Source organism: Balaenoptera acutorostrata, chromosome 4 (assembly GCF_949987535.1).
Source record: "Balaenoptera acutorostrata chromosome 4, mBalAcu1.1, whole genome shotgun sequence".
NCBI lineage: Eukaryota > Metazoa > Chordata > Mammalia > Artiodactyla > Balaenopteridae > Balaenoptera > Balaenoptera acutorostrata.
Genome location: NC_080067.1, coordinates 96,243,000 through 96,374,851, shown reverse-complemented (window position 1 = coordinate 96,374,851; position 131,852 = coordinate 96,243,000). Strand labels below are relative to the sequence as shown.

Below are 131,852 nucleotides of genomic sequence, written 5' to 3'. Positions count from 1 at the left end.
ATGACAGAAAGTGCCTCTCTTTTAATAATAAGCAGCAGAAATGGAGATGATTTGATCCAGGAAGACTTACTGTACTTCTGCAAAGCCACTTGTATATTACTAAGCGATTTGCATATTTGCTGGGGCTACCAGGTCCCTGCACTGCGTTCTCCTAGCCCTTTCTTCTCCTGCCTCTTTCCCACTAGGAGGATGGTAATAATTAAGCTAGCAGGGAAACACCGAGAGAGAACAAAAGATGCAGAGGCAGGAGCTCAAGGTCATCTCTTACTTTCAACTCCGTAAAGATCTGGGGACAGATCTGCCCTGTCAGCTTCTCGGGAGAAGCGGCAGACATTATTTTCTCACTTCTAGAAAGGAAACCCATTCAAGGGATTATGAATGTTGCTCTGTGTCTCAGTCTGAAGTTTAAATCTTTTCAAGCATGCAGTTATTAAGATGCCAAGATGCCTCACTTAATTACAACCTTTATTATGGTATTGAATACTTTAAAGGCACTATTTATCACACCTGAAGAGAAGAGCAGTTCTGCCTTAATGGGCCACTCTCAGTGGACCGCTATTGACTCCCTTCTCTACTGGATTAATTCCTAGTAATCACCTAGTGGGCGCTCATTAAAGGGAACCCTTCCCATGAGTGCAGGGCTGGGGTTGCTGGGATGGGACTGGGGTGGGATGGGCCTTTCAAAGAGTAGTAGCTTTTCTCTCCCTTGCTGCAACTGGAGCCCATGAAGTCAAGAAATGGAGGCCTTGTGTCCAAGCTGTTGTCTTCACGGTAGAAAGGCTGTATTTGTAGGGAACTGCCACACAGAGCAGAACAAATCAGTTCTTTCCTTAATCGTATCTTCTAATAAAGCCAACTGCACTTCGTCGCTCTCCTCTGAAGACCCCTTCTGGCATCGAAACAACGAGGCTGGTCTGTTGAAGAAAATCCAGCCTCAGAGGAGCTCAGTGCTTTGGGAGTTCTTACCATATGCTGGGTGCTGCCTTGCCTCATTTCACTGAATTTAATTCAGTCATTGACGGAGTCCGTCATTCATAAAGCCAACTTCAAAGTATGTATTTAGGGCCTACTCTTTATATGAAGTACCTGAGATTCAGAGAGGGTGTGTCTCTGTGCCAAGCAAACAACAGCTGGGAGGAGGTAGCTCTGTCCCATTTCAAGGAGACTTTTAGAAAAATGGCGTACTGATGAGAGGGACAGAAAGGTGAAATCCAGAACGATGCTTCGGTCCTTCCCGGGTGCTGGAAGGAGGTCCCGAGTGACCTCCGACCTCTTGTCCTTTTATGCATCTCATTCAGGGGACACTTTCAGCACTAGACAGAGCCTGCTGTCACAGGCTGCTGTCACCTTAGTCTTTTACAAATGAGCTGTCTCCTCTAATTCAGTCCCACGCAGCACCCAGAGGCGAGTGGGATGTATCTTTGCAAAGCTGGAGTGATCAGTCTGGCTGGCGCCTCTTTTCGAACTTCCCTTTCCTGTTCTGGGCCAGACCCAGGGTACCGTTCCCTCCCCTGATCTCCTCTTCTGGAAGCAGGCCACACAGGGTGCAGAATGGGGGTGGAGGCTGTGGTCAGAGATCAGGAGTTCGCCCTGGAGATTGAGATGGTTCTGGACAAACTGCCAAGTCAGAGTTCTGGGTCCCACTGGGCCTCAGTAAGCCCAACACGAAGGTCGGTGGAGATAGATTTGGCCTCCCTAGAATGGCTCTAGGTTTGTGTCTGTGACCTCTGGTCTCTCTCCTTGCATCCTTTTGTCCCCTTGTGGTACTTATTAATAATAGCAACAATAATAATAATTTTTATAAACCCTACCATTTATTAAATGCTTATTAAGAACCAAGCACTGTGTTTAGTGTGTTACATATATTATCTTGCTTAATCCCAGTGACAGCCTAATGAGTTAAGCGTGATCACCTCCTTACTAACCAGAGGGTCTGTGGTTGTCAGCCCTAACAGTGTATGATAAGCACTCAGGAGTTTTTTTAAAAACATGGAAAAAAAAAAAAAAAAACATGGCCCCATGGAGATTGTTTTTGTTGCCTAGAAGTGGAGCTTGACAACTAGTGGCTCTTAATGGGGGCGGAACATTGAAATCACCTGGAGAGATTTAAATATATACTGATTCTTCGTCCCACCCCTACAGATTCTGATTTGGTTAGTTTGGCATGATGCCTAGGGCACTGGGATTTTTGAGTTTCCCCCGGTGAGTTTATTGTATAGTCAAGGTTGAGATCCATGGCACTGGATTGAATACTTTGCCCAAGATCCACGGAAGTTGGGGAGTGAGGCTGGGATTTGAAATGGCTGCACCCAGTTTACTCCTGAGTGTTACAACTCCTCTTTCCACTCACCATTCTCTGACCATTCCAACACCCAGTTGGAGCCATTCCTTATTGACACCTCCAGATGGATGAGTTCTGGGAGCAGTTGAAGCCTCCTTTTACCTATTTGTGGAAGGAAAATCAGCATATTCCACAAGAAGCATCTTCGGACCCTGGAGGCAGGTAGAAGCATTTCGGAGGTTAGAGGGAATGGGAGCCCTGCCTCACTCTCCTGCCTGCATTTATGCATAACGCCAAGGTCATGCATCCTAAGGGTTGGCTGTCCTGGCAGCTGGGACCAGAGCAGAGACTAAGTGTGCCCCGGGGCCATGGCAGTATGTGCTCCTGAGCCATTACCCCCTCGACCCATTCCCACATCATAGCTGCTCTCACTGCGCAACTTAATCCTCACTCGAGGGGTAAAAGACCTTTTTATTCCAACTAATAAAAAAAAAGGTAGAAACCTTTTGATCTCCGGGTTTTAGCCTTTTGAAGGTCCCTGCTTTTGGCATGGATCTCCACTATCCTTGTGGTCCTAAAGTTTCGCCCCTAGTAATGGCCACCCTGGCCAGACCTGGGGCTATCCCAGCTGAGGGTAGGCTGCCAAGCGTCTTCCAAGGTCTGAGTGGGAGGGGCAGGCTCTCCAGCAACCTCTGTAGGGCGTGCTGACCTTTCGTTGCCTAAGAAGTCACCGCTTCATTGAAGACTCACACAGTCTGTGCTTCACTGGTATAATTCTTAAGCCCGAATGAGTGCCCAGGGGTGCCCTGCATTCACTTACAATGGTCCCAGTCTGACTTATTTTTCTTCTACTGGGTGGCCTTGGGCCAGCCCTGTGGGGTGGTGAGGAAGAGGAGGCACAGGCCAGGGAGACCCTCTGACCTAGGGCCCCAACTGGGTGCAGCTCAGCCCAGGGGCTCTACAGAGATTTCAGTGGAAGCTGCTCTCTCAGATGTTATTCTCATCTCTCACTCTCGCTCTCGCTCTCTCTGGGACCCAGACAGAAGTCAGTGGAGCCCTGATCTGGGGAAGAATCTTGGCACCAGCGGTACCTGTTGATTCTGGAACTTCCCGTCCCCTTCTGTTACTGAAGACTGTTTGTCATTGGTCTGATGACTCTTACTTTCTTTTCCCTGGGGAAAGTTCTCTTCTGGGGAATGCCTCAGTCCCTCAAATAAAAAGACTCCTGGCCCCCTCCCCCAGCTCGGTGCCTCCCTGCAATGCAGGCCTGGGCTCAGATTGACTGCAGCTTGGGCATGCCCAGCTCAGTCCCCAGACACACCCCAGGAATTGCCTGCGGCTGAGAAAGGCTGTCAGCCCATCTGTCCACTGAGGCTGTATCTTCATCACCCCAGGAAAATGAAGAAATTAGATGGAGAAGACCTAGTAATGCCAGCTTCATTCTTCCAGCTGCTCATGACCGAAACCTTGACATTGCTTCTGCCTCCTCATCCCTTATTCCACCAGCCTGCAAATCCTGAAGGTTCTACCTTCAAAACACATCCAGAGCTGACCATTTCTTGCCATCCCTACTGCTTCCACCCTGCTCCAAGACACCATCGTCTCTTTCAAAGCTCCTGACATCTCCCTTCTTCCACCTTTGCTGCTCTGTGGTCTAATCAGCACAGCAAAGTGATGCTGCCAAAGTTAAATCAGGTTCTGTCACTCCTTTGCTTAGAACTTTCCCTCCAACAGCTTTCCACTGTTACCAAGCAAAGGGCTCACTCTCTGCTGAATGTGACGTGCTTAGAAGCCAATGCTATGGTGGCAGCTTTTGAGAGAAGAAAAAGCTTCATTGCGAGGTCGATGAGCAAGAAGACGGGAGGCAGGACTCAAATCTCTCCCTGATCAGGGGTTCAGTCACAACTTTATGAGTTAGGGGAGGAGGGCTGGGATGCTGAGCGCCGGTGGGGCAGGTGTAGGTTGGAGGGCTTTGGAACCTGGCCATTGGAGGTGAGGATGGTAAAGGGGCATCAGCACCGGATCTTCTTGGACAACAGACCCTTCACTTTTGAAAGGGTTCCCGTGTTCAGGTTCCAGTCATGTCCCAGTCCTTTGGTTCTGTGGAGGGGAGAGACTTTGGTTCTGGGTGTGGAGGTCAAAATTTTCTCCTCTGCGCATGTTTCTCATGCATGACTTGTGGTTTTGATCAGTTGTCTCCAAAAAACAACTCAGTGTCTTGCTAGAAACAGGATAAGGCCAGTTTGGGGCTGGTTCTGTGGTTACACAACCTTCCCTGGAGGAAAGCCAGTCTTTACAGTGGCTGCAAGGCCCTATGAGATGCGGTGGGTGCCCTGGGATTTCTCTGAACAACTCGTCCGCTCCTCTCCTGTGACTCATTCCACTCCAGCCACAGGGCCTTTGCACTTGTTACTTCCTTTGCCTGGAACACTCTTCTTCCAAATACAGGCCTGGCTCACTGCCTTTGGGCTTTACTCAAATAATTAATTGTTCAATTGCTTTGCATTGCATTGCATTCTAAATCCAGGTAATTGACTTTAGGTCCTTGTTTCTCATTGATCAGTTAAACCTATATGTAAAAGGGGGAAATTGGACCAAATCTGCACAGGCAACCCCCCCCCCCATCTTTTTTTTAAGAAAAAGAAGCTATCTGTTCATTGAGATATGACACGGTAATACACACACACACACACACACACACATACACACACACACACACAATTTTGTATTTGGCCACATGTGGGCTATATATTATGGCCTATGGAAGAAATCTGTCCACTCACTAATAAGTCTATCCCAAGGGAATATCTAGAGGAACACTGGGCAAGTTCTGACAACCATTTATGACCACTGAGACCCAACCGAAGTGTGAATTTACTTTGAAAAATGACTGTTAGTAATGAAAATGTCAAGCGAACTCTGACTTTCTGTAACCAGAATAGATGGATTCACCTTTTCACAAAGCTTCAGCATGTAAAACAAGGTTCTGATCTTTCACCAGGATAAAAACTTATTCAAGACTATGTCTGGAAGCCCCTGGTAGCAGTAGCTCAGAGAAGAATTTAATGGTTTTTAAATTATGGTTTTGGATGCTTCTAAATTAGTCTCAGAACCTGGGTAGGGCTAGCCTGACTGCTCGAATATATTCATTTTCAAGTGGGACTATTTTGCAGGTTGGCTGCTATACGGAGATAAAAAAATTCATACACATATGTAAAGTATGCATTTCTGTGCCATCTCAATTTGTGGCTGTCTGTATAATACGCGGTACATCTATGATTAAACAAGAAGAAATTTAGAAAACACTGACTCAGTGCCAGCTTGAATTATAGACTCCAAGTGAAGTCAGAGTTTAAAACTCAAAACAAAGTGTCTTGGACCAAACCCACTTTTTACTTAGTAGTTGAGTGTTTGTATATGTTTCTTTAACTACTTATATCCCCTCAAAATCTGTACTCTGACAAGTCTTCAGAATTTGGTGCCAAAATTTGAATTTATGATGGTTTACTTTTATGTATCAGGTGAAATGAAAAAACTCAACCGTTCTGTATTAGTATAGCCTAAAGCAGTGAATAAACACTTGATTTAGCTTTTCTTCACATGGTGGTACCCTGTAGTTATTCAGGTATTTAATCAGTCTTACAAAGCTGCACATAAAAAAGAAAGAAAATTTAAAAGGCTTCTGCATTTGTTTTATATCCTTCCTACTATATATCCGATGTCCTTTGATATAGCTGCCAACAGAGATTTCTTTGAGAAAGAACACATACTGTCCTCTTGAGGATAAACTATGTTAAATGAAAGGACCACCTGCTTGCCTCTGGCTGAGCTGAAGAGAGAGGATGTTTACATTGTAGTTATTTTTCTAACCTCATCTAACTCTATCTCACCTCTTTTTGTGGTGGTTGTTCTATATTTTTGGCTTTTCCCTATCTCTTCCAAAGAGGGGTGAAAATGGGGGAGGCTTGAAGTAAGCCGGGAAGTCAAAGGTACTGAAAATCTATGAAAGAAAAGGATATCCGACATGTAAATATTACCTTTCAGGTTATTTCTAAATCATCTCTAGGTCCTTCTGATTAGTTTTCTTTCAAATTCAATTAGCATCGTCATTTCTGTCACCTACCATGTCCCAGGTCTACATTAATCACCGTAGATGTTTGAAAAAATGAGACAGGACCCCTCCCTCAGGGGGCTCATCGTTATGTGAGGGAGTACAGGTAAGCAGTCATTACAACATAGTAAGTCACTGAAGACGCGCAACATTAAAACTCAGCTGTATTCCCATAGCTTTGAAAATATTCTATAGTCAGAGGTAAAATGACTATTTCAACCCACTACTAAGAATTAAAAATTCTCAGTGATTCCACACTTTTTCCTGTGTATATGTAAATAAAGCTATGTATTCATGAGTTGGGGGAACACCAAGACCACCCCCAACTTCTATGATTTGTTAGGAGAACTCACAGGACTCAGCAGATAGTCGTACTCATGGCTAAGATTTATTACGGTGAAAAGGTGTAGAGCAAGATCAACAAAGGCAGAGGGTTCATGGTACAAAGTCGGAGGGAAACCAGGCACAAGCTTCCTGGGGTCCTCTCCTGGTGCAGTCACAAAGGCCCTGTTTAATTCCCCAGAAATGAGTTGTGAAATGTTGTCCACCAGGGGAGCTCTTTGGAGATGCGTCGTCCAGGGTTTTTAATGGGGGCTGGTCACATAGGCAGCCTTTAACTAGTACATCCTAAAATTTCAGACTCCCAGAAGGAAAGCAAGTGCTTAGAGCACAAACCACTTTGTTTGAGCAAAGAGTTTAGGCATAGTGACCCCTCTTATCTGTTGGGAATAGTGTGAACTCTCCTGAAGTCCAAGTTCCTAGATGCCCACTGACAGCCAACCTTGCAAGCAGGATTTTCAAAGGATTACAGTCGGGCCTGCTAAGATAACTTTCCTACACAATTCACATATACATTTTGTACAAAATACTCTGTTTCTATATATTCTGCTGTTGTCTGTATGCAACTTTTCTTTTGAAGATAATACTATCGTGAACATCTTTCCATGCCGATTCATGCAGGTCTACTTACTTCTTTGTCATAGTTACATGGTCTTCCATTTATAGACAAACAATTTCTTTAACCATTCCTGTATAGATTGATATTTGGTTTGTTTTCAATTTTTGGTATTACAAATTATGATGCAATGAACATCATTGTACATATATTCTTCATGTATTCATGCCTATTGTTTTTGTTACATAGGCTTCCAGTTTCTGCGATGTAAGCATCTAGAAATGGTATTCCTGATGTCATTCAAATTGGAAAGGAAGATCATTGTGTTGGAATTCTATTGGAAGTATTAGAATGTAGAGAGTTTTCTTGGAAAAGAGGACAGTTAGAAGACTATTAAAACACCCAGGTGATAGTTGATTAGGGTCCCAACTAAACTGTGTCAGGGAGCTTGGAGAGGAGCAGAAATGGTGCAGATTTAGTTAGAAGGCAATACAACAACCCCTGATTGTGGATGGCTAGTGGAGAGTGAGAAAGGGAGAGTTAAAAGTGACTCCCAGTTACATCATCTGGTGGATGGCAACGAGGTGGAATGCAAGAAGAGAGAGCGATTAGGAAGCAGTTATAACAATTCAGGGAAGAAGTGATGGGGGTTCAGGTTTTCAAATGTTCATTCATTCACACGTACTGAGCATCTTGCTATGTATCAGCCACTCATTAGCTGTTAGCGTTGGTGCATTTTTTTTTTTTTTGCCAAAAATGTTAAGATAGAAATCTGATGCAATATGGATTTCAATTAATTTGGCCACTAATTAACTTCATTGCTATTCTTTTGTGCATGGTACAATGCTTAAAGCTGTAGAGAGTGATGGTGAATCAGGTCCTAGATGCTTGAAAAATCTGCACACACTTTAGAGTAAAAATAGGAGGGAGGGGAAAAGGAATTATGAAAGCAAATAAGATCTCTCTTGTGTCTAGGTTTGAAGACAGACTCCCTCCCACACACTCGTTTCAAATACCCTTAGCAAATGTGAGCAGGAAATCTTCCTCCCTCTGTCTGCAGAGAACCTTATCTCCTGCACAGTTCTGAGTATCACTTGTGTGGGCCTCAAGTGTGGTGTGAAAGGGAGAAGCCAGGAAGCAGTTCTTTTTATTCTTTTCACTGAGTTGCTGTTCCCTTCAAATTTGCCCCTCCTCCCTACCCCATGAACCTAAAATGCAGCTTCCCATCTCCTGAAGCCCAGACACATATAAATCGTCATTTGAATGACAAGGGGAGTTTTATTTTTTTATGCATCCTTCAATAGAAATTGACGTGCTTTAATGCATTTTATTTCACAACTTGTTTGAATTTATACTGGAATCTGCTTTCTGATTAATTTTATTTGACTAGGCAGAAAAGTCTCATTCTGCAGTCATTTGCACCCAATAAACGTAAGGAATGTGATCTGACACATTTTCTTCTTTGAATTTTATTTATTTTTTTATACAGCAGGTTCTTATTAGTTATCCATTTTATACATATTAGTGTATAAATGTCAATCCCAATCTCCCAATTCATCACACCACCACCACTTTCCCCCCTTGGTGTCCATATGTTTGTTCTCTACATCTGTGTCTCTATTTCTGCCCTGCAAAGCAGTTCATCTGTACCATTTTTCTAGATGCCACATATATGCATTAATATATGATATTTGTTTTTCTCTTTCTGACTTACTTCACTCTGTATGACAGTCTCTAGATCCATCCATGTCTCTACAAATGACCCAATTTCGTTCCTTTTTATGGCTGAGTAATATTCCATTACATATATGTACCACATCTTCTTTATCTATTCATCTGTCTATGGGCATTTAAGCTGTTTCCATGACCTGGCTATTGTAAATAGTGCTGCAATGAACATTGGGGTGCATGTGTCTTTTTGAATTATGGTTTTCTCAGGGTATATGCCCAGTAGTGGGATTGCTGGGTCATATGGTAATTCTATTTTTAGTTTTTTAAGGAACCTCCAAACTGTTCTCCATAGTGGCTGTATCAATTTACTTTCCCACCAAAAAAATTAAAAAAATTTTTTTCATAGTCTCTGAAGCTCATATGAGGAGGGGTAGGGGTCACATCTTTTTTCTTCCTACAGACTTAAGTCTCTTTATCCTTTTTTAAATTCCTGTAAAAAGTCAAGTTCCATTCTCCAAAGAAGATACACAAATGTCTAATAAGCACATTAACAGATGTTCATCCCTAATCATTAGGGAAATGCAAATCAAAATGAGATGCCACTTCACACCCAATAGGATGGCTATTATTGAAAAAAAAAGTAAATAACAGATATTAGAGAGGATGTAGAGAAACTGGAAACTTTGTTCATTGCTGATGGGAATGTAAAATGATATAGGCACTGTGGAAAACAATATGGTGGTTCTTCAAAAAATTAAATCTAGAATCACTATGTCATCTGACAATTCTACTTCTAGGTAGAATTTTTGTACCCAAAAGAGCTGAAAGCAGGGGTTGAACAAATATGTGTACACCAATGTTCATAGCAGCATTATTTGCAATAGCCACAAGGTAGCAGCAACCCAAGTGTCCATCGACAGATAAATAAACAAAACGTGGTACGTATTTACATACAATGGAATATTAGTCAGCCTTAAAAAGGAACAGCATTCTGACACACGTGCTACAACATGGATGAAGCTTGAAGACACTATGATAAGTGGCATAAGCCAGACACAAAAGAACAAATATTGTGTGATTCCACTTTACCTAAGGTACCTAGAGGAGTCAAATTCATAGACACAGAAGGTAAAATGCTGGTAGCTAGGGGCTGGGGTAGGGGGAATGGAGAGTTACTGTGAAATGATATGGCGTTGCAGTTTGGAAAGATGTAAAAGTTCTGGAGGTGGATGGTGGTGGTAGCTGTATAACAATGTGAATGTACTTGGTGCCACTCAACTGTACGCTTGAAAATAATTAAAATGGTAAATTCTCTGCTATGTATATTTTACCACAACTTTAAAAATGAAAAAAAAAAAATCAAGCTATAAGTTGCTGCCTGGGCAAACCTGTATTTTTCTCCGCTGATACTTTTTCCTCACTTTGAGGGATTCTCTCTCTTTTCCGCCTCTTTCATCCCTGCTTCCTCTCTCTGCCCTACTGCATTTTGCACTCTTCCCCATTTACAAAACTTTCTCTAAAGACAGACTCTGATATAATCAATGATCCCCTGTAGGTGTTTGAGCCAATATTATAGCTTTCCCGGGTACATTTTCATTTTAAGGATTATCTCTAATGGAAAATATAAGGTTGTATTTCCTGGTGCGGATGGCCTTCTGGGCCCCCGAAAATCTCTATACCTCGGCCCATGTGCCTCTGCAGAGGACTGATGTACCGGTTAAGGATTCAGTCCGGAAAAAGAAAGTGACTGTAGGTATTTCAAACAGAGAGAGATTTAATATAGGGTGTGACGTTTCCAAGTTGTCGGAAGGGAAGGAACAAAACTGGGGGCGGGAAAGTGGTGCTACCCAGAGATCCCGCACTGCAGTCGGTCCCTGTAGCCCTGTAGGAACCTGCTTGCCTCTGAGCCCGCGGGACTCGCAGTCTTGCTGCACTTCTCAAGCCAGCAGGAACCAGCCGCTCTGCCCTGCAGGAGGTATTAGACTGACAGCTGCCTCCCAGGCTGGAGACAGAAAAAGCATCTCTCTCTCTACCTCCTGCTCTCATGCAAAAGCCTCCCAAGGGCAGCATCTAAATTGGAACTCTGCTGGCAGGGGGGTCTGAGAAATATAGTTTACAGGCTTCTCGCCCTTGTGGTTTGGGGAGCACAGAGAGGCAGGTGCTGAGCATAGCAGGAAGCGTGTCACGCAGACCGGTATTGTGGGGGGAGTTGAAATGAGCACCTCCGCATCGACAGGCTGATCCCTGCAGGATGAGACATCCTCGGGCTCGCATGTCAGACAGGCCTGTCTTGCAGCTCTGGGATCGTGAGCGATAATAGCAAGAACCATTTACCAGGCCGTTCAGGAAGCAGAGGGCTCTGCGCAGGGCTTTAGACCTCGCACCAACAAGCCCGTAGGTAGGTGTCATAAGTTCTGTTTTACAGATAAAAAAATTAGAGTCAGGGGGACTGGTCACATGGTCACTGAATGGGGGGGCTGGGTTTCAAACCCAGGTCTGAGTGACTTCTCTCGGGCTGAGCTCCGAGCTTCCATTTCCAACTCACAGGCCTGCTGGGGATTTGATGAGATCCTGGACATACACCTCTGGTTTTATGTTTCATCCCTCATCCCCAGAAGGGTGGCATTCACCTCTGGCCACTGGCCCCTGTTCTCAGCCAACACGCCTGTGGTGAGCGTGGCTGTGGGGTCGCCCTCCCTCTGAAACTCTGCACGGTGGTCTGCACAGAGTGGGTGCTGGTCAATTCCATGGCTGTTTTTTTTTTTAATTTTTTTTAACATCTTTATTGGAGTATAATTGCTTTACAATGGTGTGTTAGTTTCTGCTTTATAGCAAAGTGAATCAGCTATACGTATACATATATCCCCATATCTCCTCCCTCTTGAGCCTCCCTCCCATCCTCCCTATCCCACCCCTCTAGGTGGTCACAAAGCACAGAGCTGATCTCCCTGTGCTATGCAGCTGCTTCCCACTAGCTATCGGTTTTACGTTTGGTAGTGTATATATGTCCATGCCACTCTCTCACTTCGTCCCAGCTTACCCTTCCCGCTCCCCGTGTCCTCAAGTCCATTCTCTAGTAGGTCTGCATCTTTATTCCCGTCCTGCCCCTAGCTTCTTCATGACCATTTTTTTTTCTTTTTTTTTAGATTCCATATATATGTGTTAGCATATGGTTCCACTGCTGTTTTGTTCTGGCAAATGGACCCAGTCTTGGACTTTCCCTAAAGAGGGAAGTCAGAAGACTAGGAGGTATTTCTGTTGCTGGGTAATTTTTCCCATTACAGCCTGCATTAGTTTCCAATGGTTGCTGCAATAAATTGCCACAAACTTGGTGACTTAAAACAATGGAAGTGTATTCTCTCACAGGTCTGGAGGCCAGAAGTCTGAAATCAAGGCATCAGCAGGGCTGAGCTCCCTCCAGAGGCCCTAGGGGTGAATCCATCCTCACCTCTTGCAGGTTTTGGTGGTTCCAGACCTTCCTTCTCATAAGGCCACGCGACTCTAACCTTTACCTCTGTCTTCACACTGACCTCTCTTCTGTGCATCCATTTACTCTCCCTCCGCCTCATCCTCTTAAGGCGACTTGTGATGGCATTTAGGGCCCACCCAGATGATCCAGGATGATCTCCTCATCTCAGGGCCCTTAACTTAACCCTCTCCACAAGGACCATTTCCTGCATAAGGTGATACTGACAGGTTCCATGGATTAGGATGCGGTCATATCTTTGGGGGCACCGTTCAGCCCACTTCGCCTCCCTCCCAGGGGAGCAGGGACAAGGCAAAGAGGAAGCTTTCTGCTTCCACCTCTCAGGAGCACATCCTGGGATCCGGGCCTTGTCTCCTTCATTCTGCAGTAACTTCCTCTAGTGCCTTTCTGGCAGTGCTACAGAAAAAAGTCAGAAACCTTGAGGCACATGTCAAACAGGTGGATACTCACAAATACAGCCTTGTGGTCAGCTTTAGTTGAGCACCGTTAATAGGCAGGCCAGGTAGCACTCCCCAGAGCTCCCTGGCCTCCTCCTTTACGGTCCTCACCTCAAAGGAACTGCTCAAATTAGCCTTTCTCCCTTCTGGCCTTCTACTCTCAACAAAAAAAGCAAGAGAAGGTTTGACAACTAACTTATTGCCCTCTGGTTTCTTCTTTCTGGATCTTATTTCACAAAAAAGCCTCTTCAGTGCCCCCTCCTCGATTTCTGAATCGAGTCATGTGAATCCTTTGCACGGGGAATGGCATTCAAACTTCCTGTTTCCTTCCCCCCAAATCTCCACCCATCCTCCCCCCACCCCCCCTCCCCCAATTCACCGCATTTTCACTTCTCACTGTCTTCCCAGGCTGCCATTAACGATGACAACTCAATGACGTGCTCCTGGCCCAGGAAGAAAGGGGGTAATTACCCTCGATTCCCACACAGATTTGGGAGAAGGGGTTTCCACTGTCTGAAACCTCAGTGGGAAGGTGAGCGGCTGTCTCCCCCTGGGGCAGATGCCCGGGTCAGCAGACTCACCTCCACCGCTGGTGTTGACTCGGGGCAGAGCAAGACTTGCAGGTTGTCGTCCAAGTTGACTCCACATCTGAGGCCAGTGTTCCCCACAGCTCTGTTCACCATTGGTGGAGGTTCTCATTCCCTTTATCCTGGGGGCCTGCCCTTCCAAGCCTCATCCATCCTCTAAATGCCATCTGAAGAGCTTCCGTTCGTACAAAACGTCCAGTTAGGCAGAACTTCCCGCAGAGTCTTATTCGATCCTGAAAACAAACCAGTGACACAGCTGGCTGCCTGGCCCTGACCTCATTGCACAGATGAAGAGTCTGTGGTGATAGGACTTGTCCTAAGTCACCAGCCTGCATGTGGCAAAGCTGGGAGCCCAGCGCAGGAACTTGGCTGTGAAGGCAGTTTGCTTTCTGCTCCTGGCCTTTTTTCCTCTTATTCTTTTTTCCCTATCTTTTTTCTTCTTTCTCTTTTCCTCTTCTCTATGTCCCTGACTCAGTTCCTTACGGTTTATCTTCCTCTCTATTCTAATTATTTCTGCCACTATCCTAGACCTGAATTTCTATACTAGCTTCACTACTACAAACGGTGTGACTTTGGGCACATTTCTTACTCAGAGCTTCAGTCTCCTCGGCTGAGCACAGCGATAATACTGACTTCCTTCCACACAGGGCTATGGTGGAGGTTTAGTAAGATTATTTATACAGAGAGAGAGAGAGGGAGAGAAAGAGATGAGAGAGAGAGAAAGAGAGAGAGGAAGGAAGGAAAGAAGGAAGGAAGGAAGAAAGGAGGGAAGAAGGAAAGAAAGAAAGAAAGTCTCTGGCACTTGGTTGGCAGTAAGCAGACATTTCCTTCCTCCACTTTTTTAATTTTGTGGACACACGGCTAAGACTGTACACTTTTGTCCTCCATTCACCTGTGTCATCCTCATCATAGAACTGCTGCATTTGATTTATCAGGAGACCCTGACTGTGCCTCTGTGACTATGAGCCGTGGCCAAATGGGAAGAGCCTGATGGATGTGGCTGGCTTGATTAATAACAGCCTGTCTCCAGAGCTCTGTGAATGGCAAGTGACACATTGCCCCGACTCCACTTCTAATTCTCTGTTGTCACACATGATAGTTTGGCCAAGCGGAGGCCCTGTGTCCACAGCACAGTGTCTGGCTGCAAGCCCTGGATCTCCTGGGTCACGAAAACTGATTCTCTGAGTGGAAAAGAAAAGCATCCAGGGCAGTGGTACATATCTAGAGCAGGGTGTGATCACAGGGCGCGTGCATGACTGCACTTCTCTCTCTGACGGGACAGTGTGAGCCAGACAGGCGAGCAAAGACCCACCTGTGCTAGTATCATCCCCCTTCCTACAATGCTGTTATCTGGTGCTTTCCCAGGGAGAAATTCATCATCAGGACAACACGCCTAGGAATGGAAGCGCCGAGAAGAAAGACGTGTCTCACTTTCAGACGTTCTGCTGACCTTCATCCATCCTCTGCAAATATGAAATCATTGTTTTGGAAGCCACGCACTTGCCTCCTATTCTGCAGCTCTCCAAGTGCCTTAGCATGAGGAGCTTTAAACAGAAAGAAGCTTGCGTTGTATCACTGTTACCTACTAAAGTGAGGATTTTCTCTCCCCACCTTCATGTCTTGAACATTGCTGTCAGGGGTTGGAAATTAATCTTGAGGCAGAGCATTCACTGACTCCATTCAAGGGGAAAGCAACAGTGAATATGTCTTATTCTTGCCAAGCCAGTTATCTGTTTCTTAAGCAATTCTTCTGGGACTGAAATCTGTCAGGAATGGGAAAACTGGGGTCCCGAGCTGCTCCTGATCTCAGCCTAGCCCTGGAGTTGGAGAAAACCCCGCAGTTCCTATTCGAAATTATACACTTGGATGATGTTTCTCTTGGCTTCAACTATAAAGGCTGGTGCCCAGAGCCAATCTTTGGCAAAACAGAGAAGTATGAAGCTTTCTCTTCCCCCTCGAACATTCCCAGTATTCCTCTTAAACACTTTTCTCTTTAGTCCTCTTTGAGTTCCCCAAGACTTCTTTCTTCCTGTACTGCAGCCACATGTGAGGTCTGGAAGGATCTGAGACATACTTTCCGTGTGTATAAGTGGTTGTTAGTATCTAGAACAGTGCTTCACAGCTTTCAAGTGTTATGCATCTCCGGCAGCGCTAAGATGCAGATTCTGGTTCAGCAGCCTCGGAGTGAGGGCTGAGACTCTGCATTTCTAATAAGCTCCCAGGTGATGCTGGTGTGGCTGGTCTGTGGACCACATTTTGAACCGTGGGTTGAAAATACCTCCAGTCCTCCTCCTGTGTTTCTCCTTTACCCTCACACTACTACCACACTCACAACACTTCTGACACCAGATGTGTGGGTTTGCCCCACACCAAGCAATTCTGCGACGCCAGCTGGGTGTCCTCCAATTTAACTCAATTCTGACACTGTCTACCTGGAGATAGCATCAGATCCCCCTGGTTAAGAGCCCGGTTCCATAAGACTACTCTCCAGCCCCAACTTCAGAGTCAGATCACAAGTAGTAGGTCTCCAGGTTACCCACAACTTCTGTCCAACTTGGCTACAATTTGAAGGTTCCCATGACCTCCTCCCCCTTGGATTCAATATTTTCACAAATAGCTCACAGAACTCAGGGAAACACTTACTATGCTTATCAGTTTACTAAAGGATACGGATGAACAGCCAGATGAAGAGATGCATGGGACAAGATACGTGGGAGGGTGCAGAGCATAGGACCCTTTGTCCCCATGGAGTTGGGTACATCACCCTCCTGGTATGTGGATGTATTCACCAGCCTAGAAGCTGCCTGAACCCAATATTTTGGGGCTTTTTATGGAGGCTTCATCACGTCGGCATAATCAGTTATTAGCTCCATTTCCAGCTCCTCTCCCCTCTCTGGAGATTGGGGGGTGGGGCTGAAGATTCCAAGCTTCTAATCATGGCTGCGTCTTTCTGGTGACCAGTGTCCATCTGGGAGCCCACCCAGTCTCCTCACTAGAACAAAAGATACTCCTAATTCTCTTATACTTAAGCATTTATAAGAGTTTCAGGAGCTCTGTGTCAGGAACTGGGGTGGGGGACAGGGGAGACCAATATATATATTTCTTATTATTTCACAAGTTGCAAAGCCTTAAAGCAATCCTAAAGTGAGCAAATGGGAATAAGAAAGGTCCCTCCTTTTCTCTCTTGTTTAGGGAAGCGTGTGTGTGTGTGTGTGTGTGTGTGTGTGTGTGTCTGTGTGTGTGTGTGTGTGTGTGTGTGTGTGGTTTCTCCCCACATTTCCTAGTGACTAGCTTTATCCTTGTGCTGTCTTCAGATCCTGCATGATTATTCATTTGCTTGATCAAAATTTTAAATGTTCTCATTGATGCATAACCATGAATACAATTTTCAAATTTTTACCTATAGAAACTCGTCTTCTCTCAAAATACCCTGATCTCTCATTTCGGTAAAAGTCAATCAGTTTAAATTGAGTTACTTACAACTTTTTTTCTACTGTGTGTTTAAAGGCAAGGGTGACTGGAGAGGAGTCCAGACACGGGGCCAGAGGAGATGGCCCTGCTTATGTCTAAGCCTTAGCCACAGCTGGGAGTCTACACACCCAGTGGATTGCCGGAAGAAACGATTTGACTGAGAAATTGAAGAGCCTGCAGATGGGAACTCATCATAGAGGGCAGAACCCAGCCAATTCACCAGATCCGAGACCAAAGCTTTAGTTCTCAGTAACACAGATGGGTCTTCATCCCAGCCTTCTACTGACTCAATATTCAGGTCCTGGAGAAAGAAGTCAGTGAGCAAACATGAGAAGGCTATTTTCATGAATGATTCTCTAAGAAATGAGCTTGCATTGGTACCCTTTTAGCAGAAAGGATGCATAAAGGAGGCCGGTCAGCCTCAGGGTCTCCCCATGTCCTCTGCACTAGCTGAGCGGTGCCTGCGGAGGGTGGCCGCAGCGCCCAGCAAAGGCGGCAGCAGTGGCTGTGGGATTCAGGAGCATCCTGCCTGGAGCCCAGGAGGGCAGCAAGGGCAGGGAGAGAGGGGAACAGAGTGGAGACAGCACAGCAGACCCATGTGGGGAGCTGAATGATTTCATTCATGAGCAACTCAGAGAAACTCTCTGGAACCTTCCAAGAATATTCGGGGAAGAGGTGCCTGTGAAGGAGGAGTTTGCTGCGGGCTGAGGCTCTGTGTCACAGATAAGAATAAAAGCCTGGGGCTACAAACCTAATTTAGACGTCCATTCTGTGATCTATAAAACCATGGCACAAGACGTGACGAGTGGTTGGGGTCTATACACCTGTTTCGGTCTGAGCAGCTCTGGTCCTTCTGTTCTTTCTCATGGGGCATCCATGTATGATTTCATTTCAGGAAAGGATTCCTGGGCTGAAATCCCTGAGCACAGAGCTCTCCAAGGGCCCAGCCAGCACTAGGACCCATAGCTCTTCCTCTGTGAGTTAGGAAGCATCGGGGGACACTGTGATGAGGTTTAAGAACACGGCTTCTTGGAGCTTCAAGGTAGTGGTCCAGGAGGGGTTTCCTAGAGACTGAGCGCTTCATACTTAAATAGCTCTGAGTGCTGAAGAAGTCCAATTCCGTGTAGATACCAAAGCCATCAGGACAGCTGTGGCAGTGTTTAGGGCAGGGAGAGGATCCTTGGGACAAGGGTTGAAATCCCTGGAGAAAATGGAGGTGGGCACAGACCTTGCAGGCTATTTTGAGCCAGGAAATAAGAAGCTCTTGCCTACATTCCCAGCATGCAGTGTTCACATTCAGGTCCCATCACCAGCTGGCCTTAGCAGCTCTCAGTGTCCCCAGGGAAGGAGGCCATTGCTAAACTAACCAGGACCCAAATAAGAGACCTCATTCTACAGTGATTGAAATGTTCCAAGTAATGGGATTTTGAATAAATTAGTTATTCATCATGGAAGCGGTATTAGAGATAAATACCATACCTCATTGCTATTCTGAGCTGTCCACCAGTCATCTACTTTAAGGAGAAAAATAGAAGAATTAATGTGACTCTGAACAGGGATCTGCTTAATGATTTCAAGGTTTCTATCTGGAGAGGATTTCAATAAACTACTTTAAGAGAAGTGGACTGCAAAAAAAAAAAAAAAAAATATGCCAAGGGCCTGTATAACTGCTGAAAGGTGAGTTCTTTAAGGCTAGAAATCAACGAAAAGGGTGAATGTTACGGAAAGATTTTTAAGTACTTATTCAGGGGAAACTAAATAGAAAATCAATCAGGAAAATAAAAAATTCATAAATCCAGTTGCTTCTAATTGGCTCAGAACATAGTACAGAATTCAAAGTGTTTGCCCATGAGCAGCTCTGTCTCTTGAAATTATGACTCTTATCACAGGAAAGAGCATTTGGGTTACTTTTTTTTTTTTTTTCTATCAAAGAAAATTCATCGGGCCAAAGCAATCCTGCAAATGGCTTAAGCTGAAAAACTCTTCATTATGGACAATTATGGAGAAATTCCTGCTAAAGATTTACTCAAGCTAGAAAGAACATATTTTCCTTTCAAGTCTTTAAACATGTATTAAGCCCCTACTATGTACACAGCATTTAACTGGACCCTGTGGGAGATGTACAGATTAATGAACTGTGATTCCTGAGTATTCCCAACTTAGAAGGGGAAACAGGTGAATGCCTAATTAACTTTAGGATAAATAATGCAATAAGGGCTAATAGTAGAGATATCACTACACGGTATGGGAAAAACAAGGGGCATAGATGATTTCTGACTAAGGAGGTCTGCAAAGGTTTCCTGGAGAAGGTGAAATCTATATCAAGGGGTTAGAAGATATTCCACCCAGAAAGAAGACTTGGAGCTAATGTCCAGTGGAAATGTGAGCTAGGCTTGGGGAGTGCAGAATATTTTATAATAACTTAGAAGAGTTGGCACAAGGTAAAATCCTGAAGAACATGACAGTTATATTTAGCACCATAACATCTGCCTCTGTGTCTCAAACTTTGGTGGGAGCCCATAATTTATGTGCTGCCCTCATTTCTCTTGTTAGGATGAAAGTTTCCCAATAAACATATACACTCTTAAGTGTAACTGACTTAATAGGTTACCTCTCCCAAGGAGTATTTGCTTTTTAAAAAAATTTAAAAAATTTTTATTATATATTTGTTTAAGGTATAAAAGAACTCAAGATATGGAATTATTCATGATTTAAATAGTAAGGACAAAACTTTAAGAGGTGTCTGGTCCCCTTTTCTTTTTCATGAGCATTTTTCAACATTCCAAAGTTTGCTCAGTGTTTGTGAAAGAGGGCCACGAGGAAAGAGCCACACCTTGTTCTAAGGTATTAACCTCTCCCTGGTGGAGGAATTTCAGGTATCAGTGTGAAGATTGTATTTTTTGGGGGGTGGGAGGTGGGGAAGATTGGCCAAAACGGCCTCTGGGAGTTACCTTACTGTTGTGGGATGGGCACATATTTTAGAGACACCAAGTCCTGGTCTTCAACTCCAGCTCGGCCTCTTGGAGCATTGAGTCTGGGACAAGCTTCTCCACTTCTTGGAGACAAGACCTCCACGTCTGCAAGCTGGAGGTGATCACTGATCCTTTCCAAGCCAGAGAGGAGCGTATCATCCCCTCGCATCATACCAAGAGGTGGTCTCTGATTTCACCTGAAAGCAAAATCTTTCCCAGTACAGACACATAAGAGTGAGGGTCTGTGAACGTTCCCGGAGCAGCTACAGTTTAGACCGTGGGGACCTCGTGCTCCCTAGCTCAGCAGGGCCTCATGGCCCTCTCCCACTGCCCTACTGAACCCCACACCCCTCTCTTCCTAGGTGTTTCTCCTGGCTGGTCATCTTTCAGATCTCAGAGGACAATTATTTCTTCCAGGAGGCTTTCTCTTGGCTTCCAGACCAGGTTGGATCCAATGTATTCTCACTGTCATGGCCACTTCTAGTTTACTAACATTCAGTGTCTACATTCCTTGCTAGACTGTAAGATCCATGAGGGTAAGTATCAGATCAATATGGTTTACAGCCTGGCCCTTGGTCAATGGGCTTACATATTCTAGAATGAATTAATAAAGGAAAGGGGAAAGGAAGGAAGGGAGGGGAAAAGGGAGGAGGGAAGGAAGGAAGGGAGGGAGGGAGGACCCTGTTAAAATTCACTCCATTATCACCATATAGACCATCTAGAGCACTGAAGGATGGTATGTTCAGACTGATGGGGCAACAGCTGAGGAAGAATTAGGAGTAGCTCTGATTAATATGTTATGATATTTCTGGAAGAACAAAAAGGCAGCACCGGGGCCCACTCATTCTCACAGATGTCAACTTTGCTCTCAGCGCTATTCTTGTGAACGTTTGAATGCCATCATCACGACTCTGGGGCCTCGTGAACTGCACACAATAAATTCCCATGAACTGACACTCTTCTGCTCAACAGAGAACTTCATAACATCTTTCACCTGCTTTGCAAACTGGACTTCTTTTACTAAGTATAGTGGATGAATATTTTTAGAGCCTTTCAGGAAAATAGAATATTCCATCAGAAAACATTCTGCTTCTGTTGGCAATTCAAAATATTTTATGGGATCTAAGAACGGAGAAGCTGGATTATTCCTTTCATTCTTATCTTGACTTCAGATAGTTCTGACAAGGGAGGGAATGAGGTTACAGAGAGGTGAGGATACAGTGATAGGAGCTATTGGGACAGCATTCAATTCAATGCAAGGAACAGCTATAAAGTACTTATTGAGTTGAGTGGTTCGAAAGAATACCAGGTGTTAGACACTATGTTAATAACTGAAATGTTTTATGCAAATATGGTGCCGGGTGATGAATTATCTGATTTAATACTATTGAATCTAAAGTTAATATGGTACCACTATTATCCTAACTTTACAGATGAGGAACCAGGCACAGAGATGAATTTTTAAAAAAGAAAAGAGAGACTCCCCTGCCAGTCCAGTGGTTAAGATTCCATGCTCCCAATGCAGGGGGTACGGGTTCAATCCCTGGTTGGGAAACTATTCCACATGTCACATGGAGCAGGCTAAAAAAATAAAGGAAATACAGAAAAAAAAAAGAAACAAAAACAAAACAAAACCATGCCCAGGGACACATAAACATCGAGTGGTGAGGCCAGGAGTCCAACACTGGGATCTACTTCTTCAGTCTTTGCGCTTAGCCACCGCTGGGAACGGAAGGGCAGAGATAGAACCTGGAGATACAGTCTCCATCACTGAGAAGCTCAGGGTCCATATAGATGCCTCAGAGCAAGAACCCAGATTCCATCATATTTCTTATACTTCTTTGTGGTTTTGGAGGCTTCCTTTTGGAATTGGAGAGAAGTTAATTTTGTCTTGTACCTGCCATCTCTATAACCCTTTCTGTCCATCTGAACCTGCCATCGTGCCCACAGCTGATTGGACCACAAATGCCGAAGGAAAGCACTTTCTAGGCAGAAAAAACAGCCTCTGAGAAGTCCCTGAGGTAACTTTTTCCAGGAACTGAGAAAAGGGTGGTATGGAGAGAAAGAGAGAGAGTTCCAGCTGACAGAGAAAGCGGAGCAAGGGGTGTGCACAGCTGGGCTGAATCATGTCCAGTCTTGCAGTCCAATAACTTGGCACCCTTTAAAGCTTTTTTCTTTAAATATTTACTCGACATTTGCTTACATGAGGGGCTGAGCGTTGCCTGGGAAAAGGGCAGAAGAGGAATCTGTGCTCATTTATTTCACCATCCTAATTTAGCTCTGACCTCAGCCATCACAGACAACTTAGCCAAGCAGAGGTTCTATGGTAGCTAGGATCTTCCTACTTCGTATTGTGCCTCTCAACCGACCTCAGATCTCGCTCTAGCCATCAGCCCTTTTTCCTCCAGCGTACCCTTTGGGGGTCTCATCCTCTCCCCATCAACCATTCTTGAGGGTCATGATTCCCCTGCCCCCACTCCCAAAGGTCTTAAGCTTCCCCCAAACATGCAGTAATCCCCTAAGCAGAGATACTTCTCTGGTAACACTTTGGTGCCTGGTTATATTTTGGTGTCTCTCACAGAGATTGCTCCAATGGGACTGCTCCAAGCTTGTCCTTAACTTGTCTCTGAGACAAGGACAGGTGAATTGGAGAGTGTCAAGTTCATGATCGCAGGCGGCATTGACCTAAGGACGTTGGGAGCCACTGGAGGGTTTTAAATGGAGTGGTGTGGCTTGTGTTCTAAGCAGACTACCCTGGAGGCAGTGGACGGAATCCTAAGTGAGCCATGATTGGTGGGTCTGGAGAACTGAGAGGGGGTGGAGGCCACAATACTACTACCCCTCAATTTCAAGTCTGCCCAAGTCCCCAGCTCTGTTTCTTTTTCTTTTTTTTTTAATAGTAATCATTGTTGTCATTGTAATCACCTTCATTATCATGATTTGCAGGGCCCAGTACAAAATAAAAGTGTGGAGCCTCTCTTTTTTTTTTTTTTTAAGTTATCAAGAAGTTTAAGATGATGATAGTCCGTGGGGGGTTTTCTGAGCATGGGACTGAGAGACTGCACAGGTCACAACCCCCCCGAAGCCTGCCCTGCCAGAAGCCACACCCTCTCTATCCTAGTATGTTCTACCAGGCAACTCAGCTACTCCTTGTTTCAATGTCTCTTTCTTTGACTTTTTATTGACTCTACTCTGCTTTTTCTGATTTATAGTTTCTGCTTACTGTATGGCATTTGGCCTCTGCCTTGCTGCTGACTGGTGATTTTCTCTGAATATCTCATTTTCAGACCCTACCCAAGACAGAGTCTGATAGGTCGAAATGGATACTACACAGATCTCTAGCAGAGATCATTTTTTGTTGGGAAGAGCCCCATCAATAATTAATCTCAAGGTCATAGGCTGACCTTGACTCAGGTGTCCACTCCTGGCCAGGCTGGCAGGTGCACATGGACAGAAGGGGGTCCTTCTGATGTGGCCTCTGTGCACCCATGCCTAATCGCATCTCAGACACAGAGTTGTGGGTGAAGTAGAAAAGAACAGTCATTGCTTTGCCAGGCAAAGGGGGACATAGCAGGCTCATGCCCTCAAAACTGTGTATCCCCAACCCAGGGGGATTTGGTGAGGAGTTTTGTAGCAATGGTTCAAACGCAGGGTTGCCGATAAGGATCAGGGTCCTTATAAGGATCAGGGTGTGTGCAAGACCTGCATTCCTTTAATCTGGCCTCAGGCGGGTCTCCTGATGAGCTTCTGTGGTTTTCAAGGTTATCAAACTGTGACCTTCTCTCTGGAATGAAGAATGCTTCATCAAGCAATTAACATCATCCATTTGTTGGGGGTTTTCGTTCTGCAGAAGGGCTCAAAGATGTTGTTATGTGTATGTATCCCTTGAGGCGGAACCAGGATCCTGTCCCAAGGCTGCATTATTGTTTCTTGACTGCTCCTCCCTTGTCTCTGCATCCCCTCCTTCCCTGAGTAACAATTGTTTGAACCTGCCCTTTAGAACTCAGGGGAGGTCATGGAGGCTGAAGGCTATTCCCTATGAACTTTAAAGCAGGGTGGGGGGGGGCACAGAAAGGCCTCTGTGTCCAGGAGCCCCACAGGGTCCTGCCCCGTTTCACTTAGTAGGGAAGGCACAAGTGTATTATAGATTTCTCTCCAGTCAAAAATGTAGGGTTGAGTCCTTGTTCAGGCTCTAGAACTATAACAAACTATAAAAAACTTGATAGAGTCTTTCTTCTTGTGCTCACAGGGCTTATACACTTACTGGGGAGAAACGAGACAAAAACCTAAGTCATGCTAGGAGGCACCTTTGAGAACTGTGATAAGAAATGCACTGCACAGGTTATCTGTGCCCCTGCCCCTGTCCTCCCAGGGGTCACTGGGGAGTGGGATTGCCCATGTGGCATTCCTGGTCTCACCATTCAATTGTCATATGTCTTTGGACATGTTCTTTTATTTCTCTGTGCCTCAATGTTCTCAGTTGTAAAATTAGGACAATAAGAGTACAGTCCTGATCTCAGAGAGTTCTCTGAGATTATACGAGATCATTTATTCCTGCCTCAGTAAATGATTTGGCCTAATAGTTTCTACCATATATCTTTCTCTTCCTTTTTTCATAAATTTCTCCTCCTCCCTTTCTTGGACAGGCAAATCATATCCCTCTCTATCCAGAAGGTCCATGCCCCTTCCTGCTCCTGTGCTTTTGCTTAGAGTGTTTCCACCACGTAAGTGTGTCTTCCCTTCTCTCCCCATTCGCCCCCCTTTTTAAGCCTGACCTATCTTCACAACCCAGATTCAGTCCAAAGGCCTTCATGCAACTTTTCTTGATTATTTAAACCCACATAGGGAAAGGGCTTAGACCTCAGAGTGCAGCTCCTCTTTACAGCTCAGGAAATTGAGGCTGACAGAGCCTGGCCTCTTTCTCTTTCTTAATCTCCTATTTACATCACTCATCTGTACCAACCATCATAGCTCTTAACCATCCACTGCCTCTGTCCCTCCTGCTTCTTGTCTTAACAGGTACTCACTTTGGCCTTTAGATCTTAGTTCAAAGGATTCTTCCTCAGCCTTCCTCTCTCCAGAATAGATAAATCCTACAGGCTGTCCCTTCTGATAGCAACCTGTTCTTTCCCTTGGAAGACTTCATCAAAAAGCAAGTCAGGATTTATTGCTGTAGTTAGCTGTTTAACACCCATCTCCCTCACTTACTGGAATGAAAGTGTTTTTTAGAAATCAATTACATACTGGGTGCCTGTTGTCAAACTCAAGTTCCAGTGCCCAACACAGAGGCCAAACAAACCAAAACATAGGAGTTTGGAGAGAGAAAGATTTATTGTGAAGGCCAAGCAAGGAGAATGGGTGGCTTGTGCCCCAAGGACCCATATTCCCTCATAATCTTCAGGGAAGAGTTTTTAAAGGCAAAATTTGGGGGGAGGGCTGCAGAGTGTGTGACTTTCTTCTGATTGGTTAGTGATGAGTTAACAGGGTGGAATTCCAGGAATCTCAACCATCAGCCTTCTGGTTCCAACCGGTCTGGGGTCTATGTGATTGTCCTCAGCCCGAAGTTACCATCCCCCACCTGAGTAGGGACCTCAGTTCCTGTAGAACTCAGAGATATGTATCAGATTGTTATGTATATCCCTTGAGGAGGAACTAGGAGTTTTTCTTGCTGTCCTATTGTTTCTTGACTGCTTTTCCTTTGTTTCAGCATTCCCTCACTTCACTAATTAGTAACTGTTTAATTCAGGGGAGGTCTGGGAGACTGAAGCCTTTTTCCTACAAACAAGAAATGGGGGACACAGAAAGACTTTTGCACCCGGGAGGGTCCCACAGGGTCCTGCTCAGTTTCATGCCTACTATGTGCATGGTAGTGTGCTGGTTATTGGGGATTCAGTGGTGAACCAGGCAGATTTGATCACTGCCTTCATGGGTTTTACATAAAGTTACCAAATTGAGATGTCAGAACGAGTTCTTAGAACTCTTGGGAGCTCTCATGGATGGGAAATAGTTAAAGAAAATCAACAATACTGGAAATGTTAGCCCCACTAAACTGAAGCAAAATTCTGAAGTTATTTTTACAATCAAACACGAGATGAGATAAATATCTCAAGTACTCCAGGTAGCACAATGAAGAAAAGTATTTTGAAAATGAGATACCACCTTCTTTGGGCTAGATTCTTCTCTTAAAGGCAAAGAGTCAACTGACTCTGGTCTTAGATGTCCAAACACTCTAATGCTTTGTGTTTTTCTGACTGTTTGTTTCACAAGAACAATCTAGTTCCTTGTTATCCAAGAGGCAGAACCCTGAGCACCTGAGCAGTTATCTTCCTTTGTAAATTTATCTGAGTGCAAACAAAGCACTTCATTTGAAGGTCAAGAGTTTCTTTTGCCCTTTATTTAAAGAAACCACATTCTTGTGAAATGGCACTAAATTATAAGCACCCAATCCATTTAGGGTGAGACTAGTAATTTTCCAGGCTTCAAATTGTCCATTTATGGAAAACACCTTCTGTTAGTCTGTTTGAAAATACTCTCCTTAGAGATTACAACGTTCACACCACCCTTTGACTGCTAGTAGATTTCAATTGCCTAATGTGCATTTCTGCTTAGCTATCTCGTAGGCAACTCAATATCAACAAGTCCCAAATTGAATTATGATCTGGTAACTCCTTTTCCATTCTTAACATCTGTGAGTGACACCTCTGTACTAGAAATCTGAGATGCAGTCTCTTATTCAAATACAAACTCCTGCATTTCTTACCTAAATGTCTCCTGAATTTGCCTCCCAATCCCCTCCCCAACTCTTTTTCCTCCTGCCATCCCTCCCTCCCCTGCTGGCTCAGGTCTTCATCTTTTTTACACCTTCACGGTACTTGAACTGTGGCCTCCTAATTTTTCTCAGGACTTTACTTCTGTCTTTCTGAATCTTACACTCCCATTGCACCACAACCATCTGTCTGCAATTCCCAATTTTATCACTTCCTTGTTTAAACCCCTTCAGTGGTATCCTACTATCACCAGCAGTTTTTCTCAAGATGGTGGGGCACTTTTGCAAGTTTGGGAGGGGCAAGAAGGTCTTCATTGTGCTGGACTATCCATTCACACTGCAAGACATTAACCATCCCTGTATGCAGGCTACTAAATGCTAGTAGAAAATCTCCTTGTGATGAGGAGTATTACCGAACTCAGGTTCAGCTGCTTGAGTCTTGAAAGCCAGTACTCGAGAGACAAGTGCTGGTAGGAATGGAAAGGCACTATATTCAGAAGGCCAGCAGCCTGGGGGGATGGTGGACTTGATTCCAAAAGGCAACTCTGAAGATTCTGTTCGTCCACGAGTTTTTAAAGGGAGGATCATTTGGGGAGGTGGTCAGAGTCTTCATTATCTTCCACTGTGTGCAGACTTCCTTCTGATTGGTTGGTGGTGAGGTAACAGGGTGGTGTTCCAGGAATCTTGTGCCCAGCCTGGAGTTACCATCCTCCATCTGGGTGGGGAGGTCTTAGTTCCTTCAGAAGAACTCAAAGATATTCTGTTATATATATATTCCTTGAGGAGGAACCAGGACCCTATCCCAGGGCTGCACTATTGTTTCTTGACTGTTCCTCCTTAGTGTCTGTATTCTCTCCCTTCTCTGATAAGCAACTGTTTGCATCTGCCCTTTGGAGCTCAGGGGAGGTCAAGGAGGCTGAATGAAGCCTATTTCTTACAACCAAGAGATGGGGGACACAGAGAGGATCTGTACCTGGGAGGGCCCCACAGGGTCCTGCTCCATTTCAGGGGGAGCAGAACGCACCACCACAAAATACGCCATTTTGGCGTATTGATTAACTGAATTAAATTTACTTAGGAAACAACCAGTATAGGAAAGACACTCTGACCCTCTTTTATCTGCCTGAAAGCAGGAAATGAATCACCCATGTGAAAGGTACTCTCCCTGGACCAGGAGGAAGAAAGTCATCTTTATCACCAGAGATAGGAAATATAGGGCAGAGATGGCTATATAAACAAAACTTGTTAATTCTTTACTAATTAACTACCCCAAACCCAAACCCCTTTGTCTGATCAATTCTTCACAAATTTATTGTTTCTTTATCTAAAAGATATAAAAGCTGCCTGCTTTGGTCACTTCGTTGAGTCTCATATTTTTATGAGCTCCTGTACATACACATGCAATTAAATTTGTTTTTCCTCCTGTTAATCTGTCTTACATCAATTTAATTATCAGGCCAGCCAGAGAACCTAGAAAGGAAGAGTTTTCCTCCCCTACAGTGACAACCAAGAAATGTACACACACATTCTCAGACATGCACTGGTGCAGTCCCAGCTGCCAATCACCTCTAAGAGAAAAGTCCATACTTCTTACCATGGTCTGCAAAGCCCTCGGAGACCTGACCCCTACCTAGACTTCCGGCCTCCTTACTGCACACGTGGTTCTCTGTTACCAGTGACAGCTGTGCTCTGCCACCTGCGTGACAGCTCTTCCGACTCCTCACTCGGCTAACTCCTCATTCTTCAAGGCTCACTTCAGGGTCTCCTCCGTCCAGAAGGCTTCCTTGAATACCTTCCTTTACCTTGTTTCTGTTTGCCTCTTGCCTCCACCCCCATTCCAGCACCGACTGTACAAGAGCTTCTCCTCTGGGTGCACCCTGCACCGCGGGAATACTCTCCCAACATCCATCCTATCAAGTTACCCGGACCTGTTAATGCTTGACTGTTCCACAAACGTTTCTGTAGACAGTGCGGAAGAGACAGATGTGCTTCCCAGGTCTTTCTTCAAGGAAGAACTTGCTGTCTGTGTTAGCGTCCTAAGGCTGCTGAAACAAATTCCCAGGAACTGGTTGGCTTAATACAATAGAAATGTACTCTCTCACAGTTCTGCGGGCCAGAAGTCCGGAATCAAGGTTCTCCCTCTGAAGGCTCTAGGGGGAGTCCGTCCACGCCTCTTCCAGCTGCTGGTGGCTCCAGGCTTTTGTCTGCATAACTCATAAATCTGTGCTTCTGTCTTCACATGGCCTTCTCATCTCTGGCTTGTCTGCTCTTCTGTGCCTTATGTGGACACTTGCCATTGGATTTAGGGCCTACCTGCAGAATCTAGAATGATTTCATATCATGATACTCAACGTAATTACATTTGCAAAGGCCCTTTTTTCCGAAAAAGGTCATAGCCATGGGTTTAGGAGGTGGACGTCCTTTCTTTGCAGGGCCATTATTCAGCCCATTGTGCTGTCCAGCTGTGAGGGGTGCGCTCAGCAAACAGCCCCCAGTCGTCAGCTCCTCCAGGGGCTGGAGGGTCAGCTTGTAGGAGAGCCATGTTAGGCCAGGCTACCTGACAGATGAAAGTTAGGATGGCTCGCTGGAGTTAGGCCACCTTGTCACATGGCAACGATTGGAAAATACCCACAGCGAAGTTCTTTCCCCTGTCCTTTCATTTCCTTATACCCGCTACGACCCACTTTCCCTGGGTTTCTGTCAACACGAGTATTTATTGAGAACCGTTTAAACCCGTCAGGGAGTGAGATGCTGAGGCTGCGACAGAAGAAGCCTAATAGCTTCCCTTGTCCTCCTGGAGCCAGCCTGCCTGGTCGGGAAGACGGGAAGCAGTGAGAACACAGGCGCGCCGATGACTAAGCGCCACGGTGAACTGTAAGGAAAAGTGACGGCTTCAGAAAGGGAGGCGGGTCAGGCTCTGTCCGCCTCAATTTCCTGAGCTGCAAAGTGGGGCTGCACTCTGAAGTCCAAGTCCTTTCAACACTCGGTCTGCTTCGGTGAGTCTCCTTATGTGGGGTGAAATAATTAAGGGAATTTTTATGAAAGCCTTGGGACTTAAGCTGGGCTGCGAAGGATAGACAGGGTCAAATGGGAGAAAGAGAAGGGGAGACAGTCCAGCCTGAACAGGAGGCAGGAGGGCCCTGGGCATGTAGAAGGACAGGGGTAGCATTTGCCTGTTCTGTAGGAGGAGGAGAAATGGCTTGGGAATCATGAAGAGGGTCACGGATCAGGCATGAAGCAGCAGGAGGTAAGGGTGGATAAAACAGGGCAGAGGTGTGAGGCCTCCAAGACCTGTCCGCTGACAGTGTGGAGTCATAGAGCCTTTGGAAGACTTTCAGAAAAGGGAAGAGTTGAGATTATCAAAGTGGTATTGGGACTTCCCTGGCGGTCCAGTGGTTAAGACTCCGAGCTTCCACTGCAGGGGTCACAGGTTCGATCCCTCGTCGGGGAACTAGGATGTCGTGTGCCGTGTTGGCGCGTCCAAAAAAAAAAAGTGGCATTTGTTTTGAAGAAAAGTGTTTGAAACACAGTATGGGTATGAAAAGGTGAGAGACCAGAAACTGGAAGGCAGCTCAAGATGCTTTTGCAGTTGCCCAGGTGGGGGACACGATGGGACTTGGAATTCAGGCAGCAGTATTATGAGAAACCCATGTAAGTTGTTGCTTTATCAATGGGTGTGAACTTTAAAGAGAGAGAAATCTTAACTCCAAAGTTAAGATTCTGGGAAACACCCAGAAATAAGAATACTTAGAAGTCGTTGAGATTAAAAAGACTGCGAGCTTGCTCTGGGACCCGTTGAGCTGTGGAAATGTCAGGACATTCAAATAGAAACGTCTGGCTGTTTGTTAGAGACGCCTCATTGCTGCCCTGTCACTGCGGCAGCATTGTCCTGTCACATTCTGTCCTAATGGGCTGTCTCTCCGTTGCTCCTGGGAAGACAGCCTCCTGTTAGCTCGACAAAGGCATTCTCTGCCTTATCTTGAATGTGACTTTCCCCTTAATTTATAATATCTTCTCTTGAATCTTTTGGTGTGTTAGCACCCATTTTCCACTCTCTAGTGGTTCAAAAAGAGGCATGAGGGGTCATCAGGACATCATCTATTTATTTATTTTTCAATAAATATTTATTGAGGGGGCTTCCCTGGTGGCGCAGTGGTGGAGAATCTGCCTGCCAATGCAGGGGACACAGGTTTGAGCCCTGGTCTGGGAAGATCCCACATGCCGCGGAGCAACTAGGCCCATGGGCCACAACTACTGAGACTGCGCGTCTGGAGCCTGTGCTCCGCAACAAGAGAGGCCACGAGAGTGAGAGGCCCGTGCACCACGATGAAGAGTGGTCCCTGCTTGCCGCAACTGGAGAAAGCCCTCGCACAGAAACGAAGACCCAACACAGCCAAAAATAAATAAATAAATAAATAAATAAATAAATAAATAAATATTTATTTATTTATTTATTGAGTACCTACTTTGTGCCAGGGCCTGTGCTAGGCGCTGGGCGTCTAAGAGTGAGTAAAACACCCCTGGTTCCCTTCGTGGTGGAAAAGATGCCGAACAAGGGTGAAGAGTGCAAGAAAGGATAGTGCAGGATTCTAAGAACATAGAACAGGGAGGCCTGAAGAACCCTGAGGGGTTCCAGAAGGCTTTAAAAGAAGCAGCATCTAAGTGAAGCCCTGAAGGACGCTGGGGAGCGACTCAGGGCAGCGCTGCAGGGTTGCCCAGCTCCAAGGGCACCTTGCACGGTGTGCTCCGTGTGCATGGAGATGCGCAAGGACGTGGCCCAGAGTGAGGGTCAGGGCATATGGTCGGGGAAGTGGAGCAGGGGGCGGGGAGGGACCCCTGATCTGGTCAGCGTTTAGATACTGACTCATCCTAAACAAACTCATGAGGCATTAATAAATATAAACCAGCAGAGCTGTTTGCTAATTTTCATGAGAAATTAGAGTATACATCTGTCACGCTGACCAGAGATTGACAGCTTTGAGGTGCTGACTCACGCTAACTAAATTCCCAAGGCATTAATATATGCAAGCCCGCACGCCGGTGTGTTCATTTTCTATGAGAAGCAGAGTGAATCTGTCGAGATTGACAGTTCATCCTCTCCCTGCATGGAGGCCCCCTGGGAAGCCCGATTACCCCAGGGTTTCATGGCAAGCCTGAAATCAGAGGAAAGAGCAGTTAGTTACATGACCTGAGGACTTCAGGACCTTGGGCTCCGTGTCTGATGTGTCCATCTCTTGTCATGGACAGGCTCAGTGGGTTTGTCAGGGGAAAGAGGAGAGGTGAGTGCTTGGTCCATCCTGACCTCTTTGTGCCTCTCTGCTCCAAAGCTTGTTAACCTTCTCGAGTCTCAGTCTTCCTTTAAATGTGTGAATGCTAACTGTAGCTTGGGATTAACCCGCTTACTGCAGCCCTTTATACAATCAACCGTGCTGTTGATGTTAGTCATTCACTCCAGGAGCACATGCAGCGTTCATGTCCTCAGTGTCACTTTTCTGCTGTTCTTATTCCATGTGTACAAGCTAATTTGGTACCTTGGGTCCTTGTAGTCATAGCTACATGAACGGTTTTAAGGCAAGCTGAATCAAATCAACCTTTAACCAGGTAAAAAGCAAGATTGGCCTTGGAAGATAATTTAAGCCAAGATTAGAACTCACACCTCCTGACTTCTGCTCTACCCTCTCCCTGGTGCCTGGTGCAGGCCTAGCTAAACACTGCCCTGCCACTGGGGCAGCCTGGGCCTGGCCTACACTGGCTTTTTCTCAGTCTGGATCCTTCGTGTGAAAGGCAGAATAATGGCCCCCCCAAAGATGCCCACATCCTAATCTCTGGAACCTGTGAATATGTACCAAGGGACTGACATGGTTAAGAATCTTGAGACGGTGAGATTGTTGTGGATCATCTGAACCCAATATAGTCACAAGGGTTCTTACAAGAAAAACAGGGAAGTAGGAAAGTGAGAGAAAGAGCTGCAATGACAGAAGCAAGAGGTCAGAGAAGGAGAGAGATTGGAAGATGCTACTCTGTTGGCTTAGAAGGGATGAAGTAGACACAAGCCAAGGCATGTGGCAGCCTCTAGAAGCCGGAGGAGGCCAGGCAACGGCTTGCGCCCTACAGCACGTAGAAGAAACACAGCCCTGCTGACATCTTGATTTTAGGATTTCTGAAATATAGAACTCTTCGATAATAAGTCTGTGTGCTATTACACCACTAGGTTTGTAGTAATTTGTCATAGCCGCAATAAGAAACTGAAACACCCAGCTTCTCCAGGACCTTCCTGATCACATCCACCCTCCTGTCTAGAGCCCCATCACTCCGGAGAGCCTGCTGGTGGGAGACAAGTCACCCAGTGCCGGTGCAGGGCAAGGGTTACGCTTCTCAAAAATAGTGCTGTGTTCAAAGCTCCAGCTCTTTGCTGCCCACACATAAGTGTTGATTCCATGCCCTGGGCCCAAAATACAGTTGCACTGTCACTGTCTGTGCTGTGACACAGCCCTCCTAGGGCGCTGATGAAGATGACACCTTCCTCTGAAGCTAGTTGTTTAGATCAGCTCTACGGGAGCCCCAAGCAAGATGAGAAATAGGTCCAAGATTCTCATCATGATGCTAGTTTCGTATCAAAAATGCACAGTCAACAGGCTGGAACAGGAAATAATTAATCAGGACATTACAGAGCAGTTAAGTATAATTAGTTCATACCAAAGAATGTGAGTGTGCAGTTTTAGCTGCCAGAGTGATTTTATTTCCCTGCAAATTTAGTTCAAGATAAACAAACCTCAGAGTAATCTTTTCTGGTTTTTCATGACTCATGGGTTATTTCCTCCTTTCAGTTACCAAAAATATTATTAAACTCATACACCAACACCTCTAAGTTGATCATATTCTGAAAAAACAGCTCCATGCACCTGGTAAATGGGAAATTAACGCTGACATATAAATCACTTTCCACACGCGTGTGTGTGCGTGTGTGCACTCACGTTTGTGTGTTAGGAGGTGGTGCTAAATAAAATCTGGAGGGAAATTTGATTTCTGCCCAAATATCTTAAAATCTAAGCAGAAATGCATAAAACATTTATGTTGTGAAAACACTAACTGAGAAAGTGACTTAATCTCAAGGGTAAATTTATTGATACTTGTGGGTTTTCCTTTCCTCTTATCCTTTTTTTCCCCTTAGCACTGGGAGCTCTTATAAGGAAAGAGGAAAAATGTAAGGCAATATGTGTTGGCTGCAGCAATAGCATTACTGTCCTTCACCCCAGTTCTTTTGTCATAGCTGGGACATTCAAAAAGCCAAAAAGACAAGGCCTGTAAGCAGGGCTTTATGTAGAGGTGGAAGAATTCATCATGCAGAAAGATTGGAGGGAATGTTTTCTCCCTTTTTGGCTTCAGAGAGCACAGTGAGCCCTGTTGAGCTAGAAAAATAGAGGTAGGTTCATGTGATGGATGACTACTGTTTGGAAGTGCAGATCCATCACAGCAACAATTAGAGAGGCAGGGCTTCCAGGCGGCTCTCAGGGCTGCTGGACTTTGCTCTTCCTGATAGATTTACTCCCCAGATTAACCTGATCACAAATTACAGCCAAAGGGCTGTCTGGTCACCTAAGGTGGAACTAGTAATGTCCTATTATGTGAAAATATAAACAGGCTCCAATTTCGGAACTAATTCACAGGGTGATGATACTCCTATCTCTGAAGAGTCTTAATTCATGCATTTGGAATCTGTCCACCTTCCAAGAACTTTACTCTGATGTCTTTGATCTCTACCTTTACTGTAGGGGATTTTTTTTTTTTTAATTTTATTATTTATTTATTTATTTATTTATTTTTGGCTGTGTTGAGTCTTCGCTGCTGTGCGTGGGCCTTCTCTAGTTGTGGTGCGCGGGCTTCTCATTGCAGTGGCTTCTCTTGTTGCGGAGCACAAGCTCTAGGTGTGTGGGCTTCAGTAGCTGTGGCATGCGGGCTCAGTAGTTGTGGTTCACGGGCTTAGTTGCTCCGTGGCATGTGGGATCTTCCCGGACCAGGGCTTGAACCTGTGTCCCCTGCATTGGCAGGCGGATTCTTAACCACTGCACCACCAGGGAAGTCCCAGGGATGGTTTTTAAGATGAAAGTTATGACCCATCAACGGGTTTTGAAATACATTTAGTGGGTTATAACCAGCATTTTTAAAAATAAAAGAATAGAATAGAAAAGAAAATATCAGAATATATCACACAAAGTAAGGATGCCAGTGGGTGAAAGTTTAGTTTGAATGATTATGTGTGTGTGTATCTATATATCTATATTACAGCATATACATTCACGTCCCCATCTGCATGTTTGTGTGTACTTGGTTATGATGAAAATTTATTAGACCGTGACCAAAAATGTTTGAAAGTGTTTGCTGGATGTGTTGGGCATTCGAATGCCTGTTTTACCCACAGACATCTGCAGGGTAAAGCATAATGAAGCTAGTCTATACTGGAGAAGAGAAGTGGACAGAGCCAAAAAGGACTGATGACACAGAGGCACGTTGATAGTGGCTACTCTGGTCCCTGCAGCTGCTTTGGACCCTGTCAAGGTCTCCAGAAGTTCTGCTCGTCCACCAGGCTGTTTCCCAGAGTGCCTGTGAGATCTCCATTTCCCGTATTGCTCTGTGTGTACACAGAGTGAGTTTTTCACACGGCAAATGGGACATAATATGATTGATTAACTAGGGGCCATGTGTGGACTCTTATGACCAATATAGAAGTAGCTTGCTCGGGCAGAGGGAAAGACTTGCTGCTTGAGGTCACAACCATTTGTGCTGCTCAAGGTAATGGAAACGCATAAGAAATTCTGCACCTGTGAGGGCCTAACACGTGATCTTTGAGCAAGCGCTAGAGGGAATCTCATGCTGCATTTTTATGTGTACATTTAAGTGTTCCAGAAGTACACGTAAATCTATAGTAATGATTATTTTACAGCAATTCCTACAGTCCCCATTTCCTCTCTCTTTTTAAAATGAAGACACAAGTTTGCATGATGCTGTTTTTGTCAAGGTGAGGTTGCAACTCTCATATCCCTGTAGATGGCTGTCCTGGAGCCTCCTGTTATTTGGGCCAAGCCAAGGGAATCGGAATCTCTCTGCCTAGTAAACCAACAGGACCCATGACTGATCAGTAGCATATCCAATGTCTCAGATTCTTGATGTTTTAATGTATATTTTGGGGGGTAGTTTTAGTATATGGGACAGTCATTTCAAAAGTGCTGGTTATGGCCTAAGCAATCATCATGATATAGCTCATGGCATCCAAAGACAGAGACACCCAGACATGGTGAAATTCATGATGGAAGTGCCACAAACCCCAGACTAAGTCTGCACAAACCTCCGACTCTGAGTACCACTTTATAGGAAATAGTGGAGAAAAGGAAGCATATTAAACGTCACGGGGATGCCATCCACAGAGCCAAAGCACAGGGAACTCCACCAGACAAAAGACCTGGGTGCTTCAACACCACAACCAACAGAAAAAGAAGTACGTACCTTGTTTGGATCCTAAGGCAAATAAACTGCCACAAAAGAGAAAGGGAGAGAGACACTATTTATAGGATAATCAGGGAAAAGTAGACACTAAATGGATATTAGATGATATTCAGGAATTTTTAGTACTGATTTTAAGGAAGTGTGATGATGCTGTCATCATTGTTTTTTAAAAGGATAGTCTTGGTCGTTTACAAATATATACAGACACATTTACTGATGAAATGCCCTGGCATCTGAGATTCGCTTCATAATGATCTGGGGCGGGGAGGGAGTGGAGGAGGAAACAAGATCGACCTGAGTTGAAAATATACTGGGTGATGAGAGTTCACTACAATACACTCTATACTTTGGTATATGTCTGAAATTTTTTCTAAAAAAAAAAAAAAAAAAAATCAGTGCCTATTTTATTGAGGTATTTGTCCTTTTAACAAACATATTGAAATCATACTGCTCATTACGTATTGGGGATATAGAAACAAATTAATGTTCTCCGGGCCAGACGTCTTATCATCACTTCACATTTCCTGTTTCTAAGATGACATTGGTTTTAAAACACACAGTTCTTTTCATTGCACCTTTTGATGTCTCCTGACTTAAGGTCAAAGCCTACTTGGGGTGGGGGAGGAGAAATGACAGCCACATTAAATTACACATTGATTTTGAGATGCCCTGATTTCAGACTATCCAAATCACATATCTTAGAATCAAGGAAGGATGGGGATTCTTATTTTCTTCTGGTTCTATAGTCAATATTTGGCTGTACAACCTGAAGGTTTCCTAGGAGAAAATATTATTGTGTTCGGTGTAACTGTGGTTTTGGTCCTTTATATACTTTTTTTTCCCCAGTGTGTCAGAATCCAGCCAGCAAGTTGAAATAGATTAATCTGGTCTTATCAGACATGTCTCAGTCATCTGGAAGAAGATATTGACACAAGAAGTAACTATGGGTATACTCTTTAAAAACGTGTGTTTGCAGCTGGTTTAAAACACTTCCAAGGATTCAAGGTGAATTCAGCAGTCTGAGACCAAAAATGTTTCTGCAGCACCGCCTTCCCGGGCACAGCTGCAGAGAACAGAACCGGGGCTTTGAGCCAGAAGGAACTGGGTTGAATCCTGGCTGTATCAGTTACCAACTGAGTGACCTTGGATGTGTTTCTTACCCTCTCTGAGCCTCACATGCCTCAGGAACAAAATATGTCTGAAGAAACTACTGTTGAGTGTTCTGAGATTTCCATAGAATAACAACACACAGAAAAGCACCTATTGCAGTATTAGAACATAGAAACTCAAGTTCTTACCATTGTCCTGGAGCTCAGGACAGGCTCCTACATACTCTGGATGGAAGATTTTAGCCCAACCTTCTGACTGGTATCCACAGTTAACTGGTCATTCTGCAAAGCGATCATTTGGTGGATTCACTGCCAAAGAATTGAATTTGAGGGATATTTTAGTCAGCTCGGGCTGCCATAACAAAATACCACAGACTGGGTGGCTTAAATAACAAACATCTGTTTCTCACAGTTCTGGATACCCTGGGAAGTCCAAGATCAGGGCGCCGCCAGATTCCCCAGATTTGATGCCTAGTCAGAGCCTGTTTCCTGGTTTGCCGAGGCCCTCACCTTCCTCTTTTTATGAGGGCATTAATCCCATCATGAGGACCCCACCCTCATTACCTAATCTAACCCTAGTCACCTCCCAAAGGTCCCACCTCCAAATGCCGTTACAGTGGGATCAAGGCTTCAACATACAAATTTTAGGGAGACACGTTCAGGCCAGAGGCGGTGAATCGGCTGCTTCCACGCTGACTCGGAACTTCAGACACAGACGCTTCAGCACTTTCTCCAGATCTGATCCACGGTCAGCAAACAAGCTCCTCTGGGGCTCGTGTGGCCTTATCCAGGGCTGCTGGGGAAACTGTCTATTGTCTGGGTACCTAGCACAGAGTAGGCGCTCACCAGACGGGGATTGAGTGGGTAATTGTAACTGAAGTGAGGCCACCCGGGAATCCACAGCCGGGGCTGTAATTTTGCCCCATCAACACCAATGCTGCCGGGTTGCTCTTTTGCTAGGATGTTTATATACCCTCCATGCGTCAGGACAGTACGGATCTTGCTTCTGGTCTCAGTTCCATCTCAGAGCTGGGAAGAGCGTTTACCCCCTTTCCAGTGCTCTCCTGGCTGGGATCCAGGAAGCACTGAGCAGCCCTATGTAGAAACTGAGAGAGCCCGTGGCCCGTCCTTGTCCATGCCTGCAGAAGGTTCAAGCACCTGGCTCTTCGCCGTCAGCCTCAGGCGGCGCTGGCTGGCGGGGACCATCCCACGGGCAGCAGGTCCACAGCGTGCAGACACCAGCTGGCTCCTCTCCCGGCACCGCCCCATCTGCTAGACGAGGGTGATGCCAGGAGAGGCCGGGAGGAGCTGGCCGGCTCACAACCTTACAATATGTGTGCGCCCATGTTGAATTTGAGCTGGGAGAACAAGGAAGGGTTGTGTTGGAAGGGCACCTCGTTGTCCCCAGGGAAAGAGCAAGGAAAGGTTCCCTTCCCAACCCCTTTCTAGACCAGCTGACAATGGGATTCTGTCCTTGGGGTATGTAACTTACCTGCCTGAGCCTGAATTTCCTCATCTGGGTCAAAGACAGAGAAAATCGTAATAGAAAGCCATGTTGCCAATACCAAGCAAACGAAATAAAAGTTAATTTCCCAAATTCCTACCTGCCCAAAGCCTGATGGATGAGATCTGTTGTTTGCTGCAGATGACGAAGCAAGGGCTAAAGATAACAGGACTCCTGCCAAGGTTAGGTGCCAAGCCCACCCCACCTTGACCTTGCATACCTCTGGATGAGGAAGGGCTGGACCAAAGTTGGGCACTGGCGCTGCATAAATGGCGAACTTCAGAGCTGAGGCTGGGAAAAGTGGGGAAGGCCAGAGGGAAACTGAGGAGGGGGAAAATTTAGAATACTCTCTCCTGAAAGTGAGCAGAATTCACCTGAGATCCATCCAAAAATGGATTCTTTTTTGACTGACTGCAGACTATCTGCAGATTTCTATCCTGCAAGTTTTCCAGGGAGAAGACAGGAAATCGAATGGCTTTGAGAGTCAGGCAGGTATCGTAAATGGCTGGAGCATGCTGGGGGTTTGCATAGTAAACATTAACCACATCCCTCACTTCCACAGTGATGCTTTCTCTACTGGCTTGTGAAACAAGTGGTCCTCCGGGTATGTGTTTTGTTTTCTCACTTTCGTGGATTCACGATCACAGAAAAATCATTTCACAACTCCAAGCAAAATACTAAACTACAGGCTCAAGTGGCACCTGCGGAAGGAGCTGTGGAGACTCGGGAAACTGTGCAACACCTGCCCCTCACTGCGGGGCGGGCATGGGGACCAGTATGGCCAGATCTTCTACCGTGTTTATTAACAAATGCTGGAAACCCAGATTTTTTAAAAAATGTAGAACCTCCTGTTTTTGCTGTTTAGTGCAAATGTTGTTTAAAACTTTGTGTACACCAAATAAAACCTATCTGCCTGTGGCCCACTTGTATCCCACCTTCTGCCTAGTTCTTGAATCTTGACGTGTTCTTGCTAAATTATTCCAAATTTAACATTCCACGTGTCCTGCCTCATGAAGCTGGGAAGTTGGGAGCCTTTGGAATCCTCAGTGACCAGGGGAACTCTGTCTTTGACCTTGACTTGGGCCTTGTGTCCTTAGGGGATGCCAGGAGGCTGGTGCAAGCTGGACAGAGGTGCAATCTCCTTTACTCAGCAGAATTTCTTTCCTGGGGTCTTTCTATCACCCCGAGGTGCTGGCCCCTTCTGTGGGCCACATCCTGACCTCTCCTGGGGTGATATTAAAGAAGAAACACTGTCCAGCTGTCCTCACTGACTTTCTTGGAGAGATGACAGACCAGTAGCGCTAGGGTGAGCCCTTCGGGCATCGAGGTCAAGCCCCTCACTTTACACATAAAGAAGCAGAGATGCAGAAATCTCCCGCCACCTCCCTGGGGCCCACATCTCATGGATGACAGCCAAGGGATGAGATCCTAGGCCTCCTGCCTCACCGCCCAGCACTGTTTACTGTCATGCACTGCCCCCGCCCGCACTGGGTACACTCACCCCTCCAGACCTTCTCTGGAGGTTATTGGGCATTGGTGCTGCATAAATGGTGAACTTCAGAGCTGAGGCCGGGAAAAGTGGGGAAAGCCAGAGGGAAACTGAGGAGGGGGAAAACTTGGAATACTCTCTCCTGAAAGTGAGCAGAATTCACCTGAGATCCATCCAAAAGAAGATCCTTGTTTATTTTGTCGCCAGGGTCTGTGGGCACCCATGCCTGTGGAGCCTGTTAGGTCTTGCCAGGCAAATTCGACCCGCAGGCAGCCCTGGCAGAGGTGTTTCACCCACTGGTCTCACTAGTTCACAGAGCTGCTCCCCCAGGCCCACAAGGGAGGCGAGCTTGGGCTCTGTGGAGACTCGGGCTCTGCCTCCCAAGGCCTCTCGCTCCGTCCCCCGGCTCAGAGGACTCCACTTGCTTGAGATTCAAATCCACACACTTCTCACTCGGCCGAAGGATTTGCTTCCCCTGCTGGAATGCATCCTGGGAGGGAAAGAGTGACTTGAAGATTGCTGGTCCTGTGATTTCTAACCTGTGATCTGCTATTTCATCCTAAATGATGCATTCTTTTAAATCAAGAGCTTCAACTTTCTTTCCAACAACAACCTATTAAAAAAATTGTTAAGAAATGGGGAAGGACTTCCCTGGTGGCGCAGTGGTTAAGAATCCGCTTGCCAATGCAGGAGACACGGGTTCGAGCCCTGGTCCGGGAAGATCCCACATGCCGCAGAGCAACTAAGCCTGTGTGCCAAACTACTGAGCCTGTGCTCTGGAGCCCGCGAGCCACAACTACTGAGCCTGTATGCCACAACTACTGAAGCCCGCGTGCCTAGAGCCCGTGCTCCGCAACAAGAGAAGCCACCGCAATGAGAAGCCAGTGCACCACAACGAAGAGTCGCCCCCACTCACCGCAACTAGAGAAAGCCCCCGCGCAGCAACAAAGACCCAACGCAGCCAAAAATAAATATAAAAAAATAATAAATAAATTAAAAAAAAAAAAAAGAAATGGGGAAATGTGTGAATTTAGTTTTTTTTTTTTATTTTCCTGCTTATGATGGGGGTGGGGGAAGTAACATTATTAAACTCCTAGTTATATGACACTAGACACTTACATACCTCATCTCATGTAGTTCTCAAAATATTTCTGGAAGGTGTGATATCTATTTTTTAAAAGTTTTTTCCTATGTTACAAATGAGGGGATCAAGGGTCAGAGAAAGTCAGAAACTTACTAAACATATACCCCACCTTGGAGGGACTGTCTGTCTAATCCCGGCTGCTTTCTTAGGCTTTTGCACAGTGCCTGGCACGGAACAAGTGCTCGATAAATAGTTGTCGATAATGTTATTTCCCAGGGTGGAAGCCAGTGAGTGATGGCATTCATGAAAGATGAAAAAAGACTTTGTGAGATGAAGAAAAGGAAGAGATTTGCATAATTAATAGTGAAATAAGAAATGACTTTGATTTATACCACAGCATCTTTCTTACAAGGATTTTGCGGTATTTGACAGTTATCTCACTTGCCTTTTCACCAGTCCTGGCAATATTCCTGCCAAGTGAGGGGACACGAAGCACGGAATGATTTAGAAAGGGTCACACACGCAGCCCAAGGGCCAGACTCGGTTACGCCGATCGGCCCCACTGGAATCTTCAGGGCACTCCCTCTTCAGGCACCTCTGGGGAAAGGACCTTCTGCCCCTACCCCATCCCCATCACCTAGGAGCAGACAGTCACTAAACTCAGCAAAGAGGAATAACTCAAATTCACCTTGGGTTCTTAGCAGGTGGAGAGAAAACAACTTAGAAGAATATGGAGAAATGTTTAGACAACGCAGATGGGGACAACCCCCCAAATCTGTCTTCCTCCCCAAATCTGATCTTTAATGCTTGCTGAGATACCTAGAACATTCCAGGAAATTGAGTTGAATTGAAGCAAAACCTCAAGTAAATATTTTGCTGACCATTTCTGTGTTGTTTTTGCTACTAGAAAAAAATAACATACCAATAATTTTAGCTATAGTACAAGCTTTGCTTATATTAGTCTGATATGGTGTCTTTTCATCAGAATCACAAAACGAAGGTTATAGAGGAAGTAGCTTTACAGTCACAATACTTAGGAGATTTCTGTACCCAAACTGGAAATCTAGAGACCTGTAAACTGGAAGCTGAGAGGAGTTCACATGAGACTCCTAAGTACACGCTTATTACTACCTGTCTCAAAAGCTTGTCTGAGGCACAGAAGTCTTAATTAAATGCAGATGAAAAGGTATCCTGAGTTGATTTTCTCATTTAACATTAGACTTTCTTGATTTAAGCAGCTCAGTAAGAAATGAGACATAATTGAGTCTTGCTTTTAATTAAACATATAGATATATTTATTTATTTACTAGTTCCACTAAGATACTGCTTAATTTTCATTAATGCTGTTGACTTTTTTTTTTTTCTTTCCATAGAACAATACTCTTGTTAATCTTGCTTGGATGCAGTTAATTATTCTGTGTTTATCTTCCTGGTTTCACCATTAATTCCAGTGTAGAACCAATTATTTTTATATTTTTCACTGCTCAGAACATCCTTCCTACTGAACACTCATCAATAATGCCATGACTCACAGTATACTGTTATTTTGGGTGGAAGGAATTGAGGAATTGGTTTGGAAGCAGAAATGAGAGGGAGGTGTCTATAAAAGACTCTTCATTGGGAAGCATGGAATGGAAATGTTCCTAATGAAGGACACAAGTGCCCCCTTTTTGATATAATTATGGTTCTGTGATTGGCTTTCTGCATTACTTTTTGTTCCCTCAGAGACAGATGACAGACTAAGAAAAGACTCCTGCATAGTTACTGCATCTCTAAACCCCCAACAAACATAAACAGCAAAATACCTTAACGGACTGTGACACATTGATTCACTCCACACCTCTGGCCAAGTTAAGAGTCAGGAGTCGAAACATGACATATGAGGATAGTTCAGATTCCCTCTCTGTGGAAATTATATAATAGTCTAAGCATCCAAGGCTTAATAGAAAACTAATCCTTCAAATGAATCGGGGGCCTTTAATCAAGCACTCTCTGAAGCAAGTTCTGCACTCCACACAAAGGACTTCAGCCAAGCAGCCCCACTTGGCTTTTGATTCCCCCTTGAACTGGGCATCGTCTGTGGCCATATGAGTAGGTGGAGAAGGAATAAATAGAAGCCGCTTCCAATTCACAGCATGTTTCCAGCTGCCTGTTTTGCTTTCTATAGACACCCAGGAGCACTGGTGGAGCAAAGACTCGAATCATTTTAGAGAAGAGAGTGAGCTGATTACATATAACCTAAGCCTTATGAAAACTCCCGACTGAAATACTTGCATTGGTGAAAGAATATTTACCAGGACTCAGTATTTTCAACATCCACTTTCACTCCTGTGTACTTGGATTTAGTCTCTGCTAGTTATTAGCCTAAAGGCAGCGCTACATTCTCCATCAAATTCTATCTATAGTGATTAGAGGCCCTGCTCTTAACACATTTTTAGATACTTGAGCATCAGCCCCTGACATGCATGAATAAATGGGTGAGTTGAGTATTGCTGGCAGGAGAAGCGGTTTCCAAAGACCCTCCATGTGCTATGAGGACAAGCTCCTGTCTTCCATTCCAGGAACGGGCAAATCCACTCATCCGATGCCTTTCTCTAATGTCACCTCCTGCCCTCTTGTTTCACTGAGGGAACCAGAGGGTGTCCTAACAGAACACTGTGCTTGGAGGAATCAGGTCTGCAGTGTAGCAGCAACTGTCGTATCAGTTTATACGCCAATTCAGTTTATGTTTGATTTGCTTGTATGGTAATAACCCAACATAGGTAAATCCAAATTCCAGTATATGTTATGCTCATCTCTAGACTATCAATCGTGCTAAGTTTTTTCCTTCTGGGCAAAAGTTTAATAAGAAGAGGAAAAAGAGAAATAGTTGACAGTTTCTGAATGCTTACCTTGGGCCAGGTACTGTGCTAAATACTTCACATGTGTTATCTTTCTTCATCTTCATTTGTAAAACAAAGACACAGAGGCCCAGAGACGTTAGGTGACTTGCACAGGGTCACACAGCTGGTGAAGCGCAGGGCGTGGGCACTCTGACTCTGTGCCTGTTGCCGCTCCTCTAAGTTCCTGCAATGGGAACCGGCTCCAAGGTTTACCAGGAGCTCAGAAGAGATGAAATCTAGATGCATAGGCAGCATCTCTACTCCACAGAAAAAGGAACTATTGTCAGAAAACACTGAAACCTCTGTGGCCTTCTTTCCAGGGTAAGAATAAATTTGCTGAACTATCCTTTAAGGCACTAACGACTAGGCCGCTGAACACCACCAGCTATTATTATTTTCCAGGCTGACACTTGGCCGGTTCTTTCTCTTCTTTACTTTCAGGCTAATAATTAGATCGAAATCCCTGACAGGGCTCTAACCGTCACCCCAGGGGGTTCTAGATTTCTTTACTATTGCTTGCAAAGATTTCATTTAAAAAAAGCCCTTTGAAACTATAAGTTACACTCAGCCACAGCTTTAAAAAAAATCTATTATCTATTTGAGTCTTTTGAAGAATACATGCTGCCGTCTCTCTCCTCATCTCCAATTTGAAGACTAAAGATCCCCAGGAGGACCAGAGAAGGTAGGCTCCTAAAATGTTGTTTCCATCAGCACCTGTGTCATTGCCAGGTTCACTTGGACAGCATCCAGGCTCTTAGAATGTTATTGACTTGGGTATTTTTGTTTTTGTTTTTAATATAAATTTGTTTTCTACATACAGTGAAAATTATGGTGGTGGCTTTGCTTCTCAGGGGAAAAATATAAAACTGGGCTTTATATGAATAAGTTCATCTCTTGGCCTCCGCGTGAGGTCGCTTTGAGCAAGACGTTTAGAGGCAAGGTGTTGCTGTCTACCCACCGGTGCCCTGCTCTCCTCCACTCCCATGCCTACTTGTGACAGGCGCTCAAGTGGCTGTGATCATGGAAAGCAGCTTTTCTCTGTGTAAGCATACCTGACCCAAATGGGGCACTTTACATCCTTTGAGGAGCCAGAGGAGTCACATAAATAAGTAACTGGCTCAGGTGGGGATCGCTGGCCTCATTAGCATGTGTTAAAGAAATTGAGTGGCCTCTCAGGGGACCCAGTCGCTCAGGAAAAATCTGTTCTGAGACCTTCCTTTCACTTTACATTATGACTCTTTGGAGAGTCCCAGTTCCTTTGAGGAGGGAGGAAAAGAGCTGACTGATCTCTACTAAGCCTAGTCTATTCACACAGTAAAGAAAATGATTCTAGCCAGAAGGCCCCAAAATGATATTGGGTAACTATTCCAGCCAAACATTTTAGCCAAATATTTTCAGGGAGACTGTATCGAATCCTTTTTCAGAGATATAAAATTAATACAAGAGCATTTAATTTTAGTTTTGATTTGCATTTCTCTAATGATTAATGATGTTGAGCATTCTTTCATGTGTTTGTTGGCCATCTGTATATCTTCTTTGGAGAAATGTCTATTTAAATTTTCTGCCCATTTTTGGATTGGGTTGTTTGTTTTTTTGATATTGAGCTGCATGAGCTACTTGTAAATTTTGGAGGTTAATCCTTTGTCAGTTGCTTCATTTGCAAATATTTTCTCTCACTCTGAGGGTTGTCTTTTGGTCTTGTTTATGGTTTCCTTTGCTGTGCGAAAGCTTTTAAGTTTCATTAGGTCCCATTTGTTTATTTTTGTTTTTATTTCCATTTCTCTAGGAGGTGGGTCAAAAAGGATCTTGCTGTGATTTATGTCATAGAGTGTCCTGCCTATGTTTTCCTCTAAGAGTTTGATAGTGTCTGGCCTTACATTTAGGTCTTCAATCCATTTTGAGTTTATTTTTGTGTATGGTGTTAAGGAGTGTTCTAATTTCATACTTTTATATGTAGCTGTCCAGTTTTCCCAGCACCACTTATTGAAGAGGCTGTCTTTTCTCCACTGTATATGCTTGCCTCCTTTATCAAAGATAAGGTGACCATATGTGTGTGGGTTTATCTCTGGGCTTTCTATCCTGTTCCATCATCTCACACCGGTCAGAATGGCCATCATCAAAAAATCTAGAAACAATAAATGCTGGAGAGGGTCTGGAGAAAAGGGAACACTCTTGCACTGTTGGTGTAAATTGATACAGCCACTATGGAAAACAGTATGGAGGTTCCTTAAAAAACTAAAAATAGAACTACCATACGACCCAGCAATCCCACTACTGGGCATGTACCCTGAGAAAACCATAATTCAAAAAGAGTCATGTACCACAATGTTCATTGTAGCTCTATTTACAATAGCCAGGACGTGGAAGCAACCTAAGTGTCCATCAACAGATGAATGGATAAAGAAGATGTGACACATATATACAATGGAATATTACTCAGCCATAAAAAGAAACGAAATTGAGTTATTTGTAGTGAGGTGGATGGACCTAGAATCTGTCATACAGAGTGAAGTAAGTCAGAAAGAGAAAAACAAATACCATATGCTAACACATATATATGGAATCTAAGAAAAAAAAGAAAAAGGTCTTGAAGAACCTAGTGGCAAGATGGGAATAAAGACACAGACCTACTGGAGAATGGACTTGAGGATATGGGGAGGGGGAAGGGTAAGCTGTGACAAAGTGAGAGAGTGGCATGGACATATATACACTACCAAACGTAAAATAGATAGCTAGTGGGAAGCAGCCGCATAGCACAGGGAGATCAGCTCGGTGCTTTGTGATCACCTAGAGGGGTGGGATAGGGAGGGTGGGAGGGAGGGAGACGCAAGAGGGAAGAGATATGTGAACATATGTATATGTATAACTGATTCACTTTATTATAAAGCAGAAACTAACACACCATTGTAAAGCAATTATACTCCAATAAAGATGTTAAAAATAAATAAATAAATAAATAAATAAATAAATATTTCTATTCAACAGTGGGGAAAAAAAGAGCATTTAATTTTACTAAACGTGAGCTTTTGAAAAAATTGAAAAAATGTTTTGTATAATTTCGAGCACAATTATTTTAAGGCAATTACTAAATGCCCCACAATCCGTCCATCAGCTTAAAGCATAAAAAAAGATTCTATAATTTTATAACAACTTTCTTTGAATGGGAGTGAGAACTGATAGTTGTTGATGCTTTCAAATATATTCCTGCATAGGACCCAGGGAAATATTTTCTGTTCCACTTAGTAATAGTTGTTACCTGAATCACTCCCTGTTTATAGCTAGGCATATAGCTAAAGACATGGGTTCTATTGAATTCAGGCTAAAGTTTTAAAAATCCAACATATATGCCTACCAATTCAACTCTGAGAAATGAACAACTGGTAACATTGCAATAAAGAAAGGTTTCTTGAGCTAACCAAATATATGCATCCTCTGACTTACAAGGAAACTTACAAACATTACATTAAAAAAATGTCTGGTTGAGCTGGGGGTGGAAACTCCCCGGAAGGCGAGCAGCATTCCTAGAATAAGCTACCTGGGAGGTGGAGTTGGAGGTGTTCCAGCCCAGGGCTCACGCCTGAGGCGGTGTGGCAGCTATTCTTACAACTGCTGGGAAAGAGGCGTAGCAGTGGGGAAAGCAAAGGTTCCAATACTTTCCACCTGCCCTCAACATGAGAGCATGAGAGAAAAATTTCCCCACAGAATTTACACAATGATTGGTATGTACACAAAAGTTCACTTCACCCATAATGCAGCCTAACCACAGTACCCCCCAAACAAACAATGCTTTTAATAAAAATGACTCAGAAAGTCTTTATGGACTGACCTGAAGAGTTAATTACCATTTATTTTAAAAATTAATACATAGAGCGCTTCCTTGGAAGATATAATCCATGTTTTAAACAAATATGCTTAAACTTTGCAAACAATCCGTTTGTTTAGAATGGAAGTCCACCAGATTTTATGTTGTCAGTTTAACCTTGAGGAATTTTGCAGGCAATGCAAAGAAAATCAGGAAGCATATGATAGTTGTCTTTTTTGGAAGGCAGGTCTATGATTAAATAAGAGCATTTTTAAAAAGTAAATTTATTTATTTTTGGCTGTGTTGGGTCTTTGTTGCTGCACGCAGGCTTTCTCTAGTTGTGGTGAGGGGAGCTACGCTTTGTTGCAGTGCGTGGGCTTCTCATTCCGGTGGCATCTTTTGTTGCGGAGCACAGGCTCTAGGGGGTGTGGGCTTCAGTAGTGGTGGCGCACGGGCTCAGTAGTTGTGGCTCGCGGGATCTAGAGTGCAGGCTCAGGAGTTGTGGCGCACGGGCTTAGTTGCTCTACGGCATGTGGGATCTTCCCAGACCAGGGCTCGAACCCTTGTCCCCTGCCCTGGCAGGCAGATTCTTAACCACTGCACCACCAGGGAAGTCCCAATAAGAGTATTTTAAGAGGAGGATCCCAGCACCTGGTACCATGCCATGGTGTTGCAATATCTGTAAGAGAACAGCAGCTGCAGGTTTGTAAATCTGCCAAGCTCACCTGCTATCTGACCTCCAGATTGACATCAGATGGCAGTTTTCAGAACCATAAATCATTTTCTCTCCAAATTGGACTTTTTTTTTTTAATTTTTATTTTTTTAAATTTATTTATATTTTTGGCTGTGTTGGGTCTTCGTTTCTGTGCGAGGGCTTTCTCTAGTTGCGGCAAGCGGGGGCCACTCTTCATTGCGGTGCGCGGGCCTCTCACTATCGCGGCCTCTCTTGTTGCAGAGCACAGGCTCCAGACGCGCAGGCTCAGTAGTTGTGGCTCACGGGCCTAGTTGCTCCGCAGCATGTGGGATCCTCCCAGACCAGGGCTCGAACCCGTGTCCCCTGCATTGGCAGGCAGATTCTCAACCACTGCGCCACCAGGGAGGCCCCAAATTGGACTCTTTACCAAGCATTCCTCATCATCCAAATTGGGAAAAGATACCTGGTCTTCCACAAGTGACTATTAAAAGAGCTGAAAAGCTGCTGTCTTACGGCCAAATGACTAAAATCAATAAATGACTGCTGAATAAGTGGAGTTCTAGTGATTAAATCCATGATCACTTCTATGCAGTCTGCAGTGCTGTCTTCGGCATTAAGTAATCAATCCAATTATCCATAACTTAGGGTTAAATACTCTTCATTTCCCTCTGATCTGATGGATGGGTACTTGAGCATGAAGCTTAAATACTCAAACTAAACACTGGGGGTAGAGTTCCGGCACAGTCTTGCTTCTAACACCAAACACTATAAATTGTGCTGAAATCTCTGAGCTACTGGTGAAATCATGTCCTACGTGGATGGTGTTACCATAATCCATTATTTTCTAAAGCTGTCAAACTTGAGCCCTTGAGCGGGAAAGGTTGCTGCACAAAAATGAAATCCAGTTGCCTCTGGAAGCCTACATCTCCGTGGGAGTTCGAATCAGGTTGAGTGCAGTTCTGTGCTACACAGAACAGCTTTCCGTGCAGGAGGTAGGATATTAAATGCTTTCTGAACTCCATTAGTTACTCCTGCTGAGAGTGAAAAAAAGTCCGCATAAATGCATAAAAATTGAATTGCCTATGAGGTAAGGAATGAGGCGGTACTTTGCTGCCAAATATTATTTTCCGTTCAAATGGTTTACAATCACACATACAATGCAGAATCCGAGTACATACCTGCAAGGAAGGTGCCTAAAATCTAATGGCATCTCGATCTGGTTACAATTCCCCGATTTTGCTTCAGTTAACTCCCACTCTGTCCCCCCAACCCCGCCCCAGGTGGAGCCCACAACTCCATTCCAGGCCAGACAGACATGCGGCTCAGGCTGGCCCAGTCGGGGCGTCAGAGATGCTGAGCCTCAGTGGCTGAGCGAGAGGCTCGTGGCCCAGGCAGAGAACCGAGCTGCAATCTGGGGTGGACGGGACTATTCAGAAAGGGGGAGGCACTCTTTTTTTCTCCCCTCTACCCTCCCTGAACTCAGGAGAAGGTGGGTCTGGGATTGCGGTCAGTCGTTCTGCCATCACACGCAATCTCTGAAGGCAGGCAACAGGAAGGAGAGAGACTAAAGCTGAAAGCTGGAGAGACGCTGATCCTGAGGACACTGCTTGGAGACCCACTAGCCGGCTGTACATCTAAATTTTCAGTTATATTAGCCAATAAATCTCACTTTTCTTCGATTTAGGTTTACTTTCGTTTGCAATCAAAATAGTCCTAACTGGTAACCAGTTAAAGTGGAGAACCATTTCAATTTACATTTCAGTCTTGAAGAGGCTTATCTCATTCTACAGGTAAGGAGGCACGCTGAGAGGCAGGTAAGTGCCTTGCTGAGGTCCTCTGCTAGTCAGCAGTACAGCCAGGACTAGAAAAGTGATGTTTTCACTCTACCAGGGGGAAAGTTAACGCATTGGACTTGCTTAGAACTTTTAATTAAAACTTTGCTCTGATCAAAAGTTTACTTATTGGATATTGTTATACTTTAAAAAAGAATTTATAAACTAATATTTTAAGTCATCCTTTGCATTGTTACCTAGGATATGGACTCGAAAATACATTGATAAACTAAATTTCTCAGTAATGCGCCTGTGGTCTGCTGAAGCAGCAATAGAAATAAGCCCAACGAAAATAGCTTAAAATGTTTTATTAAGTATATATAATATTACAGGGTAATATTTACAAAGTTATGTTTTTTAAATAAAAAAGTATCTTGGCAAAGATTGCAGATATTCAAAGCTTCAAACAGTGATAAATTGATTTAATACATATAAAAAAAACCTTTAACGGTAACACAGCTGTAAAACAACTTTGGTCTTTAAATCACTGCAAAAAATGGCTGACAAATAGCACACCTTTAATTGCTATGGAAGAAAGCCCCCAAGAGAGGATCTTGCACATAGCAACACTGGAGTTTTCTTTAGAATGGTTAATGGATATTTATACGGTGTGGGATCTAATTCTCAGCAATGGCTTTTTGTAAATAATGCTCCGTTTAATAAAAAACAAAAATGCTTCCCTCTCTCACCAACCCTGACAACAACACTTTTAACATTCCACTGATGTTGCCCTACAGAGAAGTTTATTACAAATGCTCTTTTTTCAAAAGGCTAAATTTATGGGAAAGCTGGTCTTAAATGTTAAGTAAGAGCTGTCAAAAGCCAAAGGCAGGAAAACTTCCTGTTCACTGCTCATCTCTTAAAAGTTACCTGGATTATCCTTATTAGCCACAGAAAATGACTTAACAAAGGACCCCAGTGGGTGATGGCAGTTAGTGATTTTGAAAATATGACACATGTAAAACTAATGTTTTTAAACAAACTCTCCATCAAATGACACACAATAAAAAGATAAAGGGTTGCCCAACAATCATTTCTCTTGTTTCCACCAACGGGTAAATAAAGGGGTATGCCATTCCATGCATACACCACAGATGTCTGTTTTTGAATACCCATGTTAGGACAAGAGAAATCTAGGTGATATAGAGCTTAATTCGTATTAATGAGAAGGAGGAACAAACTCACCACTTTTTAAGCTTTATTATAACTCAAACCACAATTTGGTTGGTCACTTACTAAACTGACTACAGCATCCTGAAAAGAGCAATACTCCCAACTATGGGATAGCCCCATTATTTTCATTCTGACATTCTCAGAAATTTTAACAGATTGGACCTGGGGTTTCCAGGTGAAAAAAAAATCATCACCTTTTAAGGTTTTCAGAGCATGTGAAATTTGTCTAAAAAGAAAACTCTCTAGCTCACCCTCTTACAAACACGGGGAAGTCTAAATACAGCCTGCTCTCAGTCATCAAACTTACGGAATGAGCGTCTAATGTATGTAAAACACTGCAGGAAGAGAAAGGAAGGAAAAAAAAAAAAAGCCTCTTGCTACATATGGAGGAATTTTTAAATTGAACAAGAGGCAAGACAAAAACCCAACAAAGCTAGGCAGAGACACGTGAAGTACTAGGAAAGGTAAGTAAGAGATGAAAGAGGCAGCTGGACAGATAGGCACAGATCGCAAAGGAGAGCCAGTCAGGGAGGAAGGGTGGGAGGGTGTTTTGAAGGAGAAAGACATTTGATTTGGCCGAAAAGGTTGGAAAGGTTTGTTGCCAAAATGACAAATGGTGTCACTCTGAGAACATACAGTAAATAAAACTGGATGGAAGAGTCGATGGCAAAAATTGGGATCACTAAGTGAAAAAGCAGATTATGGGGGGGAACAGATACATGATGTTCAAAACATTGTTAGCAACTTTAATTTGGTGTGACAGAAAACTTACTGCCATTATAAGTCTAATTTAAAGAGAATGAACTGGCCCAATGATGCCCAAGTAAGAGGGCTCCTGCTGCTGTGGTCCCTTTTCCAGAGAAGCTGACGAGAAACAGCAAGGGTTGACTTCATCTGGCGTTTCTCCTGCTACCTCTGTGTGTTGTCTAGGGCAGTGAATGCCTCAAAAGACAGGCAGTGTTAAAGAGAACACAAAGGATGGATAAGTCCCAAGACTGAACCCCAAATAAATGAGAGCTGACTACATATTAAAGGTACAACTCTGGTTCATAAAAAAGTTTACTATAAAGATTTCATACCTGACTTTTTCTTAATAGAGAATAGGAATTTGCATCTTTTTCAAGTCCAACTGCTTTTCCCCTCCTTTCATCAAAATTGATTTCTAAAGTAACAAACAATACTAGTGAAATATAAATATTTTCAGAAGGAAAAAGAGTAGAAGGAGCCATCAAATTTGTATAAAGGAATACAGTTCCCTCTACATATGATAATATTTTGGACAGGAACACAATTAGGGAAGAACTTTTTTTTTCCTTTTTTTTTTTTTTCAAGAAGAGCTGTCTTCATAGTGTGTTCACTTTTCTGAGGCATCAGCAGGTTATAAATTTTGGTTTGCCATGGGCAAACCAGTTGGTCCCAACGTAAAATATGACAAGCAATTTGGCATAAAAGAGGCACGCGGGAACATTCAGTGGACTAAGAGATAACTATTGATAATGCAACTACAAATATGAATGTCTTATTACACAAACAGGAAGAATAACTAGTATTTTTAGAGGGCATTGGTGAGCAGTCAAAAAGCTTGGCAAATTACCTAGAATTTTTAAAAGTTTTAAGTGATCAAATATTCACATCAAATATAAGTCCACCCAATAAAGATCTTTGTTTTTAACTCTTTTCACTAAAAGCATGAAATTAACATTTGCTCTCCTGTAGGTACCCCACTGTTGTCCATACAGAAGATACATGTGCCTATCTTATACATGAGCGCATACACACACACACACCCACAAGGGAAGAAAATCTAATAATCTAAAAGTACTCCAGGCGATCACAACTGTCAGAATGTTAATTTTCTTCTAATGGGGGTAGGAAACGTGGGTTTTGTTTTACTTTTCAATCTTAGAGTAAGGTGAATATGAGGCAGGACGACAGGAGGAAGATGACGGGTGTTTATCATGCAACACAGATACAACAGTAATAAAATCACCCGTTCAGGGTTGGCCTATTGGCCTGACGGTGACACACATTATGTTGCCATGCAGAAGACTCATAGTTCAAATCTCAATCTTGGTTTTTCATGCCCCAGATCAGAAAAGAAGCGAAGAAACACTGTAGATTGTGCCTTCAAATCCGAGGAAGGGAATTACGTATGTTACAACCATCGCTATTTCTGCTGAAAAGTGTGAACAAGGTTCTCTGAGAATAAGTCTGGCTCCTTTCTGCAGTGATGTTACCGTGTCACTGGACCATGTTCAAAGAGGAGAAAAAGTGCTACATCTCATACAGCGGCAGAAGCAAATAACAGAAGGACAAGACAGGATGTAAAGGGTTGCGTGAAGAAAAGAAGGAAACATCCATCAGTAAAATCACCCTCAATCCGGAAAGGGTCTGGTACACTGTACGTTGAAGGAACAATGTGTGAGTGGCAACCCCCAAGAATGAAGACCATGATCTCCGTCAGTATCACATCCCACGGAGGCAGCCTACAAGACAGATGTTCCTGAATGAATTCCTGTCTGTGCTTAATGTTATTCCCTTGACCTGGAAGTGGCAGACCCATTATTCAGCTAACACCATAATTGCCACAGTGGCTGTGAACCTGAGTTTTCTAAGGCTTGATGGAAGCCACTGTTTTCATAGATAGCTCTGGGTAACCAGGTTAGTGTCAGGAAATTTTCACCTTGGACCAATTTAAACTGGTGACCTAGAGTCAAGAGGCCCTAGGATCTGAAAGGCATCATTCTTGGAAGTTGCCCACTCTCCTTTGCCCCTAATTGAATAAAAATAACAACAGAAAACTGGATATCAATTGGGCACACAACACAGATCATAATTCTTTTATTAACTAAATTAAAAATGCTTTGAATAAAAACTTAACTGTAACAATCATTGAAAGGTCAATTTTTTACTTTCTCCCATAGATGGAAACCAGTTACTTTTCTTGTTTTCTTCTCCAAAACAGTGAATCAAGGCCACGGTGCTTAAACACAAGTGTATTTCTTTCATGTCGTACTACTCTCCAAATCAGAGTCCATCATTTTACTTCAGTTACTCTGGAAAATTGAAAAATGAACATATAATTGCTATGATGTCTATTTTCTATGCCTTTAACAAGTTGATGTATTTTAAAATTTGAAAATCGTTTCAGATATATGGTATCTAAAAATAAAGAAAAATTATTTAATCTTAGATTTGCAAAGGTCACGGACATAAACCGGGCAAATCATTAGCCTTTTTAGTTGCAGTAAGTAAAAGGCCAATGCCAAATGGAAATAAAAATCAACAAAATCTGATAACCTCCGTTTGCTGGGTTGGCGGAGAAGCCAAGAGACACTCACTCTTCCAAAGCAAAACATATTTATCCTAGAACAATATTCTATCACTTTCACTTTAGATCGACACCATTCATTTAAGGTAAGAGAATTAAACATGTGATTAGGTGTAAGTGAAAGAGGAAATGGGACTGTGGTCCCAAGAGGGTACCTGGAACCTCACTCACCAACAAGGCAGTTACACTATGGGCATCGTGTGCTGTTAGTAGGAAGAACCCACCACAGACATTTGGAAAAAACCCACAAATTCTGAACAGCTAAAAATTAGCAAAATTAAGGGAATTTCAAAGGTCATCATAGATTTCATGTGCTATGAACACACAAAAACTGCTGTCTAACTCCTGATACAATGGTGCAAAAAAAGTCACATCTTAAAGGAAATTAACAAAGGAAGAGGCACTCAAGGTTCTTCTACTGGTTTTCTGAAAATGAAGAAGTGTTTAGTTTTTTCATTACAACTACAGAGGAATGACGCCACATAGGAAAAGGAAAAAAAAAAAACAACGAAATCAAAAAATAGAACACCAGAATGCAAACACGGACAAACCATGCCACACTTTCAGGTACCAGTTCTTTTTTAAATGCCATTTACTGTATTCCTGCTAATCATGGTTTTTTTTAGGAGGGCAGTGGTTAGTAGAGCATGCATTTTTTGTAATAAAGGCTGTGACGCAAAATTACTAAAGTGGGATCATTCTGTGACTGCTTACTGAACACAGTCTAAGCATTGTTTTAAACTTAGTCCACTAGACACAGTCAGCGTGTTTTTAATCTTACGCAAAAATTAATTACACTCAGGGGAATATAGCCTCTTGAGATAAATGCCGCACTTTGCTGTAGAGGTGAGCAGGCAGGTCACAGACTTTAAACAGTAAAATACGAAGCAGACTACTCACATGATCAAGGAATGATTGTAAATAGCAAAGGTATGAAGAAAGTTTTGATAAAATGAAAACACAGTTTTTAAAATGTTAACAGAACTAAAGTATCAGAACATGTTAAGGTAAAATCAAAATGAATGCTTGCAAACACTCAATATCTCAGACTTACTTATCTTTAAGAACTAATAAATATAGGTCTTTGAAAGTCAATAAAAATTAGAAGTTATTAGCCCAGAGTCCCCCCTCCCAAGAGCTGAAGTGACTAAACATTTCTCTCCCTCTTTTTTAAATCCTTTCCCAAAAGGTTAGAACCCAGTTCCTGCTTGGAAAAGCAGAGATATTAAGTCTCCATGGGTTAAATGCAACAAAATCACTAACACAAGCACAAAAGAAACTCTGTCAAGATGATAAAGATTTGTGCCAAATTATCTAAGTGTTGTATAAAAAGCATTTTAAAGTTACAGTCACCAGACATTGCATCTGAAAAATACCTTTTTTAAAAAAGAAGTAATTCCTCTTTGTTGTGAGCAATGAGACTGAAGAGTCTGATTAGTGACACCCTACAGCTTTTATATTACTAGTTTTGCAACTTTTAACAGAGTAGATTGAAGTTTTAGAAACCAAGAAATGTAGGCCTTTATGATTTGACAGTGTCCCTTTTATTTTAAAAAAGCCATACTTTCAAGAAGCAATTTTATTTCTTTTCAATGTCCATATTTTAACCCACCTATAATTGTGGGTGCATTTTATACTTACCATCATTCATCATTCCTTTTGATTCTTTAAATGCTAAGAATTAGTAACAAGCCAAGCAGTTAGTAAGATTCCACAATTAGAAATCATTTCTAGACAAACAAATATGCAGTAATATCATGCCAACTATTCCACAGCTATAAAGCCAAATTAATTTTAAGGTTATTATTTGATTACAAAAGCCTTTCTGTGGATCATACCCACAGGCTCCACAAAGGGACACAAAGTTGGGAATACAGATCTAGATTTAGAGAGAAAGAAAGTGAGATGTTTTGGTCTCACTCCAAGATGACAACCTGTGTCTTCCTGAAATTTATAATTAGAAATTAAAATTAACTGAGATTCTTCTCTACTGGGGGTGCTACATTTCATCTTGGCCAATTAAAAAGGCAATAGTCCCCTCACCCAAGTATCACCTGGCTAGCACAAGCAACTACTGGAGAGACACAGAACAGTGCATTTTTCTCAGAGGTGAAAATGTTACAAAAGCAATACTCTTAATTCTTGATGAATAATCAAGAAAAGAGAGGTTAAGGCAATAAAAAAACCTAGATTCTTCCCAAGGCATAGACAGCATTCTAACTGCTTTGGGGGCCAGTTCAAATTATTATGAACTGGTAATGGATCAAGAAGAATTTATAAATTTGTAATAACCACATACCATTAAGGGGTTCCTCTACAGCTTTCTGGAAAATATTTAAAATATATTTACATAAAATAGAATTTATTTCATGTCCTTTTCTACTAAAATTTATATATGCTAACATTTAAACTATAGACAAACAGTGAATATATATAGTCAAAAACCAAAGTAAAGCAATAAAAGTTACTTAGAAAAGCAAAGCTTGCCAAGTCTAGCTATTAGTTTTATAATAACTAAATTATTCTCTTAATATTCTTTTTTTATGCAGAATTTCCCACCCCACCCTGCCTCTCTCCGTTCAAGAAATCCTAACTGAGAAGCACAAACACAGAGAGCAACATAATAAATAATACAGTTAAGCCAGAGATGAGAACACAACAATCATTTTCAAGTTGCGCAAATTGAACTCAGTAACAGGGAAAGAAAAAGTGTTATGATTTAATGGTCTAATGGCTGGATTATGTCTAACAGAGGCACTTTTAAAACTTCTGGCTGTTTGTGACCAGTGTAGCTACGGCACCAATGTTTTTAGAGTGAACACCTGGGGTAAGATGCAACCCCACTTCCCTCGCCTCTCAAGCACATCTGTTGAGGCTTATCAGCTTTAGGGGCATATGTAATCTCCGCTTCGTGCCACAGACAGGAGTCTTGCTTTTGGCATTCCAGACAGAGCTATTATTAATCCTTTATAGGAAGGTGAGTACAATACAGCCCTTTCAAGATCTTATTTCCATAAAGTAGCTCTTGTGCTTGTCACCAGGATAAGTCTCTATCTACAAATGTTTTTTTCATCCCCCCTCATTTATCCCTCTCAGTTTATCTCCTAAATTTGCTCCTTTTCTTGGAATTTTCTCAGCTAGCTTATTAAGGTAGCCAAGATATAGTAAAAACTACAGTACAGTTTGCAGGAAGAAAAATGCTTATAAAATGGGGGAAGGAGGGAAATGAATCAATTCAGAACAGCTATTTTTCGGCCATATTTCCATTTACTTTATAGATTATCATTTTTAATGAAATCAATTTAATATAAACTTCTCTCCCTCATTTTTAAGCCTGAAATATCAATCTGTATATGCACATCAAATGGATCCAACAGGTGAGGCAATATATTGGAATCGGCTTCCTTCAGCAGATAACGACCATTATTCTTACACATAAACTTTTCAGTTCTGGGTGTGAGAAGACAGCACAATCTTAAGGTATCATTTATTCTATCCCATTGCTAGTAAATGACCAAACAGAAGTTTTAAAATAGATTGGATCTATCCATGCAAAGGTCATGAAATGACTTCAGTGTTCTCTTAATTTGATGTCACACCAAACAGAGAGCAATGGGGTTCAACATCTCAATTACCACTCCTCAGACTAAACCATCAAGTGATCATACCCAATTCATTTAAGAAATTTTAACTTACCCTAGGAGGTTGTATAGTCTTGTGATTGGAAGCTGATGAAATTAAAATATAAGAAAATGAATTTAATAAATGAAAGAAATTAAGGCAATATTATGTTTAATTTTAAGATAAAATGTTCACGGCTAAAACTAAAGGTTCCAGTAACTCCACTGAAAGATTTCTGGCTTTGATAGACTATTAAAAATACAGAACACTCTTAATTATATACACTGACAGAATAAAATGATGCAAATAATCCACCCCAATCAAATAATAAACACACACACTCTCTCATTTGTGCATGCCATATCTCCCCCCAAATCAGCCACTTGTTACACTTTGTGGTGGAAAAACTTTGGCATCAACTCAGCCCTTCTGTAGGCTCTACACCCCTCCCTACTTGACCCAGCTGGAATGTGGAAAGAATAGGGCAATGACCACTCCATCGCCCACCCTTAGCTCACTGCTCTTGTTCCCTGTAGCCCAGTCTTCTTTTTTTCTTCTTCCATCTTTCCAGTTTTCAAAGCTCCACATAGCTAACAAACTAAAGAAAATATCAGATCCCTCTGAGTGTAGAGAATTATTCTAGGCAGTTAATTTTAGCTACAATCAAGCCCTTCTCTGTATCCCTTCTTAGCTTTTCAAGTTACCCTTCACTGCTGCTCAATGGATTGGTTAATGAAGATGAAGGAATACAGGGCACGAAGAAAGTGACAAAAGGGAAAAGAACCGCTCTAGTTGCATAGGGAAGAAAAGAGAACTTCCTTACAAAGACCAAGTGAGAAGGTCCCGGAGCAGCTAAAACCAGTCCTAAATACAGAACCAGAGTCCCACAGAGATAAGCATCAAGGGGCAACATCCTGTGAGTGACTCTGTAGGAAGGATGCTACTGGATTGTCAGTTCCACTGGTCTATGGATTGGATGACGGCACTGGATTTACTTATGAGCAGATTGAGGCAGGCCCCCAGAACTGCTCTGGTCTTCTGTGCTAATTATGTCCTACCACTCCTCCATGTCCACTCTACCAAGCGTCTAAAACTGATGGAAAATGGGGGTGACACCTGACCCAAGCCAATCTATAGAGGAGTCAGAAGTAGGTAAGGCTCACTCCAACGGGGGAAATGGCAACTGACTGGCCTGAAAAGTTTCTCTCTCCCATTGGAACCTGGAGAGGAGACACAGAAAGAAGACTAGAAAGCTGGTGAAGGGAAAGAAAGGTGAAAAGGAGACAGAAAGTAAGCAAAGAGAAGCTCAAAGCTTTGAGCCAAAGGTAAGAAAATATACCAGTGAGAAGACATGAATAGGATCAAAAAATAAAAACATTAAGGAGAGGATGAGCTAGTTGGCTAGCAGGTAAAGAACCAAAGAGAGAGGAACTAAGTAACTACACTGGCAGGAGGGCATCAGCTAACTCTTGTTACTGAGAGGGCAAATGATGACTCAGTCTTTAGAGATGTACTGGATTCTTCCAATTCCTAAACTACTTACTATACTTACTCTGTGAGGCCCAGTTATAGATCTGCTCTCATGAGATTCCCATCTCTGTTAGTGTCATGTGTGGCTTGAAAGAAAATCTCCTTTACTGGAGTGGCACCTGGGGAGTGGTTTGGTCCTTGCAACCAAACAAGAAGGAAACCCCTTTTCAAAGTACGATGGAGTGAAATGTGTTGGGAATATGGGTAAATCACATTTAGCAACCTCCCAAATAAACCAAGCAGAATTACAGAACTTTATTAGGGACAATCATGATAGTTACATGTATATACAACTTACGTTAACTAAACCATGTCCTGTGTCTATGTTCTATCAAGGAAAAGAGATCTGAACAGCTATGTAACTTTCTGATTGGCAATGTGAAGGGTCAGAGGTAAGATTTTAGAGCTATATTTTCGAGCTCATAAATTATTTATCAGAATTAGTATTAAGGACTGCCAAGCAACTGCTTTAATAACCCTAATAACGTGTAAAGAAGAGTTTCTGAGTTCTGGTTCTCAGGCCCAAGGAACATCACGTTTGGCTAGCCCATTCTGAAACAAAGATATCTATAAAGAACAGGGATTCAAAGGGCACCAGTCAGCCGTGATCCCTCAAATATTATAAAACCAAACAGTGCAGAAGTGAATTTTGCTTGAGTTAATCCTCTTCAATAGGCATATGACCTATGTGACTAAAGAATGACTGCGATTTATCTGCTGTTACCATGGGCCTAAGGCATTGACAGCCATGTATATATATATATATTTTTAATCACAAGCCTTAAGCATTCCATATGAGCTCACTTGCAATGCTTCATCTGGATTTGTTCTCCTCTCCCAGGAACACTTGACCCATGCTATAAATATATTTCCAGGTTTTGAATTTTCAGGGGCAACTTTTTCTATTGATTCCAGATTCACCTATCCTCAACAATGGGGAAGAAAATATCACTGAGTTTTACATATCTATTTCATGTCATTCTAAAATATCTGAGATGTGGTAAATATGGTTTCTGACTGCTAGTATGTTGATTCATATCAAAACATGACTATATTCCCTTATACTGAACTAAATAGCAACGGCTTAGGAAAATTAAAAAGTGACCCTTATGAAGAATGGACATAAGCATCCTACATAGGTAACACACCCAACTTCAGTGAGTTTAGTTAGTTCTTTGTAATCTTCTATATTGTCTCACATTCTTATTGTTCTCAGCCCTTGATTTCATTTTATGAAATTTAAATGTTTTAGTAAATAAACAAACAAAAAACCCTAACACAGTTAAAAAAGAACAACAGAGAAAATTAAACTTAAAATCCTACTATTTAAAGTAATAATTAAGGCTACAAATTTAAACTGGGAAATAATGAAAATGATAAAAGTTAAATCTCTCATAGGGACATAAACTTACTCCAAGATAGCTTGGATTTAAAAAAAAAAAAAACTATCTGAGGATTTTATTACTTTTAAATCAAGACACATTCTTTAGACTTTTCCAAAATAGAGCCTCTGCAACAAGTAAAAGTTACACTGGAAGCATTTACAATTTTTACTTCCTGATACAAATGCTCAAATTTGCAACCTTAATGTTATATATACTCAGATTTACACATTCAGATTATATATGAAAAACACATCAACTTTTCTAGTCTACCACGTTATCTAAAGAGCTACTTTCCTGTACCTTTTCTCTTCTTGCCCTTCAACTGACCGAAGGTATTTCTCTGAACTTTGGTATCAGACAAGTTGATTTGAAAAGTTAATTTAGAATAGTCTCAAAATGTAAATAAAACTGGACTAAATTCTCAACTTACACATGGTATATTTATATGTCAAACTATCATAAAGAAAAAATAATCTGGGGAACTTTCCAGGATTTCAGTTTCACTTTGAATCTGATGTGAGAGTAATATGTTTGTAATTATACTGGTTTCACAGGCTTCTTAGGGATGTAGCAGTGGAGAAGGGGGGAGAGCGAGGTCAAGGGGGTATAACAGCTAGACAATGCTTATTTCCACTGAGTCAGCATCTCCAGACCTGCTGGTCTTTGTGAGACACGGAAGGCATGTGGGAGCATGGAAATAAAAGGGAGCGTGATCCAGATAATGAGGGGAAAAAAAAGAACAAAGAGCTGACCATCAGTCAAAGACACCTAATACAGCATCACGCTGTAGGGATACTGCAGGTCACGTACTGTTCTCAAGTGTTCATAGGGAGCTACAGCAGCAGTGTCATCTTCAAGACCCAGACAAATGGTGACTAGAAGACTCAACAAAAATAGAATCTGCATCAGCATTCATAATGCGATGCTCACAATGGCTACAAATGAATGCCATTCTGCTTTAGAAGTCTTAATAGCGCTTTACGGCTTGAACTAAGAAAATTTCATTGAGGAGACAACTCTGGCTTCTGAACACATAAACTAAAGATAAGTAAATTTTAGTTAAGTATTTTACTTGTTTATCTAATAAGCATTAATTAAAGGGGGGCAAAAATATATAAAAGAATTGAACTCAATGATTAGTCAGCGAAAGCTGAAGTTCATAAATAAAGGTAAGATTTCTTTGAAAGTACTAGACAAGTCAAGTAGGGAATTATTTGACTGTAACAATTCAAAGTTTATGTTAATTTTTAGAAACATATGAAGTTTACCTAAAGCAAAGCAGAAAGACTGACATTTTTGCTCCATTAATTTGTAACTTTTGATTATTTTGACAAATGGTTAAGAGTTTGCTTTACTTCATAAATAAAAGACAGATATCTTTTATTTAAGGGAGACTAATATAACCAGATTGTAGGGAATATCTTTAGCTTAAGTAAGACATCACACTAGTTTTAGGTACTTAATATTAAAGGCATCTACCTCCATAAACATATTAAAAATAAGAATTTACACAGAGATCTGTTATTTGAAAATTGGAAGACTAAATACAAAGTTTAGAAATAATAAGCTAAGTCCACACTTACTCACAACTGATTTTAAGAGTAGTAAAAGCTTAAAATTTAAAACTCAATGTTCTAATTATACTGGTTTTAACTAAAAATATTTTAAAGTCAAGTGTCAGAGGACACTGCTCTTTAATTAACAAAAGTGACAGATTTTGAATTTCAATTCTGTCTACTAGGGGAGTCAAGGTCTGTAAATAGTCTGCAAGAAGAGCAACTGACAAATAGGTCTCTGTGAAAGGACTCTATCATAGAAACAATGGGTGAATTAAAAATCCTTTTTTATTAATTAAAATGAACCCTCAGGGCTTCCCTGGTGGCGCAGTGGCTAAGAATCCGTCTGCCAACGCAGGGGACATGGGCTCGAGCCCTGGCCGGGGAAGATCCCACATGCCGTGTAGCAACTAAGCCCATGCGCTACAACTACAGAGCCTGCGCTCTAGAGCCTGCAAGCCACAACTACTGAAGCCCGCGCACCTAAAGCCCGTGTTCGGCAACAAGAGAAGCCACGACAATGAGAAGCCCGAGCACCGCAATGAAGAGTAGCCCCTGCTCACCGCAGCTAGAGAAAGCCCGCGCACGGCAACGAAGACCCAACACAGCCAAAAAAATACCAAAACAAAACAAACAATTAATAAATTAATTTAAAAAAAAGAATCCTCAAAAATCTCTCCTTTTGTTTAGTAGAAAAAAGTTTATACATGCTAAAACATACAGCTGTTTTCTTTCTTTTTTTTTTCAGCTTTCCAGTATATTATATATATATATATATATTTTTAATTTTTATTGAAATATAGTTGATTTAGAATGCTGTGTTAGTCTCAGGTATACAGCAAAGTGATTCAGTTGTATATATACAGGGGACCGTTGGTCTCGCTGGTCTTTTTTTTTTTTTTTAACATCTTTATTGAAGTATAATTGCTTTACAATGGTGCGTTAGTTTCTGCTTTAAAACAAAGTGAATCAGTTATACATATACATATGTTCCCATATCTCTTCCCTCTTGCATCTCCCTCCCTCCCACCCTCCCTATCCCACCCCTCTAGGTGGTCACAAAGCACCGAGCCGATCTCCCTGTGTACAGCTGTTTTCCTTTAAACTAGTTAATAATCTAAACTTTTCATTAGTTCATATGGTTTCTACCCCCTTTTATTGCCCCCCAAATAATTCCAAATTTATTTAAAAAATACAGCAGCATTCACTGTATTTTCTCATTTTTGGAGTTACCAATGCATTTCTTTGGTCCTAAACAGTAAGAATTAACCAAAAGCATTTTCCTGGCGTAGGCTAACAAAAATAAGGTTGACTTACCAACACATTTCATATAAACTAATCCAAGTAATTCTGCTAGAGCTATAATACCCAAACCTGAAATCAGAAGAGGACCATGTACTGGGGTACACTCTGTAAAAAACAAATGAAATTCTATATTAGAAATTCACATGAAATAATTGAACTTTTAAAAAAGAACTAGCAATAACAGTAATAATATTGAGTTTTAAGGAGATTCTTTTTCTAATTATCAAGAAACAAAAATTAGCTACATATGTTCATCACTATTAAGTCAGTCAGTGAAATGACTCCCAATTACTAAAAGAAAAAAGGCTTTGTCTGTATCATATGTACCTTATCACATCAAGACTAATGGAAAATAGTGTGTAAAGCTAAGGCTCCAACCAACTGGATGGAGCCTGGTTATTTTAAAAGCTCTCCCACAAATATAGGCATAGCAGTTTGACTGCTGGAACAATCAGCCCACAAGCCATATACAGCCAATATTCTTATGGCAATGTGGAAAGCACTATTCTCAGTGGGGTGAAAATGAGAGTACTAAAAGAAAAGCTCACAGCACCAAATGGCTGGCAAGGATGTGGAGCGACAGGAATTTTCATCCACTGCTGGTGGTAATGCAAAATGGTACAGCCACCTTGGAAAACACTTTGGCAATTTGTTAAAAAACTAAATATATTCTTAACGTACAACCCAGCAAATGCACTCCTTGGTATTGACCCAAATGGAGCTGAAACTTACGTCCACACCAAAAATGCACATGGATGTCTAGAGCAACTTATTCTTAATTGCCCCAAACCGGAAGCAACCAAGCTGTCCCTCAGTAGGTGAATGGATAAACAAACTGTGGTACATACATACATACAATGGAATGTTATTCAGTGCTAAAAGGAAAAGAGCTATCAAGCCACAAAAAGACACGGTTACTAAGTAAAAGAAGCCAATCTGAAAAGGCAAAATACTGCATGATTCCAACTATAAGACATTCTGGAAAACGCAAAACTATGAAGACAGTAAAAAGATCAGTGGTTGCTAGGGGTTTAGGGGGAGGGAGGAGGAATAGGCAGAGCACAGAGGATTTTTAGGGCAGTGAAACTTTATTGTATGATATTATATCTATGACTATGATCCATGTCATTATACATTTATCAAAATCATAGCATGTGCAACACTAAGAATGAACCATTACGTAAACTATGGATTCTGGGTGGTAATACGTCAATGCTGGTTCGACAACTATAACACATTTACCACTCTGCTGGGGGATAGCGGAGGATGCTGTTATGTGGGGTATACGGGAATTCTCTGTACTTTCCACTCAATTTTGCTGTGAGCCTAAAACTGCTCTAAAAAATAAAGTTGGGCTTCCCTGGTGGCGCAGTGGTTGAGAATCTGCCTGCCAATGCAGGGGACATGGGTTCGAGCCCTGGTCTGGGAAGATCCCACATGCCACGGAGCGACTAGGCCCGTGAGCCACAATTACTGAGCCTGCGCATCTGGAGTCTGTGCTCCGCAACAAGAGAGGCCGCGATGATGGGAGGTCCGCGCACCGCGATGAGGAGTGGCCCCCGCTCGCCACAACTAGAGAAAGCCCTCGCACAGAAACGAAGACCCAACACAGCCATAAATAAATAAATAAATAAATAAATAAAATTAAAAAATAAAGTCTATACATTAAAAAAAAAAAGAAAGAAAGAAAAAGAGAAAGAAGAACTCTAAGAGAAATCCCTGGTAAGACAAGGTGAGACTAGAGAAGGATGAGACTTTTACCTGAGACACAGAGGCTGAATCCAACCACAGAGAGCACGTGGCCCAGTACTTGAAGGATCAATATGGCAATGGTGAAGAAGGACATCCCCATAGCTGCAGACAGGAGAAGTGGGTTGAGAGTGTTTAAAAAGCAATCACTCCTACTTGTATTTTGTGCAATCAAGAATAATATCCTATGACCAAAGACTGCCTCTGGAGCTCCTTGTCAGATGGTAGATTCTTTTCCAGTGATCTAAACCTTGCCCTTCCATACAAGTGGTCAGCTCCAGACACACACATTCAGCAATCTTTAATTTTCACAGTGAGCTGAGGTGGACTGGCAAATTATTTACAGAATGAAAGATTTCAGAACTTCAGTGGCAGCTTCACGTGATGCCATTGGGGCAACGGGCAGCTTCACGTGATGCCATTTCAATAGTGACTCATTTTAGTCGACATATTTTCCAAGAATGTCACCATCTCTAAATAAGAAAGAATCCTTGTCATCTAGAACTACTTTGGTGCCTCCATATTCTGGGAGAAGAACTTTATCTCCAACTTTCACACTAACTGGTTGAATCTCTCCACCCTTTCCTTTAGAGCCTGATCCAACAGCTACTACCATTGCTTGCAATACTTTTCCTTGTGATTTTTCTGGAAGCATAATGCCTCCTTTGGTTACAGTTTCGGTTGCACTTCTTTCAACTAATACTCGGTCAGAGAGGGGAAGAAACTTTCTAAATGCCTGTCTTGCCATGACTCGGGTTGGGACTGGCAGTTTTTACCCTGAATCTTAAAACAGTGCTGCTTTTACCACCCTTGTGCATTTTACCACGTGAATGGCTATTATGCCTGGCTTTGCCACACGCACACAGAATTGCTCTGGTGGAGAGAACCATTACACAAACACGCCACTGTAAACATCCGAACCTCCATCCATGTGCCTAGATCTGTGATTTTATAACAAATCAATACCCCTCCAGGGTACAGCAAGCCAGAGATAGGCTCTAAGGCTGAGAGTTAAACATGTAAACGGAAAAAAATAGACTCTAATGATATCAAAAATACGTTAATGATTTACTCCCAAAATGCAGTGAAAATGACATCAATTATAGTTGGATATTTACATCATTTTTTAAAACTACAATGTAAAGATTTGCCAGTAACAACAACAACAAAAAAATAAAGCTATTATTTGTTATTTATAATCCTGTTTTGTAGAATTTTAAACAGAGAGGCTTAGCAAAAGAAGAGAAAGGGCATGTTTAATACCTACTTATAGCTTCAAAAAACTGAAATAAAAATATGAAGATAATCATTAAGAAATTACGTAGCATAATTTTAAAAGCCACTGATGTCAAGTGTATATGAAAATCATTTTTTACAAGATAACTGAATGCCTTGAAAACCGAAGTTAACCTTAAAATTAATCCATATGGGAAAATATCACTAAGAATAGCCTGGGAAATCTTTTAATAAACCAACTTCTATTGAGTTGTTAAAAAAAATCATACAAGAATATTTTAACCAAAAATGCTGCTTTTTAAATGAAAAAGGTGGGTAAAATCATGCTATAACAAATACTCACTTATCATAAACACATAGTACTGAAGTAATATTAATATTGCTGTAGGAATTACAATTAAACCAAGTCCACAAGCATTCTTTGTTGAATATTCACCTGTTAAAAATTAAAAATACAAATTAATATTTTCCTACATCCTATTCTTATGGGATGTTAAAGTATTTAATTTATTAAATGTATTAATTTCAATACTACTCTTATAAACTACAAAAGGTTTAAAAGTATATATTTCCCCAAAAACTTCACATAAAATAAATGACTTTTTTTTGATTATTCAAGACCAAACTTAAGACATTTAAATGTCAACATCTAAGTCTCAACACGTCAAACCTTGAATTGGCTCTACCCCCTTCTTACCTACCTTACATAATTCCAGTGAGAAACTCTGGAATCTCTTACCATTCCCTTCATTTGCTATATTCAACCTGTCCCAAAGTCAAAGCAGTTGTTCTTTCAAGTTGTCTTCTGATTCATCTCCTTCCTCCCCATGTCTTTACTAACTCCAGTTGCAAACAGAGCTGCCAAATTTATGTTCCTAAACATTACACCTATACTGTATTCTGCTCAAAAAACAACAAAGGCTTTCTACAGTTTACACTTGTGAGTCCCAGCCTGTCTCTGCTGTTCTTTCCATGTGCTGCAGACCCTTATTTCCCACTCACACTGCCATCCTTCACAGGCAACTGCAATTTCAGATAGATTTGCCTCTCACATTTGTTCCCACTTCCAGGTCTTGGCCAATGAAGTGTGCCTCTGGAGTGCGTTGAATGGTGGCCCTAAAGATATGTTCACCTCCAAATCCCCCGAATCTGTGAATATTAACTTATATAGTAAAAGATATGATTAAGCTAAGGATCTGAAAGAAGGAGCTTACCCCGGATTATCCAGGTGGGTCCTGAATCCAATGACAGGTATTTTTGTAACAGAGAGACAGAGGGAAATTAAGTGGAGACATGGAGGGGAGGAGGAGACAATGTGACCACGGAGCAAATCGGAGTTATGCTGCCACAAGCCAAGGAGCTGCACAGACTGCCAGATACACCAGAAGGTAGAAGAGGCAAGGAATGGATTCTCCCCTAGAGTGTCCGAGGGTGTATGGCCCCGATAACATCTTTATTTCAGATTTATGGCCTCCAGAACTGTGAGAGAGTTTCTATTGTTTTAAAATACCCAGTTTGTGATAATTTGTTACAGCAGTCCTAGGAAACTAATATGCACCTCCCCAGAAATGCCCTCAACCTTATCAATCCTGCTTTCCCTCATAATAACTTTATATCTTACCTGGGATGAAAAGAATGGCTCCAACAATGACAACGATAGTGAGCACTAGTCCAGTAACTAATAGAAAAATGGTTTTCTCCTTCGTATAACTGGATTTATATTTGAGCGCTTAAAAAAAAACACACAAAGAATTACATGAACTCAATCACAAGAAGTAAAGCCATTTCTGTAGCTTACAAGGTGCAAAGATTAAACTGATAACTTACTACAATTGAATAACCTTTGAGGAACAAGTCCTTCACATCATGTCAAGCCATGTCAAATCTTTTTCACAATATGTCAGTGGCTAAACGGTGTCATGGCAGTATAAACATGGATGATGAATTTATAGGTGACACTTTATTCCCCTAGAATGAAGTTATATATATCAGGCTTTCTTAATCATGACGTTATTAATATTTTGGGTCAGATAAGTTGTTGTTGTTAGGGACTGTTCTGTGCATTACAGAATGTTTAGTACCATCCCTGGCCTCTGCACACTACATGCCAGTAACAGCCTCCAAGCTGCGTCAATCAAAAATATCTCCCGACATTGTCAAATGTCCCCTGAGAAGCAGAACTGCCTCAGGCTTACAACTAATATATACACTGCTGATGAGAAATAACTGGCTAATTAGTAATAGCGACAAAAACAGAACTTTCTTCTGTTAAGATACTTTAATGTGTTCTTAACTGCAGGTTCTTATCAAACTTCCTGGTATGATTTTCTGGCAAAAATCCTCATGCTTTCAACGACAGACCTTAGCTAAAAGTACTGAAATCAATGCACAAAATAAAATAGGGGAAATACAGTATTCACATTTTTTAAAGACTTTTTTTTTTAAGCGCAGTTTCAGGTTTACAACAAAATTGAGAGGGAGGTACAGAGAATTACCATATACTCCCTTCCCCCACATACGCATAGCCTTCCTAATTATCAACATCACTCACAAGAATGATACTTTTTTTTTTTTTTTTACTAAGGATGAACCTGCATTGACCCATCATAATCACCCAAAGTACATAGTTTACATTAGCGTTCACTCTTGGTGCTGTACATTCTATGGGTCTGGACAAATTTATAATGCCATATATGCAATACTATATATTATACAGAGTATCTTCACTGCCTAAAAACCCTTTGTGCTCTGCCTGTGCATCTCTCCTCCCCACCACCCTCTCCTAGCAACCACTGACCTTTTAATTGTCTGCATAGTTTTGCCTTTTCCATAATGTTTTATAGATGGAATCATATAGTATGTAGCCTTTTCAGATTGGCTTCTTTTACTTAGGAATATGTATTTAAGGTTCCTCCATGTCTTTTCATGATTGACAGCTCATTTGTTTTCAGTGATGAATAATATTCCATTGTCGGGATGTACCACACAGTGTATCCATTATCCTACTGAAGAATATCTTGGTTGCTTCCAAGTTTTGGCAATGATGAAGAAAGCAGCTATAAACATCCATGTGTAGGTTTCTGTGTGGGCTTAAGTTTTCAACTCCATTTGGGTAAATACCAAGGAGCACGATTACTGGATCATACGGAAAGAGTACATTTAGTTTTACATGAAACCACCAAACTGTATTCCAAAGTGGCTGTACCATTCTGCATTCCCACCAGCAGTGTATGAGAGTTCCTGTTGCTCCACATTCTGACCAACATTGGGTGCGGTTGGTACTTACAGTTTTAACAGATACTTATAAACTTAGTGCTGCCTGACACGGGAATACCAAATATATGAGGAGACGATGTCAAGTTTTTTCAACAAATTAGGAATTCTAAAAGTTTCCCTTTTATACCGTCTATAAAGTAATGAAATCTAGCCAGCTAATTCGCAGAGATGAGATAGGTTGTTCATTCATTTGCTCTATAAATATTTACTGTGTGCCTACCATGTACTGGGCCCTTTTATTAGCCCAAGTCATATCAACCAAATTGAGGTAGGAGTAGAGGTTACTTTATTCAATAACAGTTGATCGAGCACCTACCATGTGACAATCACTATTCTAAGTGCTGACAGTGAACAAAGACAAGTACTTCTGCCTCAGTGCTCCTGACATTCTAATATGTGAATGAGTGTGTGTGTTGGTGGGGAATGTGTCATGGGAAGTGTTACTCCGAGATCTTCTCCTCCAGTTAAATAAAAGGTGTGGGTCTACCCTAGCCTAAGAAAGCCCTATTATGTATTTAATCTTTCAAATTCATGCGAACAGAGAAATGACATGTCCCTCTAGCCACCCGAAGAAATGTGGCTAATACTATGAATAGATACTCCATTAAGGCTTTCTTGTCTCCTTGTCACTGACATAAAGCACACAGGAGACAGAATGCAGGCTGTGGTAGAAGAAGTCTAGTGAAATTACCAGGCTCAACTTGGAGATCAAATAAAACTATCATCTTAGTTTTCATGACACCCCAAAGATGGTATTCAATAAGCCCACATAGATCCACACAGGCTGAAGTCCACCTAACAAAACCCTAAAATCCATGAACTCAATGTCTGTTATAATGCATGACATTTAAATGATCCCTTAGTAAGTGATTAGTGAGTTAGTGGCAAACAGGAAGGTTAAACAGTGAGGTAAAATGCACATCAAATAAGGAAAAAAATCATAAAGGGAGACACGTTTGATTTTATTATTACAGGCTATTTTCTGATAACTCTCGGAAAGTAATTTTAGAATGTTTTTGCTTTCTGTTGAGCTGCACATCAATATTGCCTCCAATGCAGGATAAAGCACATCTCATAAGTTTTAAAATAAAATTACAATTTCAAATTTTTTATTAAATTAAATTAAAATCACTATTTTAAAAATATTTAACACACATTAGAAAAACAGTGAAGGCTTTGTGAAACTGGTGCTGGATAGAAATGAATATTAATGCCAATAATAAACTGATCACTTGCCAGAAGGCGAGTAAAACAATTTTATAATGAACTCCATACACTATCCAACTTGTTTCGATGAAACAATTTTGCCAAAACGAAGACTGACTAGAAATCACATTCCCAGTCTACAGGACCCAGAAATAAAAGAGCCCAAAGCTTTATGAAGCCTGGGCTTTGAAGTCCTTTGAAGATAAAAGATAAAAGAAGAGGATGTCTAACACACCAACTTCCTTTCCTTGGTTGCAAACATCCCCGGTCTTGTGGGTGGTACCACACCTTCGGAATACATGCAGGAAGTTGGGACGTTTGACTTTGGAAAGGGTCAAAGGAATAGCAACTGTACTTCTACAAAAGAGTATATTGTTAAGCTATAGTTTGGTTCAGTTCCTTCCACAATAAAATCAGTGTATAAAAACACGATTTAATAACAGAATTTGATAATTATGTGGACAGGACCAAGGGAAAGCAATGGGAGTCCAAGATTATTTAATAGAATTCTTTGTAATAATATCTATCGTGATGATATCTTACCTTTGTGGATAGGAATTTCCTAGTCTTTACTTCGGTCAGAATGATTTTTCTAATCTACAAAGAAATCCGGTTCCATTACTTCTTTTAAATGTGCTTTCGTGGCCTAATCACTTTCGATATTAAGCTAGTCCTCAAGATTGCACTCAAGGACTTAGTAGGATCTCAGGCTGTTGTGATGGAGAATTTTTTTCCTTGAATTTTCCAACAATGATTTCTATAGAGACCCCTAACCAATTGCTATAGAGACCCCTGAGCAGTAACCAAAATCCTTGTGGAAGGAATAATCTTGAGTGGGGACTAGAAAGTTAGCAAACGAAATGAAAGATGCCTAGAATGCACAAATTTGAAATAAATTACAGCTGTCCTCTCCTTGCCCGGTTCCGACATGCATGAATTTCAGTTACCATCATTTAGTTAAATAACACAAGTCCCCCCAAACCAGAGTTCAAATTTCAACTACCACAATATATTAACTGAGTAACTGCGTAAAGTGTAAACTTCTCTGATATCTCTTCAATTCACAAATCACTACATAAGTAACAGATGTGCATCGTGATCAGTGACCAATCATGTTACCCTTTTCGAAGACTGCTGGTGACTGGTCACTGCACGTCTGTCATTCAATTCACGCACAGACAGCAAAGCATATGTTGTGTTACCTCCTGTCTCCCAGTTATAAGCCACTGCAACATTTTACAATGGATAATCAAAAGAGGACACTGGGCAATAAAGGTGAGGGAGCAAAGAAACGAGATGTGATAATGCTGGAAGCGAAATTCGAATAGAAGGTAACTGGAGTTACAGAATAGCTGACTGTGGAATGTCAACACTACTGCCATTCAAAGAGAGTTTAGATATGCAGCCAGAAGAACTTAGTAAAAGTGAACTTATTGGCATACATGAGGACAATGAGGTGGCTGTGACAAAGAATGAAGATGTCCCAGAGGACGTGACTCTGGCAGAAAAACTTCACATGAAAGGAATTCTTTGAGATGGATAGTTCATGACATTAAAAGTGATGGAAGCTGATTCGATCTTAGAAAGGAGTATGACAATTCACCAGGGCATAGACAAGATGCTTGCTCTGTATTCAGTTATAAGAGAAGAAGAGGCAAGCATTTTTCAAACTACTCTTGATAAAATTCTTCAATTCTCAATGTTTTTTATGTTTTAATTTATCAGGTACTAAATAATAGTTTTACTATTTTTTTCATTTCCTAATACATTTATTACTGACAGTAAGAGAGGTTTTAATGTTTTGACAAAAAATTTAAAGGTCACGGAACTATAGTAAATTCTGGCATTTATTATTAGATTGCTTTGCAGAGTTTCAGCTTATATGGTCATGTTTATAGTCCCGCAGTTCTGTGTAAAGCGGGGATTCACTGAATAATACAACAGTTCTAAAGAAGAAAAAATAAGAATAGATACTCCTATCTCAAAGAATTTCAACATGTTATCCAGTTTTTTTTTTTAACATCTTTATTGGAGTATAATTGCTTTACAATGTTGTGTTAGTTTCTGCTGTATAACAAAGTGAATCAGTTATATGTATACATATATCCCCATATCCCCTCCCTCTTGCGTCTCCCTCCCATCCTCCCTATTCCGCCCCTCTAGGTGGTCACAAAGCACCGAGCTGATCTCCCTGTGCTATGTGGCTGCTTCCCACTAGCTATCTATTTTACATTTGGGAATGAATATATGTCCATGCCACTCTCTCACTTCGTCCCAGCTTACCCTTCCCCTTCCCCGATGTTATCCAGTTCTTGATATGAAGTTGAAACTTAATCCTATAAAAACTACAGGTCTTGATGGGCAGCAATTGAAATCATTCATCAAACATCTAAATGATAGAAAATACCTGTTATATTGTCAAAGAATAAGGAAAGATAACCCTGAAAATCAGCCAGGAACATAATTGTCAGTGCAGTGGAAAACTGAGTTGGTACAGTTTACAGAACAAAAACAAAATACCTGAAATGCAATACTATTAAGAAAATTGTTACTTTGGTTAAGGCTCAGTGTTTGATTCTAGGATTCTCTGAGCTGTTTGCTAAGCATAAGATTCTGCTTAAAAGCTTGTAAGTTAAAGCTAAAGGCAAAGGTATTTAGGAACATTTTCCTGTGAGAGACCTTTGTCTTCAAAATGTGGTCTAAGGCTCACCACATTTGGGAGCCCTTGGCTTGGCTTCCAGAGTTTAGAAGTCTTCTCAAGGCTTCTTTCTCAGTAGGATCGATGGCATCCTGAGATACAGTTCAAGATACAGTTCTGGTATAAAGAAACTCTTTCTCCTAAAAGTGAAAGCATAATCTGCTGTCTTTACTGGATGTTTAGCTGACAGAAGGTTTAGGTTTTATCTTGGATCACCAAAAAGAATGACGCTCAGAGCTAGAAAAACCAGAGAGAAACCCCCTGTGGTCAAGTACAGAAAAAGTTAAAAGGAACTAGAAATTTAGAAAGTCATGGGTCTGAGTTACTATTAATACTTTAGAGCGTGTAATATTCTGCACTCTAAAAAATGCAAAACCAAGCAGCAAGCGGGGAAAAAGGGGGCTTTCCTGTTGGTGGAATCCCCAGGCCATAAACAGGAGGCCTCCTACAAAGAGTACCAAGGGAGAAGTAGATTTAGATTCATGTCTCTCCTGAAGATGTGACAGAAGGCACAGAGCAGTGCTACAAAGCCAGGGGCAATTTACATTTCACTTCTACATCTCTAGCATGCCACCCAGGGCCTAGTAATCAGTAGGTACCCTGTCAAAAGACATTTATTGAATAAATAAAGTGGGTCCACATTCTACTCTATAAATAACAGTTTCTTTTACTCAGTGCGTATATCCAGATATAGGTTCACCCTTCTTGGGAAAAGAAAAAAAAAACACATTCGAAATAATTTCAAGACAGGGAGGCACTATAATGTAGTGGTAAATAGCACTGTTTCAAATCCCAGTACTACCAAGAAACAGTTGGGGGATGGTGGGCAAATTGCCTCACCAATCTGTGCCTCTGCTTCTTGTCTATAAAATGGGAATGATAACAACAGTATCTATCCCCATAGAGTTCCTGAAAGAAGTAAATGTGATTTCAGATGTAGAGTACTTTGCATAGTGCCTATCACACAAAGCAAGAGCTCTACAAATATTTAGGTACTATTATCAAAAACACCTTTAAATGTGAGCGCAGGCTGAGTGAATCAAGTATATAGGTACCTCCTACACACACACACACACACACACACTACATTTACTCAAGTATATAGGTACTTCCTATACACACACACACACACACACACACACACACACACACACACACACTACATTTACTTGTTCTAAGATGAGCCTAATTAAAAAATTGCCACTATGTGTACATATATACACTACCAAATGTAAAATAGATGGCTAGTGGGAAGCAGCCGCATAGCACAGGGAGATCAGCTCCGTGCTTTGTGACCACCTAGAGGGGTGGGATAGGGAGGATGGGAGGGAGACGCAAGAGGGAGGGGATAAGGGGATATATGTTTAGGTATAGCTGATTCACTTTGTTATACAGCAGAAACTATCACACCATTGTAAAGCAATTATACTCCAATAAAGAGGTTAAAAAAATTATTTACAAAAAAAAAATTGCCACTAAAATATTTTTTTAGGTTTATGATCACATTCCTTAAAATATGATCAATAGAAGGGAATTCCCTGCTGGTCCAGTGTTTAGGACTCCGTGCTTCCACTGCAGGGGGCACGGGTTTGATCCCAGGTCAGGGAACTAAGATCCCACAAGGCACGGCCCCCCAAAAAATATGACCAATAGAATAAATATAAAAGAGAACATTTACCCTTACTAACACAAAAATGAAAATTAAGATGATGTTTTTTTAACCATCGAATTACCAGAGATTTTAGAATTATAATGATGTCAAGCTTGTGAGGTGAAAGACAGGTATTCTCACCTGCAGTAGTAACTGATACAATGGTGCTGGAAAACATGTTGGCAATATGTATCATGAGCCTTAAAATACCTTCTCTGCCATTTCTAGTGTTACATACCTTTAGTATGTACTAAAGGTATGTAACACTAGATACTTTCATAGTATCAAGAAAACTTGGAAATATCCTTAATATCCATCAAGATGAGAGTTAAGTAAATTATAGTACATCCATAAAAGTAGAGCACAGGCAACTACAAAAAGATTTCTGAAAATACGGGAGGCAAATCAGCATTTACAAGTATGTAAGCTATATGAGTCCATTTATGGTTTTTCCTTTTTCAAGAAAAAAGACAGAAAGGGGAGCAGGAAATTCACTAGAATACCTCAATAGTTTATTTCCAGGCTGTGAGACTCTAGATGATTTTTGTTTTTTCTCTAGACTTCCTATGTTGTATAGGTATCCTAAAGTGATATGTATTACTTTTTTAAGTCAGAAAAACAATGGTAAAGCTTATTTTGTAAGAATATAGCTGATAGTAAATACACTCTTGGGTCAGTCCACTAAAAATAATGTTACTAATGGTAATGTCATGATCAGCACAGTTCAATCAATCCAAATGCAACAAATCACACTTCAGTGAAATGATTTCATGATCTTAGAAAAAGGCTATTGCCTATTTAAATCATACGACATAGGCCTTAAGGCCTGAGTCTGCCAATAGGGTTAAAGGCTTTCCTTGACATCAGTAGATGAGGTCTTGGTGCTATACCAGTCTTTTTCTTGATATAAAAGACTTACTGAAATTCTAAGAAAATTTCCACAAGAATTTTAGACACTGTTTTGAAAGTAAGAGTTGTGAAATATCTTGACAGTTGTCTCCCTTAGCCCTTTCTTCCTCTTTTTTGCCCTTTTAGACAAAAGTTGAGAACAGATTTGAAATCACAAAGTATTTCCAGAGTGCCATACATTGAAAAGAGTCCTTAGAATACATAATCAGTCATCTCCCTTCCATTTTTATGTATCACTTTAGATACACATGACTTAAACTTCTGAGTAAAATTCATGAAATATATAATAGGTCAATCCATTACAATATTTTACTAGCTTTCATTTTATAAAGGTTGCACTAGTGAAAAAAATAAATAAATGAAATCAGCCATTAATTACTCCTTGCCTTATATAAATGTTTACTGGCTTTCAATGACTATTTCAGTGTGCTATAGGGAGATGAGAAATAAATCTTACATTTTAAAAGTTTAAAAGTTTTGGGACTTCCCTGGCACTGTGGTTAAGAATCTGCCTGCCAATGCAGGGGACACGGGTTTGAGCCCTGGTCCGGGAAGATCCCACGTGCCGAGGAGCAACTAAGCCTGTGAGCCACAACTACTGAGCCTGCGCTTTAGAGCCCGTGAGCCACAACTACTGAGCCCATGTGCCACAACTACTGAAGCCTGTGCACCTAGAGCCCGTGCTCCACAACAAGAGAAGCCACCACAATGAGAAGCCTGTGCACCACAACGAAGAGTAGCCCCCACTCACCGCAACTAGAGAAAGCCTGCACGCAGCAACGAAGACCCAACACAGCCAATAAACAAACAAACAAACAAACAAATAAATAAATAAATGAAGTTTAAAAGTTTAGACTACTGAAAGTAGTCCAGTTTCATTCTTTTCCACATACCTGTCCAGTTTTACCAACACCATTTATTGAAGAGAGACTGTCTTTCCCCCACTGTATAGTCTTGGCTCCTTTATTGTAAATTAGTTGACCATAAGTGTGTGGGTTTCTTTCTGGGCTCTCTATTCTGTTCCATTGATCTGTGTGTCTGTTTTTGTGCCAGTAACATACAGTTTTGATTACTAAAGCTTTGTGGTATAGTTTGAAATCAAAGAGAGTGATAACCTGCAGCTTTGTTCTTCTTTCTTAAGATTGCTTATACAGGGTTTTTTGTGTTTCCATGAAAATTTTAGGATTATGTGTTCCAGTTCTTTAAAAAATGACATTGGTATTTTGATAGGGATTCATTAAATCTGTAGATTGCTTTGGGTAGTATGGACATTTTAACGATATTAATTCTTTCAATCTATGAGCACAGAATATCTTTCCATTTGTCTGTGTTGTCTTCAATTTCTTTCATCAGTGTCTTATAGTTTTCAGAGTATAGGTCTTTCACCTCCTTGGTTAAATTTATTCTTTTTTGATGCAATTGTAAATGGGATTGCTTTCTTAATTTCTCCTTCTGATAGTTCATTCTTAATATATAGATATACAACAGATTTCTGTACATTGATTTTGTATGCTACCACTTACTGAATTCATTTACCAGTTCTAACATTTTTTCCATGGAGTCTTTAGGCTTTTCTATATTTAGCATCATGTTATATGTAAATATGATAGTTTTACTTTTTCCTTTCCAATTTGGATGACTTTTATCTCTTTTCTTGTCTGATTGCTGTGGCTAGGACTTCCTATACAATGTTGAATAAAAGGGGTGAGAGTGGGCATCCTGTCCTGTTTCTGACCTTAGAGGAAAAGCCTTCAGTTTTTCTCCATTGAATGTGATGTTAGCTGTGGGTTTGTTATATGTGGCCTTTATTATCTTGGGTACACCCACTTTGTTGAGTGTTTATCATAAATGGATGTTGGATTTTGTCAACTGCTCTTTCTGCATCAATTGAGATAATCAAATGATATTTTTCTTTTGTCTTGCTAATGTGGTGTATCATGTTAAATTAATTTGTGGATATTGAACCATCCTTGCGTTCCTGGGATAAATCCCAGGTAATTGTGGCCTATGATCCTTTTCATGTACTGCTGAATTCATTTTGCTGGTATTTTGTCAAGGATTTTTACATCTATGTTCATCAGGGATATTGTCCTGTATTTTTTTTTTTTTCTAGTGTCTTTGACTGGTTTTAGTATCAGGGTAAATCTGGCCTCACAGAACAAATTTGAGGGTATTCCTCCTTCTATTTTTTTGGAATAGCTTGAGAAGGATAGGTAATAACTCTTCTTTAAATGTTTAGTAGATTTACCTGTGAAACTATCTGCTCCCAGACTTTTGTCTGTTCAGAGTTTTTTGATTACTAATTCAATTTCACTTCCAGTAATTGGACTGCTCAGATTTTCTATCTCTTCCTGATTCAGTCTTGGAAGATTGAGTGTTTTTAAGAATTTATGTATCACTTCTAAGGTTGTCTAATTTGCTGGTGTATAACTGTTAGTAATAATCTCTTATGATCCTTTGTATTTTTGTGGTGTCAATTGTAACTTCTCTTTCATTTCTTATTCTATTTATTTGGGCCCTTTCTCTTTTTTTCTTGAAGAGTCTGGCTTAAAGGTTCATAAATTTTATCTTTTCAAAAAGCCAGCTCTTAGTTTCACTGATCTTTTTTTACTGTTTTTTTTTAAGTCCTTTTTTTCATTTATTTTTGCTCTGATCTTTACTATTTCCTTCTTTCTACTACTTTTGGGCTTTGATGGTTCCTCTTTTCTAGTTCCTTTAGGTATAAGGTTATATTGTTTATTTGAGATTTTTCTTATTTCTTGATGTAGGCCTATATCACCATAAACTTCCCTCTTAGAACTGCTTTTGCTGCAATGCAAAGATTTTGGATCATTGTGTTTCCATTTTCATTTGTCCCAGGTATTTTTTAATTTCCTCTTTGATTTCTTCAGTGACCCAGTGGTTGTTTAGTAGTATGTTGTTTAGCCTCCACTTGTTTGGGTTTTTTCCATTTTTCTTCTTGTAACTGATTTCTAGTTTAATACTTTTGTGATAGGAAAAGATGCTTGATATGATTTCAATCTTTTTAAATTTACTGAGACTGGTTTTGTGGCTTAGCATGTGATCTATCTTGGAGAGTATTTCACGTGCACTTGAAAAGAGTATGTATTATGTTGGTTTTGAATGGAATGTTCTATATATGTCTATTAATTCCATCAAGTCTGATGTGTCATTTAAGGCCAATATTTTCTTATTAATTTTCTGTGTAGATGATCTATCCACTGATGTAAGTGGAGTATCAAAGTCCCCAGCTATTGTATTACTGTCAATTTTCCTATATTACTTGCTTTATATATTTAGGTGCTCCTTTGTTGAGTGCATAAATACTTATGAATGTTATATTCTCTTCTTGGATTGATCCCTTTATCCTTACGTAACACCTTTTTTTTTTTTTTGTCTTCTCGTAAAGTCTTTGTTTTAAAGTCTATTTTCCTTGATATGAGAACTGCTACCTCAGCTTTCTTTTTGTTTCCATTTGTAAGGAACATATTTTTCCATCCTTTCACTTTCAGTGCATGTATGTCTTTAGGTTTGAAGTGAATCTTTTGTAGGCAGCATGTAGATGCGTCTTGTTCTTGTGTCCATTCAGCCACCCTGTGTCTTTTGATTGGAGCATTTAGTCCATTTACATTGAAAGTGGTTATTGATAGGTATGCACATTTATTGTCATTTTGTTAATTGTTTTCTGGTTGTCTTTGTAGTTCTTGTCTGTTCCTTTCGTCTTTTAGTTTCTTCCCTCGTGGTTTGATGATTTTCTTTAGCTTTGTGTTTCGGTTCCTTCCCTTTTACTTTTTGTGTAGCTATTATAGGTTTTTGGTTTGTGGTTACCATGAGGTTTATATACATGAACCTATATACACAGCAGATTGCTTTAAGCTGATAGTCACTTAAGTTCAAACACATTCTGAAAACTACATTTTTACTCCCCCCAACCATGTTTTATGTTTTTGATGTCATATTTACATCTTTCTATTTTGTATACACAAATAACACTTACTGTAGTTATACTTGATTTTACAACTTTTATCATTTAACATTCACTTTTTAAGTGACAATTCACTGCCTTTACTATATATTTGCCTTAGCAGTGAGAGTTTTCCTTTCATATACTTTCTTATCTCTAGTTATGACCTTGTCTTCTCCACTTAAAGAAGACCCTTTAACATTTATTGTAAGGCTGGTTTATGAACCAGCTTGTAAGGTGGTGATGAACTCTTAGTTTTTGCTTGTCTGGGAAATTCTTTCTCTCTCCCTCATTTCTGAATGACAGCTTTGCCAGGTAGAATATTTTTGGTGGTAAGATTTTTCCTTTCAGCATTTTAAATACAGCATGTCATTCCCTTCTGGCCTGTAAAATTCCTGCTGAAAAATTGGCTGGTAACATTATGGGAATTCCCACAATTGTGACTAGTGTTGCTTTTTCTTTTGCTGCCTTTAAAACTATCTCTTATCTTTAACTTTTGTCATTTTAATCATGATATGTCTTGGTGTGGATCTCTTTGGGTTCATCTTTCTTGGGACTCTCTATGCTTCCTGGACCTGAATATCTCTTTCATCCCCCAGATTATGGAAGTTTTAGCCATTATTTCTTCAAATACATTTTCTGCCCCTTTCTCTCTCTCTCCTCCTTCTGGGACCCCTATAATGTGAACGTTAGTATGCATGATGTTGTCTCAAAAGTCCCTCAAACTATCCTCATTTTAAAAATTCTTTTTTTCTTTTTTTCTGTTCAGTTTGAGTGATTTCTAGTACTCTGTATTCCAGATCACTGATCTGTCCTTCTGTATCATCTAATCTACTGTTGATCCCCTCTAATGTATTTTTCACTTCAGTTATTGTATTCCTCAGTTCTGACGGATTCTTTTTTCTATTTTCTAACTCTTTGTTGAAGTTCTCACTGTGTTCATCCACTCTTCTCCAGAGTTCAGTAAGCATCTTTATGATCATTACCTTAAACTCTTTATCAGGTAGATTGCTTATCTCTGTTTCATTTAGCTCTTTTTCTGAGAGTTTCTCTTGTTCTTTCATTTGAAACATATTCCTCTGTCTCCTCATACTGCCTAATTCTCTGTTTATTTCTATGTATTAGGTAGGTCCATTACATCTCCCAATCTTAGAAAAGTGGCCTTATGTAGATGTCCTATGGGGCCCAGCAGCAAGCTTCCCTATGGCTACCAGAGCCAAACGCTCCAGGGGTATCCTCTATGTGGATAAAAGGGCTGTTTGTGCCCTTTTATTGTGTGTGAGGTCAACTCCTGTGGGCACACTGGTGGGCAGGATAGGCTCCCCAGCACTGTTGGCTGTGCAACCTGTCAGCATGCAACTGCTACAAGTCGCATGATTGCTGGTAGGCTGTGCCAGCCCCCAGAGCTAATATGCTAGAGGGAGGATTCCAATATGGTGCCCACCAGTGCAGGTATCAGAGTGGTAGAACGAGATCACAAAAATGGCTGCCACAAGCATCTCACTTCTGGGGGGAATCCCAGCTGCCTCCTGTCTCTCAGTGAGGCTCTCCAAGATAAGCAAGTGGGTCTGACTCAGACACCTGTCAAACTGCTGCCTCTGTGCTGGGACTTGGAGCAAGTAAGTTTCTGTGCACACCCTTTAAGAGCAAAGTCTTGGTATCCTACAGCCCTCTGGCTCTCCCAAACGTAAGTCCCACAGGTATTCAAAGTCAGACGTTTTGGGCACTTGTATTCATGGTTTAGGACCCCCAGAATGGGGAGCTGGATGTGGGGCTTGACCCCTCAGTCCTCGGGGAGGATCTCCATTGTTGTGATTTTCCTCCTACTTAAGGACCCTTAAGTGTGGGTCCTGACAAGACCACACCTCTTCCCCTCCTACTCATCTTGTTGTGGTTTCTTCTTTATATCTTTAATTGCAGAGTACCTTCTCTGTTAGTCTTTAGGTCATTCTCAGAGACAGTTGCTCTGTAAGTAGTTGTAACTTTGGTGTACTGTGGGAGCAGGTAAGCTCAGGGGCTTCCTACTCCGCCATCTTGATCACTCCTTCTACGTCACCCTATCTTGTCAACACCAATGTAGGCTGTAACCATCTCTTTACCAAAGAAAATACTGTACGTGTAAATGCTCTGTAAACATTAAAACCAGTTGAGTCAAAGGTATTGTTATTATCAGGATTCCCAATGTTCATTCTTAAGAAGTTAAGGGAAAAAAAAACCTTCTTAGGAATTAAAAGTGAAATGAGGGCTTCCCTGGTGGCGCAGTGGTTGAGAATCTGCCTGCCAATGCAGGGGACACGGGTTCGAGCCCTGGTCTGGGAAGATCCCACATGCTGCGGAGCAACTAGGCCCGTGAGCCACAACTACTGAGCCTGCATGTCTGGAGCCTGTGCTCCTCAACAAGAAAGGCCGCGATAGTGAGGCCCGTGCACCGCGATGAAGAGTGGCCCCCACTTGCCGCAACTAGAGAAAGCCCTCGCACAGAAACGAAGACCCAACACAGCCAAAAAATAATAATAATAATAAATAAATAAATAAATAAATAAAGGAGTTCCTTAAAAAAAAAAAAGTGAAATGAAGCAAAGTATGAAGGACAATATAGACTTCAAGGAGAATATTAATATTGACTGTATATTCTTATTTACCACGTTATCATGCTTGCTAATATAATTTGGTTAAATAAAATATTTCACCAGCATTGCCTGCCAGAAATAACAATTTAACCACTAAAACATAAAAGAAAAATAGAAATAAGTACTTACTCACAACACCAAACTGTCCCCAGAATAGAAGTATAGCCAAAATTGGGAAAATAACAGTGAGGATATTTTCATTTGGAGAAAACCATGAAACTGGGAAAAGAGAAAACAAAAATCACAATTAACATTTACTATAATCACTGTAACTCCTGGCCATGAATAGTGAACAATATATTTTATTGTGGAGATGGAAAATAAAAACAATTAATTAAAACTTTGGCCTTAAAATAAGTAACAAATTATACATATAATTTAACTTATACAGCAAATTTTACTTATGAAACAAGAAACTAGTTCTTTAAGTGCTTTTCACCACATTTTCCCTAACCTATGACTTCTGGAAGGAGGTAATATGGTACAGGAGCTGAGAACAATGTTCTGCAGCTACAGCGCCTGGCTTTGAAACCCAACCCTAACTTACAATCTCTGTGATCTTGGACAAAGTCTTAACACCTCTCTGTTCTTCAGTGTCCTCACTGTTACACTGGGACAACTGGACTGTTGTGATTGTTAACGAAGTTCATACATGAAAAGGGCCTAAAACAAATCTTGGCACTTACCAAGTGCTCAGTAAACATTAACTACAATTATTATTATGTGCTCCTACAGTGAACACCTGTAGGTGTAACATGCCAAGAATTTACCTTAAACCAACAATGAAGTCTTTCTGTAAAGACTTATTCAGGGTATCAAAGTGAGGTAGTTGTACAGCTGAGTACCTTCACCTTACTCTGACTAAAACCAAGACAGATGTGAGCCCTAGCTTTTCTCAAACTTACTCTGGAATAGAAGACATATTTATGAATAATTAGGCTTCAAATGATTGTTTACATATAAAGTAACATGAGGGGCTTTAGGTATTAAGCGGTTTACAAGTTACCTAGAGAATGATAATATGAAATGATATGTTCTATATAAAGGAAATTGTGATTTTAAGTCTTCAAAAAGATTTGTTGAGAACTTTTGAAAAATTAAGTTTAATTGCATCTTATCAACTCTTAAGACGATAATTTTACCTGTGAAATTTCCTCTCTAACAACAAAGCCAAGTAAATGCACTGAAAGCATTTCAAAGTTTGCCTGTAAAGAGGGAATGTGCTGTGCACATTTTCAAATCTTCCACTGCTCTGCCTCTGTATCAGCATGCAAGAAAACTTGTGGGCTTTCACACAGTAATACTAGCCATGCATTTCTTGTGTTAGCTTATAATGTTAAGCTCTGGTAAATGTTCACAACAATCCACAGAATATAACATTATGAATTCTATCTCACAGATATTAACTTTCCATCATCTAGCATTTTGTGCTACACATAGTAGAGACTCAATTGGTTTGTTGCTGAAGGTTCCAATAGTCAAAAAATAGTGAGTGGGCTTCCCTGGTGGTGCAGTGGTTAAGAATCTGCCTGCCAATGCAGGGGACACGGGTTCGAGCCCTAGTCTGGGAGGATCCCACATGCCGCGGAGCAACTAAGCCCGTGAGCCACAACTACTGAGCCTGCGCGTCTGGAACCTGTGCTCCGCAACGGGAGAGGCCACGAGAGTGAGAGGCCCGTGCACCACGATGAAGAGAGGCCCCCACTCACCGCAACTGGAGAAAGCCCTCGCACAGAAACGAAGACCCAACACAGCCAAAAATAAAATAAATAAATAAGTTAATTAAAAAAAAAAATAGTGAGTGAATGAAAGACAGTTTTTTGGGGTGGGGGGGGTGGATGCTCTCATGGTTGCAGGTCTCTACTAAGAGACAGATATTTTCAGATACTCTGAATTAATACCTTAATTTCCAACTGAATTACTGAGCATCTTCCTATACCAAAGAAAACCCATTTCAATTCAGTCTAAAATCCTACCAGGAAAAACCTTCATGAATTATCTTTAGTTTTTCATATCTAATGCCCAAGGGATTTGGTAAAAGCTCAATGATCTAATGACTATTCTTAACCTATTTTTCTCTACTTGCTTTATGATTTTTTTTGAGTTGTGTACATTAACTCCTCAAATCCTCACAACTATTACATGCCTCCTTATCATTGAGGAAACTGAGGCCTAGAGAATTAAGTGTCTTAAGTATCTTAAATCTTCATGTCCCAAACTGACTCCTGACACTCCTCCCCCTACTCCTTCAGCAAACCTACCCTCTCAGTTTTCCCCATTTCAGTAGTGGTGACCCCATTTCTCCAGTTGCTCAAGCTAAAAACCTTGGAGTCATCCTTGACTCCTTGACTTCTCTCACACCTCACTTCTGGCCTGACACTAAATCCTGTGGTTGCTACCTTCAAGATACAGCCAGAATCTGATCTCGTGTTCAAGATGGGCTGACAATGAAATGTTCTTTCTTCACTGGCCTCCCTCCTTACACAACAGAACAATCTTCAACAGTCTTAGCATATATTAATAGAAATCTACCAGTGAAAATAAGAAGTGTGTTTGACCTGGTCTGACCACTCATTTTTCACTTATTACACAAACATTTATTAAAAGCCCACCATGGGTAGGGTACTCTTCTAGGTACCTGAGATCTAGCAGTGAATAAGCCAGGTGGGGCTATGGGCTTGAGGAGGGGGAGGGGCTGAAGAACAGACTCTTGTGGGTAGTAAGGCCTCATGGGGAGAGGAACCGGCTCTGAGCCTTGGACTGGAAAGAGCCTGCCATGTGAGGACAGTGGAGAAGATATGCCAAAGGAACAGCAAGTTGGAGCAACTGAATGATGGCCAGTGTAACTAGAATTTAATGATACAAGATGAGATGGAAAGAGATTGCTGGGATTAAGAACTCTCTAATTACCTGTTACCTCTCTCTAATTTGTTAAGGTGGGAAAAGTCTGCTTAGCTTGTTAAGAAAGTTTGGATTTTATTATATAAGCAATGAAAAGTGATCGGAAACCTTCAAGTAGGGAAGAAAAGTGACCTGATTTATTTAAAATCTTCTTTGGCAGCCTTGAAGGGAATGGATTATAGAGAAGCAGGACCTACCAGAAAGTTAATGCAGCCATCAGGCAGTATCAGGAAGGGAGGACACGGCCCACAAATGCAGTCCTGAGTTCGGTTTTACTCATCAAATTTAAAGACATAACAGGGAATCGTCCCAAAGGAAAGTGACTAGAATAGGGGTGCTGAAACCATGAGCAATGGCTGAAGGAGCTGGGGAGTTTTACCTTAGAGAAGAATAAACTTGGAAGAGAAATACCATACCTCCTAGTGAGTGAGAAATTGCAGGGTTGCAAGTTTTAGCTTGACTTCAGGAAGAACTGGAACTGCCTGATAATAGACTAAAATCCTCTGGGCAGTAACAGTCTCATTCTGTCATGCGCTTACATAAACATCCGAATGGGAGGGGGCGGGTCCGCGCGGGCCTCCAAGCCGCCCGCCCCGCAGTGAAGAGGTCGCAGCGAGAGGCCGCCCCCCAAAGCCGCAATCGACGGAGGTCGGAGCGCCGGGCTGCACCGTGGCCTACTGCCAGCAGGAAGGGAAGGATCGAATCATATTTGTGACCAAAGAAGACATGAAACTCCAAGCAACGCGGCGCTGGTGGCCGACGACCCCAATGATCGGTACGAGGAGCACGGACTGATCCTGCCCCACGGAGACATCAGCTGGAACTGCCTGTGCCTTGGGGGCGTGGCCAGCGGCGCGTGTGGGGAACTGTTCAAGGCGGCCTTTTCCTGCTTCCACTGCAGCACAGAGGATGTCAAGGGGTCGGACTGTGTAGACCAGTTCCGGGCCATGCAGGAGTGCATGCAGAAGTACCCGGACCTCTATCCCCAGGAGGAGGAGGAGGAGGAGAAGCCAGCGTATCGATTAGAGGAAACGGCTGCCTCTGAGGCCACCACAACCAAAAAAGAGGAGGGGGTCCAGCTAATGAAGGCCCAGGGCGCGCTGGGCTCCAGCCTCCTTCAGAGAGGATGAACCTCTCCAAGAAAGTGTCTCTCCCTCTGTTTTCTGTGCACTGTACTGTACAAAATAACTTACCGTGCTGATCAGGGGTCTTGGCCCCTTGACATAGACACTGAAAAATGGGTTGTATGTATGTGTGTCTCACATAAACTATCAGCGAATGTAGCTGCCACTTCTGAATTCTCTTCTTAGACTGTCCTGAATTTTGCCACTTTGAAATAACGTGCTGAATAATCTCAGCAACCAAAAATCATTATCTGGGAGTGTCTCTTGTGAGTGAGCTGATTTATTCTGATTCCTTGTATCTCTTTTAGTAGATTTTATACCTAGTTGGAAAGCGAAATAGAAACAAGACATCTTCCTTTAAAAATGCTGGAGCGGGGCCATTCCTTGTAGAAGAGGTGGGATGATCAGACCTTGAGTATTTGACGAAGCACTATGCTTCATTTCTGATATATTTTGGTTTCCAGTTTGCATTGAGCTCCAGGTTTTCTACATTTGGAAAACAGAGCTTTGTACCCTCTGAGTGACTGACTCCCTTTGTAAGTGAAGAGAAAGGCTGTTTTTTTCTGTTCTTGTTATTCCGAAAGTCCTGGTTTGGGGTCTGTGTTCACACAGGCTCTGTTTCAGCCTGTTCAGATGCAATGTTCTTGAGAGGTGGGGACCTAATCATTACCAGAGTAGCACCCGAGAGAGGAAACAGTGTCAATTAAAAGGAAAGCACGATTTTTACCTGAAAGAAAAACTTTTTTGAATGACCAACTACCTGGGGTGTGATAGAAGTAATTCAGGAATTACATGGGCAGATAGACTAGATGACTAATAGCTGACTCTATACCTCTATGCAGAAATAATAATAAAAGCTATTTCAAAGACACAGGGTGGGTGGGGCTTCCCTGGTGGCGCAGTGGTTGAGAATCTGCCTGCTAATGCAGGGGACACGGGTTCGAGCCCTGGTCTGGGAAGATCCCACATGCCACGGAGCAGCTGGGCCCGTGAGCCACAACTACTGAGCCTGCGCGTCTGGAGCCTGTGCCCCGCAACGGGAGGGGCCGCGATAGTGAAAGGCCCGCGCACCGCGATGAAGAGCGGTCCCCGCACCGCGATGAGGAGTGGCCCCCACTTGCCGCAACTAGAGAAAACCCTCGCACAAACCGAAGACCCAACACAGTCATAAATAAATAAATAAATAAATAAATAAATTAAAAAAAAAAAAAAAAGACAGAGGGTGGGATTATAGAACAAAAAATATTATTGTCTAAGTGATTCTTAACTGGAGCTTATCAAAATTACCTGGAGTTTATCCAAACGTCACATACTCTCCCCTATCAGCTTCTACCCCAATAACTGTGTGTGTGTGTGTGTGTTTGTGTGTGTGTGTGTGTGTGTGGCAGGGGTGGGGTGGCCCACGAGCCTCTCAATTTAAAATCACTGCTGCATCTCCCTGCTGTAATTTGTCTTCTCTCACTGACATGAACATGTTACCGCTCTCTAATTTGTTTTGGGAAAAGTCTGAGGATCACTGAATTGGATCTTCGAGTATCAAATGAGATGCTAGGGAAAAACCCAATGTTTTATATAAAACTATGTATATGCCCATTAAGCTACTGATTTGTTAAGAGTAATTAGTACTGTCAGACGACTAACTCTTTGTTTCCCAAGGGGAGAGGGAGACAAGATACTTCTCTAAGGTCCCTTTCAGTTCTGAGTTTCTATGGCACTAAGAAAATAAATTAAGCTTAAAATGGACTAAGAACAATATTAGATATTTTTCCACCCCAGAATTAAGAAAGATGATCCAAAGTCATTCAAACTCTTATTCTACCCAAGCTACGTCTGACAACTATGCCCATTATTCTCCAATTCCTGGTCAGGTAGAGCGGCTCGCAGGAAAATAAACTTACTAGTGGAAAGGCAACGAAATGATACTAAGAGGATGTGGTCTATGGATAAGTGCTTAAATTCTGCTTCCAAGTTTAAACATTATAAAAACCCAGGACCTCATTTCTCTTATCATTGTGTACAAAATGGGATGACCTGAAAGAGCCAAGAAATCACTCTAATCAATTAAGTGTGCCTCTCCTTCAAATATATACAAGGTACACCTCCATGCACAGAGAACACGTTTCCACAGAGAAGGATCACAATAAAATTTCTGACACTAAAATTCAAGCCAAATTTTTACTTGATGCTTCAGGACTGTGATGGTTTTTTTTTTTTAATTTTTTTTTTATGTATTGACTTGGCTAGGATATAGTCCCCAGTTATTTAATCAAAGCCAGAATTCTAAGGTAGCCCCCAAACACCCTGCCCCCTGCAAGCAGCCTTTTAAAATTCCCTCCCCTGGAGGGAGGGATGGGACTGTGAATATGATGGATTTCATTCCTATGATTATATTATTTCATATGGCAAAGAGATTTTGCTAAATATAATTAAGGCCCCCAATCCATTGACTTTGAAAGAGTGATTATTCTTGAGGGAGAGGGGGCAGACCAAATAAGAACTTAAAAGGGTTTGGGATTGTTCTAGCGAAAGAAATTCAACATGTGAGAGGGATTCAACAAGAGGAGGATTCTCCTTAGCTGGCTTTTAATATGGAAGAGGCTGTGTGGCAAGGAATGGGAGCAACCTCTAGGAGCTAAGAGAAGCCCCCAACAGACATCCAGCAGAGAAACAGGGACCTCAGTCCTACAATCACAAGGAATTGAATTCTGCCAAAACCATGTGTGCTTGGAACAAGACCCTGAGCTCCTGATGAGAACACAGCCTGCAAACACCTTGATTTTAGCCTCGTAAGATTGGAGAACCCAGTCATACCATGACCAGAACTGTGATCTACAAAGTGGTGAGCTAATAAATGGGTGCTGTTTAAAGCTGCTACATTTGTGGTTGTTTGTACATGCACTTGAAAACTAACACGAGGATCTCAAAATGCCTTCATGTCAACATTATGAACATAACGTCTCATGATGATGATAATAGAAATGGCAAATTTGCTAAACTTGAACAGACCTTTTAAAACAAAACCTAATAGCTTACTCAGAAAAAAGTAAAATTTTAAGCCTCCAAGTTTTTGTATCATTAATACTATAAATATAAATATTAATAACACATTTTATAACTATTATTATTTACATTTAGTAATCTGGTTGTTTACAAGGTGTTTCCACAGAAACTGTATACAGTGGTGGTAAACATACTGGTTTTAAAGACAGACAGATCTAGGTTAAAATCCTGGCTATGACTCTGGTCTTGAACAACTACCCTAAATCTCTCATGCTTCCTCATCTGTTAAATGGTAAGACCTTTACCTATCTCCTAGAGTTCTTGAGTTTAGGACACAATATACATAAAGTATCTGGCACATATACATAAACTATCTGTGCCCTAATAAATGTAAGATTATTTTACTGTTCTTTTGTACTATCACTTCCTTGAAAGCAGGGATTATGTCTTCATCATCAATGAATCCATAGTGCCTAGCACAGTGCCTGACACATAGTAGGTGCTCAATAAATCTCTGTTAAGTAAGCAAGATATTTTGAACAAGACTGTGATGGAAATGGTATTCCCATCTTACAGATAAAAAACAGAGGGCCAGACAGGTTGAGTTTTTTATCCAAATTTTCTTAAACTAGAAAATAGTAATGTATAGAAAAAGCTGTCTGAATTCAAGTCCTGTGCTCCGTCCATGGTACTATACTATACGTAGGCACCAGAGGTATATAAAATCTCATAGAGAGGTATACATATCTCATAGGTAGTATTTCTAAAATACTGTGCTCCAAAAAAAGGGCACAAAGAATGGCCACCCTTAATGCACATTCTACTAACTGGAATTCTCTATTACGCAATTTCTATTCCTCACTTATGCCTATATTTGTGAAAAAGTACCACATTGTAAAAATGGTTTCTATTGCCTAAATCCCCAAAGTCCACATGATGGGTAAGTCTCATTATCACAATACATTTGTATTCCACTATAAGAGTCCTGCTCCAATTAACTTTTTGTGCAGAGAGAAGGTTTTTTGGTTTTTTTTTTTCCCAGTAAAAAATGGGTACAAAATAATGACATGACAACAGTAGATGCTGGCAAGGATGTGAAGAAACTAGATCACTCATATGTTGCTGATGGGAATGTAAAATGGTACAACCACTCTGGAAAACAGTTTGGCAGTTTCCTTCACTTTGTTATACAGCAGAAACTAACACACCATTGTAAAGCAATTATACTCCAATAAAGATGTTAAAACAAACAACTAAGCATACACTTGCATACAGCTGAGTAATCGTACTTCTGGGCATTTATTCAGAGGAATGAAGATTATGTGCACCTAAAAACCTCTATATGGTAGTTCACAGCAACTCCATTTGTAACAGCCAAAAACTGGAAACACCCAAAATGTCCTACAATAGGTGAACAGTTAAACAAGCTGCGATATACCCATACCATGGGATACTACTCAGCCAAAAAAGAGAGAGAAAGAGAACAAACTATTGATACAGGCAACAACTTGGACAGATCTCAAGGGTACTGTGCTGAGTGTAAAAAGCCAATCTCAAAAGATTACATACTATATGATTCCATTTACATTACACTGTTGAAATGACCAAAGTATAGACATGGAGAACAAATTAGTGCTTGGCAGGTTAGCATGAGGGACAGCTTTGTGCAAATGAAATAGTTTTATATGCTGATTGTGGTGGTAGTTACATAAATATACATATCATAAAATGACAAAGAATACACATACATTGTACCATTGTCAACTTCCAAGTTTTGATATTTTAGTATCGTTATATAAGAGGTAACCAACTACTGGGGTAACTGAGTGAAGAGTACCCAGCACCCCCAGCACCCCTCTGTTCTATCTTTGTAACTTCCTGTGAATCTATAAGTATTTCAACAAATAAAAATGAATGCAAAGCCAAATGTCTGAGACCTCTGGTAGAATTTTCTACATTCTCTACAGTGAAACAGTATCTCCTCATTTGAATGGTCCCAGAGTAAACACAGTCCATATTTTTATAGGGTACTTTGAAAACAAAGAAAGATGAAACAATCACACACAAAATTATAAACTTTCTCTTCATCTCAGATGTTGGTATTCCTTTCTCATCCATCTTCATTCCATCTTCTGGCCTTTCAACTCTCATATCTTGAGTTTACTGCCCAGTGACCTATACTACACTCAAAAATTACTGGTCCCTATGCCTTGTTTCTTCATTCCAATGAAGCTGTACATTCCTTCAGAAATTTCAACTAGATATTAGGTTATCCAATTCCAGATTAGACCCCTGATGAAAGGTATACTTTAAAATAAAGAAAAAAAGTTCTTCAGCCCAAATTAATACCAAATTAATAAAAGTTACAGTGTAAGAGAGATTTCTGAGCAGAAAAGCCTTCCACATTCTGCTAGCCTACTCTAAGCCATCTCCTGCCCTCCCTCTCACAACACCCCAGGCCAGCTTCAGCAACCTGATACCTTCCTTCATAAAACAAACACCCCAAGAACACAATTTACATCTGCAAAGCACTTTGGTTCACAAAGCACTTGTACACAAGGGATCTCATTTGGTGCTCGTTAGACTGTAGAATACATAAAAGCAAGTATCTATTTTCATCCCTATTTTAGAGATGAGGTAACTTGACTTGGCAAAGTAACTTCTCCATACCATAAAGGTGAACAGTTACGTTGCAGAATAGGGGATATAACTCAGATCTGTTGATTCCTAATCCTAAGCAATGTCAAAATATTCTATCAACCTAAGCACCCCATTCCCAACGTGGTAACAGACATTTAGTAACAGTAAATGCGAGAAGAACAGAGGCAAATAGCGGATCCAATTGAACTGATCTGATCCCACTGAAAGCAGAGGTTCTTAAAGTATGGTCTAATCCTGAGATCGGTAATATGTCTAGTGGTTCTAAATAGAGCTTTCAAAATGGGAGGTTGAAATGTACTTCTATGTGGTTGAAGAACTCAGCTGGCACAGCAAAGAATAGAAAGAAAGGAGACTTTAAATGTACTTCAGGTAACTTTACTGCTTTATGCAACTCACCAACTCAAGACTGCGAAGAAAGGGCAGAATCATGGTGCTATAATTTAAATAATTATAAATAAATAAATTAAATTGGATCCCTAGCTCTCCCACATCTTGGCCAAGGGAAAAAATAACAAAGCAAGGCTAAGCACAGGAAACCTCAAGGAATCATCTATGATAACCTGATTTTACATATTCTGATCCTCCTCCTAATCTGTTCTTTCCAGAGGAAGCATGGCTGGGACTTGTCAACCTTTGATCAAAGTGTAAGGTTAAAAAAAAGGCAAAATAATTGGAAAAAGCCTTGAAAATTAATCACATGAAAGAAAGTACTTTTGATGGCAGCAAACAGAAATGCAGAGTAGATGACCCGCGGACTGCTCACCGCAATATAACACTCCTCAGACAAAAAGTTTGAGAACCACACAATGTACAAATTAACAAACAACAAAGGAGATTTACTGTGAAAAGCAGAAGAGCATATAAGATAAAACTCATGATCTTAAAGCTGCTAAACATTCCATCAACATTTATTATTAATAGTTCGCTTTTTGATTCAAACGAGTCGGTGGCCCCATTTTACCCCCCTTTCTAACAGGATCATGTTGTTTCAGGAGAAATAAAAGGGAAACTTTATAGAAGTCTTACCAACACGATATTTTAGTTCTACGATGGTTTCGCCTTCTCTGCTTAATTCTGTTACTTCACAAGTGTAGTTTCCTAAGACGGCATCACGTTTATCCATCGTCAAAGAGGCAATGCCATTTAGTAATTCTGATGGTGAGATTTTTGCACTAGTAAAGTTATCGCTGGGCTTGGACTTTTGCTGACCTCCATCAAAGATGAAAATGTCTTTTCCTTTAAATTTCCACTTGACATATAATTCAGCAATGCTCTTCGCCTCCATGTTATTAACAAAACATGGGATGACAACAGTTTGATTGCAAACGGTGTATTCTACAGATTTGGTTGTATTAAATATTAGCTGAGCTGAACCTGGAAAAGAGAAATAAAATTGTTTCATTTCATTACAGAATTCTATACTATGAGATTTTACATATGTTACAAATCCTTAAGATAAAGAGAAGTGCTTCTATTGTTCACTTAAGCAAGCAAGCAGCTATAGAGAAGATGGGCAAGGTTAAAAAAAGAAACAAATTATTTTAATATTAACATGCACAGCTGATAGACAACACTGTACACCTCTTCCTTATTCATTCCTGGTAAAACAAAATATACATTCTCACACATCTTGGGAATAAATTCAGCAACTGTGTTAGAACATGCAGGTGTAGTATCTGGCTTTGGAAGCTTTGATGTAATCATTACTGTCTTCTGATATATGTAGAAAAATACTATCCTTCCTATGAGAACATTTTAAACAGAAAATAAAACCAAATATTATATTCAGTCTTAACTTCTACACACTCCTCCAGATAGAACTTGCTAAACTGATATGAAGTTTATCTCTATCCCTATGTTGCATTTCCGAAAAAGGTGTCAGGCTCTACTGTACTTAAATATAAAAAGTAAATCACATGAATCACATCACATCTTTCCACTAGGATGGAAAGTCTTAGAATGCTAAGGAGAAGAAAACATTCTCTATGGTTATTTTCCCATTGCAAAATACAGACAGCAACAGACATTTTGTATGAGAGTATTATAAAAGATTATACACAACTGAATGGTATTTTCCCACTCCCACATTTCATTGAAACTAAGGAACAACTTCCAAACGTATATCACAGGTATCTCTTCCTTCTAGAAATCATAAACCACCCAAAATAAAGCTAAGATGCAAGCTGAAACCAAGAGCAGATACTGCTAATAAGTAGCATATATTCCATCAACTCTTTTCAACAGGATAAACTACTGGTGGTTGCCTTATAAAAGAGGGATTGAGAAATGCATCATCTTTCATCTAAAATGTGTAAAAATGTGGAGAAATTGTAGTTGTCTTCCATATTCTTCAGCCATTTATCAACTCTTTCATCTAAGTAGTTCCTTGGTGTTTCTCTCAAAAAAAGCACTAACAAATATAAATAAAACCTCAAGTTTAATCATTCATCTTTAAGAATTTTTTCCTTCATCGGGGCACATAGGATGTTATTACTCTAGGAACATAATTACTATTCAATAAATGCCCACTCAATTGAATGCTAGGATGCAGAGTGGAATATGAACTGAACAATGTTCAAGAAGCCTGAGAACAAATCCCATCTCTGTCATTTTTCAGTATGCGCCCTTAAGCAAGTCTCTTAACTTCTCTATGCCTTGGTTTACTCTCTGTTAGTAAGAGGATCAAAAACAAACACCGGGCTGCTTCACAGAATTGTGGTCAGCATGACAGGAAAAAATATGTTGGCAAGTACTCTCTAAACAATACTGTGCTATAAATATGTAGGGTGATACTATAAAAACTAAGCACTATACAGCATTTTAATGTAATGCTCCAGACCTTCTCTGACTGGCAGGTCTAAATTGTTACATTGCTGGGAATCTGCAGTCTGAATCAATCCTGTGGGCATCCATAGCTCACCTCTCCCTAGTTCTTTATATTTCTAGCCACCCAAATATCAGGAAGCCCCAGGCAAAACCTGGACTTCCGACTGCATTCTTCAAAACCTTGGAGTGGTAAATTATTTCCCCTGAGAAATAAGCATTAGGGGGAGACTATAGTGTACAAGGAGAGAAGAAAGTGGCTATGATGTTGGAATTAGAAAGGAAGGAAAGTGTCAGAAAATATGGTCAACGATTTTGAAATGGACAAAAAGATTACTGGGAGTCCTTTCAACGGAGTGCTGGGCATTGTCTGACAGATCCTTTTCGAGTATCTGATTCTATAGGGGCTGTGCCTTTTGCTAAGACTGGGCTGCTTTTACAATTTTGTAAGTTGGTATAAAACTGATGGTAATGCGAATGATTCATATCCATAGAGATACAAATAAGTTTTGTTCTGCCATTGATTTCCACCTGGTGGAAGAGAGGAATTTAAACAATTACATTTTAGGGACTTCCCTGGCGGTCCAGTGCTTAAGGCTCAGTGCTTCCACTGCAGGGGGCACGGGTTTGATCCCTGGTTGGGGAACTAAGATCCTGCATGCCTTGCAGCGTGGCCAAAAAAAAAAAAAAATTACATTTTATTGCGCTGAGGACACTGACCAATTTTGCATTTACTCACAAATTCATTTCACCATTCCTGATTTCCCATATGTACATGTGTCTATTCTTCCAATTCTCTTTTAAAACCAAGATGGTTGTACCGTCTTGCTGGTTTGCTTATTAATGTGAAATAAAAACTCTGACACATGTTCCTTTTATGTTTGTTTGAGTCAAGATTTTACCTTCTAAAAATTATCCTTTAATTAAAGAGATACAAGTGAAGAGCTAAGTTATCCCAGCGATCTTTTTTAGAAGTGGTAAGACCGCTTCTAAGTAAGAAGCAGTCAGCAAGCACTCCACGATTTCATAACTTATGTTTAGAAAATGAATTTTCTAAAGAATACAGAAAGCACTGATTATACTGTGTTATTTGTTGTAATATTAATGCAAACATTTTTGTAGCTGAAGCAATTTAAGTAGAATAAACGCTGTCAATAAACTTCAAAGTGAAATTCACCTGGATAAACTATAATTTGAATACTCCTTGCACTAATAATTAATAAATAAAGATAGTCCAAAAATGTTGCTCCATCAGCTGTTAACTACAACTTCATCCTCTATAAACATTTGTTAAAAAGCTATTAAGTAGTAAAATTATCTGATTTGGTTTTTCTCTATTTTGCCTACTGCCTTCTGATGAAACAGCAAAGTGAAGAAATGATCTAAAATATACAGAGCAAATAAAGGATCGTATAGATAATTATCATGAATAAGTAAGTTCTGAATAATCAAGAAATGCCTACAGCAGTCTAAATCAGAGAGAAATTGATAAGTATAACCATCAGCAATGCCAGAGTTACAGATAAATTAACAAATGAAATGAGAAAACTAACATATCAAATGCCAAAAATATTGGACCTTACAACCTCTGTGACTACAGACCACCAACTCAGACCATCTCATACCACAGTCCTCAAAACAGCTGCTATACACTTGCAGAAAAGGCTTAATACATGATACTCACAGTACACAGGCCTAGGTCAGAAATGCTAACATGCAACAAATGTTTATTGAGAATTACCTGATCTGAAACACTGTGACAGGATGTGGGGATACAATAATGGAAAAAAATGTAGGAATTATCTTTAAGAAGCTTAGAATTCTCACTTGGGGGACTGATACATACTTTTTATAACCCAAGGTCATAAGGGCTGTCCTTCCTGTATGAAGTGCTATGGATGGGCAGGAAAGTAATCAGTCTTACGGATTTCAAAGAAAATGTTTGTTGGGTCTTCCCTGGTGGCACAGTGGTTAACAATCTGCCTGCCAATGCAGGGGACACGGGTTTGAGCCCTGGTCGGGGAGGATCCCACATGCCGCGGAGCAACTAAGCCCATGTGCCACAACTACTGAGCCTGAGCTCTAGGGTCCTTGAGCCACAACTACTGAGCCCGCGTGCCACAACTACTGAAGCCCACGTGCCTAGAACCCGTGCTCCACAACAAGAGAAGCCACCACAATGAGAAGCCCGCGCACTGCAACAAAAAGTAGCCCCCGCTCACCGCAACTAGAGAAAGCCCACGCACAGCAGCGAAGACCCAACGCAGCCAAAAATAAAATAAAATAAATAAATCTATTAAAAAAAAAAAAGAAAATGTTTGTTGCTACTAAGAGAATGACAGAAGATTGCCATGGACCCTGACCATTTAGGCCTTCAATCTTTTATCGTTTCACATGTTCCACATAAAAGTTCTCTCCATTGTAACAACTCTGAAATCACTCTCCTTTTGCAAGAGCTTATCTTATACTCTCCGAAGGAGCCCTCTCTCCCTATTTCAAGTTGAGTCCTCCAGATAAGAAACCAGAAGCTTCCAATACTTCCACCTATAAATTTTCCTGCTACCCCAACTATCCACACCTCTCTTCCCCTCACTTCCTCCTCTTCAGAAATGAACCCTGTCACCTGAGAGCTAGTTTACATTTCTGCCCCACACTCATCAATCTCCTCGAGGACTTTCCCTCGTTGACTATCATCCTCCGACATCCCTCAAGTTCATTTACAATAGGTTTAAAAAAACTTTTTTAAATGCTTGAATATTAGCCAACTGAAAAAAAAAATCCCTTGTACTTGTCTCTGTTTCCTAGCATCCTAGAAAGATAATCTACATGCATTTCTTCACCTCTTACTCACTTTTTAAATCTCTGCCACTTGGCCTGCACCTTGCCTTTTTTCACTACAACCGCTCTTGCCAAAGTCACCAATCATCCCCTGTGAAAACGGAATGCACATGGTTCACTCTTTATCTTGACTTCTCTACAGTTCTTGAGCCAGTGGGCAGCTACCTCCTTTCTTGCTCTTGTCTCTTGGCTTCTATGTCTCTGGATTTCCTCCTAGAGCCTTCTCCATCTCGTTGCAGCATTTTTTCTTTATTGAAATCTATTCCTTGACTCACAATAAATATTAGGTTCCTAAGGACTTCGTATCCAACACTGCCTCCCCACCCCTCCCCGTCCCAGTATTCTCCCTTACTCCAGGTTTTAACTACCCACACATTTTATTTAACTAGGCCTCATCTTTCTCCTTAACTGCAGACCTTGGAAAGCCAACTGGCTGCTATGTGTTTCCACTTGGATGCACTACAGTTACTTCAGAGTCAACATGTCCAAAACTCTACTTACCCTCTGCCTACCTTCATTCCAAATCCTCACTTCCCTAAAGTATTTTGTATTATCTACCAGTCAACCAGATCTGGACCTACGAATCACGCTGGATTCTGCCCTCTCCTTAGCCATGGAGAGTCCTTGTTAGGCTCAGCCTATTTAACAGTTCCTAAATCCAATGTCTGTTGTATGAATTAATTAGACATTCATCATTTCTGCCTTGAACTATTGCCATACCCTCCTAACTAGCTCCCTGCCTTCAGCCTCAATGTTTCCCCATCCCAGCCATGTATTTTCCACAGTTCCCAAAATAACTGTTCCAAATGCAAATATACACTCTTTTGCCTAATATACTTTAACAGCACCCGCCGCCCCCTGACTTTCAGGCTAAATTCTAAGGGTATTAGCATGGAATACAAACTAGGTCCTTCAAGATCCTGTCCAGCTCCACTTCCTGTACTCCTTCATTTCCAAACTAAGCTCCAATCATAATGACCTTCTTGCAATTCCATGGATATGCAAATGAACTCTCTTCTCCATGCCTTTCCCCCCACACACAAGCTGTTCCCCAGCCTAAGGAGGCCTGTACCTTTCACTGGGTGTTCAGGTAAGAGCACAAACTTTGGAATCAGACCTTGGATGGAGATTTAGCACTTCCTAAGTGTATAACCTTAGGCAAGTTACTTAATTTCTGTATCTAAGTTTCCTCATCTATAAAATGTGCATGGTGATAGTGTACACCTCATAGAGATTTTGTTAAGATTTAATCAGATAAAGAACATGGAGTTCTTCTTTCAGTGCCTTTCACATACACAGCAAATGTTCAATAAATGGCAGCTATAGTTCACTAACTTTGGCTCTTCCTGAAAGCGCAGTTGAGACGTTCAATCCTGTCCCCTTCGTTGCTACTACTCAACTGTATTCATCCCTCCTTATTGCTCCCACTGCCCCCTCTTCAAGTGCTGTCACTGCGTTTACTATCAAATCTTGTAACTACTGTTTTACTTTACTGATCTCTCCTTTAGGATCAAAAGATAGTAATGCAAGGACAATGTCTTCATTTGGTATCCTATGGATGTAACCCAGGGTCCAGCAAGTAGGACTTAATACATTTCTTCTGAATGTAAAAATTTAAAGTATGAATCCCAAGAAAGGAAAATCTAAACATCGTATCAGGGAAGAGTCACTCTTCTTCCATATTTCAAAAGAATCCTCCACTGTTTCTTACTTCTATAGACCTGATTACAGTATCGTGAAGCTACATATTTTAATGAAAAATCTAAATCAAGTCAGTTGCAGATTGGATGGAACAGTTCCTTTAAAATTACTTGTCGTGTCTAAGAATGCTCTTCCTACCAGGTGGTGTTTAAACTGGGCCTGGAAGGATAAGTAGGAATGTCATAGAAAAGGAAGAGCTTTCTAGGCAGAGTACATAATGAGTACAGAGGAATGAAGAAAGAGAATAAACGAAGGCTGATGATTATTCAGGTGAGCTCTAGGAAAGGGGGCTGGAAAAGATGGTTAAGAAGTATTGTAAAGGCTTCTTTGAATGTCATTCTGAGGAGTTTGGAGTTGAAAACATAAGCAGTAGCAAACCACTCAGACTTACTTACATTTAAAAAAATAATACAGCAGTATGAAGGGTGAATTGCAGGCAGGAAAGGAGATGGGAAAGGAGATACATTAAGAGATCACTGCAGTAATCCAGGCAAATGACAACTGAAGAGAAGGCCAAAAATTACAGTAAAAAAACAAAAAAGTATAATTGATGTAAGTCAGATGTGGGAGGTAAAGGAGAAGAAGAAAGAAGAACTGTAAAGTTGTTAACTAAAAAACAAACAACCCAATCCAAAAATGGGCAGAAGACCTAAATAGACATTTCTCCAAAGAAGATATACAGATTGCCAACAAACACATGAATGGATGCTCAACATCACTAATCATTAGAGAAATGCAAATCAAAACTACAATGAGGTATCACCTCACACCAGTCAGAATGGCCATCATCAAAAAATCTACAAACAATAAATGCTGGAGAGGGTGTGGAGAAAAGGGAACCCACTTGCACTGTTGGTGGGAATGTAAATTGATACAGCCACTATGGAGAACAGTGTGGAGGTTCCTTAAAAAACTAAAAAAACTACCATATGACCCAGCAATCCCACTACTGGGCATATACCCTGAGAAAACCACAATTCAAAAAGAGTCATGTACCAAAATGTTCATTGCATCTGTATTTACAATAGCCAGGACATGGAAGCAACCTAAGTGTCCATCGACAGATGAATGGATAAAGAAGATGTGGCACATATATACAATGGAATATTACTCAGCCATAAAAAGAAACGAAACTGAGTTATTTGTAGTGAGGTGGATGGACCTAGAGTCTGTCATACAGAGTGAAGTAAGTCAGAAAGGGAAAAAAAAATACTGTATGCTAACACATATATAGGGACTCTAAAAAAAAAAAAATTGGTTCTGAAGAACCTAGGGGCAGGACAGGAATAAAGACGCAGACGTAGAGAATGGACTTGAGGACACGGGGAGGGGGAAGGGTAAGCTGAGACGAAGTGAGAGAGTGGCATGGACATATATACACTACCAAATGTAAAACAGATAGCTAGTGGGAAGCAGCCACATAGCACAGGGAGATCAGCTCCGTGCTTTGTGACCACCTAGAGGGGTGGGATAGGGAGGGTGGGAGGGAGACGCAAGAGGGAGGGGATATGGGGATATATGTATATGTATAGTTGATTCACTTTGTTATACAGCGGAAACTAACACACCACTGTAAAGCAATTATACTCCAATATAGTTGTTAAAAAAATTAAAAAATAAAATAAAATAAAAATAAAGTTGTTAGCTAAAATATCAATAGTATGCATAACTAGTTAGACTGTGGATTAACTATAGAGAAAAGAGATTTAAGAGATATAGGGGTGAATATTCTTTCAATATTTAATAAGCTGAGTATTAAAAGTACCTGTGGTGCAATGAAATGGAGATGTCCAGTAGATCCCAGGATATATCAATCTGGATTTAAGAAGAAAAGTCTGAGCTACAAAGACTTGGGAATTACCAAGAATATAGGCGGTAATTGAAACTGTGAGCATAAACAAGATCACCCAGAGAGTCCTTGCAAAGCAAACAGAGCAGGTACCAGAGAATAAAGTGTTGGGGAATACCAATATCTGTGGAGCAAATAGTTAAAGAGGAACAAACCAAGGATGTGAGAAAAAGAAGTGACAGAAGTAGGTGAGGCAGCAAAGAATGCCACTGCAGACACCAAGAAAGGGTCTTAATATGGACAAAACAGATGTCAAGCAGGATGAGTAAAAACAGCCTCTAGAGATTTAAAATTTCACCATTACCTTCTTTACCTGCAGCAATGTCAGCAGACTAGGGACTCGGCAGTATAAGAAAGCAGAGAAAGAAGGCAGTGATGGAAAGAGCGTGGAGGCCGGGACAAGGCCAAGGTTTTTTTGGTTGTTCTTCTTGTTTGTTTTTAATATGGGGTGAAACTTGAGCATGTCTGCTAGCTAAGATGAAGGAATCAATGAAGAAGGAAAGACCTAAGGTACAAGGCTTAAGGATTAAGGTGATTAGGCAGGTCACCAAGATGGTGGAAGTGAAAGAGCTGTAGACAGGGGATCCTTTCCTTGGAAAGTGAATAGGAACACTTCTGACACTGGGTGAAGGAGGAGAATGAGATGAACATTGCCTAAGATATTATAGACAAGTTTAGTAATGGTGGGCGGGAAGTTGAGAGAGTCCACACCACACATCACTATTTTTGGCAGTAGAGTAGGAAGTTAATTATTTGCTTGGAATGGATGTTCAGGATAGGGGTAAGAAGCCCCAGCAGTCACTAAGGTGAATGAAGCAAAGCTCGTTGAGTAAAGACACGTGCGAGAAATGAATCCTACTAATATTTGCCATCAGGCTTGGTCTCTGGTATGAAGAACTGGAGTCTCAAACTGAATTGGGTTAGAATTAGGGTCAAAAGGAGGATTTAGTCAGATCTCTCCTCAACAGAAACTAAAGTCTGGGGTAAAATGGAGATGTCCACACCTGTTTAGTTCTGACTCAAACTAATCTCCCACTGGGTTTTAAAGTGGCCTCATGAGAACAGAAATGGTCAACCTAGAATTATAAGGCCCGGGGCAGTTTAAAGTCAGTAACATCCAGAATTACAGCATTATCAAGCACTTAAAATATATTAAGTACTACTGCGGTATAAAAACAAAAAATCCCTTCTCTTCATAAACTACACTTTAAGTTATTAAGAGGCATACAGTCCGAAATTTGTCTGTATGTCCAAGAGGGCCTTGCAAAATGCTTAGAGCATAACATGGGCTCATACTTGCTTCAAACAGGAAAAGCAATTTTGATAGACCCTGCACTTGCCAAATCCCTTGCCTTGCTTTTTAACCTATAAGTGTGACATGTTTTCAAATATGCACTTATTCTCCTAATCTAAATCTTAAACCCTGGGATTGACCAGATTCTGAGTCTTATACAACTGCTCCATGGAGATGGAATAAAATATTCAGAGCAGGGTGTAACTTCTAATTCCTGTTGCAACTCCATGTAACCACAAAGAGGGAAAATTCAGGTTCTATTGTCTTAGTCTAGGTATATCAGAATCAAATTTCCTGGGTGTTCTACATTTTTTTTACTTTATTACTACAATGAGTTTAGCAAAATTGATGCTACACTATCATTCTTGTTCTTTTATCATAGAAGAAATATCAGCACTAGTACACAAAGTGAAAGTTGCTTTATCACAACCCAAGAGTGCATTATATTAGGCTGAGGCATAAGATATAAAAATATAGAAATTTTTCTCTTGTATAAGAAGGTATGACAGCAAAAACCTAAAAGATGGGTAAAATGGTTATATGAAAACTACGTCACAAAAAGAACATAAATGTATTAAAAAACAATGCCTATAGTAGCTAGAGTTGAATTAACATCAAGGAATGCAAACTTAGTTTTAATAATGCATTTTGGATTTAGAATGTTTATCAATTTTGGGAAAACCACCTATTTTTCATCTTTAGAACCTGGCCTTTCAAATCTCCATTAACAATTCAGTGGCAAAGATAAAACTTCTGCCGAAATACAGATGACAGCATGAGCAAATGTCCTAATGGTAGGCATTTAGTGTAATGCTTTAGCATACTGTCTCTAGACTGCTGGGCAGCCCCGGAAATAAGTACTTTTAAATAGGCATTTACTTCCTTAAAATGGCAAATTGTGGTTAAAAGTAATATATTCTTTAGGAGAAAAGAAAACATTTTTGTATGAGCAAGCCAAATGACTAATAGACTTACACAATAAAAATGTTTTTTAAATCATGTGTACCTTTGATTTTAAAAACTCACTTTGAACAAAGAAAAATCATTCAACCACTGATAAGACAGTTCATATCTCTGTCCTTATTTGAGTAGAGTTTTATTTACCAGTTAGTGAATACCACTGAAACTGCTGATGTGCTTTTAAACAATGTATAATTGGACATATGGGGGAGGGGGGAGGAAAGGAGAATAGTAACTCATTCTACATCTTGTAAACCAATAAAGGATGTTGTATTTTGCCTGTAATTAGAAGGAATGGGCATTTTAGACAACTTCCTTTACTACAAAGATCAATGGAAAGAAACTGTAGTGGTTACCAGGAAGGAGCCTTTGATTAACAATCATTTATAAATGAAACTGAAAGCAAATCAAACCTGAGTACAAATAAACATACAAATCCATGACTACCTTACTCATTATAGAATCTAAATTCAGTCTCCCAAATACTTTGGTTTATAACTACTTGTGTTCTGAGACTGTTAACATCTCTTCATACATGTTCTTTTAAAACTACATATTAAACACACATGCATAAAAATCCATTATATCTATGACAAACACTATCCCTTCCTGTTTTACATTCAACACTTAAATGCATAATGCCTCTGGTTTTTTTTTCAGGTTATTATTAACTAAGTACAATGAAATACCATAAATTCTGAATTCCAAGACTCTGTAGGGACTTGAGCACACTACTGTTGTACGTAAATGAGTGCTAATTATATGTGATCATACCTATTACTAAAAGAGGCCTAACCATCTCTATCCCCAAAAGTACCATTCTAGCGCTTCTTTCTAATCTACTTGAAAATAGGACCCCGTTTTTAAAACAGTACATGATTTACACTTTTTACGCTTCAAACTAGCTTTGAGACCAACGGTCTGAATTAGTAATATTTTATTACAAATTCATAATCGGGTTCAATATAAGGCTTTCTGATCATACAACAGGTTTCTGAAAGCAGTATTATTTGAGCTATAATGATAGTAATGGGCAATAAGCCGTTAAGGATAACAGAAAACACTACCTTGCCTAATATCAACCCTTCAGATAACAGAGATTGATTATTAGCAGCTCCAACATCCCAGGCGGCTTCAGAGTGAGGAAAGAGCTAAGCCGGGACTTAAGGGCATTTTGGAAATAGCTTGAAGTCACAAGCCTTTATGAATGGCACAGTGAGCCTAATAACCCGTTTAAAATCTAATTAACTTAGCATTCTAGAATAAAATGTAACAACTGCTTGTTACTGTTACTCCAACTCAATTCTGAATTTTACAAAAAGTTCACAAGAGGCTCTATAGACGTGAAGTGTGACAGGCACTGTAGAGCCACGAAAATTCCCATTCCTTCCTCAGTTGTTATAGACGAAGCACACGTTTTAAAAAAGCGAAATGGATTCCAAAAGCTTGGGGGGCCAAAACGACTTTGGCGTCGAAAGACACCAAATCCCACTCTGCCGCAAATATGCTTTGACTAGAGGTTACTGTCTTCATACTTCAGGCGAAATCTGGATTACTTTTAAAACGGTTCCCCTAAAAAAAGTAGGAAAACTTGAACGTGCAATTCGTACTGTATTAAAGTGGATGATGGGGCGTGGGAGTAGCGAGAAAGAGTTTCCATCCAGGAAGCTTATATCTAGGGTATTAAAAAAAAAAAAAAAAAAGGAGCCAGAAGAATCTTCTGATTAAACGCTGGGTTGGAAATGAAACTTAACTGTGTCCTTTACGTCCCCTTAACTCCTATGTTCAGGTGGGAGGGCAAACAGGAGAAACCCCTTCTTTCAGACTTCGCCAAAATGCGCACTTGCATCGCATGAGGCTCGGGCCCTCCCACTCTCCCTCCTTCAACCCCAAATGCGTTTAAAGCACTGAGGAGACAGAGGGTGCGAAAGAGGGGGGACCCTAACAGCTGCCAACCCCTCGCCTCTGATCGCGCCCTTTCTCTCTACGGCTAATTTTTGCGCGAGGTGCACGGTTTGGAGTCTTCCTCAGTGTGTGCATCTGGAGGTGGAAAACAGGGGAAGATGAGCCCCGCTCTCACCCAGGGGAAGAGGAAGAGGAGGGAAAGGAAGCAAAGAAGTGGGCGCAGATTACCCGCGGGGCCCTCCTACGTCCGCACCCCGCTCGTGCAGGGCCCGCGTGCCCCGCGCCCTGGCCACCCTCTCCAGGCAGCCGCCGGGCCAGAGGGGGCGCAGCCCACACACCCGCGGGGGCGGCGAGACACTAGCCGCAGAACCAAGAGCGAGTGACCACTCACCGCAGCGCGCCGAGCCCAGCAGCAGCAACACCACCAGGGGCCACATCTCCGCCCCCAACGCGGGGTCGCCGCCGCCGCAGGTGTCTGGAGCAGGCGCCGCCGCCGTTACAGGGAGGACCGACCGCCGCCTCCCGTCACAGTCAGGACCGGGTGCCCAGGCGGCTTGGCCGCGCGCAGGCGCGCTCCCGCCGCCCCACACCCGCTCCCCCTCCCGCGCGGGCCGCGCACGCGCGCTCGGCCTCGCCCCCTCCCCGCCGCGAGTGCTGTTGACGCGGCGCCTTCCCGACTCGCGGCTTCGAGTTCCCACTCCCGCCAGCTCCCGGGCGGTGGCGCGCGCCGGGCTTCCCGGTCACGCCCTGCCGCCCCAGTCCCCAGCACCCCCGTCAGTGTCCCCGCCCCCCACTGGAGGCTGAGCGCGTATTCCCACGCTCACCGGGGCCTCATTGCCCCTGTCCCTGTCTGCTATTCCCTTTTGCCTCCCGCACCGCCGTGGGCCCCACTGTCCTCCCTCCACTCGTCCTCTCCTGCTTTCACTCCCATCCTCACGCTTCAGGAACTACCGCCCCCAGGCGCTGCTCAGCCGGACCGCGGAGCCCCGGCCCCTCTCGAGCCCATGATCACTCGCCTCTCCCGGGGTCCGACGTCCTCCTGCGCGCTTGGACCTTGACGCCTCCACGCCTCTCACTTCTGCCCGTTTCCCCCGAAGCTCCGCCGCCTGCCGCAGGAGCTCACACCGCGTGGGGGCGTCCCTACGCTTCCCCCCGCGGGCAGCGAGCCGGGGGCACCGCGCCGAGGGCGGGCAGGTGGCGGGCGCCTGTCCGCAGGGAAGTTCCGCTCGCCCGTCGTGGGCTCCGGCGCCCTCCTCGGTCCACCTGTCCCCATCTGCTTTTGTTTTCTTAGCGGCTCTCGGTTCTCAGCTTTTTCTCGCCTTGTTCTATAGTGTTTTCAACCTTTGAAGGGGATTACTCAAACAAGTTCCACTCGCGGTGGTAAACACTTTGCGATGTGGTTAATTCTGGAACCCTAGGGGCGATCAGGCATGGTCGCAAACGTTAGCAGAAGTAACCAAGATGTCCCTTCCTGCAGAGTCACTGGGCCTGGTTAGTGATCTCGCCCTGTGCACTCCTCTGCGCAGTTTGGGTTTAGCTTGCTTGAAAAATGGGTTCAAAGTGCGGCTCCAAGCCACAATATGGACAAGGGCTTTGGATAGCTCACCGAATCACACAGGCCACATCATTCATACTAAAGCAAAAGCCCTTTTAGAACTACCTTTAACATTTACCCTAAACGATGAAAACTCTTGTCAAAAAGTCACGCTCTGGTGACTACTCTGATGGCGTGCGTATCCTGTCCGCTCCCTTGGTTGCTTTTCTCTTACGCCGGAAAACAAAGCAATTTCCCACCGCAATATTCCACTCGTCCAAATCCTCTACCCATGGCACTTCCTCCATTGCATCCCCATAGTAATAACATCCAGGAAATAAAATTACCACTCTGACCCTCTGTAGCAGTGTACTGTATAATATACTGTGTAACTCTTCCCTATGATTATTTTTTGTGTAGACCTCTTCCCCACAGCGTTATCAATTCTTTAAAATCAAAGAGGGTATTTTAAGTATTCCCTTCTCCATGACTTCCTGTTGAACTGGGCAGACAGAAGGGGTTTTATAAAACTTGTTGATGTGACTTGAGGCAAGTGTTGCTCCAGTGAAATTTGATAGTTTTTTAATGATTAAAGAAAAAAAAGAGAGAAAGAGAGAAAGAGAGAAAGAGAAAGAAAGAAAGAAAGAAAAAGAAAGAAAAAGAAAAAGAATTGCCTTGCAGATATCTTATTAAAACAATGGTTAATAATTATGGTAGTAATGATTTGAATGGCAGCCTTGACACCCTGAGGCTACCAAGGAGACTGATGGATTCTCCTCCCACTGCTGCTTATGTGGATACAAAAGAATCATCCATCAGACTTTGAGCATTCGGGACATTGTGTATCACAGAGCAGCTGGTTGGCTAAATAAAGTTGTCTGCTGTCCCTGAGATCAACCAACCCCCCTAAAGCTGAAGAGTGACTGGGAAGGACTGTCCCCAGCTTTCAGAGGTAGAGATCAGTGATGCTCTATTTTATCCTGGGAGCTGCTGAGGCTATGTGCTTACTGTAGCTTTGCGCAGCAAATGGAGTAGGCTTCAGTCAGGTAAAGGAGAGGCCACCTGGGTGACCATCTCTGCTCTTAGGAATCTAGCTGGGATAGGTTTTGCTGGTGGGGCAGGAGGAGGCCTGTTCCAGGAGAGACAATCCAAAGCAACCTACGTAGGTTTGATGATCTTCTCTCTGGGATAACCTTGGGCTCCTTTCCCTAGTATCTAACCACCTCACATTTGTGTTTCCCTTGTAACATTTGCAAGCATTTTTATTTGGATTTTGAGCTCATCTTATCTTTACGTGACGGGTTTTCTTGGATGGAAGACAAGGGAGTAGTGCATAGAATGTTTTGAACAGAGGTAATACACATTAGGTATATTACCTAAATTAATCTTCATAACAGCCTTAGAATGGGTATTATGATCTTCACTTTAGCCATGACAAAGGGAAAGAGGGACGATGAGCACATTGCCTGTGGTTCTGTGTGATACTTACCTCTCATTTGCGTCTAACTCCCTTGCCCTCTTTTTCCTACTTTTTCTTTTCACTCTGTAATGTCAAAGATGTTATAGTTTCCCCTTTGTAGATGAATAAACTTACAACCCCCAAATAATTGCTACCCTTTACCATTATCAACACCCTTACAGATGAGGAAAGTGAAGCTTGCTCACAAGCTCAGGGAGGGGATGGTGGTTGGTCTGACTCCAAGGCCAATGAAAATGTTCACAAGCTTCCCTTCTGAATTCATGGTCAACTCCCCTTTCTTTCACTTTCTATCTTAACAGTACATATACTTTTATCTTCCTCCCCAAACCTACATGCTACCACATAGCTCATATTGATATGATATTGTCTAAAAATTTATATTGATACAGTTGTATCCTTACTGTAATTTTTCATTCAACTAGACCTTTTTTTCTGCCCCATGTTGGTGAGCCATGCAGTGCCTTGCATTGTCCCCGATACTCCTGAGAGTTAGCTCAGAACTGTACCTGCCTAGCCTGTGCTTTGTGCAGAGCCAGATGAACCTTTCTACATAAGTGGACCCACGTCAAAGGATCCCACAGTAGACCAAAGCCCAGGATAACCCCAGTGTAAGCTAAGTCCCCCTTCTCTGTATTTTTAGTCATGCTTGGTGCATATGAGTTACCTTATTATATTGAAAGTACCTGTTTGTGTTGCTGTCTTCAAGTTCAAGAGCGACTCCTTCCTAGACTGTAAGCCCAATGAGGGGAGAGACCACGTGAGTCCTATTCATTGCTAGTCCCATTGCCTGGCATATAATAGGTAATCAACAAGTGGTTGTTAAAAGGGTGAATGAAAGAATTATAAATAACCTCTCAAGGCCAGGAACTCCATCTTCTGTGATTGTCTGGCAAATTACCCATCATAAGGGGATGTTCCATTCTGAAATTCTGTGAACTGAACTATTGAGCTAACCCTGGTGCTTATCTGGTATACCAGAGGTTTTTATCACCACTAAGTTCCAATTTTTTGGTTTATCAATCATCAAGCTTGTTGCAGTACATGATGAATATTATCTCTCTTCTTATCGTCTCTGAATATGATTTTTTTGGGAGGGGTTTGTTTTTTGTAATGAAGATTCTTGTATTTTTAACACTCCTGGCCAGTGGGATACTAGCTAACTTCCGTGCCCTGGTCAGGCACTTTACACTCGTAACAATGGACTTTTCCATGCTGGGACTTTTCTACTTTTAGACTTCTCTGCTTCAATCATGCTGTTCCCTCTGCTTCACATGTCCTTCCCCACATTTTCTTCTTCTCTCTCCAACCCAGAGAATTCCAGCTCATCCTTCAAGGCCAAGATCAAATTTTACCTCCTCCAAGAAGCCTTTCTCAACCCTACTTTTCCTTTTTCACGTAACTCTCCACCACTTTTCAGGTCTAATGACCTCTTCCGTTATATTATACTTTGTTCATGCTGCTAATAAAATGTGTCAATATATATTTCTTTCTACATACCTGTCTCCTCTTCTATCATGTTAGCTAGAAAAAAAGGGAAATGGTTCTGAGTATATTTGTATCTCCATGGTCTGGCACAGTGCCTGGTTGAGATCTAAGGCTGTGTGTGTGTTAAATCAATCAAGAGAAATCAGTGTGCTATGTCGTATACAGAAACGCTTTAGCCTAGGTTGGAGTTACAGCCACATACTACCAGTTAACCTTGGACAAGTTATGTAACCTTTCTGAGCCCTAGTTTCCTTTCCTCATTTTAAAAGCTAGATGATAAAATGATAAAAATAATAGAAATTAACTCTTCAAATTGCCTTGAGAATTTAGTGTTAACACTTTTACAGTTACATAGAGCTGTGCCTGGTGCACAGTAATCCCACAATCAATATCAGCTCTTTTGATTACAATCTTCTTACAGTGAGATGGGTCTCCTAGATGGGCAGTGAAGAGTATTTCAGAAAGATCACCAATTACTGATCTGGAGCCCTGCAAAATTACTGTGGGTTGGTGAACTATCTACAGTTTTGATTTAAGCTAGAGGCACATGTCTGTGCCCAGTGGGTAGGCCTTAATCCTCTTGCCCTTCTGCACACTGTGTTCGTGATTGAATGCTGAGGGACCCACATGTCTGTCGCCTGGCTCAGGGCCCAGTGTCCTAGGATGTTATTTCAACTTGACCCAGTTACTAAAGCATAGGAGTCCCAGTCATTAAATAAAGCCGTGTAGCAATGAGGGTCTGTGTTCTCCGGGCAAGGACTGGGTTTGGTTGATTAGGCAGCTGGAAGATATCGACGTGTGACTGGGGAGATGCATTTGGCTTAGGGAAATGGAAGGAAGGCTCCAGCAGCAGGAAATGATCTTCCTCGCCCATGCTTCAATTAAGGGCAAATACTCGAAATAGAAACTGCCTCCCAGTAGGAGGATAGTAAGTAGGACTGAAGGTTTCTGGTAAGAGATATCCTACCAGAGAGGTGACCACCTGATCTGGTGTGAATTTCCTTGTGGATGTCAGATGCGCACTGGCTTGTGTTGCCTGGGTCAGGGAGAAGCACAGCGTGTCCTGCCCCTCCTGCTGCTGCGGCTGGCGGCTACCCCTGTGGGGGGGCCCGTACTTAAGACCGCGGGAAAGCACTAGAGAAAGGCAGCTTCTACTTTAGGTTGTAAAATGGCAGAAGGCTTATTTCTTTAAGAGCACATAACATTTGGGGTCCTGGAAAGGCCCCTTGTATCTTGCCTAACTCTCCTCTCTGAGGGCAGGTAACATACATATAGCAGGTCACACTATGTACCGAGACCTCACCATGCTAGTGTGTCATTTTCTATGGCTGCCAGAACTAATTAGCACGAATTTAGGGACTTAAAATAACACCCATTTATTATCTCACAGTTCTGTAGGTCAGAAGTCCAGTGGGCTCAGCTGGTTTCTCTGCTTCTGGTCTCACAAGGCCAAAATCAAGGTGTCGACTGGGCTCCTTTCCCTTCTGGAGGTTCTAGGGGAGAATTCGTTTCCAGGATCATTCTGGTGATTGGCAGAATTCAGTAGCTATAGGGCTGAGGTCCACATTTCTTTGCTGGCTGCCATCTAGGGGTGCTCCTGATCACCTAGAGGTCTCTTTTGGGTCATTGTGTATAGTTGCATGTAGTCTCAGAACATGTCAGAACTAGCAATGGTACACAAAATCCTTCTTGTGTTGTCATATTTCTTCTGTCTCCCCTTATTCTGCCACATTGCTATGACTGACTCCTCTGCCTTCCTCTTCTACTTTTAAGTGCTCAAGTGATTAGATTGGGCCCCTCAGGTAATCCAGGATAATCTCCCTATTTTAAGGTCTGTAACCTCAATCACATCCACAAAGTCTCCTTTGCCATGTAAAGTAACATATTCTCAGACTCCCAGCGATTAGGGGCTTGGAAATCTTTGGGAGGCATTATTCTGCCTATCACAGTTAGATTCTTTTATATTTATGTCCCTCAATCCTCATCACAGCCCAGTAAGGGAAGCCTCATTATACCCATTGTGCATGTGTAGAAACTGAGGTTCAGAGAGGCTTATATCACAGGTAAGAGATAGTGGAGCTGCAGTTTGCATCTTGCTTCAGAGCTCACACTCCTTCCTCTGCTAGAGGGAAGGAATAGTGCGAGCAAAGCAATTGCATGATCTGTTGCTCTCGCTGCAGTTCCCACTATTGTTTCACTAGCGCTGTTTCTCAATTTAGTGTGGTAGTTACCACTGTGTCTACCAAATTTCCAGTTCTCTTCCTAGGTCCCAGATAAGTGTATCCACTAGGCATCAGCAGAAAACAGGTGGCACACTCAAATGAAGTGATTTAGAAGAGATGGATTAAGGTGGTGGTCCCCAACTCCCTAGCTGTGGACTAGTATTGGTCCGGCTGGTTAGGAACGGGGCAGCACAGCAGGAGGTGAGCGGTGGGCGAGCGAGCGAAGCTTCATCTGCCTCTCCCCATCGCCCCCCATCTCTCGCATTACGGCCTGAACCGTCCCCCCCAACCCCATCCATGGAAAAATTGTCTTCCACAAAACTGATCCCTGGTGCCAAAAAGGTTGGGGACCCCTGGATTAAGGGACTGTTTACAAGGATGTGGGTGGGGTTAAAGGAAACAGACAAGGAAAGGCAAGGGCTGTTAGCTAACAATAGCTATTGCTCCCAAGTGCCTAGGTCTGGAGGTGCAAGAGGAGGAAGTGGTCACCAGAAAGAGAAAGGAGAAACTGAAGGAGGGCTTCCAGGCAAGAGCTGTGGCCTTTGATAGAGGAACACAGCCACCACCAGCCTGCCGGAGAGGAAGGTGTCAAAGTAAGTAGTCAGCCTTCACTCCCTCCCACCCTCTGAATTCCTGCTGTGGCCAATTCTCAGCTAGAAGCCAGGGGGGGAAAGCTCTGCTTAGGCAGTTCTTGAAGTTCAGCTTTCCAGGCTCAGGAGAGTATGGAAGGGTGGAGAGTTGACCTGAGGGAGAATATCCAGCACAGCAGGACTATCCCTCCCTAACCCCTTGAAACTGGGTAAGACTGACTTTGCCTAGTGTATTAGTTTCCTAGGGCTGCCCTGACAAATTACCATAAACGAGGGGGGCTTAAAACAAGACACGTTTATTCTAGAAGTCTGAAGTCAAGGTGTCAGCAGAGCCCTGCTCCCTCTGATGGCTCTAGAGAAGAATCGTTTCTTGCCTCTTCCTAGCTTCTGGTAGATGCTGACAATGCTTGGAATTCCTTGATGTGAGCTGCAACACTTCACTCTCTGCCTCCATCCCCACATGACCTTCTGCTCTGTCCATATGTCCTCTCTTCTTACGAGGACACCAATCATTAGGTTAGGTGTCCAACCTAAATTTAGTATGATATCATCTCCAGATCCTTAACGATCCATAAATACATCAGCAAAGGCCTTATTTCCAAATAAGGTCACATTCTGAGGTACCAGGAGACATGAATTTGGAGGGGAGACTATTCAACTCACTGTAGCCAGTAAAGTGTGTTAGTTCTGGGCATGGGGTTTGCTACTGTCTCTTTCCCTCCCCCATGGCAGTTAGCAGTGCTCCAGAGAGTGGCTGCTGCCTCAGCCTGGGTCCCGGAGTGAAGATGGAGCAAAGCGGAGCCCCAGCTGATCTACAAGGGAAACGCAACAAGAATAGAAATAAGTGTGTCATCTCTCCTGAAGGGATAGCATCTGAAGTATTTAATGACCACAGTCCAGCCCTTCAGAGATATTTCCAGCAGCTAATGCAGCTCCCCATTTCCTTCCTTACATACAAAAACACCCTTGAATACAGGCGTTAACCAAAACCACTCTGCAAGCTCACTGTTCCTCTTAGCTCCAGCTCCACTGGCAACATTTTACTGCTTATCATTCCTCTTTGGGGCCAAGGTGTAGAAAGAAATGGATTTTAAAGACAGCCTTTTGTATCCTTCGATGGGCACGTTTTCTAGAAAAGAAAGAATGAAGGCTAGAGCACATGGGTGTTCTTTGAAATTAGCTGCAGAGAAACTGTGTACATTTCAGGCTGACAGTCTCGTCTCCAGTTTCAGAAGAATTCCCCACCTGCAGCAGCTGGGAATGTCTGCTGAGGAACATTTGTTCTCCACCAAAACCAGGGCTCCCTACGTGTGCTCCTCCCCCCGTCCCCTACTATGGCCACAGCACAAAATTACTCAAGACGCTGTGCCTCGTGAGGTTTGCTTATTGATGCTACATGAGTTCCCTGGGTACATCTGTCAACTTACTTTTCTCTAATACTTGCTGGTCTAATTGCTATGGGTGTGGGCCAGAGACTCAAACTATCATCAGATGGGCTTTAAAAGTGAAGTGGATAAACTAGGATCAAACTGCCAGACAAGACACATGTACATATTTGGAATCATGAGAAGGGTTGCCTGATTCCATGTGCCTTTAACCTCACTTATCTGTCTGTCTTGAACGGCAGCCTGGACTTGAAGTCTCCCACATGCCAACTGCCACTGCTGCTGCAGCTGCAACTTCTACTCAGTTTCTCCCAACCATAGGTCCCATGAACCCCAATAGTAGGAGGAAAAGAAAAAGTTATTGCAACACTGTGCTTAGAGGGATGGTTCTCTAAGCATGGTATCTGGATCAACAGCATCCATAGCACCTGGGAACTTGGACCTTACCCCAGAAACTCTGGAGTGGGGACTAGCAATCTGTGTTTTAGGGAGTCTTCCAGGTGATTCTGGTGTATACCAAAGTTTGAGAGCCACCAGCTTAGGGTTTGATCTCAGAAGTCAGGTGGCCTGCCTAGGAGGTCATCCATCGTGGTAAAAATATCATCAGCTCCTCTGTCCCCTTTGATTTGCTGGGAAAGACCCACATGTAGTACAGTGGAGAATCCCTTGGAACCCCGGTTATCTCCTGGCCCTCTGGGCATTTTGTATTTGCTGTAGGTCACAGGTTCTACCCGGGCTGCTGTGGCAGTGACCTGGAGACAGAATCATGACGGCCACAAGAGAAGCATCTCACATGGGAGCAGGGCTTCTCTGACGTCTCATGGTGAAGGAGCACATATCCCACCTCGTTCTGAGAGAAACAGATGTGTGCTTTAAAGAGGCTTGAGGATCTCTTCAGTTCTATATTTAGTGAGTTTAGGAGTAGTTTAAGAACTGGTTTTATTGTAGCTTACAAACGGCCTTTCCTGTGTGTCCATCAAAGTACTTAGGACCTGAAATCTGTGCTAATCTCTTGAGTTTACACTTACAAGATGCCATTTTGATAAAATGTAGAAATCTTCCATATGGTTATGTAATTGTGCTTCTTTGTCTAGAGAATGAAGTAAATGAAACTGGGGGATCTCCTGGAGAAAGGACAGATCAGTACCCATTTCACCAGATGACAAATTCAGAGGCACCCACGAGGCAGCAATGTAAAGTAGGGGAGAAACGAGTCATACTCTATCATAATTTAAAAGAAAATGATGTGTTCATTTTAAACAGTCACAGGGGCTAGACCACCTGGAGCTGGCTCTGGTAAACTAAGGTAAAGGGCTCGTCTTAACCTGCTCTGTCGCTGGGAGGTACGTGGCATTATTGTCAGGGGGAATGCATGAGCGCTCCTTCCTCTGGAGATGAGAGAAGGGCTCCTGATGGACGAATCAGTCAGGTTTGCTAATGGATATATTCCTCTCCTTCAGTTGTTCAGATGATTCTCTTAATTTTGTCAGCAGTACTGGATTGCCTAAGAAAGTCCACTGGTTTCCTTGCACAGCACAAAATCTTGTGAACTAGGAATTTTATTTTTTACCCTTTTTTGGTGAAAAGGTTGCATTTCTCAAGCTCTTCCTCCTTTCCACTCTCAGAACCCTCACTGTGTTTTGGAGCATGGTAAATATGGTCCCAGAAGGCCAATTGAACATGCTTGTGATTTGTGCTCCAATAGTCACCTCCCCTTTCCCTGTCTCCTCTCTTTGGGGGGCTAAGTCTATGCCTATCCAGCTTCCTTTCCCTCCCCAAGAAGTGGCTTTGTGCCAGTGGAACTAGAAGCTAGATGAAAAGGTATCAAAGCACTAAGGGAAGGAATCAATGGTAATATATTTAAGTGCGTGTATATATCACAAGTGACAGGCTCATTTCCATGCAAGTTAAGATATTCTCAGTGCCTCTAATTGATGCCCTGCATACCTGTGCACACACACACTCTGATGGGGATATACATGGCTGGATTCACCCTGTAGAGGCAAAGTGGACAGCTGCCCATGGGCTGGGATTTGATTTTGCTCTAGGGTCCTCTCGGTGACTACCCCCGCTGGCCCAGGCCCTTTGCCTGTTGGGAATTCCCACATCACTGGCCTCTTTGGATTCAGGCACTGAAAGTTGTTTAAATGCAAATTATTTTCTAGGTGGTAGAGACATTATTATTCATTAATATTTGGGTTTTAATGAGTTTATCAGCTTAGAAGAGAACGGGCCAGAGTCTTTTGGTAATAGAAGCCAGAGAGATATGTTTTAATAACGATAGGTGGAAAAGAAAGAGTGAGATTGGAAATACTACAGAAACTATAGCCATAGGCTCAAGGAATAGCACAAGGACACTAGTTACATGGTAAGGCGTAAGATGGAAATAGGAAAGTGGGAAATAAGGTGGTTCCTCGAGTCCACAGGTCATTTCTGCCAGGTCCTAGAGATTCTTTCCCAGGCAGGAGTGTTTGTAGAAACCCTTACTGAGACACTGCTAAATTTCACATTTGCTTTGGCATCACTATTTCCAAGGATTTATTTAGTTATTTAAAGATGTTTATTGAACACCTAGTACATACCTAGGCACTGTGGGTGTATCAGAACAACAGAACAGACAGAACCCAACCCTCAAGGAGCTTGCCTTTTAGTGTGGGTTGCAGGGGGTGGGCAGCGACAGCAGACACAGTACGTAAGGGAAGCGTGGTAAGTTAAATGTGATAGAGGCTCTGGAGAAGAGGAAAGCAATGAGAGGGGCTGGGGAGGGAGTGCCATTTTAAATAAGGTGGTCAGAGAAGGCTCACTAGAAGCTGACATTTGAGTAAAAAGTGAGTAAGGAGTAAGGAAGCCACACCGATGTCCACGAGGAGATCATTTCCAGCAGAGGGGAGAGTAAATGCAAGGTCCTGCATCAGGAATCTGGCTGGCTTATTTGAGGAAGAGCAGGGGTGCGGGAGGTAGGCGGATCTGTGGGCAGGGCAGTGGACAGTGTGGTCAGACGAGAGTGAGCACAGGGGAGAATAGTTGGGGATAAGGTCAGAAGACCATGGGGAGTCCAGTTCACACAGCACCTTATAAGACTTAACTTTGAGTGAGAGAGTTTGGGGGGCAGTGTCATTATACAACCTTCAATTAATAGGCTACTGCTGGGGTCGGCCAGAGATGGCAAATGTCCTCAGTAGGTCACGAGGTCTCTGTTGCAACTCCTTGACGATGCTGTCATAGCACAAGATAGACTAATGAGTGTGGCCGTGTTTCAGCAAAACTTTATTAACAAGAACAGGGGGCAGGCCAGATCTGGCCTGTGCTGATCCTTGAGTTGCTGCAGTAACCCACCGGAGAGATGAAGGTGGTTTGGGCCAGGGTTGTAGCAGTGAAGTTGGATCAGATACTGGCTACATTTTGAAGGTAGAGCCCGCAGGGCTTGCTGTCAGACCAGATGTGGGGTGTGAGAGAAACCAAGGAAACCGAGGAGAGAAGCCAAGGGTGACTCCAAGGTTTTTGGCTTGAGCAACTGGAGAAATGGGGTCACCACTACGGAAATAAATGGAGAAAACCTAGTGGGGAGGTTCAGTGTGGGATTGAGGGGAGGGTATCAGGAGTCAGTTTGGGAAATGAAAATGTAAGATGCATTTAGCATAAAGGAATTGGATCATATGTTCCCTAACTCTCCATCCAGCCCTAATACTCTATCATTCCACAACTGTGAGAGAATGAATATCTACCCTAGTGGCTTCTGCGGTAATTGTGTTCTTCGGGGAGACCTTCCACGCTGCATTGCTCCATCTTTCCCAAATGCAATTGGTGATTATGCAAGCTAGAGATCAGTTGCTGGAAGGGAGAAGCGCTGAAAGGGAGGCAAATGCCAGCTGAAACTACCGGGGGGGACTTGGAAGAGTGGCAGGAATGGTGTACGTGCCCGGGCAAATTCCCGTGTATCTTAGTTTCCTGGAGGTTATTCATACTGGAGGGTTGTCAGCCCACCAGGCTAAGCATGTTCAGTTTGTTTTCAGAGAAAAAGCAAAGCATCTTCTTCGACTTCACCTCCGCTCCACTCTCAAAACGGCCACGCTTCAGACCCACTCACCCTCTGCATAGATACCCCAGAGTTGGGCGCTGATCCTGACGGCCCGGGGGGGACCCGTGGGGCACAGACATGGTCTTTGCTATCAGCTTCTGCAGGCAATTTCCTTCCTCTTCTTTCTCATCTCTCCTCCCTGGGAGATATGTCTTCTGTCTGCCCAAATTCTTTCCACCCCAGAAGTGGCTCAGTGCCAGTGGGGTTGTTTACTGTGTGGGGAGCTGGCAAACCACTTTGGGAGTGAGCTGATAGTAATAGATTTAAAATACGAGCATTTATCAGAGCAGCAGATGGAGGCAACAGAGTGGAGCTCCTAGAACGGAGGGCAGGGAGTGTTTCATTCAAGTGTAAAGCGTGCGCCATCTAGACTCAGCTGGCACAGCTCACGAAACCGGTGAAGAGAAGGAGGAAAACAAAAAAGGCCACCTTTGTGCTAGGTTCCGGAGGTCACAGCATTCCCTGACCGCTCGTCCTCGGTGTCTCAAAGACTGCATTCACTCCAGCATGGGAAGGAAAACCCTTCTTGGTTGTTTTCCTTAACATATTTTACTTCCCTAAAACTTACTAATTTTCATAAAAATTCCGAAGCTCAGAACAAATGCAAATATAGACCATTTCATTTATGTATGTGTGCATTAATTCGTTCGACAAACACTTATTACCTGCCTAGACATGCCAGGAGCTGTGGCATACTCTGGGACAGAGAGCCAGGCAGATGTATAGGTTGTTGTTGTCATTCTTAAATATTACAACTGTCAGAAGTATTTTCGTTTTAATTTTTTACCACCATCTCCACAACCCACCCTAAAAGTACAAATACATTCAAGACCTATTCTATTTACCGTTTGAACCTGAAGGAGTATATTTTTTAGTGGTAAGTTTCCTTAGTGCCCAAGTACTATACTCCATACATTAGTGGGGGAAAAAAAACCCATGATATTAATTTCAAATCATCTGTTTGAGAAGTGTATTATTTTTATCATGTCAGGGTAAAATCGATAAATTAGAAAACACTCAGTTGTTGTCTAATCTCCAATCTACATGCTCTTAGAGTTGTTCTTTTTATTTATTTATTTTTTGTTTGTTTGTTTGTTTTAAAGTCATTTATTCATCAACCGTTGTTGAACGTTTATTCAGTTTCAGATTGTGTGATTCCTTGGGCAGGTACGAAGGTGACTGATAGACATTCCTGCCCTACACACCTGCCCTCCTGCACTACAAGGGCTTGAATCAGAACTACCTTCAGGAGAGCTAGGGACCATGGAAGGAAAGAGCCAGGGAGCACCAGAGTTGGAGAGGGGGACGGTGGTGAGGCTGATCGAGGCTTGAAGGAAGGTCTAGACTGGATTAAGCTGACCAACAGTTCTCAGCAGGCCAGGTATTGCTCCTTCCAGGAGTTTGAGAATCTTAGGGGGTGTTACTGGTGGTCACTGATGGGAGGCATTTAGTGGACGAAGACCAGAGATGCTAGATGTCCTGCTATACATGTCTCGGTCCTATATCGCAAAGAACAATCCTGCATCCAACATGATGTTTGAGCGTGTCCTGCCAGACATTTATCTGGGTGAAAATTTGGTTATAATTATCTGAGCCTAAAATCCAACTCGTGTCACATATAAACACAAAGTACACTTTGCACAGTTTTAATAAAAATTGCATTCCCAGGAATCCGACTCTCCATGAGTCAAAGATTGTGTTCTGTTCTTTTTGGAATTTTGCCAAGAGTCAATCACCATCCTGAAAAGTCACATCACTGACTGTCTCATTGATCATGGTATTTGTTTTGCCGATACAATACACCTGAATTGGTTCATTTGTATCTCTCAATCCCCAGTGGTTCTAGGCAAACATTTGTTATGTCTTTGAGTGTAGTTGTGCCTAAGCATTTACATACAGAAACACGTATTTCATTCTGTACTACTTGCATTTTTTTCCTATTACAGTTAAAGTATTATTTTGGATCTTTTAAAATTATGAGTGTAGATATGTTACCCATGACATTTGTTGCAAGATAGTAAAAAGCAGGTTACTTGTAAAAAATATATAAAAAAGGGGCATTGGGTTTCTAAGGTGAGAACCAGTGAGATGGGCAAAGTAGGTGGAAATAGCATTCCAGGCAGTACTCTAAAATGTGAATAAGAATCGCCTGGAGACTTTGCTAAAATGTGGATTCTGATTCAGGAATAAGCTCCTGGGTGAGGCTGATGCCGCTGGCCCATGGACCACACTCTGAGTAGCAAAGGAGAGGAAATTGCAGGTGTGAAGGTATGAAGTCTTGGAAGAGTTTTACCAGGAACCTGGTATAATCAGAGCACAAAATGCGAAGGGTTGTATGGTGGGAGATAAAGAGGGAGGCAGGGTCAGAGCAGGGAGGACCATGGCCACCCTATTTTGACTTCCTTTTGTAGACAATAATGTGCCCTGAAAGGATTTTAAGCAGAAATGTGTAATGTTACATCTCTGCCACCATGTGGGATAGCGCTTCTGGATGTAGGAAGTCCAGTGAGAAGGCTTTTGCAATTAAGTCTCGTGAGAACATAGAAATAATAAGGACCTGACCTGAGGAAGCCATAGCAGAAGTGGAAGGAAGAACACAAGCTTGATGATTTGGAGTTAGATTTACTGGGACTTGGTGATTGACTGACTGTGGATGGTAAAGGACAGGAAGGATGAAGAATGACTTGCAAGCTTCTAGCATGAGCTCTAGGTATATAATGATGCTATTATTGACCAGCATTGGGAGCAGAGGAGGGCATACAAGCTTGGGGGCAATGTTTAAGGAAATTGATTTTCAGATAAATGAATTCCCAGCACCTATCCTATCAAAAACTAGAAAGATGTCCGGTTGGGCTTTGATGTGAGGACTTTTATTGAGCATATTGCGGAGAAAAAGAACCCTGTACACTGTTGGTGGGAATGTAAATTTGTGCAACCACTATGGAAATTAAGGTTTGGAGGTTCCTCAAAAAATTAAAAATAAAATATTATATGATCCAGCAATCCCACTTCTGGGTATATTCTCAAAGGAATTAAGATCAGGATCTCAAAGAGATCCTGCACTCCCATGTCATTGCAGCATTATTCACAATAGCCAAGGGATGGGTACAGCCTAAATGTCCATCAACAGATGAAAAGATAAAGAAAATGTGGTATATACACGCAATGGAATATTTTTCAGCCTTTAAAAAGAAGAGAATCCTGCCATTTGTGACAATATGGATGAACAAGGAGGACATTATGCTAAGTGAAATAAGCCAGACACAGAAGGACAAATAATACATGATACCATTTATATGAGGAATCTAAAATGGTCAAACTGATAGAAGCAGAGAGTGAAATGGTGGTTGCTGGTGCTGAGGGAAGGCAGAAATGGGGAGGTGTCATCTAAGGGTACAAAGTTTCAGTTATGCAAGATAAACAAGTCCTAGAGATCCACTGTACAACAAAATGCTTACAGTTTACAATACTGTATTATATACTTAAAAATTTGCTAACATGGTAGCTGCTACATGTTATTACAAAAAATTAAAAATAATAAGCGAGAGGGCAGGAGGAAACTTTTAGAGGTGACGAATATATCTATGGCATAGATTGTGGTGATGGTTTCATGGATATATACGTATCTCCAACTCATAAAGTGGTATACACAAACTACCTACAGCTTTTTGTATGTCAACCAAACCTCAATCAAGGACTTCCCTGGTGGCGCAGTGGTTAAGAATCCGCCTGCCAATGCAGGGGACACAGGTTGGAGCCCTGGTCCGGGAAGATCCCAAGTGCTGTGGAGCAACTAAGCCCGTACGCCACAACTACTGAGCCTGCGTGCCACAACTACTGAAGCCTGCACGCCTAGAGCCCGGGCTCCGCAACAAGAGAAGCTACTGCAATAAGAAGCCCTCGCACCGCAACGAAGAGTAGCCCCTGCTCACCGCAACTAGAGAAAGCCAGTGCGCAGCAGAGAAGACCAGCACAGCCAAAAATAAATAAATTTTTAAAAAAGATTATTATAATAATAATTAAAAAAAACTCAATCAAGTGGCTTTTAAAGAAGTGTATTGTATTTCACTCTAATGGGCATCACACATATGGGTGTCCTTTTGCCATACTCTAGTGGATTTCTGAAGGAGTGGGGGAGGAACATGTACAATTCCTACAAGCTCCATGGTTGTCCAGGCCAGGTGTTAGGATGAGAAGAAAAGGGGCAGTACTAACACACTTATTTTATTATGAAAGTGGATGAAGTATAATCATCTGGTAGGTGTCAGAAAGTAGAAGACACAGGTGGAATGAATTCCTGCTTCCCAGAGTCGATCTCTGTCTCTGTCTTTGTCTCTCTCTCTCTCTCTCTCTCTGTCTCAACACACACGTGCACGCACACACACACACACACACACACACCAGAGTTCTGTCTTTGTGCTGCCGCCAGTTTACAGACTTTGGCATGGCAGGGAGTTTGAGGTGGTCCTGTATGGTCAAGGGCCTTGCATCCCCCTTCTTGTGTTTAATTGTATCAAACTCCACAAACGCCATGAGCAACTCGTCTTCTTGGAGTGCTCAGGACCAGTCCTTGCCCGTAATCTTAAATTGCCTTATATCTCATTTGATTTTCACAATGACTCTAAGAATAAATTTTGTAAATGAGGAAACAAGCTCATAGAGGTCAGGTAATTTGCCTAAGGTCACACAGAGAGAAGAAATGACAAATCTAGCCTTGACCCCATTTCCTTTCTTACTCAAGCTGCGATTCATTTCCTTTAACCTCTCCCAGTTACAATGAAATAATCGCTGTCCCTCTAACACCCCATGCTGCTTTACACCTCTGCACACACTGCGTACCTCTGCTCGGAATCCTCCTCTCTGATATTCAGCTGTCAAAGTCCTGCCTAGTATTCTGTCAAAATCCTACCCAGGGACTCTCATATCTGTGGAGATTCTTCTGAGCCTCCTGCCTTGATGCCCTGTACGCATTCCCCTCTTGCACGCATCACGCTTCACTGTAATGATGTGTTTACACATCCCTCCCTCTCTCCGGGCTGTGAGCTTCTGGAGGCAGGGCCAGTCTTAGTGTTCTTGCCTCATTGTGTCGGGCAGATATTACTGTTCAGTAAGGGCTTTTGAACTAAACTGGTGTGTACAGTCCCTAGTGGGTTCTCAGTAAATGTCACTGGACATAATAGTGCCTGGGAAGAACAAACCAGTTTCTAGAGAATGTAAACACTAGCAATGGGAAAAAAAAAAAGTAGCTTGGAAATTCATAATCTTTGAACGCATTATTTATGTATGAAACTTTTAACGATTGTCTTTCTCTTCTGTAATCCTTCACCATTAATATTAGGCTTACTTATTAAGTTTAGTTTATTGGGAGTCAATATTTAATTTAAAAATGTAATTCTTATTAGGGTTTTAATAAATAACATGTAATAACTGCCAATGATATTTTAGCATATAAAACACTTAATTTTTAACATAATTAATTTTTAAAGAAAATATAATAGAAAAATTACTCTGCATGCAACTCTACACCTTGACCAAGTTTTAGGTCTAATCTTATCTTTGATTCTCTTTGTGTTTCTCATTCCACAGCTTTCTCTCCTTTTTTCTTCCTATTATTTCTTCAGTAAGGTTTATGTGAAAGAAGATGGACTTTCTTCAGGGCTACAGTAACGTGGGGAAAACAACACTGACTAAAGAAAGACAACAAAATATAGTTACTTTTAATATATAGGAAGATATAAAAATGTCTACAAATAAACATTTTTGGGTTTAAAGTTTAAAATTCCATTCTTCTATAGGCTGTGGTTAATTTTATTATAAATTAACAAGTATTTAAAACATCTGCAATGCTGACTTTTGTGATTCAGGAGAGGTTCTGGGGTTTTGGGTTACACACACACACACACACACACACACACACATTCACACATTAATATCTCTCTAAAAGCATTTGATTAACAGATACACACAACTATATATAAAATAGATAACCAACAAGGACCTACTTTATAGCACAGGGAACTATATTCAATATCTTCTAATAACCTATAATGGAAAAGAATCTGAAAAAGAATATATATATGTGTGTGTGTGTATGTGTGTGTATATATATATATATACACACACATACACACACACACTCACATATATATAACTCAATCACTTTGCTGTACACCTGAAACCTTGTAAATCAACTATACTTCAATAAAATAAATAAATAAATAAAACAAAAACCAAACCAAACCAAACCCAGATGCAAACTAATGTCCTTAGCAAGACATCTCAATTAGTAAATTGTAACCTTTCACTGTCAACTCTAAAAAAAAAAAGAAAAAAACTCCCTAAAAGCATCTGTTAGAATCTTCAGGGAACAGTCACTCAGATAACCACAAGTAATGTTAGTTTATCATACAACCATGTTTCTCAAACTGAGGTCACCACACCTCCAAGGACTACATGAGTCACTGGCCAGGAGTTTATGGGAAGCAACTGAAAAAAAATGTGGCACATTTCCTTAAGTTGTTAATTTAAATTAATGGATTAAACATTATTTTTGTATAAAAGCCAGTACAGATCTCTTGAGGAGAATGCAAATTTCTCATGAAATTTTAAAGATAAAAATAACAAGAGACTGCAAAGAAATGTTGAACTTGTGATAAGCTGCTTGGGCTGTGTCCCAGACTGCTAGTAGTACACAGGATTTTCTTTTCTTTAGTTAAGTGGAAAGGTCAGAGAAGTACTGTGTAGGATTCACATAGAAACAAGGACAATAGCAAGAGCTGCACAACAAAATGTTGGAGATTGGAATGTTGTTCAAAGAACAGAGCGAGCTAAAAAAAAAAAATCCAGGATGGCTCTAGCAAATGAATTATCTTGACATCACCTCAGCAGGTGAATGCTTCATCCTCTGCACTTAAGATAACTCTGTCTAGGGTCTATATGACTGCTTCGACAGTTCTTACTGCCACCAGCCAACCACCCTCTCCATTCCTTTATATATCTTTTGCTTTCTTCTTTCTTATTGCATTTGCCTTCTAATAATTTTAGTATATCCAGTAGTCTTTCATATCCTTTCCAGCCTACTCTCTTTCTGGGTATCTTTTCTTCTGCTCCATCTTTCAAATGCTCAAACCAATTTGCGTATTACACGTAAAACTCTCCAAAGAGGGAATGTAATTCCTTCATTTAATCACCATAATCCCTATTTTGACATAGATTTTGTGCCAAGCTGCCTCATAGAGCACCAGCCAACCTACATGTTGCTTGCCCTTGAGTTCAGTTCCCACTTCTGGGGAGGTTGCCTGTTGTTGGGTCAGAGGAGTACCACAGCTTAAGGATTAAAATCACATCAGTTGCAGGATTCACCTGGGTCAGGTTTCCTCTGCAAGAGACTGTGGAAGTGTGTCATGGGCACCCTCACTCTTGCCTTCTCCAAAACAGCCCCTCTAAAAGATGTCAGAAATGGATTCCTTTAGAAGGAGGAACAGCTGATATAACAAGATAAAGATCTAAAGCCCTTTCATTGACACCAGAAATCTGAATAAAATTATATAGAAATTTAAAGAACAAAAACTTTGTTTGAAAGAACCACCTAGGTAATGCAGGTATTCTTTCTTATTTATTTTTCTTTTTGTTACTTTTTTTTTTTCTTGCATCTCAGTTACAGAGCATTGAGTTGACCATACTCAGTTCCCAGCCCACCATCACTATTGGTCCGAGCAAGGCCTCCCTTTGTTGATTTAGTGATTAATTGGAATCCTCTCCACAATGTCTCTGACAGACATTTTAACCTACTTCTGGAACTCACTATCTCTATAGGGAACAGCTAATACCATATATAGAGCCCTACAACTCTTAGATAATTCTTTCTTACATTATACCAAAAATAACTTTCCTATAAGTTTGCCCCAGTGTTCCCAGGTTTTTCCTGTAGAACCATACAAAAAAACATCAATTCTTTCCTCAACTGATAGCCTTTCAACCCTACAAAGTCAGCTATCATGAAGAAGTAAATTTTCCCTTTTCTATGTGAAACATAGTCTATTTCTTAATTGAGTCTTCATATGATGTGGGTTTTAGACACTTTACTACCTAGTCACCTTCCCTTGGACAAACTCTAGTTTGACGATGACTTTTTAAAAAATAGATATTTAAATATTTTGAAATTGATGTGCTCTGCCAGTGCAAAATATGATGGATGCAACCCTCCCCCCTTCATTAATTTCAGTTTCTATTAATGCATCCTAAAATTTGTATTCATTTTTTAAAAATAATACCATATTTTTGACTCTCATTGAACTTTACATCTTTTTCAAGTGAACTGCTGTCAATCCAGAGCTTTTCTACCTTGTATTTAAGTAGTTGATTCTTTGAACTTAGATGCAGAACTTAACATTTAACCCTATTAAATTGTATATCGTTAATTCCATTCCACCTTTCTCCTTTGTCAAGGTCTTTTTCAAGTTTGATTCTTTAATATGGTTTATCCGTTTTTCCTCCCACTTTCAGTCATCTATTAATTTGATAGACAAAATTTATGTTGGAATTCACCTAACTTACTGATAAATATGTTTAGGGTTTCAGGAAAGAGGGCAGAGAACTTTAGAGTGGCTCTCAAATTTTAACGTACAAAAGAATTATCTGGGACATTTGTTAAACATGCAGATTACCAAGTCTCATTTCTGGAAATTTTGATTCAGTAAGTGTGGGATGGGACTTCACATGTGCATTTCTAACAAGCACCACATGTGATTCTGATGCTTTGGGTCCTAGGCTACACTTTAGAAACATATTCAGAAATTTCTTTAAGCCTGAGTTGACAGTAATGTGTTCATTCATTCTAATAGGGTGTTTGTCTACCACAGTGCTGAACACATGGTTAATACTGAATGAATGAGTGAAGGGATGAAGGAATGAAGAATGGGAAGGAAAGCTCAGCTGATAACCCAGTTTATATTTTTCCATGTTAATCATGATACCAATATGATTGACTTTTTCAAATACTTTGAAATACAATTAAATTGTATCTTTGATATTCCCCACTGGGAAAGGTGTATTTTGCATGACTTATTCTTCATAACATATGTCGTCTCCTAATGGTCGTGTCCTTTCTAAGTGCTCACATGTCGTGCATTTTATTCCTCTAAAATTTCATTGAGAATTAAAGGGTGTTTATATTAAACCCCAGAGATCTCCCTCTACTAATTCCTGCTTGACTTATAAGAAATTAGGGTGTGTTTTTAGTGTTTGACTTATTTGTTCCCCTTCAGGCCATGTTGTTCATCTTCTGTTTTAACATCTTTGCAGATATTGGGTTGGCCAAAAAGTTAGATGTTACAGAAAAACCCGAACGAACTTTTTGGCCAACTCAACAAATAAGAACCCAAGTGCCAGACACTTCAGCACAGAGAGATTTCTTACTTTTCCCCTGAATTTATAGTTTTGAAAACTATCAAAGTCCACAGAAAGACTCAAAGGCTAATACAATGTTCTTTACCTAGATCAACAGTTGCTAGCATTTTGCCACATTGGTTTTTTTGTATCTAGTTATAGCTAGATTTCTTTCCCCTGAACCAACTGGTCACCATGTTTCTTTAGTCTCTTTTAGTCTAGAACAATTCCTCTACCCTGTTTTCTGCATTTTTGGGGTGGACATCTGAATTATCTAAGTATGCTTCTTGTTTGTGTTTGTTTGTTTAGTATTTTAAGTGTTAGCTTTCAAATCACATAGTTTTATGTATTTAAAAAATAAAATTAAAGAGTTTTTTTTTTTAAAGCTACTTTAAAATTTGTTCCTAAAGGGGGATTGGAGTTGCATATCACAGCATTCACCACAAATTTTAAAGAATCAGATCCTGAGTACAGGAGAGAGGGACAGAAAGCTGGGTGGAAGCATCCTAGACCCTGTGAAATTTAAGAAAGCTTCAGCAAAGCCATTGGGATTTCTCCAGACAAAATCAGCCATCAGATCAGGAAGAGACCTGCTTTAGTATCCCTGACAGCACAAAAGCAAGGATGGATTTCAGATCCCAGCCCTGGGTCTGTGGGAGGAGACCTGAGAGGTGACACAAGGCTGCCACACCAGGGTCATGCCCTCTTCTTGGGGTGGTCCTCATTTGATTGATTGCAGGGATCTCAAGGCAAATGCCCTCTCACCCCAACTCAGGACAGATGTGGAGGGTCCCCACTGAGGCTCTGTCAAGATTTCATCACAGTTCAATGTCTCACTCTGCTCAATCCTGCTTCCTTCCTTTAGCTACACCAGTTGAGGATTTTAGGAGCATTCTCTAATAAACCCCATGCTCGCCCATCTCCAAGCACTGCTCCAAGCTCTTATTAGCTATGAATGTATGTAATCCTCAAACACTATGAGGTAGGTGCTATTAGCATCCCTATTTTATATGTGAGAACACTGAGGCACGGAGAGTGGCTAACTGATTACCCAAAGGTACAAAGGCGTGACTCACACACAGGCACCTGACAGCCCTGCCACCCCCTGATCTGCCACAAGTGGCTCTCCTCTGTGACAAGAGATGGCTGTTGGCACACACAGTATCCTAGTTCTATCATATTTTCCAGATGCTTCCTAAGCAAAGATGTAGAAAAGCTTCCTGTAGATTTAACAAGGGAGGGGATTTGTCCTGATCATATAAGAAAGGCAGGTAAAGGCAGTCTAACCAGAATCCTTGTTCTTCCAGAGGGCTTTGGCACTAACTGGGAGTACACTTCACCCTCTGAGCTAACTCCCTGGAGCTCAGTTTTTCTCTGGTGACATGATACACCTGCCACTCCGACTCTTGCAAAAGGAAAGAATATGCACAGCACAGAAAAACGAAAAGAGAGATAAATAGGCTTCTCTTCCCAGAGACAAGAGGTAGTTAACCTGACCTATTTGGGTACGCATTCAGAGCTTGTATAATGTAGCTTAACCAGCCTATTTAGCATTTATGCAATCTGCTCTGCTTTCAACAAGCTCTTTAAGATGTGACTTATTTAAAAATCTTCATAAATAATGCAAGGTCAAAATAGCCACTTCTATCTATAGGGAGACTTAAGGAATTATCAAGACTACTTTTGCAGTTCACAGTTGGGAAATCTTTCCACTCCAGTGATTTTTTTCAGGCCAAAAATAGGATGACCAACTGTCCTGCTTTTGCCTGGGCTGAGAGGGTTCCCAGGATGTGATATTTTCTTTGCTGAAACATGTGAGTTGGTCACACCACAATAGACACTTTATGACCCAACACCGTTATGCTACAGGAAATGCCTGCTTCTCTATTGCAGATACTTTCTATTATCTCAAAATATTATATTTTATTATTAAACTAGAAAATTTAGAAACCATGGAAGGAAATAAAAGAGAAACTAAAAACCACACAAGTCCATAATGCAGAGATCACTACTTAAACCTTTTGGCACGTTCCATGCATTTTTCTGTGTGTGTGTGTGTGTGTGTGTATACATATATTTTACAAATCTAAATTGTGCAGTACAAGTAATTCTGTATCCTGATTTTCACTTAGCATGAGCATTCTACCATATCAGTAAATACTTTTTGAAAAGGTCATTGCTAATGGTTGTATAATTTCCACTGAGGATGTGCTATACTTTATTTAACCATTCTCCTATTGTTCAGCATTTAGGCTAATTTTTTTTCTGTTAAAGATAATGTTGCATTGAACATCTTTGGGTTTCTAAGGATTTCTTTTGCAAAGGTTTCCAGGACCGAACTGGGTGAAAAGTTATGGGCTTAGTTAATGCTACTGAATCCTATCTCCAAAATGCTTCCAGAAAAGGTTGTACATCAGCAGTGTTTACACCTGCACCACTCAACTCCTGCCAGCACTGAGGATGTTTTCAATCTTCATCAATGTTACAGGTTAAAAAAAAGTTACCCTAAACAATCTACATTTCTTTGTTTGTTAATAAAGCTTAAACCTCTTTCATATCTTTCTCATTTGAACTTTCCTGTAAATTGTTTGTTCATATACTTTCTCAGATTTTGTATTTCATATTTTGCTTCTCAGTTTATATGAACTCTTTACAGTCTAACTATAATAACTCTTTTTATGTCATACTAGTTTCAAATACTTTTCTTGATTAAATGTTAGATAGACATTTTTAAAATACCCTTAAAACCTGGACTTCCCTGGTGGCACAGTGGTTAAGAATCCTCCTGCCAATGCAAAGGATAGGGGTTTGAGCCCTGGTCCGGGAAGATCCCACGTGC

General features: G+C 41.7%; 1 protein-coding gene and 1 pseudogene across 3 annotated transcripts; one reads left to right on the top strand and one right to left on the bottom strand.

Annotated features, from left to right (window-relative positions):
- Positions 1-54,557: 54,557 nt before the first annotated feature.
- CD47 (CD47 molecule) lies at positions 54,558-107,461 on the bottom strand. Of its 3 annotated transcripts, XM_007187140.3 has the most exons (11): positions 107,244-107,461; positions 94,509-94,856; positions 83,926-84,015; positions 69,084-69,191; positions 67,806-67,898; positions 66,239-66,331; positions 64,490-64,582; positions 58,777-58,808; positions 57,380-57,404; positions 56,722-56,754; positions 54,558-54,805 (listed from the first exon to the last, which is right to left on the bottom strand). In XM_007187140.3, the coding sequence occupies exons 1-11, from the start codon at positions 107,287-107,289 to the stop codon at positions 54,801-54,803; spliced, it is 966 nt and encodes a 321-aa protein (XP_007187202.2). In that variant the 5' UTR covers positions 107,290-107,461; the 3' UTR covers positions 54,558-54,800. The 3 variants fall into 3 exon arrangements, with proteins under 3 accessions (XP_007187202.2, XP_057401129.1, XP_007187203.2); XM_057545146.1 differs by lacking the exon at positions 56,722-56,754; XM_007187141.3 differs by lacking the exons at positions 56,722-56,754; positions 57,380-57,404.
- On the top strand, positions 86,526-87,827 carry LOC103005480 (mitochondrial intermembrane space import and assembly protein 40-like; annotated as a pseudogene).
- Positions 107,462-131,852: the final 24,391 nt, after the last annotated feature.

Coding starts and splice junctions, on each gene's coding strand:
- CD47 (XM_007187140.3), bottom strand. CDS start 107,289: ATGTGGCCCCTGGTGGTGTTGCTGCTGCTGGGCTCGGCGCGCTGCG. Junction 58,809..64,489: donor AGTTTATATGAAATGTGTTG/GTAAGTCAACCT, acceptor TAATTTCATCAG/CTTCCAATCACAAGACTATA. Junction 57,405..58,776: donor AGACTATACAACCTCCTAGG/GTAAGTTAAAAT, acceptor AATATTTTCCAG/AAAGCTGTAGAGGAACCCCT.